Genomic DNA, 144,179 nt, shown 5'->3' on the forward strand with positions numbered 1-144,179 from the left:
GGATAATGTTTTGTATTCCACCAAATTATTTGAGGATTACCGTTTTCTCCGCGCGTGAGGAAAGTAATCTTAATTTATAATGTGCATCCATCGTTCGTGCCACTGATAAAAACGTAACGTTGGACTGGAATATGCCCGATAGAAAAAGGAATAGAAGTTCTTAGTTTATGATGTCTCCGTAATATTTAAATTAAAAGGAAACGATTTTAATCACGTACATGTTTTTGTGTTATGTCTAGCTGACACTTGTGCAGTTACGTGTATCTAAACATAATTTCTTTTCGAGAGAGAGATAGAAAAGGGGGGAATGGTTCATGATGCAGCAACCTAAGTGTGTCGTCCATTTCGTCTCCCTTATTCAATGGTGCTCTACTGGTTGTCCACTATGCAGTATTTAGAAACTGGATTAGTCAAGCTGCTGCCTTGTAAGAAGACGGTTGCTGGTACCAGACCATGTTTTGATATAATATCAGGGCGAAAGTGATATTTTTCTGTTTCACAGATGACCGCCTGTACGTTACCTGATGATAATGTTTGAGAAAAAGCTCTTCACGCTATATCACATATTGGGTGTCTGGTTGCTACATCAGTGCAAGACCTCTTTCCACTGTGGCATCGATACTAAAATTTCCCTTGAAAAGGTTCAAAGAAAGAATCTCAAGGGGCGTATGTGAATAGCGAATGTGGTATTAGAGGATGTGTATAATGATGTTATGTTCCTTTGCCCATTTTGTGATTCCATTGAAGATGCGTGTTTTGTGTTCATCTAGAAGAAGAAGAATTGATTCATCTGCTCTACCTTGTGCAAAAATGAAGAAAGTGGTTCACCTCCAGGTAAAGGCGAAAAATGACAGAATTTGTCCACCCAGTATCTAATGCGTTGGCATCGACCCCCCCCCCTTCCGGGGGGATGGACTCGGCAGAAATACTGCTCCCTTTCTTTCAAAAGATAAAACAATGTGTGAGTGAGCTGCAATGCCAGCTGTGTTTCCATTTGAAAGATGGAACCCTTTGACAGCAGCAATTTAGTAAGGATTATGGTTGATGGTAACTCCTTTGTCAAGAATGAAATAAATTAAGTGTGGCCGTTCCTCTTGGTTGGATTTGGTGAGCACATGGTCAGGTTGGACAAAACATTTCCTCACAGTTTGTATTTTTATCAAACTAGCTCTCTGAGCTCCTGGGCTCTCGGTCGGACAATGTTCAAATTTGGCTATCGATTGATAAATCATGTAAACCATTCTTCAGTTATTATTAGCTGACTTTTCATCTTCAAGTTCTGCATGGCGTGATCAATGGCAATATTTACAAATTCCTAGCACGTCTATCCATTTCCGTGTTTACTATCTTTTCAAACGATTACATTTTGTTCCCCCTTTTCAAGATCCAAGAACTAAGTTAAATAAATAAGGAAAACGACAAGTGTTGTAAAACGCAACAATGTAATTATCAAATTAATAAATGAAAATGTTAGATTAACTGATAATATTATAGAATATAAGACGTCTGCAGACTTGATGTTATACAGGAATACAAGAGAAAAGGATGTCTTCAAAACTGGAGTAAATCTGTTTGCTCAGCTATTTCCTTATATAAGCCTTAAAGAGTCTATTACGAATACATGTCGCAAAATACCCACAAGAGAGATCTTACTACTCAAATATTTCAAAATAACTATTCATGTGACCTAACTCATCCAATAAGATTTAAGTTAATTCTTCTAAAATACCACCTGACCTATCTGTCCAAATAGAAAAGGCTGATTATCGGAAATTTATTTACTTATAGTTGTATTATTAGTAACTGTCAACATATACTTATGTATCTATTTATAAACTTTATGCAATTTCGCGTTCTTTAATATCTTAAAATAGTCGCTACACGTACGAAATCCAGCTGTAGATAATCACTACAATTTTCAATCATGAATAAAATTACCAAAATGAGACAAAATCATGTACCATTAGTTACAAAAAACGTTTGATGCACAAAACATTTCATTGGTAGGAAGCAAAAAAAAAATATATATATATATATATATATATATATATATATATATATATATATATATATATATATATATATATATATATATATAATTGTTATTAAGGTTAGCAGCTAGAACTAGGAGCGACACTTCATAAAGCAATATTTTAGAACTTTTCTTAACTTTTAGCTTGAATTTGATTTTTTTCTCTGTCTAAATCATTCGGTAGCTGAATATAACAGGAAATCTAGGGAATTAAAATGGACATTCTATGCAAGTATTTCTAACTGGCAACACGGTCAATGCAATCAAAGCATAGAGTCTTAAAGAAGCATTTTAGGTGACAGGGTTCTTAGTTCTTCATTTCACCGCTTTCCAAAGTAAACGAGGATAAACGTTTCAAGGGATATATTGTGGACAAAACATTGCAGAGTTCTGCTTCGTAAAACACAAAGCGGTATTAATCAGTTCAAAGTCACACTCATCTACTATTGTTCAATAGAAGGCTAGCTAGCTTGCCAGATTTACTGAGTGAAGCAGAAATACCTCACACAAAGACACAAAATTAGATCCATTCATACATATTCATAAATACCAACATAAATGCGCATAAACGTACATACTAGTATTCGAATTTGCGCACATAAAGTATTCTCCATACTCGTCTAATTTCAATGGACTATAATGAATGATAACAGTTTTCTGCCCCCTCTCCTCGTTATATGATGTATATTACAAATATAAGGTAGCCTGATTTCATTTCTGACACAGGTTTTGTTTTCAGGTACTCTGTTATGGAAGCCGTGGGTACCGAAAATATCAAACACTATTTAAAAAGTTTCATTTTTTATTCTTTCTCATCCATTACATATTTACAACATTTAAAACGTATTTTTTATATTTGTAGTATTCTGGTATATAGTTGCATAAAAATGTTTTAACGTTTATAAAAAATACCCTAAATAAACCCAAATAACCCATTTTTAGTAAGTCTTATAACCATAAAACTGTTTAAAATTAAGTTACACAAATAAAATTAAAATATGTGTCTATTTGATAACTGTTTAATATTGTTAGCTAATATGATTGATGAGGATTTATTTCTAGGGCTGCTTTAGTTCGCATGTTCATCAAGAATATACATATTGTTTTGTGTTTGTGAAAACAGGTATACATTACGAACTGTTTTCTTTAGATACAAGGCAATGTACATACATGTACAGAATCTTTCTATATGCTCTGTTTCCTAGAGTTTGAAAAGAAATGCCAATATTCATTAGCTTCTTTCTACAAAATAATTATCTCCGGTTTTTATTTTATGTTCATGACGACGATGTTTAAAAGACAAGTATGCTCATAAGAAATACAAAGTGTGCTATAATTTGGTCCTGCAACAAGACTTCAATCACATTTAATCTGGAATGTATAAGTGCTAATTGTAGCATTAATTCTGCAATTTCCACGTCTGATTTTCCAGACTTGTTCTTATTATGTACATTTCTAACATTCTGTTAAACAGTTAATTATTGACAAATCACGTTTCGTTTAATATACATTTGGAAAATCTGACACTCAGTTGGAAATAATATATGCAGTAGCATCTGTTTTGTTATATATCATCGTTATATATCAATTCAGTTAACATGTTTTCAATTTCTCTTTGAGTCTTCATTTCGAACGACACGATGTATAATCACTAATGCTGGCTAAAAATATGGACGAACGTAATGTTCATGGGCTATGAAGTAACTGTATGGATACTCCCTTGAAACACGCACTGGCGTCAAAACAGGTTGCAAGTTATTTATAGTGATACTCGAAGGAAGGAAGGAAGATAGATAGATAGATAGATAGATAGATAGATATCGATTTCCATCTCTAATAAGACCAACATTGTCAGGATGCAGTTTTGGCCTGCATAGCACAACACAAATTTGTTTCTGTTTGTATTTGTCACTCGTCATTGCAATAACTTCAAAGTAAAATTTGTTTCATTTTCGTATTTCGAAGCTATGAATGGACTGATCCCATTAGTCTATGCCGTTGAATTTAAATTTGCCCTACATTTTAAAATATATTTCAACCTCGAACACTCTCAATGTTGTCCTTTCCTGCAATTAGATCTTCAGTTATTGTTGTTGACATTCTTGGTTTTGTTGTGTGGTTGTGAGTTTAACGCCATTTTTCAGCACATCATGGGATACATGCCGCCAGTATAGCTTGTGATTCGACCCGATGTGAATTGGTGGGATGATAGTGATTAACAAAACGGGTGGGGTGGGGTATTTGAAACCACTCGGCCACTGGAGGCCGCTACATTTACAGTATCACTCTATCTTAAATGTTGTTCTAGTACATAATTTCGAATTTGCTTTTGTAGAAATATGACCAATAATACAATCAATATCATTTACCTGCTTTATCTCTGCAAATAATCACACAAATAACCTTTGTGCATGCGAACCATTACAAATGATGTTTCATAATCGTTTCGTTCATTTCTTCTTCCTAGCTAAAAGAAAATCGGATGTTTAAATAGTTTAATATATAAGCAAATTAGAAGTAATTTTAAGAATGGTGTTAAATTTGAATAAACCTCTATATTTATACACTTAGAGGAAGCAGCAGGGAGGGCGAACAGACACTAATTGGTTCACCTGTATTTTCGCAAATTAAGACCTCCTGGGGGATCGCAAAAAATCGTTTTAAAAAAAAATGCGCGATCGTCGGTGACGCTTGAGAGCGTCGCCCTCCCTGCTGCTCAATTAAAAAATTTCATCAAGACCAAATCGATTACGGGTTCGAGGATCATGTAAGTTTATTGTTATAAATCCGTACGGATTCATTTTAGCACGACTAAAGAAATTTTTTAATTTATTTATGTCCATATCACCGCTGCACCAAGTTTTGATGAATATTTCTCAGTGCATGAGTATCAACTCCGTTAAAGACAGCAAGAATATTACAGTTATCCCTGATCACTTTGGTATTGGTGTGTATCGTTGAGTTACATAAATGATATCAGTGTTTTTATGTCTACCTCTGTAAAAATATTCTGGCAGGTTAGTTAAACAACTAAATTGTTAATTGACCCATCAGTGGAATCGATACTTGGTGCTTCATTAATATCGGTGATAAATTCAACAACATCATCTCCACTTAACGATTTTGCGCTTTCATTATAATCTTTTATTACATCATAACAACCTTGATCGTCCACAGATGGAGCTACCAAATATAATTTATCCCATTTCATCCATTTCATTATTAAATTAAGTAACAACTGTGTCTTGCCACTTCCAGATGGACCTATAATAATCATACGAACAGAATTTGGTAGTGCTGCGTGATGCTTAACTGGTTCTCGTCGTTTTGTATCAGAAAAGTCAGTGATTTCCATTAGAAAATATATAAAAAGAATATGGATTTATATTGTGTCAAATGTAGGGCGCGCACACCGACAAGTGATCTAACAACCATTACAACAAAAAATAATAGATCTGCGGTTACGGGTAAGTGTGAGCGATGCAGTACAAAGAAATTTAAATTTATTTCCACTGGCAAGTCAGGTGAAAAACCAAAACGAAAGTCAAAGTCAAAGCCAAAGACAAAGTCAAAATCAAGTTTAAAAAAAGCAACATGGAGGTGATATTGCAGTAAAATTAACAAAACTACCCGGTACTCCGTGGGCTAAATACCCAGGAGAAAAACACCTCCCAGGATATAGTTACTGTGGCCCTCGAACCCGACTTGATATCAGACTTGATGACCAGGATCAACCAAAATCAGGTGAGTATCCGATAAACGCTATTAATAAAGCGTGTCATGCTCATGATGTAGCTTATAAAAGTAAAAATCTACAAGATAGGCATCTAGCGGATGTAAAATTAATTCACGCGCTAAATTCCATCACTGATAAATCTCTCAAGGAAAAATTAGCTAGCTGGTTAATAAAATCCGCGATGAAAGGTAAATTAGCGCTAGGTGCTGGTAATTAATTATAATGGAGTCGATTTATTAATCCCCAAAAGGATATTGGAGTGTAGCGCAGCAATTAGTAAACTCGCTGAAGCAGCAAAAGTTACGCGAGTTACTGCTAAAAGTTGGTTATCCAAACAGGCAATATGGCAAATTTACCAACACCGCCTAAACAAATTCACTTTGCACATTTCAATGTTAGTGTGCCAAATGAAGTTCACCAAGCTGATATATTATTTCTGCCACATGATACCATTAAAATCCGAAGACGTCAAAATAAATACACGTTAACTGTAGTTGATGTTGCAAGTAGATACAAAGATGCGGAACCGTTAACGACTAAAACAGCATCTGAAGTAGCCAATGCTTTTGAACGAATTTATCAACGAGGTGGTCTACGATCGCCAAATCTATTACAAGTTGATCCTGGCAAAGAATTTCAGGGTGCAGTATCATCATTGATGAAACAACATAACGTCACCATCAGACGAGGGCATACTGCAATTCATCGTGATCAGGCAATTGTTGAACGATTTAATCGAACACTTGCTGAGCGGTTATTTGGATATCAATATGCGAAGGAATTCATTCAAGATACAGTATCACGCGAATGGGTTGCAAGATTACCAAGCGTGATAGCTGCATTAAATAATGAAATTACTCGAACAACCAATATGAAACCTATTAATGCTATTACCAAAAAAAATATACCACAACGACGTGATTCTTCAGCACAACCAATACTGGGTGATGTTACTGTGAGATATTTATATGAACCAGCTGAACTTGAAGGTGGTAAAAAAAGAGCGACTGATCCCATCTGGAGTATCACTACACACAAGATATCTAACATAACTAAATCTACTGGTAGACCAGCAATCTACAGGCTGGATTCGACTGCTCCTCAACGTGGATTCATACATGAGCAATTACAAGTAATTCCCGAGGACACACAATTACCGCCTACAACACTTAACTAGCACCACGACTTCGATTGCACTCAAAACAGGTCAGCATCACATTTTCGCGTGTATGACCAAGACAATTATATTTTCTATCTACGGGGAATCGTCTTGAATTATTACACGAATACTGCCATAACATCACACAATTACAGCTCGCACAGTGATTATTCTGCTGTTGCTTCAGTGTCATGATAAATTCAACATCAAGGTCGAATTCTTTATTATTCTTTTTTGTCACTTTGTTTGTAACCAGCTAATTGTTTTCTAATTATGTCACTGTTGTTTTCATTATTAATTTCATCAGCCATTGACTCATCCAAGACAATCCTTCGCAGTTGAGATATTCTTCTGACTCTGGATACAGCCAAGTAAACTAAGTTTGACCACTCGATTCGATCATCAACGATCCAAACAACTGTATCAGAGATGGTCAGTCCTTGAGATGAATGTATCGTCATTGCGTATCCTAGATTCCACGGCGATTTATCGGCGCGCAGTGCATCTTCAACAACATTGACATCAACTGTAACAACATCATTTAACACTAAATTCTGTTTCTGGGTCTGTCCTGGTATATCAACGTCAATATTCTGTAACCGCGTATCAGCTGGTCTAACACATTTGCACTGGCAGTGTTGGAAATTTTTTCTTGTGTAATTGAAATAACTGCTGTTGAAGTGTGTCTCTGACTATCTTTCTACTTGCCACTATCAAATCGTTTGGTCTCCACGTTTTCCAAAAGTCGTTCAAAGAAGTTTCTGAAATCACCTCTCGCATAATTTCACATTGAATTTTATTCGGTGGCAGTCAAATTAATTTCTTAAATTCCTTTAATTCTGTATCGAGAGATCTATGATCATCAGTCACTACTTCGTAATAATCAACAAAATTCTTCAACCAATCGTGTGGAGATGGTCCAACAAACGGAGGTGGCTGACTGTGATCGCCGCACATAACCACAGCTGTATTTTTTGTTAATAACCAAAAATGATTTTAATGTTTCTAACGGTACCGTACATATTTCATCCCAGATAATAACTTTTTGGAATATATTTCTCTCCCATTCGATCTGAAGTCCACACACCACCGCTGTATTTGAAAAATCTGTGATAAGTACTAGAATTGACTCCTCGTTGTTTCATCTCCCTAGCGAGTCTGTGTGTTGGTGTTAACACGATCATATCTGAAGATTTTCCACGAAATAATTCAATCACTCGAGTTGTTTTACCAGTTCTCCCCGCCCCATTCAAATAAACAGTCTTGTGTCTGGATACTGGATCGTACACAGATGGTACATTCGACATTTCTGATAATTCTGATTTACAATAACTATCTTCAACCGCAATATCAGCGGATTCACAATAACAATGTAACATTTCCTTTTATATTCTCCACGAACTCCATGATTCATCATTGCTTGTGAAACGAGCCAGTAATTCTGAATATTTTTTTATCGATATAATGCATCCGTAGCAACTCTAACTGCAGTGTCAGGAAATCTATTTGCTTGCGATAGTAAATTTATAGAAAAATAAGCGAGCATCGAAGATCTTAAATGGGTGTACTGAGGCGATTCTCCTTCGATGTAACTAACAATTGTGCCCAACTTTGTTCCTTCAGACAAGTAAGCATCTTCCCGATTACAAAGTATATCTTTCGCAGTGGCATTATTAATTATAAAATCTAATTCAGCATCATCCATAATCAATCGTGAGTGATGCCGTATATGATCATATGCACCACCTTGAGTAAATTTACCGATTATTCTTTTACCGAGATCTTTTGCTGGTTTTTCACTGTTGTTGAGTTTAATCTTAAAAATATTAACAATGATATCCGCGGGTAGGTCCAGATATTCTCGTGCACATTCTTCGAGACTGATACGCTCCGGTGTTGGTAACCAAACCGAAGTTTGTTTTCGGTACGATACAATTGCTTCACTGGCAACTAACGATATCAATATTTTACTGTCAAGCATATATCGTAATAACACTATTGGCGCCCAACGTTTCTCCGAAAACTGTCTGCCAAGCCAAACATAACAAATCGGATGAATATTCATAGTAAATTCAAACGACGTTACACGAGCAAATCCTGTCAGATCAAAATCACCTAATGGACCATTAATTGATACTCATGACAAGGATGACCAAACCTTTCAAAATATCCGGCACATTCACCCATCCCAAGAAATCTTCCAGGATAACACGCGTCATGTCCATGGAAATCATCTCGCTGATATTATACTTGATGTTCCACAAACCACCGTGTCCGTATTCGATACAACTAATCTGGACATCTTCAAGGAACTCAGCGTGTGTTGGTCTCCATGAATTTCTTTCTCGAGCGGCATGGGCAGCAATTGACGGGACTGTAAAACAATTGGTTAATAATTACTCAGTGTTTTCTGAGTATCTCTGTGCGAGTTTTCTCATTTCTTCGTGGAGAGATTCTTTACGATATAATTTCTCCGTTAGGTCTTACAAATTGATCATGCTCGCCTTCTTCGGAAGTTTTAAACAACCACACTGACACAGGGTCGTTTTTGCTTATTCGGTAATAGCATCAAATATTCCATTCCAAAAACTCTCTGACGAGTAATATCTCACGACACGATTTCGTGGAAATATTGTGACTGCATTGGTCCAAGCGAGAGAGTTATGGTCAATAATTTCAATTGGCGCTCCTCTTGATTTACTATCTGATTCATATAAAACCTCCCCCATTAACGTTGTTACTATCATTGGACAATTTAATTTACTTGATAAGTCAGCAACATCGTTTATTGACGTTCCTGTATCCTTTAACCGACTCAGCCCATTTGTTTATTTTTTCACGTCGCAGATCAGTTAAACCGTTTCCACGCTTCGCATTTTTAAAATGTTCTATTACTCGCTCGGCTACACAATTCAGCTTTGAAAATCTCATCGGGGTAAGATCATTTATGTTGTTTTTTTTTTATCGGATAAATTCCATAAATGACCGCTGTTACAGGATACGCTCGAGCGTAATATGGTCTGCCAATTCCAGTCAGCATTCCTGGTTTGGAATCTTTACTTAACAGAGCGGTTTTTCCACCAGTAAGGACAGGGTCACGTTTGTCACGGATAATCCAAGTATCATCATCCGAGCGCACAATAAACTTTATTCTGAAATGGTATTTCTGATTGAGGTAATCGATAATTGTTTTCGCTTGTGCATCGTTCATTGTAGCGTCCTTGACTTCGTCGACATTGGCTTCATCAATGACACCTTCGGTGTCGGGTACAATTTTGAATGTGGACCACACATGAGATGCTCCATTATTACGAAATTCGTTTTTGGCATCTCTGATAATATCAAACAGATCAGTCAAGGCTCGCCTTCGCGAATCAGGGGTTAGTCTGTCAAGATCAAATCTAGAAGCTTTCCTGAGCTTGATTGCAGATAATCTCTCAAACTCCTCCATATTATATTCAAGGCAAACATTTTAATAAGAAATATATATATATATATATATATATATATATATATATATATATATATATATATATATATATATATATATATATATATATATATATATATATATATATATATATATATATATATATATATATATATATATATATATATATATATATATATATATATATATATATATATATATATATATATAATGAACCATTGCAGGTGGCTCTTATTGGGGTCTGTGTCTATCTGTAACAAATCATGCAAAAAAGAATTCTGCGGTGAACATTCGCAAAGTATCCGAAGAGGGTGTTCAGGACCAATACCATGTCTGCATTGTGGTATTGGAGTCAGGGGTAAAACACAATTATGCGCGGGTTGTGGGGGTAAGCGATACCGCGAACTTAAAAGATATTATAACAACAAAAAAAAATGATATGCTAAAATGTGAGCCGATTATATAACTAAGTTTTCACACAAATTTAAATTAGACAAATGACATTGTTATAATGACCCAGGATGTTGTCCGACACCCTATCATCAAGAATTACGAAGCGAATCGTAATGGAATAGTTAGACATTGCAGGTTGAAAAAACCAGCTGGTTTTGTTAATAATGCTGGTTATCGTATGTACAACGTTGGAAATAAAAGAATATGTTACAATCACAGGTTTGTATTCGAATGTTTCTTGGGAGAAATTAAAGACGGCTTTGTGATCGATCATATAGATAAAAAATAAACTTAATAACTCTCTTCAAAATTTACAAGCCATCTCACAGAGCGAAAATTCTGCACGAGGATGTACTGGTAAATTTGTAAAAATTCCCAGAGCTGTCAGATCTCTCAACATAAACACTGATGAAGAAACAATATTTAAGTCAATGTGCGCGGCTAGCAAGTATTTCGGTATTCAGTCGCATTCGGTTAAATTTGTTGCAGAAAATAAAATCAACTCGACTTTTTCATACAAATTTAATAGCTGGATTTCATTTCGTTATGTAGATGCAGATAACGGAGATAACTCTGTAGCGGCTTTGTAAAAGTCAATGATGCAGTTATCCCCTTGACGAGTCAAGGACATTACCTGTAAATCCAGCGAGCAGAACTATATATAGTTTTTTATTTTGTTTTTTTTTTTTTGTTTTTTTTTTTTTTAAACAGCCAATTGTAGCAGCAGTCTATTTTCACCTTGCGTTTGTCAGTCCAGGTAAATATTTCGTCAAGGAGATTGCACAACATATATGATTACCTGTAAAGGTGCACTATCCAGCGGCGGGCAGAACTGTATACAGTTTTTCACAGCCAAGCCAAATGCAACCGTCTTATTGTATACACACTAGCAGCAGTCTATTTTCGTATTAACACTTCCGCGTTTGATAAAATCAAGAATTGTCAGTTACAAATAAATGTTATTTTCACAAAATCAGAACTTAAAATCTAGTTCAGAACTTAAAATCTAGCTCAGAACTTAAAATCTAGCTCAGAACAGAATTCAGCTGCAGCTGTGTCAATAGTTACCTATATGATGATTCTCAAATCTTATATTCTCAGATGCGATCGATGGTGTAGTGGTTAGCTCGGCCGATTTTGGTCCCTGACTTATCACTGTCCTCAGATCGAATCTCCTCACGGACATAAGTCCGCGGTGCTGATATATTATGGCTTTTTTATATAGGTTGGGGGTGGCCGCAGCAAAGGCCCTTCATGTACATATCCTCCTCCTCACGTTAAATCGTGGGGTGACGTTTTATCACGGGGGGTATGAACATGAAAACACAGACAGCCTTCTGAATACTCGAGCATTTCGCCTCGCTTTCGTTTAGAGAATTCGCTGGAGGTATGTTTGTGAATACGTCTTGGATGCAGAAAGCTCTACGTCACATGGGTCCCACAAAAACAAAACATTCAGAAAGAATGCGGCCAAAAAGAAACGGTCACGAAGAATGCCGAGAATCGACAAGAAACGATCTGTAAGACAAAAGTCTCCAAGGGCTTAAGTCTCAAAGGATCTTCGTGGAGACACACAGGCCAGTGCAAGACCCATGATTTGATGACCGCTCATCAAGAAACTGTTCATTTTTTTGTTTTAAAGATATAATTATATAAATATGAACTACGAAAACATCAATGAAGTAATTGTTGCTATTAAAAAATTACAAGAAAACAAAATTAATATAGCTGATGAATTAAATCCTGAAAAAAATCATGTTTGATTTTGAAGCAATAAATGAGGCTAAATTGGAAGGTCGGTATATTTTGCCTGCTCAGTATAAATTTATAAAGAGAATCCAGACAGCGTTGTATAAATCACTAGCTACAATACAAGAACAGCAACTATATGAATTTGTCTCCCTATCCCTTGCGATCGAAAAAATCAGGTTAGCGGTATCCGAAGAATATGAAGCCAGGAAGGTAAGTAGTACGCGTGCAAGACAGCTGAAAAAAATTATATCAGATCGTGAGTTAGATCCCCTTGATGAAATCAAGGATGAAATTACTGGGAAATGAAGTCAAGTACGTGGAAATGAAATCGAAAATAGAAGTCTCGTACTGACAGAAGAAAAAAAAATATTTTACTCGCATTTTTTTTTTTGCCCACATTAATCTGACCAGCATCAATCAATCTGATACAGATTTTTTTCAATCAATCAATCTGATAAGTTATTTTCACTTGTATCATCTGCATCTGCATCTGCAGGGTTAAATAATATTTCCTTAAGTTGACTAAGTGTTATGCAAGAGTGCGCGTAATTTAAAATTTGATCTCTATCATAGGTGATCACACAAATACGTTTTTGCTGCAGTTCATCTAACTGTTCCTGCGTTAATAAGAAATCTTCATTACCGAATACATCAATAACCAAATCAACTGTGCTGACCGAGGACTGCATAAACACCTCCCTGATATATTTTTCAAGTGCCTGCTTGTCGTGTATAAAAAATTTCACATGCTGGTATATATATGATACTCGTTTGATTAATTAGATATCAGGGTCTCTCAGGAATAAAATTCTTCACAGGTATATTTTACTGAATTTGTGCAGAATTAGCAAATCGGACGATTTTCATGATTCTGTCAGGCATATTACCCTGCAGAATTAACAAATCGGACGATTTTCATGATTCTGAAAGCATATTAACCCTGCAGAATTGAGAAATTTGACAGTTTTTCAGTAAAAAATCATTTTCAGATAATCAGTATTTTTGTAATTAATGGATTTTATTGTGCATGTAAAATGATGATTTTTCGTTGATTTTTCAGGTATATTACCCTTTTCTGCAACGAAATCGGACGATTTTTTATTGATTTTGGGAGGGTAAAGTACCCTCTTTTTGCAATAAAATCGAACAGTTTTCATTGTTAATCCTGCAAATCTGGCAAAATCAACAAAAATTCTCTGTCAGATAAAAAATATTATTGTTATTAAGGGATTTTATTGTGCATGGAAAATGCTGATTTTTCGTTGATTTTTCAGGTATATTACCGTGTTTTTGTAACGAAATCGGACAATTGTCGTTGATTTCAGGGGGGTAAAGTACCCTCTTTTTGCAATAAAGTCGGACTATTTTCATGATTCTGTCTGGGTAATTACCCTGCGGAATTGAGAAATTTGACAGTTTTTCAGTAAAAAAAATAAATTTCTTATAATTTTGAGCACCCCGACTGTCTGATGATTGAAAATTCTTAAGATGAAACTCTTAAGACAAAATCCTTAAGATTTCACAAGCAGATTAATATGTAGAATTTCATTTCTTAAATCAAGAAGGTGGTTAGATTGGTCTGTTAGTTTGAAATTTATTCTTGATAACAGTGGATTATAACACTGCAAATAAACCTGATTGATCGGCTCTTGCACAATCAAATATCCAGGTGGGTCTTTCGGGGTGAATGAATAAAGAACAAATCCTTGCTGGACTTGATTTGATACTGTGGTGTCCGTGCTGTAGCTGCCGTCGACGATATAACACACAAGATTGACCGCGACCACAGGGGTTATATTTACGATTTCCGGGGATAGATGTCGGCCTGTCCCTTCGGGGTCATTGTTGTGTCGGAGAATAGTTGCAGGTGGTAGTGTTTTTCTCCACGCAGCAAGTATATCATCAAAGAACTCATCAATGAGGTCAGTAACGGATTTTCTTAACTCAGCTGCATTATACCAGGGAAATGTATAATTCGGCAGATCTGGTTCTCGTATTGTAAAGAAAGTTAAAAATTGTTGTTTATATTTATATTTGTGATCAACATACTCAACTATCGCCCGAATTAATAGCTGGTGAATAAAATCCATATCGGATACAAGCTGATTTAATATCTCAATATGTTTAATGATTTCGCTGCGTGAACTTGTTATATCTAAAAGATGCTCCTGGAAACTCTGTCGTAGTTGCTGTAGTTGTGTTTCATGGTCTTGATCAATTTCTTTAAAACCTTCAAGTATCCCATCCATTTTAACGCCCCAATTTGTACTTCCTCCTCCCGGAAGATTTTCAAGAGCAAACTCCCACCAAATATCATTCGAGGAGTAATATTTAAAATCACTACGAGACGTTGCATATTTTAGGTTATCTAAAAGTCGTTGTGTATATTTTGGTTGAAATCCGTGATATGACTTATTATCCGTGACATAATCAGACTTTTTCGGTTCTGGTTGTATTGGTGGTGCCGGTGGTAGGATTTCAGGCCATCCTAACACTGTTCTGATCGAACTCTGTTATATCTTCACAGCGTAGTCTGAGGCGCTTATTTCAATCGTAGAAGACAGGGTTGGTTCATGAACAGTTATTGTTATCTTGGATTATTTTCCTGTTATATTTTTTATCCGACGCTGTAATTCCTCATTGATTTCTTCGATTTGATAAGACCCGGTTGGTATCCCAATGACATCCCAGTCGGGAGTACCATCTTCTTTATTTTTATGTGCAAACACGAACGAATTATTCGCTGGTAATCCACCGAACGATTTTGATCTGATATTGGGCCAACTGTGATATACTCGTAATTGTGCTAGTGCGATTTCTTTTACGGGAATCGCAGTTGGAAAAGTAATACTAAATTCAGGTTAGTCGAACTTACCGTTATCATCGAAATTCTCTTCGGGGTTGTATTTTCGAGTATGTCGAGCAGATCTCGATGAAGTAATTCTGTCATTATCTATCTTGGTTGTTTTCAAATGGCGAGTGCAGTCTTCGTATATCTTACCCATAAACGCGAATTCGGAATCTGATATTGTTGTATTATCAATGCTTGATGATATCAGCGACGATAATTTTGAGTATGCGGCTGTGGTTGTGTTTAGTTGCATGACATAATCGTGGTATTTTGTGTTCGTGCACGAGGATATTTTTTTCGCGATTATATTAAAAACCCCTGCGATGGAAGTTGATGAAGAGACGATTGTTACTACAATTGTTACTGGTGTTAGCGCTGATAATACTACTCCGGTGGATGCAACTAACGCGGATACCGAGTATACTAGCGCATCCAGTATGACTGCTCGTCGTTTATATTTTTTACTTTTAGGTTTTATTTGTTGATGAGAGTTTTTAACTCTGATTGCCATTCGCGCACTTGATCGTATCTATAGTGTTGCGCATCCCATGTTGTTGTTGATGCTGTTAAGGATGTCATTTATTATCTTACGCAGTAACCAATTGAGGTGTTACAGCTACAAATTCCAAACACCACCAGTAAGATGTTGCGTTTAATGTCTTATCGGCTGCTTCCAGTATAAATTCCTCTTCGGTTCCGCTATTTATTATTACAGTTACAACCCCCGAAAACCTGTCGGTGGAACGTCGCCAGGGATATGTTGTGAAAATCTCAAATCGCGCAGCACTGAACACAGACAGTCTATACACACCAATAAATGTTGCGGTGTATTTGATAGCTTTATTTTGTTTAGACCATGTTGCAAATCCAGATGATACCGTGTATACTATGTTGGTAATATGCCCAGGAGTAACTCCAGTTGGGAATTTGATCAAATTGGTTTTATTAACGATATCTCGCTGTGTTTGTTTGATCGTGTCAATGTTGGTTTTGATATCAGTACGTTTTATGCCAACGGTGGGCGGAGTACCGAAGAATCCTTCTATTTTTTTACGAAGTCTTGAAAACGCACTTATGTGAACGTCGTGTTCAGCCCGTAACGTGGATAATTTATTATCTACGGTGCCATAGTTAACGTCAACATACTTTTTCGTTGCAGCATCTTCGTCGGATGTTGGATCTCTTAAAACAACTATTTTATTCCCGTTCATGTTGAGTTCGCCTGGCATTGTGTCACCGGTATTTTTTAGGCGATTAGTTACACTCGCTGTGATTTGATCTCTGACGGTTGTAAACGACATACTTGAGTCTCTGATTTTTCCGCTGTCAGTAAACACAGGAATGTTATCCGGGACAGCTCCAAGAACCCTGCGAACTATGTCATTCCATTTGATATTGCTGGTTTTTAGTTTTCCGTATCGGTCCTGAAAAATAACAACCTCATCTGGGTCTATCCCGGTCAGGCTTAAAAGATTATTGATTTCATCTTTGGTCGCATATTTTGATAAATCTATATCAGTGCGCTTCACTTTTCTGTTGAGAAGAGATCTTCCGTAAAAATCAAACATTATTTGATAGGAAAGTGTTTAAACTGACCCGCGGTATACTCATGCATGACTTTATGAGGCGGTTTGGTTGATTTTGATATCGCATCGAGAACATTTAATACCTCACGGCCACATATTGGTGGATCGGTCAGTGTTTGTGTTGGTAGCGTTGAGTACCAGATCGGAGTGCTTTGCACTCTTGGAGTACTTTGCACATATTTGAGAAATTCAACTGGCGGTGCTAACCCATACGAATCGAAATAGATAATTCCACCTGGATCGATCGCGTAAGCAACCCAGTGAGTTCCTGGACCATCACTAATATCCAGATTAACAATTCCGGTTTCTGGATTATGCGGTTGTTGTGGTAATTGGTCTCGCATAAAGACGCCTTTGAGATTTTTTATATTTAATTGTTTAGCAGCATCGAGCAAATCAAAATTTGACATCGGTGAAAACACTTTGTGTTTTATCAAACCGTTTTAGATACCATGAAGGCGGAGTTCCTGGAAGTCTGAGACCTCGTCCTTTTTTGTATCCTTTTCCAGTTGCTTTCTTTAATGCCATTCCGGCAGCTGTTCCAACAGCTCCTAACGCGGCTGCTTTAGCGACTGCGGGGGCAGAAGCAGCTATCAGTGCTGGTATTGCTGCGAGAAGAGGAAATATACCACCGGTTTTAACCATATCCTTGATAGCTTTTGGAGCGAAATCAAGTTGAACTCCGCTTTTTGCTTGTTTTGCTTTATTGAAATGTTTTAGTTGGGTTTTAGTCAGCGATAACTTGTTTGGACCGCCACTATTGATTTGATCATTTTTTAGTGTTATCGCCGCCCCACATACTTTTGCGTTTTTCGATTGTAATTTCTTTTTCTAACCAGAAGTCAAAGTGACATTAACGTGACTATATGACATTTTATAATAAACGCGATTGATCTAATTGTCTTTGAAAACTACATGTTTTCCACAGGTGCATCAACGATTCTCATACGGCCACTGATACCTTGAAGTAACATTGCCTTATTACTGAGTATGACCGCGATTGCTTTGCAGGGATCATAAGTGGCTGGCGGACCAGCCGTGACTATTGGTAATGCACCGATATGAGCTCGAAAGTATATATCGACGACAGACTGCTTGGATAAATAGAGATGCTCCAGCGGGAAGTAATAAATCGGATACAAATTTGTAAAATCAAATGGTGATATCTGCGTTCCAGTATCTATATTTGCATTACGCGCCAAGAACGTCAGCCAGCGATGATGCGCACGCGCTACATGATTTTGTTCAAAATTTAATGATATATCTTCAGATGGTTCTTGTTGCCCATTTATTCTCAACGAGACATCGGTAACATGAAGTTTGTCAAATATAATATGAGATTGTTTTTGGTTATTTTCCTGGCTTTTACCCTGCATCGCAATAAAAATATGTCGTGGCGCAGAAATACCCTGTTGTGATGCTATATGCCAAGTAAACAAACCCGCGGAAGAAATTTGAGTGGAATCTGTGGTGACTGTTAACCACGATAACAATGATTTACCACCCTGATTCATAAAAGAAAGTAATCGTGGTTCTTCCGTGATCGATGAAGTTAATACCGGCATCCACAATGAAAGTTTAGTTATCTTACTTTGCCAGCAAGAGCAGCATCAGCAGCAGCATCAGCATTAACAACACCAGCTCCTCGCCAGATCGCATCATTATCACTTTCTTTTCTGTAAAGCACAACTGTGTGTTTAACTCCAAAGATAACCATTATATAATCCCTGCAAAATCCAAAGATATGCGACAGCGGAATTGCACACGAAAAATGTCTACTGGCTCCTGACAACATTCCTCGGCGTGTTAAAAATCCTGAGTTGTAAGCCCCTCTAGCACTTTTTACAACGGTAAAAATAACACCAGGTTTAGCTACAACCTCAGGAGGAGCGTCACCGGGTCGATCAGCTGAAGAAGCTACTGTTAATAACACTTCATCATACGGAGTATGGTCAGCGTTATCGGTAGTATCCTTAGCAAACAACATTGATGGGCCAGCCGATCTTGTGTAGTCGTCAGAGTATCTTGCTAGGCCAATTATTGTTGTAGCAATATCAACATCACTTTGAATCGATTCGATATTTTTTCCATCAATCATGTAAGTGGCGCTACTAAACAATGCCATAATTCCATTATTGACAAAACCAACTCGGTCATTGGGATCGTAGTTATTACCATTTGTCTTCACAAGTCTACCTTCTACTTCAATAAAAGCCTCATGAGGTCGAAAATATCTACTTGTATCATGAACTTGAAGTTCGATACGCCCTCGTTGATTTGGGATTTTTGCATCACAGGAATAAAATTGATAATCACGCACTGAGTAATCTCGCTCGACCGGCTCATCCATGTTAAATGCTGTGTCGGATATACGCTTGAACATTTTATACTATTGCGTGTATTTCCAAATGGTGATTATCTTCGTCCAACACGAAGTCAACTTCCTGCTATCAAATTCGCTGTTATATTTTTTGTGCGTCAGATTCTAACGCTGCTAGTCTCTGATTTGCAGCTTGATTTATCAATTTACTGACCTAAGCGGGCATAATTTCGATACTCGGTAATTTTACTGGTGCTGATTTTCGTCTTATTAACCGTGCTAGTCTTTCTTTGATCGCCGAGAGCGCCTTACCAGCAGCACTAACAATTGCATCAGGAGCTTTTTCACTAACAACATTAATGGCTTTCATCGATAATTGTTTTGAAAGAGGACCCAATTTTGGTGCTAACCCTGCAAATAATCGTTGAATTACATCACCAAGTCCGTCTCCGTAAGCTGCTCTGTATATTGGTAATCGTGAGTTAACTGCTCTGATCTGCACAGGTGTATGTCTGTTATATATGACCATGTTATGCTATTTACTATTGTTTAATCGCTGTAATTATCAACGAGTTCGTCAACGAGTTCTTGGTAAATAGCAGCATCCATGACACCACCCTGAAACAACCGCCGACAGATATCAGCTGCTTCATTAATTATTTCTGGTGAGTTGTTTCCGGCTCGTTTTCCTCCTATGAGAACATCTAACCGCGAAACATCATTGACGACACTATCAGAACACGGAATACTTCCCAAACCACGGCCAATAGTACTGGGTGGTCTTGGAGGAGATCGTTGTAATGTTCTGACCGTTTCCATACATTCCAAGTAATTGGGATCATTTGGGCTAAAAGGTAATTCTTTAGCAGTAAAATATACTGCAGCAGGCCACTGCTCACGCGTTACTCTTTCAGAATATTCAGGTTTTAAATGAGAATTACGATCATCATATCTCACAGCAACCCAGACTAAAGTAGGGTCTGAATGTTTTCGAATTGTTTTTATAGAATGTTCTTTAAACATCTCTGCGAGATTCTCTGGTAATTCGGGCCAGAATTGTTGTTTTTCTGTTTGCTGCGGAGACGAAGAAGATAGATATAAAGGAGGATCATCTTGGTCTTCTTCTTCTTCTTCAGGTGAGAAAGATTCACTTTCCAGAACATCAGCACGAAATTATTTATTTTACCCCTTCCTTTCTTTTCTCCTTTGTTCTTGTGCTTCTTGTTTTTCTTGTTTTTTTCTCTGTTGTTCTATTCTTTTATCCCCCTCTTGTCGTTTTTCTTTTGTTCCTGCATCATTCTATCATATTCCTTCACTCCTGATAAATATGTCTGATAAGACAATTTTTTGTGTCTAATCGACCATCACCTTTGTTTACCTTAAACACCCAATCATTCCACTTATTACGATCTATATTTTTAGCATGTTCGGGTTTTAAAAAATCTTTTTTTGAATTATAACTAGCAGCAGCAAACATACCAAACTCGATTAATTCATCACGACTTTTAGCTGCTTGTTTTTTAATTGCTCCTATACCCGATTCAGTAAATTTCCCCCTAAAATCAACTCCCTTTTTCCCTTTTTTGGTTTTTCAACAGCACCTTCAAGTTGAGGCTGAACAGCAGCCATTTTTTCAGCAGTTTCTTTTAATACTTGAATGAGACTTTCTTGTTTCTCACCTGGTTCCTTTTTAGGTCCCCTGATAGCAGTTAAAACATATCCAGTAACCGCGGTAATAGGTTTAAACAACTGTTCCGTTTCCGCTGCATACACAACTTGTGCTTCTTGTCGCGAATGGACATTTTTTATTTGAAATCCTCTTTTACGGACATATATTTTTTTAAGTGCTTCTTTTCGCTCTCTAGCTAGTCTAGCTGTGTAGCATTCCGAATGTACCATTATTTGGTATAGCAATTTTTAATTCAGAGCAGCAGGGAGGGCGACACTCTCAACGCGTCACCGACGATCGCGCATTTTTTTTTAAAACGATTTTTTGCGATCCCCCAGGAGGTCTTAATTTGCGAAAATACAGGTGAACCAATTAGAGTCTGTTCGCCCTCCCTGCTGCTGAGGAAGTATAAGAAAGATTAATGTCGTTCACATTCAAAGTGTTATATTAAGTAAATTATGAATGACCATGATTCTAACATATTTGTCTATATTTTATAAATCTAATCATGCGTACCAGATAAAACAAACAAAACCAGGATTCAATCAATGTTGTATTTTTTATATCTCAAATACTTTGTTATTTCTCAACAGAATATACGAAAATACAAAACGGAAAAGATTTGGGAAACATTAGCTACAAGTTTTCTGCTTTCACTGTTGAAGAAGATGTCAGGTAAATAACATTAACAAGCAATTTAAACTTGACACAGAGTCTCGTAAAGTAAATGTTTAATCAAATATTACTATTTAATTTCTCAGAATTATATTCATATTTCAAAACTAATCGTTGAATACAGTCTATCTTACAAGAATATGTATCCCTTTTCTGAATACAGAAATCGAAACATAAAATGAAATAAGTAAAATAAAAATTGTGCTGGTCAAAATATCCTTTTCCAATGCCATCTGGGCGAGATGTTGTTAGAGAGGTACTATATCTACTTTCGATAAGGGCTGTTGGGACATGTATTCCACATCTGTCCGTTCTTATTGGAAACATCTTCACATTACTTAGGATGTAAAAAAAGAAATAAAAGAAATATGTCACCGCTACAACTTTCCAACATAAAAATATATCGATCTGTATATATTGCTATTTTTGGACATCGATTATGTTTGAGATACTGAATGAAAACAGTATGTTAAAGTCAGATTAGTAATCCAGTCTTTTATTTAATAAAGAAGTATAACTATATATATATCTAGATCTATATTAAAATAATCTATATGATTTAATGAAATCACTTCATCTATGATGATCAAAGGATTTCCCTCATGATCCGAGCTGTATTTTCATATGTGGATTCTGGCAAAGCATCGGTACGAAGGCATTTGTAAACGAAAACATACTGCTCCTGAAATAAGTATACACAATAATTAGGTATAATAAATATAAACTAATTATATAAATAGTAGTAGTAATTGTAACCTTTGCCATCGTAATAGCAGTATTAGTAGTTGGTATGTGTAGTAATAGCAGGAATAATAATAATAATAATAATAATAATAATAATAATAATAATAAAATCTACACACAAAGATTATATTCCAGTATTGATGATTCATCTTGGAAATACTCATTATTCAGGTGACACAAATGTATACAGATAAACTGAAATTCAAATTTACTTTAACTGCCATTTTTTATTTAAGATTATGAATTAAGCACTTCAGAAAACTCAAGGAAGACAATCAATTAAAAGATACTTACAAATGTTGGTAGTAGTTTACAACTCCTTTCTAACATATTCGCACTTGTCCGCAAGATATGAATTTCTCCGTCTCTGCGAATTCTTTCTGTTTCATTCAGCAAGATGTAAATAATGCTGCATCTGTCCAGCTTCCATCTGAGGTAATAATCAACAGAAACTCGCATACAATTAATGAGACTCAACATAAGGTCTTGTTTTATCTTTCATACTTAATAATCAGTTTCAATAGCCTCAAATGTATTATTTATTTTGAATCGAAATATGGGTAATATCAATTATATATAAGACGCATGACTTGATCCAACAATTTTAATATTACTGAGGCGAAAGAGGTCAAGTCTGCGTGGAAGTAAAACAAACGATTTGTTAGGACACAATGTAACTCACGCTTGAACATAATGTTTCAGAAACATCAAGGTAAAATCAAAAAATTACTTATCTGTGCAAGTAAATCAAACAATAAAAATTATGTGTAAAACGTAAACTTAAATCCCAATATATACTTATAAAATAAATGATATATAAAAGTAATTGTTAGGAATCGGACTTTAATTTGTCACGTAGTGCTGTTATATAGCAATTTTCTTGAACTATATGTTTAGTTCTATCCACATGCATGCTCCAACCTAAGGGCCGCGAAAACAATCAAATCTTTTCATTTAAAACAATAGCACAGTATGTCATACTAATTCATTCGCGTTTAACATGTATGCCAAACTATTCAGCACGATATGATAGGAAGGTGTCAACACACACAGAATACACTATTTGATGAAACATGGGTTTCTATACAATATGCAAGCACGGTGTCAACACACAAAGAAGAGTCTGTTTGATCAAACGTGGGTAACTATGTGATATGATGGCACGGTGCCAACACACAAGTAAGACTGTTTGATCAAACATGGGTAACTATATGACATGACGGCAGGATGCCAACGCACAAATAAGACTATTTTATGAAACCTAGGTAGATACACGATATGATGAGACGGTGTCAGCACATACACAATACACTGTTGAAATTGGGTATCTATACGATATGATGGCACGGTGTCAACACACAATGTAGACTATTTTATGAAACCAGGATAGCTGAATGATATGATGAAACGGTGTCAACACATTCACAAGACACTGTTTGATGAAAAGAGGGTATCTATACGATATCATGGCACGGTGTCAACACACAAAGAAGATTATTTTATGAAACCTGGGTAGCTACACGATATGATGGCACGGTGTCAACACGCGCAAAATATTAATGACACATGGGTAGCTACACGACATGATAGCACGGTGTCTACACACAAAGCATAAACATAGGTTGCTTATCTTTTCAAAAACAGTATTGTAATTATATGTACGGTTAGAAAAGATTTCCACGCCATTGCATGTTACGTTGGGGCAGCCCGTACGCTGAATAGTAATAAGGTAAAGCAAACAAATGAACCAAATGTAGTATCGGGTACAATTATGGAGTCCAGCTAAACTAAACATCTACCCTTATGCTTAATGTGTTCAACCCATACCCTAGCATAATATAGTGCGATAATTATACAGAATGAAAAGGGTAAATAGAGGGCACAATTTATGCAATAGAAAAAAGACTACGACAAGATTTATGTTATATAGTTGCAGCTATGTATACAAACCTGGAGTAGAGGAGGACAGGATTGAATTCTCTAGGATTCGAATGGTACTGGCTAAAGTCCTCAAGTAGCAACAAAAAAGATTTCGAATCTGAAGGTACCTCATGTGATTCTTCCCAGGTTTTCAGCAAGAACATCGTCAGTTTTTGTGGCTCTTTCTGTAGTTGAAAAAGAGAGATCAATTCATCTCTTGGTATTGGCAATACTTAAATAATCATGAAAAGGACATGGTTACATAAGATGTGTGTCGTATGGGCACTGAAGCGCACGCATGAGCTGTAGAAAATATATTCCGATCATTATTTTAATCATTTCAAATCAAACCACTTTCTGTGTCTTTACAAAAGCGATGGTATCATCCTGTAACGTTACGATAATATCATACAAGTGATTTCCTATTATTCTCAATGCAATATATAAATCATTGTCTCTTTTACAAAGGCAGATAATTATGGACTTCAATTACAGTAATCATTATTTGATTTCTTAAGCAGGCAAATGTCATACCGTTTTGTCACTTGTGATAGAAAACTGATTCCTTTCAAACGCTCCCAGGTCCTCTTTTTTCTCACATGTTATGTCCAAGCCAGCAACAGTTTTTGATTGATTGACTCCAATGGAAAACAAGACATCTTTAGACTGAGAATAGAAATGCCATTACTTAAACACGTCGTATTGTAAATATATATGCGTGACATTGAAATTCAAAGGTTTCATAGCATTTCATTGTAATTTAATAATCCATCTGATATGTATTTCCTCATCTGTCAATGATATAACTGAACACAAGCCTAATGTGCCCATATTATTCAACACAAGGAAGTATCAGAAATTAATGTACACACATTTTTACACACCATGTACCGGACAACGTGTACTTATTATTTGCTGCCAGAGATATTTTTGTCCTTTATTGACTAGTTATTCCTGATCTAAAACTAATATTTACCTAATACTGGTTCTAGTTTGTTCTTTTTTTATTTCACTATCATTTGACAAGATTTATATAATACAACATGTATTCGTGTAAATCTAGTTCGTTTCTACAGTATAAATATAAACTTGAAACCAAGGATATGTCTGTACACCATATACTGGTCAAAACATCTAGTCTGTGGGGCACTGGCATTTACCTCAAAACAGTATTCACAAAGGTCACCAGTTATAAAAAGCCTAAAATAACGCGGGTTGGCTTTACCGTGGCATGTATATCTGTACTGAGTGTTTGACATTTTAAATAGAGTATGATAATGAACCCTTTTTACCAGATTTGGACAATTTTTAAACTGGATGGTTGAGTATTGCTACATAGACCAGGTAGGTTTTATTTCCACATAACTCATGTATTGCGAAATAAATCACATGGATGAATAGCAACAATGAATCGTAATAGAGATGTAGAATTGAATATTGCAGGAGAATTGACAATTATTCTTATTTGTATTTCCTAATATTTCTCTTGTTTTAAATCATTCTGCATATGTATTTAATATTGTGTTTAGATTTAATTTAAGAAGAACCGTTTGTTTCGATAACTCATTAGAATTCCAAAGTGCTTAATGCCTTTGGACTTGAGCAACATTTATGGATTATTGTGAATTTGTTCAAAGACGCTGTAGACAATTTCATTGTGAGTCATCAACACTATTTGCACTTCAGCACATTCAAAGATATTAATTCTTACTTGTGAGGAACTTGTAAGAATATTTTGGATTTATTTCATAATACTGTAAGTTCTTCTTACATTTTCATTGCATAAATTAGAGAATTCAGTTATTTTCTATATTTAACAAGCCTTATTGGTTTCCCTTCTTTATATTACTTAATTTTTGACATCAGAGTCGCAACAACATTGTCTTACTGGCTATCATCGAACTACAGAAATAGTGATATTGATAATGATATCAAGGCGTGGAATACCACATAACCTCGCAAATGGAATATTTTCATTTGTTATATGCATGCGTATCAGTTAGATTTTTATGGAAATGTTTTGCAATCATGGAAGAAGTGTTAAGTTAGCAGAGCTTAAAACATGTGTTAGGTGCACGAAATGTAGAATTTATACGAACAATGTATATGTCAGACATTTTTACTTAATTGTTCCTGAATCAATAAAGTGCATTTTCTGTCATAGAATACTCACTTTTTTATACACTACAAGTACTTTGCTTCAAGAAACGCAGGAAAATATGCGATCAATGTTTAACGATTAAATACTAAATTACACTTTCAGACAAGGTAAGACTATGTCGAAGCCGTATTCAACCTTCGTATCTCTTTTTTTCAATATGCCTGTGATTCACATATAAGAGTTATTTGTCAGCTTAAAAATAGAAACAATGTCAATAAGAAACAATGTCATAAACATTTTGTTCATTAGATGTCGACAGTGTACATGTATAGCCTACTTACACTGTTGCTATCCACGATGATCAAACATTTGACATTCCTCTCTCGAATGGTGGATAGCAGTGTTTCGTTGTCAACTCGTTTCATTGCCATGTAGGCATCTCTTCCTGACAGATTCTGTAATTAATATGTTTTCCAGTGACACATATATAGCAATCAAGTACAACTAATGACTTAGGGTCATCGATATAAGTAGAAAAGGGCTGAATCAAGAGATGGATTCAAATATAGAAATAAAGTTTGCAATTTTACCAAATCCCTGGGAATTACCTCATTTTGGTTATAATGTTATGGTGCTTTGATTTCCTAGACTATCCAGTGGAAAATGTTGCATACATAAAGCATGTTCTGGGGAAGACATCTGGGTTTTAATATACCGTGACAGTTATAAATATAAAAAAGAAAGATGATGCTTCCTGAAAACCTTCAATAAATTTGTTGAAAGTGATCATAATCCTACTGAAAACAATCTTCCTTAGATTAATATATAACATTCTCGAACTTCCATCATAGGTAGAATCTTTACAATGTATATTGAATAAGAGATGTTTACAGCTAAAATATAAATTTTACTGGAAGCCAAATGATCTCAGACTGAATGCCTTCGGCATTCGAGTAGACTGCAACATTGCTTTCCTCTTGTCCAAGCTCTAATTTCTTGAGCATCTGAAATACGTTAAACAAATCATTAACTTGATGACGATTCCAACAATACTTAAAGCTTCATCTTTACAGCCCTTACGAAATAATAATGGAATGAATCTCATTGTCATGCCGCCATTAGATAGCTTATGAAACCATTTCATTTTAATCTTTTAATATAAATCCATGGAACCATACTCATCGCTACATGCGTATTTATGACATATATGATATTTGTATCCAGACATGATTATAACATAACATACTTAAACATGTATTAGTAATTGACAATTATTCACTGAAGTTACACTACAACCCCAATGACTCTAAAACTGAACTAAAACCAAGATAATCGCAGAGTTTAAATTGAATCTGCACCTACAACATCTATTTTGTTTCACCAATTTCAAGATCATCGTGTTTGTAAAGGTTTATATCATATTCAATGTAATAACGGTAAAACAGAAAAATGAATCATGATGGGTTTTTTTTTGTGTAAAAATACACGAGACATGCACAAAGTTCACCGTTTGTAGCAGTTTCCTGTTTCTCGGAGACTAAATTGGTTTGTCTTTACTTTTATGAATTCAATATGCAAATTCATTATGTAGCGTTCTATTAACTGAGGTTCATGTGCTAAAGCATGTATTTCTTTCACCGCTGGATAAGTAACTAGATTCGCTTTAAGAGTTATATATCTCACCACTACGATTTCTTATTATGGTATCAAATCAAGCAAGCGCGTTAATAATAAGACCTTAGCAACAGTTTAATTACTTTTTAATGTATATTGAGCACGCGCTTCACAAGTTCTCGCACATTTTTCAACCCACAGATAAGGAATATGTCACTATCAAGATTATAAGATTTCCGTTTGACCATTCATGAAGTAAAGAACTCAGTCATTCACTTGGAGATTTCACATAAATTGCATAGGTGATTCAGTCTGAGACTTTGTTCATAAATTTTATTACTTTTTTAAAAATTGCGTTTTTTTATACCACGTACATCGTATTGTCTTTGCAGGCGCGTCAGTCCGGACATTTCGTCTTGCTCCATTAAATGTCTGAGCACATCTGAGAACTGATTCTTTAATACAGGCATTGTTCCAAATCCGAGAGTTTCTGAGACAACATCATGCAGGAACATGAACTGATTCTAAAGAAAGCAAGAAAGCCATATACAGATAGGTATATAGGTAGGTAGGAGCGTAGATATATATGTTAGTTATATTTCACACTCTCAATTAAGTTTTGATTCTATTGTTGTTTGGCCTGATCGAATGGCTAACTGAAGACAATAATAAGGAGAGTTTAGGATGTGCAATGTGAAGGGTTGATCTACAATTTGAGATAATATCAGCTAGCATAACTGCCTATTTATTTTATATAAAACAAACATTTATTTCAAGCGGAAACGTTTCCATTGCATTAGCAAATGTTGCCAACACCAATTTCCAATGTTTAAACTGTTCAGTTTACATTTCGCTTGTTCTTGCTTATTCGTGTTCATTTGTTGTAACTGACATGTTAGCTCTATCATGTTTTAAACTCTTGAGTCATACGTAGCACTCATCTAAGAAAACAGTTGGGAATAGTGTTTTTGCAATAAAAGTCCATCATTTTATAAAGACCACTAAATATTAAATACTACTATACAAGAGTAAAGTGGCCAGATCATCAATAATACCGCAGTCTGAACCATGTTGACTCTCTGTTCTCTCAAATTCTCGACACACTTCATAATGGCGACACGTCCCGTTTCACATGTCTCGTCGTAAATGATGTCCACAGCGATGAATGTCCCTGTTCTTCCCACTCCAGCACTAAATAAGGATTTCATTAGATTTAGATAATTCTGGCAAACGATACACTTATGTTTATATGGAATACGGATCGTATTTCAAACACTCTGTTCCGTTCAAACAAGTAGTACTTGCAACTCTATCCATTCTCCAAGCGTTGAAGAATGGCAATTATACCAAATTCATTATCATAAAGGGTGTGAATTAGACGCGATTATATCTAGAAACAATCACACACACATATACATATATACATACATGCATATATATATATATATATATATATATATATATATATATATATATATATATATATATATATATATATATATATATATATATATATATATATATACATACATACATTCACGTGATTCTTTCTTAAAGCAGCTACAGTTGTAGATATGGACGTTTACTCTTAAAAATGTTAGACAGACATGCTAAATATTTATCCTTTATATATGATGTTTGTCATTGCATTATGATGTGGACCATCAGTTCTAAGTTGATCTAAATATCACGCAAGGGTTATGTATGCTTTACGTCTCTCTGAAACATAGACAAAGATAATAAACACTCAAACTTCATTCCCATTGTTTTAATTCTAAGTCATTAATTTCCAAAAGTATGATTCCAAAGTATACCTGCAGTGCACAACCATTGGACTCTTGCCATATGCCTTGTGGTTCCTGACAGATTTCCAGAATTCCACAAGTGACCAGGCCGTGTCCGGTACGTCTTTGTCTGGCCAGGCTGTGTAATGAAACTGAGTGACCTTCCTCGATTTGCCACTCTAAATAAAAGAATCCACGTAGTGATACTGGTTTAGCATCTGATTGTTTTCTTTTCTAGTAATTTTCTTGGTGCATAACTGAAGGTTTACTTATAAAATTTGCTCCAACCCGTTCTGGCGAAGGGTGTTAAACAGATATTAATTTTTAAATAAAATAGCTTATTTTCTGTTTAAGATAGCATCAAATAAATAATTAAATTTCTGTTCATATGTGATTCGATTTCTCGCTATCTAAACGTTTATTTGCCAATGGTCATTTCTCGAATATATTAATGATTATAGGAAACATAAATACCATCATTTTTTGTAACATTTTGTTATGATTTCCTTTTCACGCCTCTTCTACTCTTACTGGCTACTTTAGTTGTATTCATATGCATATATATATATATATATATATATATATATATATATATATATATATATATATATATATATATATATATATATATATATATATATATATATATATATATATATTTATGAAATTATTAGTTGTAAGTACATTATTATAAGTGCTTTATAAATAAGGTAACATATTTGTAATTTTAAGAGCAAAACACCAAATACTAAGTAAATATCAGAGAAAACTTGATACACCTGAAGCAATTTTGTGTCATCATAACATTGTCACTTCCATGTTTCACCAACAATATTATGCAAGAATTTAAGACGGAATCATGTAGCAATTCAATGTATAATATTTAATGCCAGTCTTGCATACCTTATCTGTACATCAGATTTGAGAAAATTATAAATATTTACATAGAAAGCAAGAGATTAGTTTACTCGCAAACAAACTTCAGATGTGAATGTTATTTGTCCTTTATGGTAAAAACGAAATAAACAAAGCACCGTTAAATGCTGACTAAGTATGGACTCGTTTACTGTTAGATTTATAGTCTGTCAAAAAAGAATCAAAAGAATTCGAAGTTGAATGTTCCATAAACACAGCTGTTTATTTTTTAAACTCTTATATATTAAATTATATTTTAATGCATATCCTTCTTAACAAACACTACAATGAACACAATTTATTTTACTAGTTCATCAGGACAAATGCATAAAATTTACCACAGTTAGTTGTAAGTCTCTTCTGACACAGTCAGCGAAAGATTCATTTCGTAGAATTTTAACCGTCACATCTCCGTACGTCTGTTCTTCCTTATCCGGCCAGTACTGGATACACTTCATCTAGACAACAAACATAATGTTCACTATTCTTTTGTTCTTAAACAGTATTGGTATAAATAGCTGGATATAGTTTTTGATGATCAATTATTCATTATTTGTCCTCACAGTATGAAACCAATATGTAGGATAATAGTATACACATGATCAAAAGAAACCCGCATCTCAAACCCTGATGGTATGTGAACTATCGAAATGTTGGATGCGTTTGATCAATTTGTCAATATGCGAAACCTTGCGATACTTAGAGCTTGCTTAATATTTGTTAATTTGGTTAATTTTTGTTGATACGTTGCGATAAATAAACAATTATTTGTCATATAATACAGAGTAGGACCTTCAAAAGAATATTGTTAAAAAAGAAAACGCAAATGATACGAGGGTGAGAATTTATTGTTTCGAAGTCCAGGTACATAAAATTAATATTTTATAATTAAAGTTTTACAAAAATCAGTAAAGACTGAAATCACGGATCTTCCATGTTTGAATTAAGCACTTCTAATTTCCGATGACGATCTATATAGTTCAAGTATTCTAGTTTTAGATATTCAAACACTTTAGTGCCTTTGCCGATTTAAAAGCATAGATCGTTCTAGGTATCAACATGAAGAAACATATCGCTTATTCTAAACCTTAATTGGAAAGATCAATTAGCTTGTACCTGGATTTTCTGTTACAAGTAGTATTACCGCTTAATTTATCTGGTTTAATAATGTGTGCCTATTATTACGCATTATCAATGCAAGCTTCTCCATATTTTGTGTCTAGAAGATCCAATCTAACATTGTCATCATAAACATTCTCGTCATTATCTGTCCACACAATTGCTGATATCTATATGCTATGTTCTCCTCAAAGTTGAAGAACCAATGTGGAACAAATCCAGAGGTGGAAGAAACTTAAAACCAATGTTGGATAACACAGCGATAGACATATATTCTGCGTCAGAATTTCCTTCTTTATAATAGCATAAGCGTATAAACCCAACCATCGCCACAGACACACCCATAGTTCCAGAAACTGGTTTCTACCATTGAAATGTCCATAATCACACATTCTTCTGCGGCATGTGAAAATTTATATTTATAATTTAGGCCAACCTTGCCCATTTCACTGAGATTTGTCAGCATGACGATGCATTCTGTCATTTCTTGCCATACCATCCACCAGAAATCTTCCACTGTTTTGTTTATAGGACCTGTGATTGTAATCAACTGAGATTAAATCATGCATGATCTTTAGATTTTGTATCTGTCATAATAAGTTTAGAAGATACTACGTGAGTGTTCAAACAAAGACGAATTAGGTACAGAATTCAGTATTTTCGTTTGTAAAATTTGGTAAATGATATTAAACCTATACTCAAAAATGAATTTTAAAATAAGAAAAAGTGTAAAAACATGTTCATCGCCTTATTTAATTCCACTTTTCATTCAAAACACCTAAAAGAATTGTGGTAATATGAGCCTCAAGTACATGGATGTGGTCATTTACTTAATTTAATGCAAATTGATGATAAACTGGAGATTAATTTTTGTCCTTTAAGAAATCATACAAAAAGGATGTGACATACAATGCCAGCAGGAAAATATTCACAACGATTGATCTATAATCTCAGTGCATCTATTTCATCGAAAATCAAAAGCCTATGTTATCTCCTTATCACCTTGAAAGAGTTATCATTTTGCAAAATAACGGTAACCATGTAATAATTTCCCTGAAATCGTACTATTATCACGTATTCTATTAAAGACAAAAACACTGAATGGTGTTCATTACAGTGCACGCAAATTCCAAACTACTATCCTTTTTTCAGTTCTGATATCTATTACGATATACTATTAATATTGAACAATAGTTTTCATGGATTGAACAACCATTTTACGAGAATGTGTACATACCTTGCGCAGCAATGTAGCACTTGCGGCCTTCAAACCCCTGTGAGAAAAGCAATATCTTAAACAACTGTATCTTAAACAACTGTATATGGTTTTACGGTGACTTCAATGTTTCATTAAATATATTTGTATTTTTAAAAGTTAAAAAATCCTTCTAGTTTCCTACCGTCATTATCTTATCATCCTTTGCACCAGATTGCGTGTATGCAAATTACATGACCACTCTGGTGGCTTAGTGATTAGAGCGTCCGCCTCGGATGGGGGAGGATGGCGGTTTGACCTCCGGCCGTGTTATACCAAAGACTAATAAAAAATAGTACTAACAGCTGCCTCGCTAGGCTCTCAGCATTAAGACTTTAGTGTTAGGACTAGTCGGCCAGGTGTCAGGATAATGTAACTTGGCGTGACATCATGCTAAATGTCTATGCATGATGCCCCAGTGCTAGACATCACTGTAAACTGTCACACTGCAGAAATTGTAGCGATGAGACTGAACAATTGTTAAACCTACCTTAAAAATCCAAATCACACACACACAGACACGCGAATACATCACCATTAGGTCATAATGATACATATGTGGTACACAAAAGTACCTAGTGCGTACTCGGTGTAATAAAAAACATTATAAGTGAGCTGACCTACTTAGTTCCTAATTTTATTCAGACTTTCCATATTATCCATTAAGATAATAAAATAAATTTCCTTTCACATGCTACACGTCGATATTCTCATCTGTTCCTGCTTGAGCTGATTATTATTATTATTATTAAATATTATTATTATTATTATTATTATTATTATTATTATTATTATTTCCATCTGTAACATATACCTTTATATGACTGGCGTTGATATAGTCTGAATCATTTTCATACTCCGAGTCCTGTGTCGAATCTCGTTTCAGAAGTACCCTATTGAAATCATCTGGAAAATAATATCTCTGAGTTCAAATTTATTTAGGAAAGTCAGTATCTCCAAAGCAAATGAAATAAATGAGAACAAACTGACACATGAATTTTCAAAATAGGACAATATATATATATATATATATATATATATATATATATATATATATAGAGAGAGAGAGAGAGAGAGAGAGAGAGAGAGAGAGAGAGAGAGAGAGAGAGAGAGAGAGAGAGAGAGAGAGACATAGATACATAGATAGATAGATAGATAGATGATCTCAAACGGGTAACGATTTAATTTTCAATTTATGAACCGAGTTGAAAAAATGTCCTTCTTTTGCGAGCCTTGGCGAGCAAACGATGGACATTATTGAACGAGTTTCATAAATTTATTATAAAATCATTACCATTTGAAATTCTTTTTATCACATAGTTTTATATCAGTAGAAATTGTTTGGATTGAAATAAGAATGAAAAATGTCTTTCATTCTGTCAGACGCTGTACCTTTCATTTGTTGTGCGTAAATATTAGTCCCAAACAAGTTTGAAATAGTAAAAGTATATTATACATTTTTGCTAACTATAAATCAAAGAACAAGCGTCCATCCAAATAAACAGAACATTTTACAAAAGACAAAACATTTGTCAACACAAAGTACTGATGCGTGTGACGTTACATAATTTGATGTGGTGCACAGTACTGGTTTGAGTTGGCCTATATACACAACACAGTGCCAGTGTTTACACTGAAATTCCACATCACAACTAAAAATTACATTGTTGCTACATTTTGTGAAAATAAGATTAATGGCTGCAGAAGTATACATATTTACTGTAATGTATTTGTGACCGGATATTTGCAGTATTTGATTTGGAACATTAGACTATACAGAGGGCGTGAACAAAATATATGTTTGAGTCGGACTTCCATCACATATTTACCGAGTAAATATGCTGTGGTTGTATAAAAGTTCTGTCAATTGGGGAGACCGGATTTTGTCTACGTTTTTTTGTGAACAAAGGTGAGTTTATTTACTGCAGTAAGTTCACATTTAAACCAAACTTGTATATAGGTTCGATTTCATCCTACAGATATACCTCTCTCCATCCCCAAACCCACCCTCGCTATTGTTATTATTCTTGTCTTTGGGGTTTTTGCAATTTATCATGTTGTGGTATGTTATACGTGACATAACGAACTATTGTGACAGTAAATTGGCAATATTGAAACAGAATAGACCATTTTCCCACAATTCCCTTTCACGAGTAAAATCAAAAAAATGGCGGCCAAAATGTTCAATGAAAATAAAATATTCCAGAAGGTGGGGTATAAACGGTTTCCCAAGACCGTAGCCAATCAATAAAGAAAATACTGCACAATTATTTCGTGGGCTTATTTGAACAAATCAGAATCACATAAAGTCATATGTTCACATACTATAATATCAAAAATATGAAACTGTACACACTGTAATCAAAGTGTGCCGACTATGTGATACATATATACATACATATATACGTACATACATATATATATACATACATATATACATACATACATACATATATAGTCCAAAATCAAGTTCACTGTGTCAGTTACCAGTGACATTTATTTACAAACAATATAATAGACGGCTGAAATTTTCTCTATTACTTTGGATTAAATATTCAGATCATTGTAATGTTACGCATTTTTATAGTCTTCATTCTGACCCTATACATTTCTAGAATGAAAAACTTCATTAATTGACAGTATTTTGTGAAAATGGAAGTTGCAGCCTAGGTCCAAAAAGGGTATACAATCTTGTCTACCTAAAACATGACTCAATCCTGCTATAATATCTGAAGCAGAATCATTCTTGTTGTGTTCAGATTTGATTTCAATCATTTTATTTGACTTATTCAAATTATTATTCACTGGAATAAGAATGTGCTCAATAAAATTCTTGGATTGTAACATTACTTTTGAATGATAGTGAATTCTGATAAGAACGTTTTGTATCATATTATTGGGACACATCAAAAGACTTAGCAAATCATCAAGCTCCCTTCCATAGACACATTATCACATTCAATATTGCAGCTTATTAAGAATGCCATCAGATTTTAACTGGAACTTCATACAGTTGAACTAGTGATATAAGGTTTAGTACAATTTCGGGTTTAATTATTAATACTGAAAGTTTCACCTAGTATGCTAGGGCAATAAATTATTTGTTTAATTTTGCAAAATTGTTGGTCTTCGCTCTTTTGTGTAACTGAGTTTAAGACCACAGAGTCCTAACAGTATATATATATATATATATATATATATATATATATATATATATATATATATATATATATATATATATATATATATATATATATATATATATATATATATATATATATATATATATATATATATATATATATATATATATATATATATGTGTGTGTGTGTGTGTGTGTGTGTGTGTTGTAACATTCTCGTTGGATTGCAGTTCGCGTCTGTATCAATTAGTTAAGAATGTCAAATACTATTATTTACGCAAGACAAATGTGAGGTACTAATAACAAAAATTACCGAAGAACCTGACTAATGCAAAGGAGGTTTCTTACATGGATACATTGATTTGTATCGGTTCTTTGAAGGATTGGCCAGGGCTGCATCGTGCGCCTTCGTCAACCCTTGACTGAATTCCTGTCATAAATAAATATTTTTAACATGTTAATCTCAATTTTTTCTTTCCATATCGAATGTGAAACATGTCTATATTGCATAACCAGGACTTAGCTAAATACAATCTTTTCATCAGATTAAATTTAGGTAAAGTACTCTGAGGTGTTTATTAAATATGTAATGGAATTCTCATTTAGTATTCAGTGTGTGCGTTTTAATGCAGGACGCAGGCACGGTAGACTGTCATTTGAGTAGTTTTCTTTCCAATCCATCTTCAGTTTTAGATGAACTGAATTGACCGTTTATAAATGTAAGGATGCTGTGATATATATTTCAACTTTAGCTTTCTGGAGAAAATATTGTGAAAGTTCCCTAAATGGAGTTTAACTGGTGAAATATTTGTGTTCAATTAGTGGAAAAGACCTACTTTGATATGGAATTGAAATACGTCTTCCTCTCACGTGATGACACATATTTTACAATTTATCAAATTCGTTCAGTCCTCTGAAGATAAACCACAAATGTTATCGTTTTTATGTAGTGCTTTGTCTTTAAAAATCTATGGAAAAACTACGGAGTTGCACATAGATCAAATGCAACAACAATGTGACATGTACCTATGTAGTCGATGAGTACTATCATCATCCGGCTGCATATGCTAATATTAAACGGAGAGTTGGTGTATACCTTTGAGATATGGTCGCTATATTTGCTCTGTTCTATTTTGTTCTTTGGAGAGAAAACAACTTTCCAAATCAGAATCAATTAATTATTTTATCCCAACGAATATTTTCTTTCTTTTGGCAATAAATGGTTACTTGTCAAAGTTCTAAGTATATCCCTTTCTGCATGTTAATGGTATTATTCATGATATCAAATTGTAACAAATTACGTATTCGATAATTCTGTGAAGATGTAAGTCAATCTGTGTTTCTGGCCGAAACGTATACAAATAAGCATGTTATTTGTATTAAGTTAATGGAGGATATCGCACGAGCGACCATTGTCCAGCCCATGTTATTTGTATTCAATATATGTAAGATATTACACTAGTGCCTATTGTCTAGCCCAAGTTTGTTAGAGTAGAAGCAAAGCTATCACTTATTACTTGAACAAAATGTTTCATTTGACATATTTTTAACACATTTGCTATGACTCATGATTAATATAAGCCAATTCATTGTGTTAGGCATGCTATTTTGCTCCTTATACTAAGGTCAAGGTCATCGACATAGAAAATGTGCATAAAATCTTGCTTACAGTCCTTTTTATTTGCCTTTATTTTTAATCCTCTTGTTGAACTTTGCTAAACCTTTATGATCAGTAGAGATGAAGCTAAGACAATTCATTCAACCAAATGGTCGTAATTCTTTGACCTCGGGGTTAAGTCTGTGCTTTTTACTTCAATGCTTGGATTGTGGGATCCACAGCCTGGCCCTGACTGTTTTGTATCGAGTACAAAATATGTATTACAGGATCGCAATTAGTGATTTGCGTTGACATTGAGGTACATTCGAGTACATCTTAAACGTAACGTTTGTGCATAAATTTTAATTAGTGAAATACAAAAAAAAAATTAAATTACATGAAGAAAAAGAATTTTGTCGGTGACGTCAGGCAGTAAAGTCTTCTTTCTATTCATTCAAAACTTGTTACTTACTTGGAACTCTGTCTCAAATTCTTCTTTGTTTGCTTTCTTCTTCATAACGTGACACCAAAAGGAGAGAACTGGTATACTCTGAGCCATCAGCAGTGTCTTTTTCTCTGTATTTTGGTATATACTATCTAAAAATCGAACATTGTTTTGTTTCTAGCAGCTTTCTTTAAGGCGCTTTTTTGACACAAAACGAGACGAAAAGTTGAGTTAAAATTATGACGAAAGAATTTCTTCTGGTAATAAAGTATGTCATATCGAAATGCTCTTATTGTGTGTACTTTAAAGTTTTTATGAATGTGGTCTTTCAGTATTTATCTTTATGTACATTTTAATATTGTGAACGTATGATAAAGCAATGCTAGTAGGTTTCTTTTTTCGACAAAACAAATTGCAACCAATAATCTGTATGTGAAAATGATAGGACGGATTCAAAAATCTACGAATTTATCCACCGATAAAAATATGAATTGTTCCAAAAACATTTAAACCCATACCTACGAAAATAAATGATTTCAAAGAATCCGTTTTATGTATCATTTTAAAAAGTCAACACGGAAACGATTTAGGAAAAGCAATATTGGACAAGCTGCTTGCAACCAATATTTATAGAACTAACGATTACAAATTTACCTTTGGGGAAAGATTTATCTTCGATCTCTTGTGGTTTTCGAACACTGCTTTCTCCGTCCTGGATCACTTGGTGGAACACTTTTTGCTCCTGATTCGGCACAGAGGGAACTTCCTTGTTAAGGTTGCTATCACAATCAACCAAAATACGAGTTTTTCAAAATTATTTGACAATGTTAGCAGATGTATTGATAATATTTCTCAATTCCTTCTAACATCTCCACAGATATAACAATTACAAATCAAATCAATACAGGTATATCACTTTTAAAAATCCCAAATAATTATCATGCAAAATATCGTAAGATATCTACTCCAGTATGCTATGAATATCTATATTGTGTATTTATATTTTATCCACATTTGTATATTTTTACCATCATTTATCAACAACATATTGCATAGTTAATTTGTTTCTATAATTGTACGATATATTCTAAGATCATGTGTAATCTATAAATAGGTTATTTGCTTGGATTTCAGTTCTAGATATGCTTCGATTATGAAAACGAAACTGTTTACAGTTTATGGTAATTTTCCATTGAGATGATGAGTTACTGACGTAGGTCACGTGGGGTTTAATTGTCACATGCAACGTGGGCATGTATTGCCTCATATATCAGGTAGAGAAGTATTGTGTCATAGATTAAGTAGAGATGTATTGCAACATAGAGACATGGGATGAATATAGTTAGTGAAAGTGAACAATTATTCATTCATATTACTACTTAAGTTCCTGTTTTATTTTCACTCTGCAGAGGTATATACTGTTGTGTTTAGATGAGAGAAATCGTTTGTTTAAATTATTTATTGAAGTACAAATTGTGCATGTGACTATTGGGACAAAACACCTTTTAGGATCATTGTGAGATATTTTGGATTACATCGCTGTGATACAGCTTCCTCTGAAATATTTTAAGGATATTCATATCTCTAATTGTGCCCAAATTTTGCTGTTACGACCATACGATTTTAAACTAAGCTAGAGAAAAGGTGAAACTTATAAGTTGAGTAAAATTAAATAAATTCAATTCTCTAAATTTTAACATGAAAATTTAAGAGCAACTTACAGTATTGTGAATGAAATCCAAAATAATTTTTAAACTGTTATCACATGTTCACAATAATAGCTCTTTTAAATGAATTCCGGGTCTTGAATGTGTTGATTATCAATAACCGTGAATGTGCCGATGTACCAACAGTCTTGCCAAATTATTTTTTAAATGTAAATTTACTTTGTTTCGGAATTTCATTATCTGTGGTAAAGATTTAATCTGTTGCGTTTACGAACACTTTAGTGAACAAACACGCATTCACAATGTCAACTAATGTAATGATTTTGTCTCAAATCCGGCCAAGAAAGGAGTAGAGCCTTCGAAAAAGAACGAGCTGGTTCAGATTGCGAAAAAAGGCATATTGCGGAAGTAGAAACATCTTCGGTAAAGAAGAAAAAGATATTTTGGCCCACTACCTCGTTGAAAAGAATTTGATATTTAAAATTGCTTTGGATTTGATAGTAAGCCTCTACCTGTCTCTCGTGGGAAACTAAAATAATGCAGTTAAGAAACCAGACGGAGTCCAAGTCAAAAAAGCTTCAGGAAAAAATGATCAAAAGATAGACAGGCAAATGCAAATTCAAAAGGAGAAAGGACAAAGAGAAATGAAATGAAGAAAGAAGGCAGATAAAGACCAGAGAGGCAAATGCAAATTTAAACACATAGAGACAAAAGGCCAATGCAAAGAAAACAAGGAGAAAAACAACAAACTTTAGAGAGGGGAAAAAGGTTAGGAAGATAGAAGAGAGACAAATATAGATGAAGAGAGAAAGAGAAAAAAAAGAAAGGGTAATGTAATTTAGATCATAAGAATTAGAACTGGCAGTGAAAAGCATTCTCTTCCCCACCCGTGCCTTTCTATAGAAAATTAGCTTTTATATTACAGTACATATTAGGTTTATACAAACCTTTTGGTTTAAAGAAGTAGATCAATATTTCATCATTTTTAGAAATTTCCTGAACATCTGCAATAGCCAAGACAGCTATTTCCTAAGTGTATTGTTACGTCTTGGGGTTTCAACTTAATAATAATAAGATTAGGTAAAATCCAAACAAGCAATCGAGTTTTTCCAAAATATAAATGTATTTAAATAAAATATAAAATCAAATAAAGTGAACGTATTAAATATGATTTACAGTGAATTATTTCCTAGTAGGTAATCCTAAAAACTTTTAATTGTACCATCAAGTTCTTACTAATCAGAAAACTGTTCCAAGGTATTCCGAACGTAGCTCCCAAAGAGCTTGTATGCTACCGTGATAACACCACTAACTTTAGCAGAATTATTGATACAAATGTCTTTAATTTCAATGTAATCTCGTGAACGAGGAGATGATAATTGTAAAAAATATTCAAGTCTTGGAATATAATCACATAATCCAAAAGTAATGACTGTTAAAATTAATGATTATCCACTCCACTAAATCCAGTTAAAATATAAATGTCAATCACTATCTTCTTTTCGATGTGTCTTAGGATAGCAAGGGTAACTGCACAAGAATAAAACAAACAGAGCGTAAGGTCAGTATAGAGTGTGTTATTTATATTTAATTTGCGTCGTTTGTTATTTGTTTTAAATTTCATTATATGTTATTCAATGCAACATTGTATGTTGGACTTAGCATTGTCAAAAATAAGATTTTCTACTTGACTTAGATTATTGTTTTTAATATTCTGTAAACAACTTGTGTCTGTAATTCTACGATTATTTTGGAATTTATTTCGCAAAAGCGTAAGTTCGTGTTAACACTTTCACTTTCCATTGTAGCAAAAACAAAATTTGCTACATTTTACGAAGTTTGTTGCTTTTCACTCTTTTCTGTTGCTTATTTTACCAGCATCAACTCGTAACAAGTGTCACATTACGTCTTAAATAAAGAATCTCTGATTCACATTACTTCAAAGAAGAATTTGAATGGTATCCATTTCCGTTTCGTCAACACAGACGAAGAGTCCTGTTCCGAACTTCAAATCTTATTGAACGAATCAAATGCTAACGCAAGCGTGTTTGTTCTCCACATGGTTCTTGCAATTTGAATAACACGGTTTGTTTTACGTGGCCCCAATCATGCTCGCGCCATTCCTGGCATGCTTAGTTATTGGTTTCACCTTAGCGAACAACCTTGTCATGAATGAGACTCTTGTTGCAAAGTATACAAGTACTTTTACTTTAATATTAAGAACTGAATTAAACTATTTAAAACAGAACTGTCAGACTACAATACAAATTATTTTAAGAAGTGAAAAGATGATATATAATGCCGTAACAGTATTTATTGGCACCGCCCGTGAATCTACACATCATGGTCGGCACAATGAGGTGATGATTATGGTATATCTCAGGGATTATATTAAAGGCATATGAGTTGGTACCTAAAGCATATTGATGAAGATTCATGAATTGTAGAAGAGAACCTAGACAAACCCATATCGAATTTCCAAAGGAACAACTGGTATCATAGGTGATTCTCTACAATAAGCCTCGGGAAGCCTACATTAGTAGAAGACTTTAAATATTGCGTTTTTTGTTATGTCGAAACCTTCCTTGATGAGCAAAATGTAACAAATTTAAAGAGTGCTGCTCAGACAGCTGACTAATATCCTTTGACTCATCAAAAATTCATTTGTCAATAAATCTTCATTTCAGCAATAGAAAATCATGTTAGTCTCATACGACCACTTCCAAAATCTCAATCTCAAACATATAGGACTCAAAACTCCTGATAAGACTGAGCAGAATCATAATTTCATCATATGTGTACTTATTGTAAGAAGAAAGGACAAGCTATTTATGATTGATTCAAGTTAACAAATAAACAAGAGAATAAAGACAGAGTTATTCCAAATGATCTTATTTCAAATAGGTCAAGCCCATGGACATGTAATTGAAAGTAATACATTTGTGGCGATCAAACAATCCTCAGTCTGATTTTATCATAGAGAATTATGAACCAGTCATGTCGAAATGTTCCGTATTACATATTGATGATTATATCAACTCTATCACTATTAAAATATTAAGGGACACTGGAGCTTCTACGAGCTTTATATTATAATGTATTTTTCCACTCCCTTTTTCGTATTAAATGAGTTCGTATTCAGAGAGTAGAGTGCGAATTTGTTAATATTCCTCTCCATTATGTTCATTTGGCATCCAACTCGGCCTTATGAACTCTGGCAGCGGAAAGAGTGACGTATTTACCCATCGATAGAATTAATTTATTACAAGGCAATGACCTAGCTGGAGATATGATTATAGTTAAACTACTTGTAACTGCCAAATCTTGTTTGGATCAGAAAGTTGATGATTTATAAAAAGAACACAATCATTTATACGCTTCTTATGCAGTTGCTAGGGCTATGGCAAAAGGAGATCATGAGAATGGTGTTAATCACACATTTAATGGCCAGTCTTTTGGATTACTCACGGTAGTCAACTTTCTATTACTCAATCGCTTAGTTCTAACCAGAATGACTCGTTGTCGAACAGGAACAATGTCCTGAGAACTCAAATTCGTTTCTAAGGGCTATTAGCGAAACTGGAGCCAGAAAGTACTGGTTGTAAATATGTTGTGAAACAGGGGATCATAATGAGAAATAGAAACCATCTGAAGTGCTCGCTTATAACGCGTAATAAGTGAGGTATTATAGTTTTGTTCCAAAGTCATAATGATAGGCCATTTAGGAGATCCACGAGGCTTATCACAAGACCTAGAAACCATTTTTTACGGGCCGACAATTAAAGGTAAGTCTTCTAAATACTGGAAATCTTGTCTCAGTTGTCAAATGGTAGAAAAACAAAATCAGGAGATACCTAAGGTTCATCTGTACCTCTTCTTGCATTTGACGAACCATGTGACATAATAATACATGACTGTGCCTGACCTTTTCCTAAGACCATGTCAGGAAATCAATACTTGTTCAGAAATAATGTGCGCATCCCTCCTATATCCCAGAGGCAATACCATTCAGGAATATTAAAACTAAAATCGTAGTAAACTTTGATAAGTGTTTTACACGTTTTGACCATTTCAAATCAATCCGGTCTGATCAAGGGTGGAATTTAAATTTTATACATCGATTAGGCATCCACCAGTTCAAATATTCTTCCTACCTTCCTAATGGTCAAGGGACTTTATAAAGATTTCATCAGAACTTTGATGAACATGATTCGGGCATATTCCTATGATACAGGAAAAGATTGAGATGAGTTTGTTCATTTGCCGTTCTTAGCTGTTTCGAAATCATTCAAGAATAATTACCTTTTATTCCTTTTGCGGAGAGCACTGAAGTTGTTAAAAGAGAAACTTCTTTTAATTGAAAATTCAGAAATATTTTTACTATGTTTCTGATATCTAATACGAGCTGTCAAAGGATTTTGAAGTGGAAGTAATCTTCACTCTACTATATATATATATATATATATATATATATATATATATATATATATATATATATATATATATATATATATATATATATATATATATATATATATATATATATATACGCGAACACACAAGAGATATTAACTAAACTGAAGCAATATCATGGTAATATTTATAAGGACGAAATTAAGTCTGTATATAATCTAATGAATGACAACAGTATAGTGATTAAAAAGGATGATAAGTCAAACACTAGTATTATTGTGAATCAAGATGATCATGTTAAAGAAGTTGAACGTCAGTTAGAAATTAAATAAAAAATTTCAACATGCATTAATGAGATCGCTAAAAAATAATAATTATGTATGTGAGGAATTTGATACGTTCCCTCTTAACATACGTACACCTCAATTCTACATATTACCCAAAAGTCATAAAAATCCTGACCATCATGTACCTTTACATTTTCAAGGACGACCCATTATATAAGGTTGCAATTTGTATACTGAAAAGCTATCCAAATTTATTGATAGTGTTTTACAACCTTAAGTGAAATCACTTCCTTTATACATTAAAGATACAACTACTTTCATTAAAAAGTTGCAGTATATTCCACATCTATCTGATAATTTTAATCCTGGTATCATTAGATGTAACATCACTATATACCAACATTCCGCATGCAGATGGTATTGAAGCGTGCAAATATTTTTTTTGATAACAATCGTAATAATAGCATACTATCTAGCGAAGATATTTGTAAAATAATAAAAACTTATCTTGGAAAATGATTAATTTCAATTTAATAATACGAATTACATACAGATAATGGGTATTAATTTGGCTCATATATACTCTTCCAATTCATGTGTGAATTAGAAAAGGATTTTATTTTAAAACGAAAAGTTTAATCCATCTCTTTGGTTCAGATTTTTAGATGAATAATTATAATCTGGAAGCATTCAACTGAAGAACTAAATAAATGATTGATCGACAAATTCATTTTCACCCGACGATTAAATTTATTTATACTGAATCTAGTACGCACGTTTCATTTTTAGATGTAAATGTAATAAAAAATATTGATAACACTATCTCTACAAATTTTATTGAAATGCATCTAATGATTTGAAGAGCAGAGCAAAAGGGACAGATAGCATTTATTTTTCGTTAGGTACAGAAGCGGAGTTAATCAAATGGAAAAGTTAAAAAATTGCAAATTTTTTAAACTTAATAAGTTATTAAGTTGAAGACAAACAACAATAAATAAAGCCTTAACCATGTGGCTATATCTCAGAATTACTATTTATGATCCTTGAGGCGACTTCTCCAGACGAAGAGGGGCGACTTCTCCGAACCGTTTTGAAATTTGTAAATATATATAATAGTCGAGTCGATATCGTCAGAAGCAGCTTGTCGGAGGAAAATGGCGGACGTAAACAGTGTCTGAAGGTGTGTATAATAACGCTCGCTGATTGGTCAATTGAGCAGAATGATTGACAACTGGCGATACATCAATTTAAAAGAATGTACGTTTTATAAATTATATCATTAATACTCCTTGGAGGAGGAACCAGAAACAACTTTGCCACATAAATAATTTAAAGGAGTGTGTTGATAGCAGTGTTAATCTTTAAACCATTGTAGTTGTATCTGTCTCAGAAAAGGGGCCCCGAGTGGTCGAGTGGTCTAAAGCTCTCACCGTTCCGGATCACTGCCATCTCACCTCTGTCTGCGTGGGTTCGAGTCCAAGGCTCGGCTACCGTGGGTACGTGGGAAAGCATGCCAGTAGCTTTTCGTGGGTAGGTGGTTCTTCTTCACTGTGTTTTCCAGTGTTCTTCCTCCACCAGTTATACTGACAGCCATGTATGGCCTATCTTGTGCTGAAAAATGGCGTTAAACCCTAGAACAACAACAAGAACGACTGTCTCAGAAAGTGAGAATTAAAACAATGGAAAGCAATCTGTCTTCAGTGACTTTTGCGTAGCCAATCTTCGGAATTCATATATATTAAACAATCGAGACATAATCATCTGCATTTTCAGCCACAAAAGGAGTGAATTAAAACATCTGTGATGTGAATATTGGCACGTGTTTCCAATGTTCTTATACGAACAAAGAAAATCTACCACTGACGTTGAAATTGAAGAATTTATACCAGTGAAGCAGCATCATTACTGAATTAATCCTCCCAAGTAAAAATATTTGGAAAAAAGAAACTCAATACGTGCTAGAGAGTGTTTGAACCAAACAAAAGTAACTGAAATTTGCCCTGTATTCTTGTGATGAAACAGGATAATAATTTCTGCATGTTTACTCATTTTAAAAGTGAACAGTGTCACCGAAACGGGTTCATTTCCCTCACCAAGAATCAGGGACTGCACTGACAAATGCAAACTATGTCAAAAGCATGACCTTTTCAAAGGATTTTTAAACGTTCCACTCACGGAAAGATTTACATGAATTTAGGCATTTGAAAATCCATATGGACTTTATCAATATAAAGTGATGCCGCATGATAAGAAAAGTTCTCCGTCAACATTCCAGCGTATAATGAACATTATATCATCTGGTCCTTATCATTGTGATACGTCTATCAATGACGTCACCATCTACAACAACACCAGGACAGATCATTGGAAAACCATTCGAATTTCCTTGATCAATTCAGTTTCATACGAATTTGACAATTGTTTCAAATGAAAGTCCGTTTTCACATGCTTGTGTTATATTTAGACCATATTATAGGACATGGTGAAATGAACCTGTAAAAGTTAATTTCAGTGCTGTCTCTGAATTCCTAGTGCCCTTCAGTTAAATGTATGTATCTAGTGCGTTTTTTATGTATGGCTGAATATTATAGAATATGTTTCCCATATGTTTCCATCACTGCTGATTTTATTGAGTAAGTTTCATTTGTCTGACAATTAACTAGAGGAGTTCGCTAAATTAAAAGCCATACTTAAGAGTGCGCCAGTTCATTCAGATCAACATTGCAACCAATCATTTAAAATATATGTTGATGTAAGTGAACTAGGGCTTGCATTCAGAACACTCTATTCTTTTGGATGAATGACAGAACTTTATTGATTATTAGCGATCTATTTTCACAATACTGTAATTTCCTACTAAATTTTCAACTTGCAACTTACAAAATAAAATTATCTTTAACATTTTAAAAAATGTATTTTTCTGTTGCTTAGTTAAAAACATAGAGTCCTAGCACGTATGCAAGATGTATTTTTTCATATTGACACATTACTTAAATTATTACCTTCGTCTTCTCCTCACTCTCAAAACGACAAGGACGATGATTAAAACTATGATCACGATGACAACAGGAACAACAACACCGATTATGATACCATTGTCTGACGGAGAGGGTGACATACTTATTTCTGAATAAAATGAAAATTTCTGAATAAAGCAATTTAAATTTGCGTCAGCGTATAACATACTTCAAGAAAATATTATTTCTGTGACAAATATATTATAAATATTGTTATTTGGGAAAATTAAACACTGTTTTGTATAACCACTCAAATAATACCCTGTGGAATTATCGTAACATATATCACCTACATCGCCACTGAAAATGTAACCAACAGTGTCTAGATATATGTAACCTAGATCGCTATGACACATATACTTAATCGCCATGATATATATATTGTACAACATATATAAACTATATCGCTATGACATATATCAGACCTACGAAACACGCTGTAATAACAGTAATCCACATGGAAAGATGTCACTGACGATTTGGAGATGAATTACGTATTACAGAATTTTTGACATTTGGTCAGTGAATGGAAAATGTTAAAATCAGTTTCAATGTGACATGGCATACCTTGTGTACATTTCTCATCTTTCCATCCATCTTGACAGCCATATATGCACGTTCCGTTTATGGTTGAACAACTTTGAGCGCCGTACATACACTTACCACAGGTTTCATTGCATCCATAGCCATACGTCCCTTTTTCGCATTCTAAGAAAATGAACAGCAAATGGCGTTATAAAATCTATCGCATCTTATGGGTTCCTTTTTTAATTTTGCTATTATTACCCTCTGGTCTTCAAATAAGTAATATAAAAGAGCGAGAAGTAACAAGCGTTGTAAGCTTCAACACATCATTTATTTCCCTAGAATACAGAGTGAAAATAAAAAAAAAGAAACTTACAGTATTGCGAACTAAATCCTACATAATCTTAGAATTACAAAACAAAGTCTAATTATTAATGATCTTTAGTGGAAATCCAAATTAAATCCAACGCTGGAAGTGTTATGTGACTGTTGTGGCCCATGAAGTGTAGATGTGCCAACAGGTTTTGTTGTATCAAAATAATACAATCCAAGACTATATCCTCATTTGAAATTTGCTTTAGAGTCCAGTCTCTATTGGCAGGAATGCTATTGTCGAGCATTTTTTTTCTTCCAGGGAGCAATAGTTTGAATTAAAGGAATTCCATCCCAAATGCATCACTGAGTACAGCAGTAATACAGCCGATTCTATTAAGATCTTATAGCAAGAATAATTAATGTTAGAAAAACAATATTACATAGTCCTCTTCTTGACCTCGGGTTAGAGGTATTATTATTTATATTTCCTGATGCGAAGTTTCCTTCTGGAACGTTCCAAATGTTCCAAGATGAAATCTTAGTTATAATTAGAATTCCATTTCTAAAATTATTATATAAAAAGTAATAAACAACGGGTAAAACCTGCATTTCATTTAGGGTATTTCCACTTCTAGACTGAGATTGAGATAAACAATGTTACAATGTTATGTGTATCTACATTTTTGGTAACTCCTGATACATGATTGAATTAAATTTTAAAAATATTTCTTCATGGCTATATATCGTACATAATATCTTTAGTTAATTTTTGACACGTGATATGATCTTAAGAGTGTAGTAGTTATATAGGATCTATAAATATATGCTTACTTATGTGTTGACACTTATTAATAATAATCTTAATAATAACACTTGCTGGCGCACATGGCTTAATTTCTCAGTGGCAGATTGGGTTTCGACGTTTCTAGAATAATTATGTAACTTCCTATTGGTTGGGCTAGGTCATATGAATAGGCAAAATCGACGCAAAAGGAGTAGTGTTGTCTCTCACGTGAGGTCTTTTGCTGAATACAGTTGCAATAGATGGTATATATAAAGAGAGAACTGAGCAATCAGATTCATTCCGATTTTGAACTCATTCACATGTCTCGTGTTCTTTTTGTAATGTCAGCAGACGTATTTTATGCTGTACGTAGATAAGAGATAAAATGTTTTTTGCACTGTTTAGTGGAAACAGATAGTGCTCCTTGGTTGCACGATATTATTATTCTAGAACTGCTATACGTTATTCAAAGAAATTCTGGACAACGCCATCTTGATAATGTCAGGGATGTTGGATGACCAGAAGATTTCCGGTTTTGAAATTTATAAGTAACTTTTCATTCATTTACGACTTTTATAGATCTTTAAAAGGATTAGTTTCGACTCATCTCATAATACTGGAAGTTCCTCACGCTTTTTCATTATATCTATGATAAATAAGTTGGTGTTTTTAACTTTTACATACCTAGTTGGCTTTTATTTGTCTGTTGCTTAATTTGTGACCATAAGTTTGAAACAACTACAAAAACAAAATCAATGAGTCAGATCAGGTACAAAATTAACTTGATTTTCGACACAATCAAGTCCAAAATATAGTTACCCATATAACATAATGACAACAAAATAAACATAATTAAAAAAATGTAAATTAAATATACATAACACTCCGAAAATTAACGACAAGAAAGCATTATGTAAAGAATCTCGTCTTATGGTTTCTTTTTAATATATTACCCGATAATATACTTTTCATAGATATTTAGCCTGGCATTAAATCCTATATTCAATGAATAATAGCTGAATGCGTTTACATCAGAGAATAAATATATCCAATTTTGTTTCACAGGAAATAAATATAGTTCGTAAATAATATGATGATCGTATAGTCACATTGATATTTCATTCGGTTCTTTTCAAAATGTTATTGCCATGAACCACACTCTAATATGATCGATTTCAATAATATATCTGACGTTATTTACTTCATGAATATTCAAACAATTTAGTTGCATTACCTATAGAGAATCCCTCAAGCAGTCATTTTGTTCATACGAACTGAGGGTGTAATTGATAGTTCAAAGTCCCTTTCAAAGATCTGATATAAGTAGTTATATTATTGTATATTTTCTAAGGGTTCTTCGATCCCCTAACTTTATCACCAAAAATTGGGACTAGCACGACACATGCCAAATACTTAATATTGTCAGCTAAATATTTAGAACACTTACAAAAAAGAAAGCTCACACTGTTGCAATCGTCTTTAATCGCATATATTCATTTCAAACCCATCTTGTAGCGAAGTAGTGCGCGAGTGTCGATTTTGCCGCATTTAATTGATAAGCAAACCATTAGCTTTCACTTAATTGCAACCCTCAACGTAACACGTCTTAAAATAATCAGAATTACCTACATCTTTGTTAGATCAGCTCAGTTTTACTGAAATCAACATCATAAAATAATTGACTTCACTTACTTAGACACCTAGACTATAATATTGCATAGGGTGGACCAACTGTAATTTAAAATTACGATTAATTCTGGCTTGAATGTGCGAAGACAAATACATGTCGAAGAATAAAATGTGAAACGAATGACAGTCTAGCTTGTTGCGCATATTATTTTGCCTTAGAATACTGACTACATAAGTTTACACGTTCCTCCCCACCATCCAGCTTCACAACCGTCCATGCACTGCCCGTCTGTTGCTCAACCAACGAATAATGACACCTTTTAAACAGATAACAAAATTTGTCTTACGTAAAACCGCATATTCCCCTTTCTCATTCTTAGAAAACAGGAAAACAAAAAAGCTTTCAGAACAGGTATGCACTTCTTTTTTCCTTCTGACTACGTGCTTTTTAGTCACGTGGAAATTGCAATTGAAACTGTTCTTGCATAATAAATATATCTTTAAATCCAACAACTCTTGAAACTTGGATCTAGTATTGTGCGCACTAAAAGGAAATTATAATGAAACTACAGTATGATCAGAGCAATTCTGCATCAAAGCGAGTTTCAAACATCGAAATCGATGCACTTATAAACAGATGGTAAATATTCGCAGAGATTATTATCCAATTTATACGAGAAACGTTGCAAGAATCTTTCATTTTAGATTGTGCTTTCGTTGCTTGAAGTTCGACTTTCGCATTTTGATATCTTCCGCTTCAATTTTCTTACACCTTTCACGAACAAATGCAACCGAACTATTTCATGTTCTCATTATGCACAATTCATATTAAAACAAACCTCTCTCGTTACAGTATAAAATAGTTCCCTTTATTTTATTTATTAATTAATTTCTGTGACAAGAAAAATCATTAATATTTCCCTTAAATTAATAACATCATTAGCATTCTAACAAATAGAATACTTTAATAGCATCGAATCAAAGACGAATCTAGTGATAATTAATCACGGCAAAGGCACATAGTAGCACATCATCAGGAAAATTTGCCAAATAATGTGAGCATAAGGATATAAATTATCATTTACTGAAATATACTGATGATCCCGTCCTCCGTTATTTCAAACTTAATTTACAAATGCAAAATCAAAAATGTGCATCCTTTTATTACAAAAGTACAGAAACATTTCTCACAATGATGTCACTTCGGCGTTACATTTTTTAGATACAAACGCAGGAAAAAGAGAGCTTAAATAATGACAACATACATTTTGTTTCGAGATGATATATACATTTTGAAAATAGAATATGACATACCCTGTATGCAAGTTTGTTGTCGCCATCCAGCTTTACAACCGAGTGTGCACTCTCCGTTAGTCGTTGAACAGCTGTTATTACCGTTTAAACACATGCCACAGGTACTGTTGCATTTATACCCATATGTTCCTTTCTGGCATGTTAAAAAGACAAAATGCCAACCAGCATTTTAGGATTCACTAAATCTTTTAATTAGCTTTGAAATAATATTGTATTCGTACTCAACTTTCTCATCCAAACAGAGTATCTTCTTTGCACAAGAACACTACTTGCATTCTGAGCATTCCGAAATTTTGCTAAAAGTAGCTGTTCAAAAGTAGTGTATTCTAGGCGATGTGCTAGTCTTATGTGCATATCTATTATGAATTTGACACCTTACAATTTGGTTACGATTATATCTGCATTTTTCAATTTTAATACGACATACCCTGTTTACAAGTTCCTCCCTGCCATCCAGCTTTACAACCGACATTGCACCGTCCGTCAATCGCAGAGCAGCTGTTGTTCCCACTAAAACACATTCCACAGGTTTCATTACACCCGTAGCCATATGCTCCTTTATCGCACACTATACGAAAACGAAATACAAAGTGATATTTTGACATGAACACAAATTGCGAATACCTTTGAAAGAGGATGTGTGTGTTTTGTAATTTCTGGTCAGTGTATGTTCTTGTGCAAACAATATTTAATTTCTGAAAATCCAGATTCTTTTTTGAAAGCAGTCGTTCAAATAAAATACATTTTGGGCATTATCTGGAGTTATGAGCAGATTTAATTTCCAAATGACCTGTCACCTTCCACCTGTCACTGAACATTTGTTGTTGCCGCTAAAACACATGCCACAAGTTTAATTAAACTTGTCGCTACATGTTCGTTTTACAGATGCCAAAAAGAAATGAAATACGAAACTGCATCTGCGAATAAATTTAACTGTTATTTTCTTTAAAAGAAATAATGTATTGACATTTCACCAATACTTCTTGTAGGTCTTGCACTATACAAATCAAATTACGAAATTCCACATTCTTATTCTTGAAACACTAATGCATGGTTAGTGGGTTGTACTAGTATTAAGTGCAAATTTATTTTGAAAATGAAACTTAAAGTCTATTCGAGACTATATCCGTATTTTCCGAATGTGACATACCTTGTTTGCACGTTGCTCCCCACCATCCAGCTTCACAACCGAGTTGGCACTGTCCATTAATCGTTGAACAGCTGTTGTTGCCACGAAAACACATGTCACATGTTTCATTACATCCGTGGCCGTATGCTCCTTTATCGCATTCTAAAAGGAAACAAATTATTTCACTTTATTTGAGGATAAACACCATTCTTATTTTTTTAAAGAACGCTATATAAGTATTTTTCCTTCCCATCCCTGTAGAGTATTTTCTTGCGGATTTTTTTAAAATTTTATTTATCGTTGACTTTGTTACCAATATCGTCACAAAGATAATGCATACAGACATATAATTGTATGATGTACAGATTTGCTTTGAATATGACAACTCACAGAATGTTTGAGATTACAGCTGTATTTTCCTAAGAACGTGACATACCCGGTTTACAAGTTCTGCTCAGTCATCCACCTTCACAAGTGACCTCGCATTCTTTATCAATCGTTGAACAGCTACCCTTGCCGCTAAAACACATGCCACATGGTTTATTAAAAATGTTATGATCTAAAAATGATGTCACATATTTGTTTCCATTTAGGATAATGTACAGGAGTATACGGCTATGGAATCCGACTGTTTATATGTCCTATTTAGTACGCTTTATGCTCGTATATCGCATCCTTAGAGGAAACAATATATTTCACAGCATTTTAGGATAAACACACTTTTAAGATTTCCCTTGATACAAAGGCTCCAGGAACAGTGTATCTTCCCATCCATGTGGAGTATTTTCTTGCGGACAAAAGCAAATGTTTAAATTCCAGAAACTCATTGTCTTTGTTAACAATATATAAATATTCCATACACATTGTTCGAAATTACGATTCCATTTTCCAGAGGGACGTGACATACCCTGTTTACACGTTCCTCCCTGCCATCCAGCTTCACAACCAAGATTGCACTGTCCGTCAATCCCAGAGCAGCTGTTGTTGCCGCTAAAACACATGCCACATGTTTCATTACATCCGTAGCCGTATGCTCCTGTCTTGCAACCTAACAAAATACGTTAGAAAACTTTAGGATAGTCACAGTGAATGAAAGGCTATATGGCCATTATACCTTTTGGTAACAGTTTCGTATTTTCTCGCGGAACAAAATTTAAATTGTGAAAATCCAGACACTTTGTTGAACGTAACTTTACAGAGATAATATATTCACTAGATTATAGTACCTGTATTATTTTGAAAAGCAAACCTGCTTCACACTGTGTAAGGAAAGCAATCTTTTACTAAGCGTCTTAGCTCATTTTAACGATTGGGATTGTTCCTTCTGTAGAGGAAAACTGAAGTTGTTCCTCCCGTAGAGGTAAATTTTGGTCCCACATAAAGCCATTTGAATTTTTCTAAGATTTATATCTTCTACTTTCTCATCCCAAAAACTGTAGACATCAGTATGCAGTTTTCCCGCATATCAAGAACATATGGTGAATATTGAAAACAATCAGCGTTATTATCACTATATAACATGCCTTATAATTTTCATTTAAATGAATCTTTTAGGAGACAAAACTATTACAATTAGAAATCCTTTCCAAAATAATAAACAAAATTTAGGAAAATAAGAGTCACTGAACATATTCCACTCATTCTAAAGCCTTTAATTATCTAATACAAGTTTTGAAACGTAACACGGTAACCAGCTAACGTTATACACAACTAAGATATTAGCTCATGTGTCCTGAAATCTACCGATGAGAGATTACATTTATGCTTACTTATATAAGAATTCCCATACATATATAGCGTGACGTTTTACGATATTTAACGAACGAATTTCACATAAACGTGACACCAATAAAAAGGCGACCATGTTATAGGAGAATTAATTATGGGAACAAGATCAAACTAGTAAAAACTAAAGATTGTTTCAAAGTATAGCTGCATCTGCAGATTGGAATGCTTGTTCACACAGCTTCACAGTCATATTTGTATATTTCGTTTGATGTTGAACAACTGTTATGGATGGTCAAAGACATGCCACATATTTTGTTGCATCAATAGCCGTATGTTCCTTTATCACATTATAACAGAACGATTTTTCACATTAGATAGTTGTCACAAAATTCTTTAATCTAACCACATTTTGAACAATGATCTAATAAAGCTTATAATAACAATTCGAATAGATAAGAAAATAAAATCAGTTCTTTTGGAAAAGAATGCATCTGTCATAAATGGTTTGGAGCATAGTGTAAGCTGTGTATCTATCCGTATCGTGCTTTACGATTACCATCGAATTGCAATGTTTTTAATAGGCAAATAATTAGAGCATTTATATTAATTTCAGGTGTAATCATTGTCAATGATACAGGTAGGGGTTTTCTTTATTTCGTAACTTCTGGCAACCATGATCAATTCTCATCTTCGTGCATGCATTAGATTGTTTTAATTTGCCTCACCAAATAAACGATATACTTCCTGTAGTTTATTTTAAATATAATCAAGTTAGACAATGGCACCTTATATATGAAATTAAATGATTTATTAAGCAATGAAATGGTCTTTTCAATGCTTCATTCCCATTGAGCTTTATGGATCAATGAAATCGTTGTTGTTACCATACCACAGTATATAATTCCTAAAATGTCGTATCATTCAATGTTTTGTGTCAAAGATGACGTGCATTACTTACAATAATTCCATTTATTCGCGTCTTCTTCCCACGATTCTATTAAGAACATTCACTTTAAACTGACCTACTTTTAAATAGTGCTTCGGGTACATTTTCTTCTAAGAACCACCCAGGCTGAATTCCTTTAAACATTTTCATCTAAGAACCATCAAGGCAGAACTCCTTTAAGCACCTTTCAGCTTGTAATTAAAACATAAAAAACTGTGCACTAATCAGTTTGTGCAAAAATCTATTTTACAATAAAGGCGTAAAAATGTTTGATAATTTTATTTTTCAGCAAAACTATCTTGCAAGTAGGTTCTTCATGTTATTTTCTTTTGCAACGCTAGAATGCTGGAACCACCGGTAATTAGAAATAACTTAGGAAAGCTTTAGTTAAATAAGACATACCCTCTTTACACGTTATACCACTCCATCCTCTCTCACATCCCTGTCTACAATGTCCGGTTGTACTATTACAACTATCGTTGCCGTTAAGACAGTGCCCACAATCCATTGCATCCATCGCCAAATGTTCCTTTCTGACACTCTAAGAAAAAGAGATGTTCTATCACAAGTATATCAAGGATTACATATATCGACTAATGTGTATCAATACGTGACTAAATGGTAATAATAAGCTGCCTGTCCAATGAAATGACAACATTCAAGCGATATACCTCTCCGGAAACAGGCTTTTAAATTGCAGTTATAGCATCATAATCAAGAAAAGGATGTTGTATCTAGTTACCGTTCAAGGACCATATACATCTATATTCAGACGTGTATTTGATTCTGTGTGTATGTATATATATATATATATATATATATATATATATATATATATATATATATATATATATATATATATATATATATATATATATATATATATATATATATATATATATATATATCTGTGTGTGTGTGTGCGTCTGTGTCTGTGTGAATATCATCACACTTCAACTTGCACGAAGTAAATACAAAATATAATCCGAGTCGAAAAATGTTTGCGTTGAGAACGATATAGTTTCCATGTTCGCAGCTTTCGACGCAATATTTAGTTTTATATTAAGATGTTGATGCCATTGATGTTTTGTAACTTTTTGTATCACCATGAAAGGTATCATTACAATAATTGTATGAGACATAAAAGAACATATCAGATGGAGACTAAACGAAAGATCAGTATGCAGATTATATACTGGTATTTAGAAAACTGTACTTGAATCAAAATGTATGATAAATCAACAAAAATCTGCTCCCATTCCCCCGCACTAATCAGTACTACCCTATATAACATTAACATCAAAACAGCGAATATTATAATTTGAAAAAAGAAATGCATTTCTATTATTGTCTCAATATGGAATGCTGGCTGCGTACGTTTATTTATCTTTTCATTAGCTATAGGATTATTCACTTTGCCAAAGACGACTATACTATATGTATGTACTGTCTCCTTCCTGTCACTCCGAACTGTGTACATAATTCAATGCAACATTACTATGTGTATGTTTTCGCAGTTGATTTTGCTTTTCTTGTAAGGTTGTCCCGAATGAACCCGATAAATCTCTCGCGCGATGTGTGTCTCTCACTAACAGGCGCACATATGTAATTTCACTTGAAACTTATGATAAGAAATTGATATCATTGACCAATTTTGCTCTAACCTCTTCAGAAGAGATTGCAAGCATGCATTATTTCCATTAAACGCTAAATTCAAATTCTTACTCTGTGAATTTACAGATATGTATTGTCACTTTGAAATTTAAATCCTTCATCGACCCCATACGTCAATGTCTTATCATCATAACGAGAAGAAATACCAGAAGACATGTGCAGAAATACCAATTGTATGTTTCAGAAAGTACACGAAATCGCATTTTACAAGTGCAGAATATATGATACTGTAATTGTCAAACAATTTCTTTATAAATTCTGAGCAACATCCAAGAAAGCTTACTAGATCTAATTATGCCGCTCGTGAATAAAATATCCAAGTTCTGACAAGGAAATTTGTAACAAATATTTTTAACTAGGATAGTCGATATTTATCAAGAATGTGAAGTACACGGACTTTTCACTCTAAAGCGAATTTGAAAATTTTAACATATTTCCAAGCTGAGATACTATGACACGTTCCATTAATTTACTTTCGAGGATGAGGTATTTATCAAGGTCCTTTCTAAATCAAATCAACAATAATAGTTTGCATCATTGGTTTTTAACACGTCCTTTAAAACAGATGTACATTACGATTATTTTGATAACTCGATGTATTAATGCTCTCCGTCTTAAGCCACGTCAGAAAGAACAAAAGCGGTTCGGTCAAAAAAGTACTATTTCTCCCTCATAAACAAAACATAAGGGCATTCAATAATGAAGTCAAGAGTGATGTTTGCACAACTTTTGTGTTCGGAACATTTTTGGCCCGACTTGTTTGCGAATTGATTGAAGTTTTCCACTTCAATGACTCACATCTACATCAAGTGAAAATATTTGTAAATAGGGTCTTGAAAAACAAATAACTCATCAATTCGTTCCCTGGAATCCATTTGTTATCAGAGTTTATGACCGTACTGAGATTTGACTCGAGATGAGTTCTTTATTTAAATTACTCAAATATTACTAAGAGCTCATTGACTTTGTATATCGCATTATATTTGAATTATTGAAAACTCGTTCGGAGTCATTATATATTGCATTAGTATGGTGCATCAGAACAATCAAGACTATTGCAAATCATTGAACTATTATTTCATGTTGGACTTTTGATAAGTCACTTATGATTATTTTTGGATTGCAGAGAAATAAATAACTTGTTTATTTTACCTAAATTGTTGGTTTTGCTTATTTATGTTACTTAATTTATGACCTAGAGTCGTAGCAATAAGTTACGGGCATCAATGTTTGGCAAACATTATACACCGAACTGTACCTTCAATGTGTATGATTACTAAGCTTTGTGATTTTACCTTTGAACTAAAGACGAAGTTTCGATAAAATGTAGCCTCTATATACCCCGCACGTATCTTATGTGATGCTGGACCCAGAAGATACAGAAAGTGATAATTGTTTTCTAGCTGATCTAATACCTAATTTCTAGCTTGTAACTAGTCTTACTTCTTTAAATTTAATTTTGCATCTATCATGTCACGTTACTGATTCAAGGCAACCTGATTTTTCTGTTTATTATCTCAGTAAATGAAATGCCTAAATGCTGCAAGAAAAAAATACAATCCTCTTTTGTGGAGGAATGCAAAATAGCAAATTAAATCACATATACGTTGAATAAATTACAGTTTCATTGAAATGGAATATTCGAACAATGACGAGCGGAATACAAAGCAATAGTTGCATTGTCATTCCATTATCAATAAAGATAGAATATGGTACATATCTATGCTAATACACTTACCACCATCGACCACGACCTCACAAATGGTAAGAATCTTCTCGTTTTGTCGTATCACTGATATAAACCGGGCTAAAGAATCATTAACTCTAAATGTGTGTGGATTGTTGTCTGGCTGTTCTTCTACTAACGGTTGTTTAGCAGACCGTGGTGTCGTAGCATTGCCGAGGAATACCTTAAGACCAGAAAGCTGATCCACTAAAGTAGAAATAGTCCTTTTAGAATAATTATTCAGATGTTTTTATCAACGTATATGGTTACTTTAACACATATAAGCATAAGCAAAGTTATGTTATATACAAATGTTTCGTTTCATGACAGTTTTTCACTGCTTATACATATATCTGATATAGGTATCTGAGACGATGGAATCTTGCATGAGACAAGTAACGTGCATACCCATGTCTGCACAAAGAGTGTACATATATTGCTTCACTGTTTGTTATCTTCATTTTTTATTATTTAAATGTATTTATTGATACATACACATTGACAAAGATATATTGCAGTTATGTTATTACCTATTCAAAAGGACAAATGAGGGTACGTGAAACTACGACATGAATGTCGCTACCTTTCATACGCTCGACTTAGTTTTAGGGCTTAGTATTATGTTTGCTAAAGCTTTGTTAAAATAATCATTTAAAGGATAGAAGATGCACCTGCATTCTAATAACGAAGGAAACTTACTGCCATCACTTCTTCCATAAACCATTATGGTCTTTACAATAATCAGGAAGCCAATATCAACCTCCCATGTATGGACGCCAAAACCATTTTGTGTTGCACTACAGGTCTTGGATACATCAGGATTTGTTCCATCTGTATTACCATCTACAGCCTTATCAGCCGTCCAGTTGAAACCGTTCCAGGTCGTTGTTGACGACTGATAAGCAGATTTATTGACAGCGAAATTGAAACCTACAATAAACAACAAAACTCATTATTCGTACAATTTAAGAAAAAATGCATACATACATATATACATGCATGCATACATACATACATACATACATACATACATACATACATACATACATACATATATTCATACATACATACATACATACTATTACGACTTGATGGACTTACACTAAGTAATGGAAAAAATGGGAACATAAAAGTTTGTAAAATTTGAAAACAATTTATTTCCTTAGAATGCAACGTAAAAACGTAGAAAAAGGAACCTACTGTATTGATAATTAATCCCACGTAATCATGGAATTTTTAACACAAGTCCTAATATTTAAAGTTCTGAATAAACTTTAGAGATATTCGAAATTAAATATAAAGCTGGACGTATTCATGTACCTGTGGTGACCTGTGTTGTAGTGATGTGCCAACAATATTTTGTTGAATCACAATAATACATTCCACGAATATGTCCTTATTTAAATTTCCCTATGAATCCAAGTCTATTTCCAAGAATGTTATTTTTGATCACTTTGTATTTCCAGAGAATAGTCAATTGAATTACATACTTTGAATAAATAAATTCCGACCCAAATAAAAAACTGGACACAAAAATAATCCCATTGATTTTGCTCAGATCTTGAAGTACGAATATTTTTTTTCCAAGTAACAATGCTACATAGTCGTATTCATGACCTCAAGTCACAATTAGCATTTACTACAAATAACTATTACCTAATGAAATTTTCATTCTGGTAAGTTCCAAATATTTACAAGAATAAATCCTTGTTATAATTAGAAGGTCTGATTATTACACATAACGGACTTTTTCTTTTGTAGCATGTTCACAATCACACTGTTCGACTTGATTTTTCTGAGTCAACCTGCCCTGATTTGTATCCTTGTCTTGTTACAGATTATATTTTGGTTTCTTTTTTCCTTCAAATTATTCTACCAGTTGACGCCATTGCTAACCATTTCTTTTTAAGTTAGTATCCTGTCTCCAGTATAAATTTTTTTTAGATTGTATTGGGTCTTTTTCTCATAGATATTAACCGCTCTTTTATCATTGTCAAAATGAGAAAATTGATTTTGAACTTGTGTATATAAACGAAACTACACAATGAACCATTTGGTTTGAATACGATCATTAATGAACCTACGACATACGGTAAGCTTAAAAGACCTGCAATACAGCTAAGTAACATTATATTCAGTTAACCAATTGTTTCATAAATAAATTCCAAGCTTGCATTCTGTCAAACAGAAAAATGTCAGTCGGAACAAAACGTTTCTGAACGTAACTTTCACAAAATACAAAATCTTTTTCTGTTATGTGGATAGCAAACATAAATGGTCACCAGAACATGAACAATTGTTAATGGCTGTCGCTTCTATTTATTGACAACTAAATCTTCATTTCAATTAGGCTGGATCCTTGGTACAAATATACGCATACTGATCAAAAGTTGGTAATATATTCATTATTATGTGAGTGTCATGACGTGGCCAAGTACATTTAGGAAGTGTAGCGCAAGCGACAAGTGTCGACATTTTAAGTTATCATCATGTATAAAAGACACCTCTCTACAGTCAAATAGCTTTATACAAACAGTCGAAAGTAAAGATAAGTTGTCAGCAACCATACAATTATGTGGCAGGGGTGTTATATACATATCCTCAAATCTTGTCTTAATGTACGTGTGTACGTGGGACAAACTATCATCAAAGAACATGGACTTTAAAGATTCCGAAATGTTTCACTTGTCATCGACACAGAACCACATTCCTAATAGGTACCTTATTCTTTCATCAATATTATGTAAAAAATACTAATTAATTCTTAGGCGATGAAGACTTTTGAACCGCTGCATATGTATGTATGTATATATATATAGAGAGAGAGAGAGAGAGAGAGAGAGAGAGAGAGAGAGAGAGATAGATAGATAGATAGATAGATAGATAGATAGATATATACATACAATCATACAAAAGAATAGAATATTTACATGGATGAAGAGACGGGGGAGACATTAACTGGTATGGTGGCTGCCTGGGATTATTTCATGACTTCGGTAACTACTTATGCGTTGAGCCAACAAGGACAAAAATGTGACTTACATTCAATTCAATTGATTGTGATTCAGTTCCATCAAGTATGCAATACTTCTGCAAAGTAACAATCATGAATTATGACCGAAATTCTAGATTATTATAATTGTGCATAATTTTGTAGAAATAATTTTTCAGTACATTCTGTGGGATAGAATCACAATAAATTGCTGTCTGCAAGGGATGGGATCTGCTCTGTTGGGGCATCATTGAATTTTAATTACAGTCCATTCGATAACGGTCCTACATATATGTCATTGTATCCTTAAGTTTAGGGAATTAGAGAGTTATGACAAGCCGGAGAACATACTGGGCCATTTCAAATGGGGGTCATTAAATAATATTTTCTATAATAGCTATTAATAAAGGCGGACTAGTGCGGAACATTCTGACTTGGATTGGAGTGTTACATTTTTGGTGGTTTGAGAATGTAATTCTGACGGGCTAAGCTAAACGAAGGGATGTGTTTCCCAGACAAAATTCAATGTCTTTGCTCGTAAACCACAATTTAATTTCCTCTTCGTCTTTTCCTAACATGTCGTCGAAGATGACCAGATGGGTTTGACTTGGGTCAGACACGATCACGCCGTCTTCGCCAGGAATGCCATCCACCAACACGATGGAATCGCCTTGACTTTCTAGCAAGAGACTGTACGTGGATTACCACTCTTTGTAACACCACACGATTCGTTGAGGTGGACGATCGTTTAAATGATGTTTATGTTTGATCAAACGTTGCACAAAGTCTGTTGTGCCTGAACCGCTGGGTGTGTCAATTAACATGTTAAAGGAATGGAGAAGATACAAGGCCTCCCATCTAGCACGATCTTAGTTTTCATCGATGACTTTAAAAGTGGAGAAAGAGGGAGCAGGGACAGCAGACATAGCCATAGTGCATGGAATATCACTTTTGACACGAAGGCAGACAAGACAAGAGTTTTTATACTTTTTTCAGGACACGTTTAGATTTTTTAAAAATGTAAAAACACGAAAGACCAAAATACTTAAAAGCCAAATGGTCTAATACATCATTAAAATACACATCTAAGCGATGAAAGTGGAACATAAACAAGTCTCTGTAAAACATTTGTTTTGACGAAGGTGTTGCGTCCTAGTGACAGTGTATAATGTTCTTATAGGGTCTCTACACTTGGTACAGTCATACAGGTATCCTTCCGGATTGGTTTTTTGGTAACGTCCATGTCGATGAATGTCCTGTCCTGAAGGGAATGGTTTTCATCGGTGACGGGTTCTTGGATAGCGTAAAATATTTTGGTAATCCTTCCATTGGAATTCCATGTAGTATTGCCACCTTTTAAGTAGTAGAATGAATAGCCACTAAAGCCTCGTCCAGTTCAACACTGTTTGACCGATGGAACGTTTCTAAATGAATCATTCCTCTTATACCATTCAGGAACCAGTGATATCAACATTGGTAACGTAACGGATGCAACTTTTGTTTGCGTTGAACTTGTGTTTTGAACAATCTCGGTAAATGTATTCTCTCAAATCCACAGGCAAACCACGAATATTATCTTGTAAAGCATCAATCCAGAGGTTACTGAGGTCGTTCCACTAAAGGTAGTAATGACGCTAAGGAGACCATCGAGCATGTTCCAGGTAAGCCGAATCTTTGCTCCCACTCGTGAAGTCACACATCACAACTGAAACACTTGACTTCATCCCCTTCGCCCAAGTAGATACATGCGCATCTGGCTAATTCTTCGGGGATATGTCGTCCCAGATATTTAGGCCATCCTCCACGGAAGGTTTGGAATTGACTTTTAAAATCGCAGTATTCAGGTAAACGCACAGGGAACGAATTTTAGTCTTTGACAGGCTCATATCGATGAGGGTACGATGAAATCTTCAGCAGTTTGCTGAAGGCTGGACGACATCCGTAGGGTGGCAGTAGCGTGGTTTCACGTGCATAATGTAATCCACCATGAAAAGCAAAAAAAAAAAATGAAAAGGTGCACGATATCGAGTGGCATCGCCTTCGCTTCCATCGGGTTTGACATGCACAGCATCACTTTCCATGGTAGGTGTGGTAGTAGTAGTCATAGCAAAATTCCCAGGATGTGGTACTGAATCACTGAGGTCACGGCGTACGGCATCCCTGCAATCTCAAGGCACAGTATCGCACTCGAGTTTTCTCTCGCTTGATACTTGCTTTTTAAAAGTGTTCATCTTTCTCGCTGGGCAATGGTAGTTACATTGAATTATAGGTCTTGGATATTTTCCGTTTTATACTAGCCATAATGAAGTCTCGAGCTTGTTAATCATTCCCTTTTTATGTCTAGTTTTGGAAGTGTTCCTTTCTTCTTCCTTTAGAATGGTACTACCTTCTGTACGGTACTCTCATAAATGTACAGCAGTGGAAAGGCCATATAAAGTGCAGAGACCATCGAGTATGTTCAAGAATACCTGAATTTTTATAGATAAGTCGATCAATTCGCAACTTCAGACCACAAATAAAACACTGACCTTCGTATCCCAATCCAGTCGCAGGTCCAAAGTAGACAAATCCTGTTCTAGCTAAAGCATTCGAAGTAGGTAATCCTTCTCTATCGGTAGGCCATTTTTTTAACGTTTCTAACCGACTGGCACAAGTACAATAGTCAGGCAAGAAGACTGGAAAATGATATGGTTTGAACTTGGAGTTCTCAGTGGATCTCTCACTCGATTCTTGCTGTGTCGACGTCATCCTCCTTCTTGGTGGCTATAATCTTGGAACCAATGTTTTATATCAGTGTGTCCGTACGGCAACATAAAGTGACTGGGAAGTCTCACTCGCTTCCTGTACACGATTTCATACACTTTTCCCAAACGTCGACTGACGATTTGTTGTGTGGAAAAAACGTACAATCGTGTGAGGTTGGTAGGTGGTCACTTTAAAATCTTGATCCTGTCCACGTTGCAAGGCTTCTTTCAATACCCCGAAGTTCACCACTTGACTGGTGCGATAACTTAGAGTGAATAATTTGACTCTACACTCGGTCAGCACTTCTCCTTGGGGGTCCCGGTATTCGTAGCAATATTTTTTAAGTCCGCCACTAGCAAAACTTAGCATCTAATCGTTGGAGTGCTCGTCCGTCCAGGCTCCTAAACTCTCTCCATCGATGACAGGGTGACGGTGACCCTGACGATCGACGTAGATGCAACTGTCTGTGTGAAAATACAGCAAACGATCTCCTACAAAGATGGTGTAATGATTCGTACAATTTTAAGCGAGCATGGGCTGTCACGTAAGCCGCAATGATAACATTTTCAAATTCGTCAGCCTCTACAAAGTTCAGTTCTGCTTCGTAATTGACTATGATCAAGTCCTCACGAAGGATGTCCACGTGTTTCATGTATTTGATTTTGTCGTGAATCATCTGGATGTAGCGAAAACGATCGGACAAATACCATGTCCTGGGTAAACACGGACGTTGTGATATTTTACCCCACATGCAAATCAACATCACTTTAGCAAATGACCGCCTTCTTTCGTTTTTCTCAGTGTGGTCTAAAGTGATACCTCCCTGTATCCAGCGTTCCTCTTTGAATTGATCTTGGTCATCGGGAGTGTAACACGAGGAAGGATAGCCACTGGCTTCTTGTTTCAGTTTTAAAAAATCAACCATATAGTCCGTGAAAATGACTTTCTGACTTTGGTCACCCATGTGGTATTTTACTGGTAAATTTCGTACACTTCTAACAGTTGGTATCCCAGATCCAGAGCTTTAAAAAATTAAATGCTGACCCACGTTCCCGTCAAAGTGCGTTCCTCCTGGGTGTGATGACAATGTCGGTCATGTTTGCACGTTTCAGCACAATTACGACACAAGGGAAACATCAGCTTTCCTTGGCAATGAAAAAACGGGATGATACAAGTCTTTTTGAGGCAAGACTTTACATTTAATCAAGCCTTCGTATTATCGAATGCTGTCCAGGGCGATGTGTTTTGCCAGCAATATCGGGTGCCCTGCAGAAAAGTGACAATATTTGCACATGTAAGGATACAGCGAACACACATCCAAGTATTTGATTTATTCTCCTTTCTCCTCGTCGGCAAGATACAGCAGACATGTGACATTCGTTCGTTTTCCGCACAAATTGTTCCGCGGGTTCAGTGGGTCGACCAAGTTGTAACTTTCCACGATGCGTTTAAACTCCGGATCGTATTTCAAATGATGATCATACTCGTGTTCCCACATTTCCGCCACTTGGTATCCTTGCTGTTTTAACTTTCAACGTTGCTGACAAGTGTACTGGTACAAGTTGAACATGGTAAGTTGCAAAAACTGATTTTTAGTGTCGCGTTGTAGGTAGCAGATGGGACTACCGTAAAATAAGCAACCGTTAAACTCGTAAACGATCTTGGTATTTTCAAACCACCCACCGAATAAGTTTCGATGGTCTTTTCACCTCCTCCGTTTCTGGCATAATGGGCCCATTTGCCTTCCTTCTCGCACAAGTAATGTAGTCAGCATAGGGCTTTGATCGAGTATTGCCGTTTGACAAAGTTCTTCGTTTGAGGGCTTATGACAGCCATAGTATTTTCGGGCATGAATCATTGGCGGTACACTAAGGAACATGCTTTGGCAATGGTGCAAGCTTCTTTCAAATGATCGGTACCTCCGTGCTCCATGAACAGTTCTCAAACTTTTCCACAGCTACGCCGTAAAATGTCCACGTGGGAACCAAAATACTTTAATATTTCTTCCTAAAAATTGAAGGGGTTTCAGGCGTGAGAGTGGTACCGAACGTAGAAATCTTCTCAATGTTCGGCACGCATGTTGTCGGGGTTGTAGTAGTGAGCCTCAGGCGAATGTGGTAGAAAAGCGCCTTGACCATTTCTGTCATTCCAACATTTTAAGGCATTCGGCTCAAAGGCATGGCCAAGTAACTCATCGAATCGTTAAACTGCACTTGTCCCACTTGCATGGAAAAGATTTTGACTCCGTTCAAAATGACTTTAGGAAGTTCAATCTTTGTTCCGTATAGTATCTGAGAAGGAACTGCCCATTGTACCCCATGAAAGTGTGAGCAATCACCGTGGCATGGCAATGGCAATCTCCGTAATGTTCGTTGTCCTCTTGGCTCCATGTATCGTTGATGGGGTCTAAAATCCATTGGCGAACTCAGCCAGCGTGTTAGGTCCCGGAACGATTTTTTCACGTGCTCCAGGAATCTTGATGCAATCAGAACAATAACTTAATATCGGTTCCTGGGTACACGTATCGCACGCTTTGTGACCGAAATTGAAATTGGGAATGTGAATACCATCCTCTCTGGCATGCATTCGAAATCGAAAAAATGAAATTGCATTTCTTCTGTTCATCTTCCTCTTGATATTTCAAACGGTATTCTTGAATGTAGCATTCGTGCCCCAAGTCCACGATTTACCGAGAAAATGTGATATCGTTTCTTTCCTGAACATACGTGAAACTCAAGTAGGGCAAAATATAAGCAGGTGACAAGCATTATTCTGCTGTGGATCTTGCGTTTTAAAATGTTGTTGGTAACATGTAGGACTGACAAATGTGAATGTATTTTCCGTCTATGACATCTTAGCCACGAAATAAACAGAGGTCCGCCCACTTCTTAAGAGTCTACTTTTCAAGATGCAGCGTGGAGTTAAGACGTCTTTCAAAGTATGCATTTCAGGAATGCCATAAGCGGTGCCTTTGGATATTCCAGCTAACTGTAAGAGCAGATCTGCTTCTCTTCGTTGTTTGGCTCGGTCAGATCGTTGAATAGTTTTCCAGGCTCTTTTCCATTTTACCGTGTCGTTTTTGTCGGCATACGTTCATCCCTGCACAATAGCCCTAGCTAAACAAATCTGATCTTGAAAGTTAATACTTTGAACGATGATATGTCTGATGCTGCGATGGTCGTCTGCCAATAACGCCTTTCTGCGTCAAGTCCCTTTGGAAAGAGAAACGTTGGTCATAAACAGTGTTGCCTTTCCATTGGTGATGTGAAACTTGTCCAAGAAATGATGAAATCATTTCATCTTCAGTGCAAAGAGTCAAATGACTACATTTGAAACACCATGGGTCTCTTTATATTCATGTCAGACCAGTGTCTGTGTATAAGGTCATTATCTTCCCTCCAAGTATTCGCCTTACTTCAAGCCTACCAGAACGTTGGAAGAGGCAACAAAAATCGAACTTTTGATCAGAGCTTTGCGAGGTGTCATATGAAGGTTTTCTTCAGACAAGCCGACGGACAACTCTCTATCTCTCTCTCTCTCTCTCCTTTTGAGATAAAAGTCAAGGTAATTGCTATATCTGTCAGAAGAAAGGGCATTGGTCTTAAGAATGTCCAGACCGTCAACGAAGCAAGACAGGTGTCAAAAGAGACAACAGTTAAGATACTTGTTATCATCGTCAAGAGAAGAACATTCGTCTACAGACTGCCCTAAGAAACAACAGGAGGAACAGAGGGGTTCAGAACAGGAAGAAAACGTAGAATCCCGCCAGGTCCAGGAAGAGAAGGACGGGAAGGACAGAAGACGAGAAAAGAGTGAGGAAGAAGAATAACTTGTGAAAGTGAAGAAATTCAAAACAGGAGGGAGTCAACAAAGACACAGAAGTAGTCTATGAACCTTTTAAAATGTTGTGTTATGAATTGGATTGTAAATATGTACCAGAATAGACCAGAAAGAAAAGCGTAAGTGTCTCTTGGTTTTGGTTTTCTAGAATAAGTACCCTCATTTATGCACTCACACACGTACATCATGAGATAAAAAGGCGATTTTGAGTTTGGCAAGTGAAATACTATCTCTTTTCTAACGAAGTAGGTGGCCCAGAAAATAACAGTTGGGTGATTGTCATTGTTTTTTTAAATTAGGAACAAGAAGTAATGAGCTTTAACTGGCTTAACCACGGCCATGGTCTACTTCTGAACCTTCACCTGTCGATGAATTCGTAGAAACCTCTAGAGTGGGTATGTCAGGTTTCTCAGGAAGGTCTTTTTCTCTTGGGTCGTATTAATAAAGTCTGATACATTTGTTTCGGACTCCTTAACTCTGCCAAAATGCCTAAGAGTACCATCACCATTTGACTTATACTGTCCTGGTCTCCTAACCCTTGTTTCTTATCTGCTTCTTCTTCTTCCTGTCGTTTGCTTCCTGCATCTTCTTCTCGCTGTTGCTGTTGAAGGATGAAAGCTTATTCTGCTTAGTTCTGCTGTTGAAAACGTTTTCCAATTCTTCTTTCCGTCTCTGTTTAAAATCCTCGACGTGTCGTAAACAAGGAGAAGGTCGCTAAGGTGCTGGAACCGGAAAATGTTCTTGCAAGGAAGAGGGAAAATCCACTCAATCCCAATTAACATCTACCTCTTCTGGAAGTAAACCCTTGTTGGCTTTGGTAGTCACTGCTATGTTACCACTCCTCGTCACCACGGCTGGTGCACCACAATTCATCCTCTTCTTAGCTTCGGTCATGTTTCAAAACAGTGTCGCATTGATTCGCTGCACACAGACGCTAGGGCAACTATATAGGGAATCTGACGTCACAGGTAGCTATCTTGGGATTGGAAGACAGACTCTGCAATGTGACTGAATTTTGTAACGCGCTTTGGAATTGGTGAACAACTTAAGCCGTTTCGATCCGCTCTTCCACTATAAATAACGTCAATTCACTTCATTGCATTCACCTGTTCTCATGACAAGATGTGGACTAACGTTGAATCATCTACCCTCATATCTTCGATGCTGTTCCGCGCGGACTTACCCATGTATAACAAATCACCATTTACTATCACCCAGATGACTTATATTGTCCTTTGGAAAAGAATGATCTATGTGGAGAGACATGGCTGTCTGAAGTGAGTCCTCGTCCACGGTCCAGAGATCAGACGATGTTTAAGAGAACACCTATGCAATGCCCGCTATGTTAACGGAATATTGTTAACAAAAAACCCAAAGGCCCTTTTCAGCGCCACTCCATTTCCTCGAAAAGATATATATTCTCTCTTACCTAAAACGTTTTTAGTCGATTTGATATTAATGGTGTGATATATTTATGTTCATAAATCTATGTATGTGTCCTATGTCTACTTACCGCTAGTCCCGCCCCGCCAAGCGTTATTATTCGTATAGTTTATGAACTAGCTGAATTTACATGCCACCCGATAGCCACTTAACTAGCTGAACCTACCCGCTACCCACTACCCGCTTTTCTCCGCTGTCACTGTTTCCTGTTTGGCCCGATTTGGTACAACATTGTTGCCAATGTCCAATACCGTGACGTTACTCACCTGTTTTATTGATATTGTCCCTATACAAACCCATCCTTTTGTCTTGTCGCTACAGTGGCCCAGGGGGTCATGTAATGCTTATTCCCATTGTCGCTATAAATTTTGTCGCTACAGTGGCCAACGGGTCTTGTAATGCTAATTTCTATTGTCGCCATAAATGTTGTCGCTATAGTTTCCATGGGGAGTTTTGTATGGACATTCCCATTATCATTATAGTGGCCCCTATAACTGCTACAGAGTTGTTTTCAAGTGTTTGATCTCTGCCCCAGAATATTAAATTCTTGACCCCTAAACTCACATTCATGTATCCGGTTTTAATAGTGGAGGAAGAGTTCAGGGATAATACACATGTACAGGCGAACAATGGATAGTTAGACTGCATAACAGTTTTGCCTTTTGAAGGCAGGGAAATTATATTGTAATTTCTTTGAGTGCATACTGAAGTCTATTAACCTATTGAATAGTATCCTGAGTTGGTTTGATAATTACGATTAAAATACGAATGTTTCCATATTATAAATATGTAGAGGGAGAGTTATAGTCTAACACAGTGGCCACGTTACGTGTTACAATTAGGCAGGTCATTTAAACTATTAACCCTGTACACCCATAAATGTTGTGTGGATGTTTTCCTATAGCATTAAATTCTTTGTTTACAACCGATGTATGCCCACATCATCTTATCATATGAATAATTGCATTGAAATAAATGAATAGGCTTTAATGCGACCACGTTTGTACCATAGACCGACTCGATTTTATCCAGAGAAGAATGTACATTACAATGGTGGAGTTCACTTACCGATAATTCATCAAATCTAGGACAAAGGACTGTAAGTATAGATGGCACAGAACACTGAAAGTCAAGTGTGATATCAGAGTGCATTCTTCTCACAATATTTTGCCACTGAAATATTTCTGAAACCCTTCTTTACCTTGGTCAATACAAGTTTAACCTTCACGATTATAAAGTGGTCGTACTGGCTCACGGGCTTAACCCCAATCTAAATACATAAAATAGATCGGGTCACATACGTGGCATCCATAGAGATACATCATCTTTGGTCTAGTCTTTACATCCCATTTATTATTTCCACTGTGAGAAACATAAACATGAATCAATTTACATTACAAAAGAATGTGATGGAGAAACCAACCACTATTACTATTACTACTAATACTCCTATTACAACTACTACTACTACCACTAAAACTACTATCTGATCGTAGCCTATCGTGTGCTGAAAAATGGCGTTAAACCCCACAACAACAATAACAACTATCTGAACGTATCTGTAGCATATAATATCTCTAGCTCTGTCCACTATAGATATCCCCCCTATTGTTATTTGACTCAGTGAGCAGAATTCTAAGGGAATATGCAGATTGTTACTGGACTAAGTTTAAATCGTAAAGTTTTTTGCTTGCGTGGCAGAGTCCAGTTTCGTAAATTGGCCCCTGGCAAATTTCTTAACTTAAGGCTATGGTGTGACTTTTTCAGCTATTATTGCTTACTATTTAAATTTATGGATACATTTGTGAACTGGGTGTTTCGAACTTGCTTTGCTCTTTAAATTGATGTCAGTCATGTACACCTTCCATAGTTACTCTGCACGGCTTGTGTTTGCACTGTGAGTATCACATGGTGTCAAAAATGGCTTTCAAACATGAAAAATGCAGGTATAAATTTGGGGTTGGGGTGCTTGAACTTCTGCTATGAACTGCTATTGACTTTTCTGATCAAGTGGATAATATTCTGATGCTTTGTTTTAATACAGGTATCCAATAATATGGAAAATTTTGACCTCACTTGTGTATTTGATTTTTTATGATTTTTTTTACTAGGTCGCTGATTGCGGCATTACATTTGTACATAAAATATTGTTTCCTGCCCCCATTGGCCTACTTTGGGGCCGTTTTGTAGCCCGTTGCTGTTGCACTGACTTGAATATAATGTTTATTATTCAAACTGTACAAAGTAGCATATGCTGGCCGAACAGTTGGTACGGCTAACTACGAATGCTTGTAAGATTGGGTGCCTTTTAAATGTGTTATGTTCGTACAGAGTGTACAAACATGCATTGTCATGAAGGTTACATTGATGGGCTGAGTAATGTTAGCGGTTTTGTGGAGATAATATGTGGTATCTTCTTCAATAAAATCGGAATTGTTATACAGCGGCGGAGAAAGTGATCGATGAATGCAGATATTTGTTATGTGGCGTTACTCTTACAAGAAATGATAGCCTTTAGGGAACTGTATAACCTTTAGGGAGCGGGTAGAAACGGCCAGGTTTATGCTCAACTGGAAACCGGCAAGCGAGTGTCATCACCTCCTTATAGGATGCCGTCGTTAATGTATAAATTTGAAATGTTGACAGATCTTGGTACCGTTTTTTTGTACACATACAGCTCCAGGATATGGTAAATTGTGCAAACCTGATGTTGAGCATAATTTTGTATGTACGCCACCGCAGGTAAGTTACTTTTGCATGTAGACCAGTCGCAAATAAATATTGTATGTAGACCAGTCACAAGTAAGTTAAATTTGGAATTCGTTATTACTGCCAGATAATCATGAACTGAAGTTCAGAGTCTCGTCATATCAAGCTTATGATTCAACGTAGTCATTATGCTGCTTCTTGTTTTTCCTTACAGCCTTTGGAATGCTCTTTAATTTTATTCTAGACTGGGATCATATGCAAGTTATCTTGTTATATATAAGTAGTGAATAGGGCCACTATAGCCTCAATGGGAATTAGCAATACAGACCCCCCCCCCCCGGGCCACTATAGCCTCAATGGAAATTTAACATGGAGAAAAATCGTGGGCCACTATAGCCTCAAGGGGAATTTAACATGGGAAATAGTCTTGGGCCACTCTAGCCTCAAAGGGAATTGAACATGGAGAAAAAGTCTTGGGCCACTCTAGCCTCAAGGGGAATTGAACATGGGGGAATAAAGTGTGGGTCTATCTAGGGAAGAGGGGAATTGAACATGGGATTTTTTAATTTTTTTTTAAATTTTTTTAAATTTAAAAAAGGGGTAGGCAATGGAAAGTCATTCTCTTTTCGAGAAATATGGGTGGCCCTGAGAAGGGCCTTTGGGTTTTTTCTTCTTCTTCTTCTAGCTCCTTAACTTCTTCCACCATCCTCTTATTTTTTCCATCATTCCTTTCTTCTTCTTTTCTGTTTCCGGCATCCAGTCCGGGTGACCCATGGCTCGGAACTTCTCTTGGATTTTCATCCAATTGTTGTTAAGTCGCTCAAACTCTTCCTTTTTCTTTTTGTTTTCCACATCTTTTCTTTCTTCCCTCCATTTCTCTTTAATCTTCTCTACTTCTTCCTCCATTACTTTTCTCATCAGATCTTCCCCTTTCTTCACCTTGTCCAACCCCCATTTTACATTCCTCCACTCTGTCCAGTACAAAATTTTTTCTAGGAAGCACCGGACTTTGATGACATGATCCAGTGCTTCCTTCAAACTTCCCACTCTGAAGTAAGGTGGGTTAATGAAGCCTCTTGACTTATTGACTTCTTCTTCAATCATCCCTGCTATGATATCTCTTGCTGTCTTTAGGCCTTTAACTTGACTGGTTACAAAGTCTTTCATATCTCCATGCCTCCATTCCTCTTCTATTCTTCCTACAACATATTCTACATCCATTATCCAAAAATAGATGTCTCTCAATAGATTAAATAGAACTGATACTTGAGTCATTTTGTCTCAGTTATTCCTTAGAATGGTTCCAACATCAAACTTTGTGGGTTCTTATAGTGAAAGCGCGGTCGTGATGGAAAACATCCCCCCATAAACATAAAATTGATCTTACCTAGATCATGACCAAACATCGCGCGGACGTGAAGGAAAACATCTCCTACTTTTCTCATTTCATGTAATATACTATCCACATAAGTGAAGCAACATTTAACAAACCCCAAATCTACTATTTACACACGCAAATCATTAAAACTAAATCCAGAATCTACTATCCACACAATCGTACGTGAGCCGTTACAAAACCCAAACTATACTCTCCACATACGCTAAGAAACAATAAAGAAACCCATAATCTACTATTCACACCAACGTACGTGAGCAGTTACAAACACAAACACAAACACACAAACACATACACTCGCACTATGAAAAAGAGTTAGTGTTTATATTCACACTACTCTACCTACACACATTGGCAAATGGATGGTTATTTCTTTTCTAGAGTATTGGGCAGCCCTGAAAAGGGCTGTTGGTTTTTTTTTTTGAACTCCAGATGCACCTATCTAATGATGGCACCTTCCTGGCCTGGCGCCACACACGCATCTTCTTCCCCAGTCTCCTTTCACCTTTCTTCTTGGGAGTGCAGAGGCGGGATGATTGGCTTTAGCACCCCAATCCTCTGTCTCTGGTATCTTGTAAGTCATCCTCTCTCCTATTTTCTTTTCCTCCTCTTCCCTCTCTCTTCTCTCCTCCTCTTCCTTCTTTATTCTTGCCTCTTCTACTATGGCTTCCGCGGATAGTTCATTTGCTATGCGCCTGGCATATTCCAGGTGCATCTGGAGTTCTAGCAGTTTCACAATTCTGGTGTTCATTCTTCTGGAGGTGTTGATCAATCAACAAGGGTAGCTAGACTGCCGAGCGAGTTTCAATTTATACTGAAAGCGCGGACGTGATGGAAAACATCCCCCTAAAAACATAAAATTGATATAAACTAGATCATGACCAAAAAAATAAAACAACGCGCGGACCTAAAAGAAACACTCACTCACTTTTTATGCTACCCATTCCTATTCTAAAAATTTTTTGTTATTAACCACTTCAATAGACTATCCACATACGCAAAGCAATCCAATCTAACCCCAAATCTACACCTCAAACATCAAAAAAAGACATCATTTTAATCTACTATCCATACCAACCTACGTGAGCACTTACAAACACACAAACTTATACACAAACACATACCCTCACATTTTTTTAAAAAAGAGTTAGTGTTTATATTCACACTACTCTACCTACACACATTGGCAAATGGATAGTTATTTCTTTTCTAGAGTATTGGGGTAGCCCTGAAAAGGGCTTTATTTTAGTTTTTTTTTTTTTTTGTTTGCTATGGCAATCTTTTTTTAGTTTCTAAGAATGCGATGTCCTCTGAGGATAGACTTTCTGGCGATAGGTCTGCTTCTTCGGAAAGAGAAGAAGAACTCTTTGGTGTCGATACGACAATCGACAAAGCCTCTGTCAGGTTCAGGTTGCTGCTGCTGCTGTTGCTGTTGTTGTTGTTGCTGTTGCTGCTGCTGTCTCTGAAGTCTGTACTTCTCTGTCCATTCTTCTTTCTCCCTGTTCACTTCTTCTCTGAAGAGCTCTTCTATCAGGTCTTCAGTAACTTTTAACATTCTCACATTTTCTATTTCTTCTGGCTTCGGTATCAGACTATGTCAGACCCTATGCAAATTCACGTAGGCTTCGTTGAGCTTAGCTAGTTTGGAGCACATCTTCGTAGGAGGATGAGTCAACAATGGATGGTTAGACTGGAAACAACCCCCGGTTCTTAAAGTCAAAGCGCGGACGTGAAGGAAAACATCCCCCACACGGTTTTCGAGCCGCAACGTTCAATGAGTGTCATGAGAGGGATAGTAAGAAATTAAAGAGCATCAATCAAACAGTCTTATAGCCAAACAAACCACAAAGGCATTTTTTTTCAAAACACTACATTTTTTATTCAAAAATCACTTAACACTAACCAACAACAACTCTAACATATTTTTTAAACAATAATCCAACACTATAACATCAAACATTTTTTAAACAAATGACAATCATTTTTTTCAATTTACAGTCTACTTTAAACAGGGCTGACAACGTTGTGAAAGAAATTGTGATTTCCACTGTTGGAAGTCATTAGGCCATTGAAGGACACTACGTTTCCTAGCTTGAGACAAAAGATAAGCATAATGGTCACAAAACCATCGTTTTACTTTCACATCGTTTCTAGAAGAAGAACGAGGATCAAAATGAGTCACTAAATGTTCTAAGGAATAGCCCAGGCTGCGATGATCAGAAAATACACACAGTACTGTCCACACACCAAGGAATCTGTGCCTTGTAATTTCACATTATTGAATCGGGTGGTTTGAGCATTTCTTCTCATAAAGTCGACGATATCGTCTTCCAAAGGGGGCAATCCGTACGAATCAAAATATTCCACACATCCTTCTTGAGGAAAGTAAACGGCTACCCAGTGGGTTCCTGGGAGATGACTGTCGTCCGTGTTGATCACGTAAGCTTGATGGTCTTGAGGTTTGCGATGAGGGAGTTCATCTTTAGCACAGACGACAGGATTCCAAGAAGCCGTATACGAACTGTGGTTCAAAAGGTAATAAAGTTCCCAGGTATCCATTGATTTGTGTGTGGTTTTTCTTCTTTTTTCTTCACAAGTAATAATATGTCATCAATTCGGTCCTGACTTTTTGCTTGAAAATGTCTGACAAATAACAGTTTCTTCGTTTCGTCTCCTCACTCTGATTCAGGAGAGCTCGATGCGATGGATCTCTTGAGTGGTTAATGGTGGACAAGAATGTTCACGCAAGTCTTTATACCACTGATGCCACACGTCTTCGTCCGAGATGAGACTCCAAGCTTCGTCCAGGTACTCGTCCAAGTTTTCTTCTTGACTCAACATCAGGCATTTATCGTGTTGAATTTGGCTGGGATGATCGTTTTGACATCCATAACACTCTTTCTTGATCAATTCCGTCATTTTTTCCACCAAGTGTTTGGCAAAACAGCAGACTAAATGGGCTTCTTGTTCTGGCCATCTCGACTTCATCATGACAACTTCTGCGTCTTTATCTTGGGATTCTTCTTCCACAGTTTCCTCACATTCCATCTCCAAAGTTTCTCCATTAGGTAAAGAGGGATAACAGTCTTCCATAGCTTCTAATAGTCTAGAATGACTTCTCTCAACTGTTGATTTCTATGGTATTATCAAATTCTGCATACAGGATGACGTTCACTGTCTCTGACAGAGGATTTGCAAACTGAAGTTCCACACGAATCTGGCCAGATTTTATAGGGTGGAAATGTCCTTGGTCGCTGCCTTGGTCTGGAGTGAAATCGAAAGCCCACAAAGCATAGCCTCCTGTGTAATCCTCGTACGTAATGTCGTGACTGGTGTTGGTTCCTAACTGACCGGTGGCTTCGTAGAGAGACAAGAGGAGAGCTCGATGCGATGGATCTCTTGAGTGGTTAATGGTCAATCGCGACTGACTTCGATTTTCTTCACGTTGAAGTGTTGAAAGTTGAAAGGATTTTTATTGAAGGCTCCGTTGAAGTCTTCATTTTCGACGATACCAAGGATCAAACGTTTGGGTAGCTGTCCTTGGAACAGATGATCTTCGATCATGGAATGATGTCCAGCTGGAATGGTGAACGTTTACACTTCCACACGTCGGATGGGATACTTGGCGGTCGTTCTGCTCAACGTTTGACTGATGTCGTTTCCCACTTTGGGTAACACTTCCACGCGTCGTACGTAGAGTTTGGCCTCCTCGAGTTTGCTTTTAGGATTGCCATTCTTAATAGCATCACCATCAGTCAACAAATGGAAAGCGGCACTGCTGCGATTCAGTCTCAAGCGGACATTGACCCCGTTCAGCAAATATTTCTCTTGCAACCACATGTCCAAATGCAAACGATCCATCAATTCTAAACTCTTCTTATTTAAGATTTTGCTTTCTCTTTCCTCAAAGCCGCTATTGGTTCCATCTGTAAGGTCGAACTTCTCCGCTTCGTCAGGTTCCCACAGCACGCAAGCATTGAGATGAGTATTCTTGGCATCTATTCCGTATGTCAAGAGATTTTCCAGGTAGGCACGGTAAGGGTAAGTATCCATGCTGCTGCTGACTAGTTTGTTATTCAAGTACAAGTCCACTGAGCTGAACAAGGAATGCATGAAATTGTTGACGGGAGCTATATTATCAGTGTCTTCTACTCCACCATTATCCTTATCTAGAACTTTGACTTTCAAGTACAAGTAACTGCTATTCAGATCGATGTAATCTTCGGGCTGTCCCTTGATTTCAAACTCGATGGGAGCGGAATCGGCCAATGAGGAGACGGGGTGAAATTCCACCCATTGGGATTCTTGCATGGTCATCATCGTGGGGGGCATGGCAAACAGATCCAGTTCCGTCTTGGAACAGGCGCAAGACTCTCGGTGCATCATTTTGTTCTGTTCTTTCTCAATAATCGAAAACGTCTAAGTCTCGAACGGTTCTTCTTTTCTTGATCTTTCTCGCTTGAAGTCTGGAGAAAGGGTATTTTCTTCGTCGTCTCTTTCTGCCTTGTCCTTGCTGAATGCCTGATTCGGTAGCGTGCATGGATATTTATAGGTGTGTCTCGTCGGCCCAAAATGTCTTTGCCCGTTTGCAGCAAGACATTTTTGCCTGCCCTCATGAAGGCTTCTTTAGGGTTTTGTTTGTCGATGATGACATTTTGGAGAAATTCTTTGCCTGGCGTCAGTGCCGCATCTTTCAAGGCGTGCAATCCTCGTGTCACCATTGGTTTCAACACTGGGGCCACCGAACGAAAGGCCGATTTTAACATATCTCCTAAACCGTGTCCTCGCTGTCGTGCAACCCCTCGGTACACTGGATACATGACTTACGAGTCGTGAGAGAACCGTTTTCGAAAATGGAGTTTCACCGTGACTTTTCCTTTGGTGAATGGAATATTTTGTCCCAAATCTCCTTTTATAGTAATGTTGACCGTGTCCAAATACGACTTGCTGACAGGCAAATAGTGAGGATGGACAAATTCGCGGTGGACGTGGTAAGTGTTTCCACCTTCCTCGTCAGTGGCCGTGGCAGAATTTACTTTCAAAGGAATGACACGCAGTAACGGCACGGAGGTGTGTCCCACCACGTTGTACTCCACCACATCGGAGTACACAAAGATCAAATTCAGTCCTTGGTTCAGTTCTACCGGGAAACGAAAATACCTTGCAAAATGCATGTCGTTGTCAATGTCTGCTATGTGAATCTTTTTGGTCTGCTTATCCGTGACCATACTGAGGTACCCACGCAAAATGTCATACAATCAAGGGCAAAATTTAATACGTATAATTCTATCCTCACTTTGAAATTTGATGAGTAGACGGTGAGACAGTTTGTGGTACTGAATGGGGACACGTTTATCTACTTTGGTCAGAACTTTGTCAAAGGTTGCATAGAATTTGTCAGCGATGGCTTCCACCAGATGTTGACCACTAAAATAATGGCCTGGGTTAATTTTAAAGTGATAAACGAAAAGAGGAGGAGAAGAGTCACTGCTGCGGGGTAATAGGTCCTTTGCAAGATGTGAGTTATGTTGAGGACTGCCCGTCATGTGTTGCTGTACTGTTGGGTCCAGAATTTCGACGTCAAAAGTGTTTTGATTTCAGTGATGTTTTTGATTTGTGTTGGGTGAATCATTTCTACTAAAGCCACTTCCCAATGAGCTTCGTGATCTAAGGGGATGGCCTGAGGTAATTTGGCCGTGTAACAGCACAACGTGTTGTGGGGAAACACCTCCATGGAACTGTCACTGGATAAGGTTAAGTAAAATTGGTTTTGGTGACTCATAATTCCAGAGTTCTGTGGATGTCCGAGGGGTTACTGGACGTCAGAGGCGTGTCTCCGCCCAAAATGGGATTCTGGTTGTGGTTGTTGTTGTTGTTGTTATTGAAGTGGTGACCGGCACTGGCACTGGACACAAGGTTCCCGTGGTTCCCGTTGGAATAGAATTTCAGGCAGGGATTGGGAAGAAGGTAACCGATGCAACTGCTCAATAAAATGGTCCACAATTGTTTGTCTCCTTGTTGCAAACTCAGATTGGCAATGGCTGCCCCGATGACACAATACACCACGAAGATTTGGCAGAAAAAGACGATTTGCGTTTTAGGCACACGTTCTCCACACCACACCCACAAGGGTTGTTTTTGTAAATCTTGCACAGAAGAACTAGGTAAAGGAGGAGTGGTCGACGTAGCTGCGTCTGTGTGAAACGGCATGATGGTCACTTCTTTTTATAGTCGATGACTTGCGAAGCCTCTATCCAAGAATCAAAACTGGGTGGATATCCTTTCCAACGTACTTTGACTTCTTTGACACGTCGTTTGCCCACTTTACGGGTTCTGCGTTCGAGAATGCTTTCGATGTCGTACACGTCGTCTTCTTTTTTGGTGACACGTTGTAACTCGGGCAAATAAAACGTTCCTTTGAGCACTACTCCGTTCATGTCTTCCAATTTATAGACAGCAGGATGACGGCCATGCACTCGTCCAGTGACGCGAAACAATTCGGTCGTCCAGTTAGGTAAGTAACCTTTGTCGAAAGTGCGTTTGGTTTTGCCAATGCGCACCCAATCTCCTACGGCCAACTCTCCACTTTTCTTGGGGACAGCCCTCGTCGGGGACGTACCAAACAGGCGCTCAAACACCAACACTTCGTTGTCGGGAGTCACGTCTTGCGGGGCACGTCCGATGCTTCGATGGTAAGATTGGTTGTACGCTTGCACCAGGTGTGGTAAGATGTCGATGTACTTCAGAGTGTGGTGATGCGTAAAATATTTCCACATGCGTTCTTTCAAAGTGCGTTGAAAACGTTCCACGATGCTGGCTTTGGTTTCGGGATTCTCGGTGGTAAAAAAATGAATGTCACGTTTCTTTAATTCTTTTTGGAAAGCTTGGTTCAGAAATTCGGTGCCTTTGTCCGTTTGCCATCGAAGAGGGTGACGACCGCTTTGTTTCAACACCCGTTGCAGGGCTCGTACTAACTCGCTGCTCGATTTGGAAGTCAAGGGCACGACCCAGGCAAATTTCGAAAAGACGTCGATGACACAAAACAAATATTTGTAGCCACGATTGTAACTGGCCAAATGAGAGACATCGGCTAAATCGGCTTGCCATTGATGATCGATGCCTTCCACTCGGGTGCGACTTCTGGCAAACTTGCGTCGAATGGGTTTGTGTAAAGTGTAGGTAGCTTGTTCTTGTAACCATCGTTGCACTTGAGGTAAACGGAGACTTTTCAATCGAGTTTTGGCAGCACGATACAATTTTTGAACTCCTGCGTAACCTGCAGGATGAGAGGGATCGTAATAAATGCTGGCTAAGACTTTTTCCATTTTTTGTGTTGGTTGGTGTGTTAATAAGACACCCACTCTTGGAGGATGCTACTCTTTTTCTCTTGGGGTACTTTCTTGGATTGCAGTGCTTTGCGTGTGCGACCAGCAATAGGTGTCGCAGAGGAGGATGTCGGAACAGGGGATATCGGTTCTTGTTTCACTTCTGTCTTCACTTTCTTTTTCTCTTGTGATGAAGAAGGGGTGGCCATCATCTTTTTAATCCATCCAATTCTGGAGGTAGGTGGTGTTATTAACTTGCGTACTTTTTCTGGTGGAGTTTGAAACCCTTCTTCTTCTTCTTCTTCTTTTCCTTTTTCTGTCTTGGTCACTGGTACTGGTACTGATACTGGTACTGGTACTGGTGATGGTGCTGGACTTTTCATCAAGGTCTTAAAATCTTTCAGAGTGGGTAGAGCTGTTTCGTCTAAAGCTTTCTGGTGAAAGAGTTGCAGTTGTTGCAAAAGTTGACCGTACTTTTGCGATTTTTCTGTTTCGGACAAATCTTGGCGATCCATCAAGGACTGCAATTCGTGTTGTAACTGGGACATCTCGGTCAAATTGGGATTGGGAGGTAAATGCGGGGTGCGTTGTCCTTGCCACCGATGGTATTCCATCCATCGTTTGTAAGGCACTAAAGCTAGTTTTCGTCCTTCCATGGGGTTGTCAGAGGTCGATTCTGAGATCTTGGGACTTCCGAAGGCCTTTTTATCTTGCTCCCACCAGTCCTCCCAACATGGTTCCCAAGACTCCTTTCAGTATGGGGCCTAACAAGAGAGGCAAAATGCCTCCACGTTGGACCAACATCTTCTTCTTTTGACGAATGGGAAATTTCTTTTGAACCATTTGGCGAAGAACGTGACGATGTTTGCTTAAGCATTGTTTCTGGTGTTTGGACAAAGGGATCGTGCCTTTCAAGACGTTCAAACAACATTCGCATGCGGTATTGATGACCTCTTTGGAGGCCGATTGAATGAGTTATTTTCGTAGAGGTGGAGAAGCTTTGGACAGGATAGATAACATGTCCCCATGTTTGACTAAACGTGGTGGAAGTCCTTTCCTTTTCTTTCCTTGGGGTTTTCTGGAGGGTGACATCTTTGAGTCTTCAGGAGCACCAACAAACACTGATACCCCGACTTGGTCACAGGCCTTTTTTATACTGGAACGCGTCGCCACTGATTGTCTTTACGTCGTATCAATTTGAGGACAGGCGTGACACGTCGTGCAGGGGTACGTAACGGACTAAATCGAGCCAGTTCTTGCTTGGACAAATCCAGAAAACTTTGTAACATGCCCGATCTTTCTTGAACTTTCATTTTGGGAAAAGGTACTTTGTGAGCAGCAGCCACTGCCGCTAAATTGGAGGGTCCTGCCACTGGGGAAGTTCTTTTTGGGGTCATCAACGGAGAAGTTCTTGGTGTGATCAACGTCTCCAAGTACTCTTCAGTTCTTGGTGTCATCAACGGAGAAGTGGATGAACGTGAGGATGCCGGAGACGCAGTCACTGCCGTGGCAGGTCGTGGTTTGCGAGTGCAAAGTTGCGTCCAGGCCGAAGTGCCTCTCTTGCGACTAGTTTTCTTCTGTGGACTTTTCTTTTTCTGGGGACTTATTCTCTGTTTCTTTTCTGGGGGCTTCTTTTCTTTTTCCGGGGTGGTGTCTGGTAAGAGGAGGGTCCTGCCACAGGAGAATTTCTCCTTGGGGACCTGGTCTTTTTCTTTTTCTTCTTGGGGCTTCGTTGGACTTTTTTCTTGGGTATAACTTTGGAGGCATTAGGATCCCATCTTAAGAGAGAGCGAATGATGACCCCTCCTAGAGTACCGCTCCCTCCAGGTTTCAAAATGATTTGTTTTTTGGTTTGAGTGTCGATGCGGGGATCGGCCAGTTGGACCAAAGCGACTTTGTTTCGATCGAAAAAGCGTTTGGTTTGATGAGGAATCTGAATGATTCCTTGGAGTATTTGACGTGCCGTCACCGTGAACCATCGTAAGACTTCTTTGAGACTAGCTTCTAAGACACGAGCTCGTATATGTGGATTTTTTTCTCGACTGATGCCATACAAGGCACGAATCAATTTGACGGGAAGATGCGACTGAAGGGACGTCATGATGACGTTGTGTGAGACAGACGAAAAAGGGTCTGAGGTTTTTATAGATTTTTTTTTATGTGGAGTGAAATTAAGTCGAGGACGGAGACGTGTACAGGACAGGCCCTCCGTCTTGTCACCAGTGGTGAAACAAGTGGGTATGAAATCGCAAATCGTCCGGGGTCGTAGGTTTCAAATCGACGAGTAAATAGGCGTGTGGCGTTTGAGTGGCATCGTCGTACGCCTGAGTCAGCCAAGGCGTTCCTAACTGTTTGGCTAAGACTTGCACTTGCGATTTATCTCGAGGGCTTTTAAACAAGACCACGTAATGCGCATTGAGACTGATGGTGCGATGGGCTTTACTTTGTTGAAACAAATTTTGGGTGATGTAAACGACACTGACATTACGGTGATGCCCTTTGCGCGTGAACCATAGTTTAATTTCTTCTTCGTCTTCTCCTAACATGTCGTCGAAAATGACCAGATGGGTTTGACGGGAGTCAGAGACGATGCCGTCGTCTTCTTTAGGAATGTCTTCCACAAACACGATGGAATCGCCTTGACTTTCTCGCAAGAGGCTGTACGCCGATTGCCACTCTTTGTAACACCACACGATCCGCTGAGGTGGCCGATCGATCAAATGATGTTTATGTTCGATCAAACGTTTGACGAATTCGGTTTTGCCTGAACCGCTAGGTCCAGCAATGAGCATGTTAAAGGGATGGCGAAGATACAAAGCCTCCCAACTGGCACGATCTAAGTGTTCGTCGATGACTTTGACAGTAAAGGAAGAGGGAGCAGAGACAGCAGAGGTAGCCATAGTGTGAGAAATGTCACTTGTGACACGAAAACAAACAAGACAAGAGTTTATATACTTTTTTCAGAACACGTTTATTGAATGTTTTTTCAAACATGAATACGAAAGACAAAAATACATAAAAGCCAAAGGCTTAAGTACAAGGATAAAAGGCACATGATAACCATTAACGTGGAATAAACACAAGTGTCTGTACAACATGTTTTGGGTAATGTTCTAACCAGTTCTATAGTAGGGGGTAAGGTCACACAAGTGTCCTCCCGAAAGGGTCTTTCAGGCCTGTCCACGACAGACCCGTCCTGGGTGACGGGTTCTTCTGGCACCGTCACTAACACGGGTTGAAAAGTAACTTTTTTCCTTGAACAACTCTCGTGCATACTGGGCCACTTCTTGGGTCCAAGCCTCAAAATCCCATTCTTTCCAGGCACGGACATCTGTCCAATGGGGATGTAAGTCACAAGCTACATACACATCGTCATACACGTCTTGGGTAGCTAAAAGTTGACGAATCTTTTTTTCCCGTTGAGGTCGAGAAGTATCCAGATGAAACCGCAAGGCTTTGAGCAAAAGGAGTTTTTCGTGACCATTTAAGGCCATTGAGGTGGTAAGTACTGATCGTAAAGAGTCCACAAAGAATCGGCTGGTAAACGAAATCCCAGAAAACAAGTCACTAAGACACACACCACTTGTCGTCCCAAATTGAATGGATACAGTTCTTGTAATAATCGATTGTAATGATCCACGGTTTAAATATGGTCATTGAGTTCCTTCCACGGAATCTGTTCAATAATATGTGACATAATCCGTGGCATGGCAACTTGATTTTATAGTGTCTTTGTTTCGGAAGCAATAAAGGTAATTTCTAACTTGACATGTTCGTTCTCCAGTAGGGAATTTAAATGTTACATACTGTAACTGAAACGTCAGAGCTTGTCTAGATGTTTCGTCTTTCTCTAAGCAGATTCCATGCAACAAATGTTGGTAATCCTTTAACTCGTCTTCCTCAATAAGTTACAGTAAGTGAATCTCGAAGTAACCAAAATTACGAACGTCTAGTTCATCATCATTCACAAACTGAAAATGTTCAACAAGGTCTGACCACTGAAAAAATTTCTGACGAATCAGTCCTCTTATACCATTCAGGTACCAGTGGTTAAAGATCAGGTGACGTAACGGATGCAATTGTTCTTTACGTTTCACTTGTATTTTGACCAGTTCTCGGTAAATCCTTTCTCTCCACTTCTCGGGCAAGCCCAAATTGTTCTCTTGTAAAGTATCCATAAGTATATACACTGTTTTTGGAATCCTTGGGTGGTGGCCAATAGCCTCGTTTACCTTTGTGCCTGATGTAATATCCACTCATAATCAGTCTTCTTATACTTTGGAACAGAGCATAATTTAAAAACGGTTCAATAACTTTGCGTTTGCGTTTCACTTGTATTTTGATCAGTTCTCGGTAAATGCGTTCTCTCAACTCCACAGGCAAGGCAGGAATGTTCTCTAGCAAAGTATCCATGAATAGGTCATACTAAATCCTCTTTGGTCTGACACAAGAAATGTACTCTTTGCACAAACATGGTTTTACTTCAGTGTCGAATTTAAATCGTTTAGTCACTAATCTACACATTATAATTCGTTCAGAAGTTTCCTCTTTCACTAAGTTGACATTGTGTTCAAGATGTTGGTAATTCGTTAACTCTTCCTCTGGAATTCGATGCAGTAAGTTTACAATGATGTAGTAGATAGAATCGTCCATAACAAACCAATCCTTTTAAAACTAGGGGATCGTTGATCAATGTCTGTCCAATGGAACACTTTCAATTGAATCAGTCCTTGTACAGCCTTCAGGTACCAGTGGTTCAAACACCGGTGACGTAACGGATGCAATTGTTCTTTACGTTTCACTTGTATTTTGACCAGTTCTCGGTAAATGCGTTCTCTCAACTCCACAGGCAAAGCACGAATGTTCTCTTGTAAAGTATCCATGAACAGATTATGGTAAGTTACTTCAATGTCTCGGTCCCACTGAGGGTAAGTAATGACAATTCGGTGACCATCGAGCATGTTTTACGTAGGCCGAATCTTGCGGTTCACAGTAATGAAGTGACACACCGCAACTGAAGCACTTGACTTTATCTCCTTCGCCCAAGTAGAAAAATCCGGCTCTGGCTAATTCTTCGGGGGTAGGTCCTCCCAGATACTTTGGCCATTTTCCTTTGAACGATTGAAGACGATTTTCAAAGTCGCAGTATTCCGACAAACGCACAGGAAACGAATATTCGTCTTTCACAGGTTCGTTTCGATGAGGGTTGGGTGACATGAACAGGAGTTTGCTCAGGGCTGGATGACATCCGTAGGGGTGTAGACGTGAAGGTGAACATTCCCCTTTAAAACGAAACCCAGTAAAATGTCCAAGAGGACGAGCGGCATCACTTTCGCATCCCTCAGGTTTGACACGCACAGCATCCCTTTCCATGATAGGGGTAGTGGCACTAAAGTTCCCATGATGCTTTACTGCATGGCTAAGGTCACAACGTACAGCATCGTACCCATCGCAAGGCTCACAATCGCATTCCACTTCCGAAGCCTCACACTTGAATTGTGCCTTTCTAAACAACTTGTTCTGTGTTTCTCTGAAAGTATTCAGCTTGTTCGCTCGGTCTTGGTAGTCACAATGAACTATCGATCTTGACCATAGCCCCCTTTTTATACTAGTCGCAATGCAGTCTCCAGCTTGTACATCTTTCCTTTTTTATGTTTTTTATGTCTTGTTCTGGAAGGTACCGTCCCTAAGGTACCGTCAACATTGTACCGTAGTGTGATGGGTGGAAAGGCCATAGAAAGGTAAGGGCAGTGCGGAGACCATCGAGTATGTTCCAGAATAGCTGAATCTTTATATATACTTAGATCCATTCGTAACTTCAGTCCGCAAGCGAAACACTGTACCTCGTAACCCAATCCTGACTCAGGTCCCAAGTAGACAAATCCTGTTCTAGCTAAAACATGCGAAGAAGGTAATCCTTCCCTATCCGTAGGCCATTTCTGAAACGTGTCCAATCGACGGGCACAATCACAATAGTCAGGTAAGAAGACTGGAAAATGGTAGGGTTTGAACTTGGAGTTCTCATCGGATTTCTCACTCGATTCTTGCTGTGGCGAAGTCATCCTTCCAGGAGGTGACTATCCTCTTACAACCAATGTTTTATACCAACGTGTCCATACGGTAAGGTGAAATGATTGGGAAGTCACACTCGCTTCTTGTACACGATTTGATAGACTTCTTCCAAGGGCCGACTGACGATGTGATGAGTTGGTAAACGTACAATCTTGTTCGGTTGATAGGTGGTCACTTTAAAGTTTCCATCCTCTCTCGATTGCAAGGCTTCTTTCAATACCCCAAAGTTGACCACTCGACTGGTACGATAATTCAGAGTCAGTCCTTTCACTTTGCACGTCGTGTGCACTTCTCCTTGTTTGTCCTTGTATTCGTAGCCGTAATTTTTGGGACCGCCACTGACGAAACTTAGAATCTTGTCGTAGGGATGCTCGTCTGTCCAGGCTCCTAAACGGTCTCCTTCGATGTCAGGGTGCTGTTGACTCGGGTGATGGATGTAAATGCAACTGTCCGTGTCAAAGTACAGGACGCCTTCCCCTAACAGTTCTAAAGCTTCGTACAATTTTAAGCGAGCATGAGCTGTCACGTAAGCCGCAATGATGACATTTCCAAAAGGGTCGTCTTGTACAAAGTCCAGATCTTCTTCGTAATTGACCAAGATCAAATCCTCGCGAACGACGTCCACGTGTTTCATGTATTTGGTTTTGTCGTGAATCATCTGGAAGTAGCGGGAAGGTTCTGTCAAATATTCCGTCTTGGGTAGACACGGTCGTTGTGCCATTTTACCCAACAAGCAATTTAACATCACTTTGGCAAACGATCGCCTGCCTTCGTTTTTCTCGATGTGGTCTAAAGTGATGCCTTCTTGTTCATAGTATTTCTCTTTGAATTGTATTTGGTCTTCGGGAGTGTGACACCAGGACGGATAGCCGCTGGCTTCTTGTTTCAGTTTCAAAAAGGCATCCACGTAGTCGGCGAAAATGCCTTTCTGACTGGAATCACCCTTGTGGTATTGTTGTGTCTTGGGAAAGTGGCAAATTTCGTACACTTCTAACAGTTGGTATCCTATGTCCAGAGCTTTGATCAATTCTACGCTGACCCAGGTTCCCGTCAAGGCACGTTCTTCCTGGGTGTGCTGACAAGGTTGGTCTTGGTTGCACGTTTCGGCACAAGTACGGCACAATGGAAACATCAGTTTGCCTTGACACTGGTGAGGTAAGACGGGATGGTATAGGTTCGTGGGAGGCAAAACTTTGCACTTGATCAAGCTTTCTTATTGTCGAATGTTTTTCGGGTCGATGTGTTCCGTTAACAATTGCGGGTGCCCTACAGGAAAGCGACAATATTTGCACACGTAGGGATACAGGGAACAAACGTCCAAGTATTTGATTTCTTCTCCTTTCTCTTCGTCGGCTTGGTACAGCACACATGTGGCATTGGTCCTTCCTCCGTACAAAAAATCCCTCGGGTTCAGCGGGTCCATGAACTGGTAACTTTCCACGATACGTTTAAACTCGGGATCGGTTTTCATACGGTGATCGTACTCGTGTTCCCACATTTCCACCACTTGGTATCCTTGCTGTTCTAACTTTAGGCGTCGCTGACAAGTGTCCTGGTACAAGTCTTCCATGGTTCGTTGCAAAAACTGACTTTTAGTGCCACGGTCAGGGTAACAGACGGGACATCTGTGAAATAAGCAACCGTTAAACTCGTACACGATCTTTGGGTTTTCTAAGTCCCAGCCATCTACCGAATACGTTCCGATGGTCTTTTCACCCCCTCCGTTGCGGGCATGCTGAATCCACTTGTCTTCCTTGTCGCACAAGTAATGTAACCAACGTAGGGCTTTGACCGAGTATTGACGTTTGACAAAGTTGGTCGTTTGAGGGCTGATGACAGCCACGGTGTTTTCAGGCATGAATCGTTGTCGATACACTAAGGAACACGCTTTGGCAATGGTGCAAGCTTCTTTCAAAGGATCCACCCCTCCGTGTTCCATGAACAGTTCTCGAAATTTTCCACAGCAACGCCGTAAAATGTCCACGTCGGAACGACAATACTTTAGCATTTCTTCCTGAAAGTCGAAAGGGTCGGAGGCGTGAGCCTGGTACCAAGCGTAGAAAGCTTCTCGTTGTTCGGTACGCATGTTGTCGGGGTCGTAATAGTGAGCCTCAGGTAAATGGGGTAGAACGGCGTGTTGATTGGCTTCCGTATTGAAAAAGTGTGGAAAGTACCCTTTAGCCATTTCTGTCATTCCAAACGTTTTAGGCATTCGACTCAAAGGCATGGCCAAGTAGCTCATCGAATCTTTAAACTGTACTTGTCCCACTTGCATGAAAATGATTTTGGCTCCGTTCAAAGTCACTTTAGGACGCTCGGTGCCTTGTTCCGTATAGTATCTCAAAAGAAACTGTCCATCGTATCCGGAGAAATTGTGAGCCATCACCGTGGCATGACGATGACAATCTCCGTAACGTTCGATGTCCTCTTGGCTCCAGGTCTTGTCGATGGGGTCTAAGACCCATTGTGCAAAATCGGCTAACGTGTTCGGTCCCCGAAAGATTTTTTCACGCCCTCCAGGAATCTTGCTGCAGTGAGGGCAATGACTGAAGATAGGTTCTTGAATGCACTTCTCGCAAGCTCGATGAGCCACGCAGAAATTAGGAATGTGAATGCCGGTCTCTTGCATGCATTCGAAATCGAAAAAGATGAAATTGCCTTTCTTCTTGTGACCATTCTCTTTCTCTGGTTGGGGTTGGTATTTTTGCACGTAGCATTGGTGTTCCAAGTCTACGATGTGGTGACAAATGTGACATTTTTTCTTTCCTCGACATACGTGTGCCTTGGCAGTATTGGTACATATGCCTTGTCCACACGTAGGGCACAATCTCAGGAGTTGACAAGCACATTTCTGCTGTGAACCTTGCGTCTTCAAATGTTGTTGGTAACAGGTAGGGCTGACAAACGTGCGCAGACAAGTTGAACAAGGCACTGGTCCGTCGCTCAGAAAGGGTGGAGAGGCCAAACATCCTGGGCATTTCATTCCACAATGTTTGTGTTACTCTCGATTATTATAACCACGGTCACATTTCTCACAGTAATATCTGTATCCTATGAATCCGGTGATAGTGGTAATGGTATCGAAATGGTCATCGTGATAATAAACATGAATGTATTTTCCGTCCTTAAAATCTTGGCCTCGAAACAACAGAGGTCCGCGCACTTCTTCAGGGTGCACGTTCAAGGTGTAGCGTGGAGCTAGGGCATCTTACAATTTTTGCATTTCAGGAATGCCACAGGGTGTGTCTTTGGACAGGCCAGCTTGTTGCAACAGGAGTTCTGCTTCGTTTCGTTGTTTGGCTCAGTCCGATTGTCGAATAGTTTTCCAGGCTCTTTCCCATTCTGCCGTGTCGTTCTTGTTGGCATAGGTTCGTCCCACCACGATGGCTCGAGCTAAACACATCTGGTCTTGAGGATTGTCAATTTGGACAAGGCTACGCTTAATGCTGCGAAGCTCGTTCACCAATAACATCTTTTTGCGTCCGGTCCCTTGAGGAGGAGAGACGTGGGTCATGTCCAATGTGGCTTTTCCATCGGTGATGTCAAACTGGTCATTAGATTGTTGCACGTGTTGAATCTTGTCCATGACTTTGGAAGCGGTCAATTCTGCAGGGGTGCTAAACTCGATCCAAACAGGGGATTTCAAACCGTCATGTTGTATGGAAAGTCTCAAGCGATCGTCTTCTTTGGGTTGACATTGTCGCTTGAGTGCGGTGAGCAAAGAATCCCACAACCCAGTGATGAACACTTCTGCTTTCTCTAACGGTACTTCAGCCTTGAAATCTTTAAACTTCACTGTGTATTTGTAAGCCGTGGTTCTAAATTTTCTAGAGGAGCGCTTTTCGGTCTCTCGAATGGAATGGTATTTTTCAGGGTTGACTAAGGGTGGTGAACTTGGTTTAGAGGGTTCGGATTCTGGTTCACTCATGTCCTCTTCAAAATCACTGGCATGAATTTGTGCCAAGATTTCAGCCCTGGTACGAGGCGATAGATCACGTTTCTGCCTCTTACTTTCTTCTTCATCTTTCTTCTCGAATGAATAGGATTGTTTCATCTTGAGTGAAAAACGTCAAATGACTAAAGTTTAAACACCATAGACTAATTTATAGTCATGGCAGACCAGCGTATATAAAAAGGGTGTGTGTCTTGTCCTTTCACTATTCATTTCACTCTCAAGCTGAGCACAACGATGGAAGAGACTAGCCAAATCGAACGTTTCGTCAGAGCTTTGCGAGGGGTCATTAGAAAATTCTCTTCAGACCAGCCGACGGACTACTCTCCATCCTTTCGAGATAAAAGTCAAGATATTTGCTATATCTGTCAGAAGAAAGGGCATTGGTCTTCAGAGTGTCCAGACTGTCAAAAAAGAAAAAAAGGGGCTAAAAAAGACAAAAGTCAAGATACCTGTTATTATTGTAAAGAAAAAGGACATTGGTCTCCAGATTGCCCAAAAAAGAAACAAGAGGAGTCAAAAGAAAAAAGGGATTCTTCAGAAGAAGAGAGGGATTCTTCGGAAGAAGAGAGGGATTTTTCAGAGGAAGAAAGCAGACAGGTGAAGAAAAAGAAACAGGAGAAGAAAAGAAGAAGGGAAGAAAGTGAGGAGGAAGAAGAGGAAAAGAGTGTGACGGTGAAGAAATTTAAAAAACAGAGAGACTAAACAAGGAGACAGAAGAAGTCAATGAACTTTTTATTAAAGTTTTGTGTTTTGAATTGTGAATTGGATTGTAACAATGGATAAAAGAATAAATTAATGATATAAGGTAAGTGTCTTTGAGTTTTGATTTTAAAATAAGAAGCTACACTCACGCACTCATACAAAGACACGTACTATAGGGGTAAAATGGGCTGGTTTTTTTTTTTTTTTTTTTGAGTTATTGGCAAATTGAAATTGTATTTCTTTTCGAGAAATGTGGGTGGCCCTGAAAAGGGCCTTTTTAATTTGGTGTAGGGGTGAGTTCAAGCAATCAACTTTAACTGCCTTAAGCCTTTGCCACGGCCAAGGCCTACTTCTGGACTTCGTAATGCTGATGATGATTGGGTTGAAATCACTAAGGGTGGTACGGTAGGCTTAGTCACAGGGTTAACGTGTTTAGCTCGGGAAGGTCGTATTCCCTTCGGTCGTAATAAAGAAGTCCGATACATTTGTTTCAGACTTCTTAACTCCGCTAAAATGTCCAACAGTACCGTGACCGTTTGATGTTCACCCTCTTGTTTCTTTGCTGCTACTTCTTCTTGCTGTTGTTGCTGTTGTTTTTTTCTTACCTCTTCTTCTTGCTGCTGTTGCTGTAGGAGAAAAGCTTGTTCCGCTTCCTTTTGTCGTTGTATAAATTTCTCCAATTCTTCTTTCTGTCTCTGTCTAAAATTCTCCACTTGCGGTAATGAAGAAGGTAACGAAGGTTCCGGAACAAATTCTTGCGCGGTAAGAAAATCCACAAAATCCCAATTCACCTCTTCTGAAAGTAAGTCCGGGTTTCCTTGGGCAGTCTCCCCTGCTGGTGCACCCCAATGAATCGTTTTCTGAGTTTCCGTCATGTTGAATCACTGTCGCATAGATTGACTGTACACAAGCGCTAGCGAATCTATATAGACCACGTGACGTCACAGACTGCTCTCTTCGGATTGGATGCGGGCTGACTGAATTTTGTAACGCGTGTTCGGATTGGTGAATGAACTCAATCCGTTTCAATCCTTCCTCTACCTATAAATAAGCGCAGTTCACTGCATTGATTCACCTGTTCTCGTCGCTTCACGATGTGGACCACAGTCGAATCATCCACCCTTGTGTCATCCATGATGTTTAGGACGGACATGCTCATGTATGTCCGGTCCAAGTGGACCGTTGTCGACAAGTCAGACACCAGTCTGTGGATACGAAGAGTGTACGTAGAAAGACAAGGTTGCCTCAAGAGGACACTGATTTATGGCCCTCGAGTAAGACGCAGCTTGAGGACAAGAAGATGCCGCAGATGCCCTTTTTGTTAATGGATACATTAACATAAACCCAAAGGCCCTTTTCAGGGCCACCCATATTTCTCGAAAAGAGAATGACTTTCCATTGCCTACCCCTTTTTTAAATTTTAAAAAAAATTTAAAAAAAAAAAATCCCATGTTCAATTCCCCTTATCCCTAGATAGACCCACACTTTATTTCCCCATGTTCAATTCCCCTTGAGGCTAGAGTGGCCCAAGACTTTTTCTCCATGTTCAATTCCCCTTGAGGCTAGAGTGGCCCAAGACTATTTCCCATGTTAAATTCCCCTTGAGGCTATAGTGGCCCACGATTTTTCTCCATGTTAAATTTCCATTGAGGCTATAGTGGCCCAGGGGGGGTCTGTAATGCTAATTCCCATTGAGGCTATAGTGGCCCTATTCACTACTTATATATTTATCATTTTCAAATTATACACTAGTACACCTATTCATAGGTTTCCCGTTATATACAAAGTATCAGTGACAGTTACCCCTTTAATGTTGACCTAGATCACCAAGAAATGGCATCATTGATCATTTTTAGGTGTAAGTTTCCACCTGTTTGTCATCGTCTAGTCTCTTGAGCCCATGTAATATGAATGCGGAGTGAGTTTCCATTTCATGAAGTTTACCAAAAATATATGTGCGTTAGAAAACTCAAAATTATTCTTCTGATCAGTGTTATGCGGATCTTAGGTCACTTTTATTTTTACATCTATATTGCTTTACTGATACTTAGTCACGCCAAAAAATAAGTCATCAGCATATATTTATATAGGTATGGACATGTAATTACTTTTTGCAAGACAGATGTTGCGAACTTCATCGGAAGAAGCGTTTAAGGCGTCTACGCCGATTCCCACGAACTTTCACTATATGCATGCAACTGTAATTTATGTATAAACAACATAATCTTGAGACATCTGATTGGGGGTATTTTAATTGGACGCGTAATGTAATAAACTCTTTTTTGTCAATCGCCAAGCTTCCCTTTCATAGGCGTTCTTGAGTAATGTTATACAAATGGAGGAGTGATGACAAGCTTGGAACGCTTCTTTACAAAGATGTACGTTAGCAACGACCTTCATTTAAAACGTAACTCAATACTTATTGAAAAATATGCTGGTGTCTTCACTTGGGCATAACAAAGTATTCATAAAGCTGAACAATTCTACAAATATTGGTGACTGGGACCAGCAGACGAAATATTACTAAAACTTTGACATTTTTTTAATTAAAATTACACCTAGATTGCTATAAATTGTCACAGTAAACTAGAGTGCTGTAAAGTGTTACAGTAAACTAGATTGCTGTGAAGTGTCACAGTAAACATAAAAACTTTAAAGAAATCGGGTACAAGGTGTACTACATATTACAAAGGTTTTTAATTCGCTGTCTTCGCTAGAAATATAACACGTCATGGCTTGGACCCATGTTAGTATCAAGCATACGTCGGGTTTCAGTGGATCTATTTGGTAAGACCTTGGGGAGTGCAGTTGATAAATTGGCCGTTTTGAGTAAAGTGGTGTCAGGGATGAGCACTTATTCCAGCAAACTCGTTTCTGAGCCCTGAGTAATATGTTTTATTTTATGTTGGTAAAACGAGATTTAGGTTAGTTGCACGAATTGGAAATGTTAGGGGTATGGTTTGGAAATACGGGTTAAACTTCCATACTGATCCCCAGATCAACCATGTACAATTAAATTAAAATGCAGTAAAATACTGCGTGGATTCATTAACCTACACTTAGGCCGTAAAGTAGATAAAAAAATAGGTCTTATCAATAGACATCTGTTTTGAGAATACTCGTGTTATAATGCAGCGTTGACGTCCATGAGAAATCAGTACCGCACGATACCGATTTTATTGTACGGTTAAGCACTATAATTATACATTGTTGTTTTCACATTTCCATAGACATACATAAATGATCCTGTAATAGTATACGGGTTGTAGATAAACCTGATTTAGCATTACTAACCATCAGATACCTTTAGAAACATGGAGACCTCTAATGGCCCTTAAAGCATTTTCTGAAAATGAATTTACTTCATGACTACGATCAATGGCAGTAATAAATTTAATAATACTTAAAGCCTGTGTTATGGAGATGAACAATTAGTATCATATGCAGGTCACGAGGCTCGTGATGCACATTCATATCCAACCGAATAAAATAACTTCTCTGCTTTGACAGGATATATGTGACACATAGATCGTACCTGTATTATCAGAGACTTTATCAAGGTCATGTAGAGATAATTGTTTTTGTTGATCGAAATGAAATGCAAATAATTTCATGTGTCTAACGCAAAGACATCGCACTTCTACTGCCTTATATGAACATTAAAGTTCTTATTTATCATGTGCATTCACATCGACTTTATGAACATGTGCTTATTTGTAAGAAGTAATGGGATCTGTTTGCCTCTATCATACCTCAGAACAAGTCTCTCTCTCTCTCTCCCTCTCTCTCTCCGCATATTAAGGTTTAGATTTACCTTCGAGATTTAAAATTAAAGATTGAATTGTCCTATATACATTTAAAGTACAAGAGGCAGATCCATTTGATCACACACCGGCGTAATGTCTAACAATCATTGCTTCTATTTGCAATTATTACTTTAAATTTTCAGAAAGTGGAGAAAATGGCTCCTGCACTAGGTTTTAGTTTTAGTTTCGGATGTTAAATATCTGAACTGTGTATATGTATTTTATTACCAAACGTGTGCAATAAATACTTGTAACACATGTGACTAAAACACACATCCGCGCTTTGATCTCAACCTCGAAATCCGAACTTATTTAGTAGGCACAAGAGGGTACAGCCAGTTCATTGGTGTCGACATAGATTAGTTTCTTACTAGAGGGACTTGCAAACCTGCATGACCTTTCATAGAGACATACCTGTATAAAATCGATAGGAATATAATTTATTTCTCAGCAATTGTTACTATAACATTAGATATGCCTTTAACCCACTGCCAGACGATGTGAAACGACAGTGTTGATTAAATTTGACCTGGAACTCACCATTTGCATTCCTAGTCACATAAATACACAAATATGGCAACCTACACGTCAATAATATCAGAAGTCAAAGAGTCACATGATCGCAACAATAAACCATTTCCAATGTTGCTGTAGGAAGATAAATCGAACATATAAATAAAAGTCACGTAACCTTTATAGAATAATGAAAGAACATAAACTGCTCAAAATACTTATGCTGAATCCATGTTGAGGTCTGCACCGAGACAACAAAATTCCATTAACGGTGATATAGCCGAGGGGGAGACGAAAAATGTAACCCCGCACCTGGGATTTCCTTGTCTTGGCACAAACACCAATATATAGTATTTCTCGCCCAGTTTTCTTCCATATCAATTAAAGCAGCCTACACTTTTGTAATATAATCAACAGATTCAAAACAGAGTATTTATTAGGTACTGTTATTGCCTCTGACTTTTTATAAAGGTCATCAGGTTTTGTACGCTTTTCTGAAAATCTGAATAATTATCTAATAGAATGTAACTATATATGCTGCTCTTAGAAAACAAACAAACAGTCTAGAAGAAGAAATAACTTATAATTGGTACGTATTGCAAGTGTTGTATCATGAACGTCTTGAACCACGTACTTTAATTTGTTTAAACGCGCATTAATACGAATATGTTAATGTGGGCAGTGGGATGCCTAGTCGACTCTAAGTACACAAGTTCTAAGCAGGAGAAAAAAGAAACATAACATCATTTCAAATTATTACTGTATTATCACATTTAACATTATATGTCACATGAAAATAACAATAAGCAATTAATATATATTACTGGGTAAAGTTTAACTTTTATGGGTTCTAATTTGGAAAACGTTTTATGGTAGACAGCGGTACAATAAGGTACAGAGCTCCAACGAAGTTTGCAATGACTGTGAGGAGATTTATAATGCATGATATTCTTGAAAATGTATATTTTCTATCCTGGAAATATGAAAAATTTTGCTATTACTATTACAATGATATGTTTCATGGGAAACTTCATGTTGAATAGCGTGTGGACAGACGAATAAACCATTCGGATTGGTAAGTGCAAGAATTTTCATTTGTTTACAACGTTTGATTCAATTGGGGGTGTTTGACAAAGTTTAAAGAACGCACGCCTGACATTGCATATTTCTGGTTGTTGCCAGCTTTTGCGGATGCTCTTGAGATAGTTTGGAGTTTTGTTGTCAGTCACGTGTATTGTCTGAGTGTTTGGAACAGTGTTTTCAGTTAGAGTTTATCCCACACAACATAGCGAATTTTATCCTATCTGTAGCTTGGTAAATTTTCTGGTCAGCATCATTTAATTGAGCTAAAAGTTCCTAATTAGTTTCATATAAAATATTAAAAACTAATTTGATATTTTAGCTACCTCTGATGACGATGATCTGAAAATTTACAAAAGTTACAGATAGTATAAAATTCGCCATGCCGTGTGTAGTTTTATAGCATCATATCAAATAGCTCGACATCGTGTGCGTATGTGTTTGTCTCGCATACAAATCTTTTGAAAGGTGTGTTATCAAAGTTGGAGAGACCTTAAGTTGCTTTATGAGTGAATATCTTTCTGGCATTTATTTAATTTTTTTAATTATGCCTTTTTCCTGCTCACAAAATGTAGGACCTTTGACTTTATTAATAACAATAAAAGTAACCTTTACAGTAACGCATGACAAAAGGGACAAGCATAAATGTGAAGGTGTTACTATTTTACAGTGTTCAGTGTTGTCGTATCGACATAACATGTACATGATGTCCTATGATGTAAATCATTCAATTTCCATTTCTACTTGTAAGTGCAGCAGAAAAATGACTTTGTAATAACTTGTATATAAACGTTCCGAATCAGAGCTTAATACGTTTTAAAACGCAATCTTATATATATCGTACTCTCCACTCTTCTGTAAGACAAACTGACCAGACACTTGCATTTTCTTTCAATTATGCATATTCAAGTTACTACATTTGAGTTATTACACATACGCATCGCATTGCTAATAAAAAGACGTGAATAGTCTACCTCGCCTTGGACAGCTCCGGTGGCCTAGTGGTTAGAGCGTCCGCCTCGGATGCAAGAGGTTGCGGGTCCGATCCAAGGCCGAGTAATGCCAATGATTTTATAACATTGGTACTAGCAGCGGCCTCACTTGATGCTCATCATTAAGGGGCTAGTGCTAGGACAGGTCGGCCTGGTGTCAGAATAATCTAACTCGGTGCGACATAATGCTACATACCATAGTGTTATGCATCACAATAAACTACAACACTCCATACATCATAGCGATATGATTGAAAACAAGTTAAATCTACGTTAAAAAACATAGTTAAATCTACATTTTTAAAAATCCAAATCACACACGCACACACACACACACAATCACACACACACCTCCTCGCCTTGGTGCTCTTTTAATGGCATAATATGTCTTTAAAATCAGCAGTGTACTAAATATTCCATACACTGGAAAGAAAGATATTTACTTGTGTTTTTAATTTCTGATACCATTATTGTACTTAACACTATCATATCTTAGCATTGCTCATTTTGTTCTTGTACCAGCGTGTAGTACGCTTTTTTATCATTGAAAGAGAGCATACAGTATTGAAAGATCGATACGTGAATGACTGACACTCATTTTAATTAATAACCCTACTGCATGAGAGAGGAGGAACGAGCCAGCAGCCTATGTAATATCATCCTAAATATATATAATTCTGAAACTACAAGATGCATATATGTAAGACCTACTATCAATGTTTCTGATAAATTTCGCCCATGTAATTATGCTTACAACTAGTCACGTGACAATGAGCAATAAGCATAGTAACAATGAATGCTCTCCATGACAAACTTTCATCATTGACAATATTAAAATCACAGCAGACGACATCGTATTCTGTTGGACTGGATCAAACTCGTAAATAGCATCTGGCTAAGTTACAAAAAAAAAATACTGTTGATACAACTAATTAAGGGGAAATTCCGATTGTGCAACTCAGTATAAGTATCTCCATTCACTTCCAGTGAACAAGGAATTTAGTATACAGTTTATACAAACTTAATCAACCACCAGCTTCTGGCCCTGTGGTTTAACCACAAAGCGATTCAGTTTTATTACTGTACTACCCTCCATATTTATATATGTCCCCTGTAACCCTAAATAATTTGAGACATTGAATGTAGTTCTAACCAAATGATCGTATGTGAAATTTGACCATCTTCATTCATACGGAAATTTACAAATATCTGAGATCCTGGTGTGCCAAAATGTTTTGCCTGCAGATAGATATTTTCTACGCGTGTACATTACTACAAGCGGAGAATGCAAATATTTTTTTATGGAAACAGTCTTAAATGTCCAATAATGGAATGCATTTTAATTCACTTTACAGTTTTAAACTGTGGCACCAAATTTTTAACTTATATTTGACCACATATCATATATACAAAAACTCTGATACTTTGTATTTTGACACGTAATAGACTGCGTATATTTTACCACAAAGTAACTGTCAAACAGAATAATAAACAATAATAATAATGTTACAAAGGAAAGACAGGTGAGGACGCGAGTGAAATTGCATACTACACATGTATCATTGTTTCCTATCGACGAAATTAATCCAAATTAGATATCTTCTCCCCTTTCACACTTATTATTGATGAAATAGTTAACATATCGGCATAGAATGAACCATTGGGTTTCTGTTTTTGAATGGTATGTCTTACCGGCTTCCCCAGAACAAGATGAAAAAACTCAGCACAGCTACTCAAGCAAGGGAAATATACCGTAACACCACAATTTACCTTTTACGGGTTCAAATGTAAGTGACAACAGTCAACGCAAACATTAAGTTTCAAGACCATAGTTTCAACTGTGTCTATAGAACTGCTCTGCATATATATGAAAAAAGAACAAAAGAATGCATTAACAGTGCTAGTGTGAGGTTCCTCTTATATTCACACATCGTTTTAGATGTCTGGTCTGTTGTGTTGGTGTGGGAAGTCATGGCGTATTCGCTATCAAAAACATGGAGCTCGCTCAAAACGCGAAGAAGCGGCAGACATAAGTAGCTTTAAATAGAAACTAGTAAAATTGAGCGACGGTGTATTGAACCCTAACTGACTGATATCAACAATAATAACCGAAGAAGAAGTGTAATATTATTCAAATGCATATCTACTTATCATTAAAACGGGGTGGAAAAGGTCAGAAACCCTGAATGGAAAACTCCCTATGTGTATCTTCTAACTTGATATACCTTCTGCCTCTGGTAATTTCAAATTTCAGGACTTAATACAAACATGTATGTGAACCCTATGATTTAATTTTGACCACAGTAGTACGCACCAAGGACAATATACCATTTATCGATAGTTTGATAGGTCAGCCAGCTGTACATGGAATTTCAGCGTATACAATGCAGTTCTATGTATCTACGTTCCAAAGAGATTTTAGAGTATTTTGCCAAAGTAATTATCATAGACGGATAAATCTAACCCCGATATGTTTAAAAAGTAAGTTGCACGTGTATTTACCTGCGAACATTTCAAACAAAATTCCACAAATTAGTTTATCAGTACATTTTGACACATGAAGTAGCGTTCAGCGTATACAAAAGCATACCTACTAGAGATTTCATTACACATTACGTAAAGTTTATGTTCCAGCTTTACCTTTACCTGGACATCATACAAAAAGAATTTAGAAATAGACGTGAAAACTATAGATCTGTGCGTCACCCAGTTTGCAATCAGATTAAACATCCTCTTACCGGTATTTTTGAAAGTATTAAAACAGGAAGTCTTACATGTAAAGATACTCGTACTCCGATGAGAGAAAGTCTTAAAACAGAAAATCATTTTACAAAACGGTTTAAATTTACTCGTACCCCGATGAAAGAAAGTCTTGTCACGGAAAGCCTTAATCATATAATCATACCCTGATATGAGAAAGGGTTGAAACAGAAAGTTTTAAAACGGTATATTCGTACCTCGATACGAGAACTTTCTGAAACGTTCAGCCGGTTCATGCCTGTTTATACATGCCCTATACAAGATAGCACTAATAAATTTCTTAAACACCCAGCACACTATAGTAACTGGACCACATAGATATTGACCTAAGGGTGAAAAATCAATGTGTGTTGGTTATTCTATGATGGGGTACTTAGACCACCTAGATATTGATATAAGGGTGATAAATCAGTGTGTGTTGGTTATTCTATGATGGTGTACTTAGACCACATTGATATTTATCTAAGGGTGATACATCAATGTGTGTTACTTATTCTATGATGGAGTACTTAAACTACCTAGATATTTATCAAAGGGTGATAAATCAATGTATGTTGGTTATTCTATGATGGAGTACATCTGGTTCTGACACAATATGATCTAGATCCTTTATAGATTTTTCTCAAACGTTTAATATATAAACGCAAAGAGCCTACCATAAAGGATATATTGGTATCCCCTTTCTTTACAAAAGTATATGACAGTTTATACAATTATATTTGACCAAAGAACAATATGTGTCTAAATAAACCACATATCATTTGGAAAACAAAGGGTGACGACCGCTCTGGTGGCTTAGTGGTTAGAGCGTCCGCCTCGCATGCGGGAGGTTGTGGGTTCCATCCCCGGCCGTGTCATACCAAAGACATAAAAATGGTACTAACAGCTGCCTCGCTTAGCACTCAGCATTAAGAGGTTAGTGTTAGGACTGGTCGGCATGGTTTCAGGATAATGTGACTGGGTGGGACATCATGCTACACGTCTGCGGCATGATGCCCCAGTGCTATGCAGCACTATAAACTGCTTAACTGCAGACATCGTAGCGATATGACTGACTTTTTTTAAAGCTACGTTAAAAATCCAAATCACACACACACACACACACACACACACACACACACACACACACACACAAAGGATGACAACATAGAGAAAAATAAATTTTGAAATTGTGTGCTGAAATTTGAACCCTTCGGGATTTTGGAAAGAATAATCCGACACGGGCTTTGCCCAATTAACAAGTGTTGATGTGTGTCTGAAAAGATGTGCAATAATAATCGCAATAATTAGAATCAAGTCCTATATCTCAGTCTATTTCAATAATGAGATTAAAATATCTCAGTTCATTTCATTAATTAGAACAAATCCATAATATCTCAATCTATCCCAAAAATAAGATTAAAATATATCAGTCCATCTCAATAATTAGAATAACACCCTATTATCTCAGTAAATCTCAATAATAAGATTAAAATATCTTAGTCCATCTCAACAATTAGGTTAAAGCCATAATCTCTCCGTCTATCTCAATAATCAGATTAAAATATATCAGCCCATCTCAATAATCAGATTAAAAAATCTCAGTCAATCTCAACAATTAGATTACAGCCCTAATATCTCAGTCTATCTCAAATAAAGATTAAAATATATCCGTCTCATCGCAATAATTAGAATAAGCCCTAATATCTCAGTCTATCTCAATAATCAGATTAAAATATATCAGTCATTTTCAAAAGAATATTTAAAATTCTAATAGCTCAGTATAGCTCAGTATGTAGATTAAAACCCGTAACAGCTCATTCAATCTTAGTAAGTAAATTAAAACACCTAATATATAATGGCAAATCATTAAGCAAATTCAGCCCAAATATCTCATTAACTACGCTAAAATCCCTTATAGCTCAGCCCGTCTTAGTAAGTAAATTACCACCCCTAAGATCTCATTCATCCCAGTGTTTTAGGAAGATACATGTAATACTGACTATAGAGAAAATGTCATAATTGAAATCGAGATGGGACCATTGAAGCCAGGCGTTGCCTGTGTTTGTTTGAAGGGACATCCCTCAATAACTTCCGTAAATAAGACGCACTCTTGTATTGAGAAACTTGAAGACAGCAAAGCCTTATTCATCCTATCCCCATTAACTCGATGAGTAAATTGTGGGTATCTGATTAACATCCTTAGTAAATAATTGGTTGTTCTTTGTTGATTTTGTTTTGCTTTTTGGCGGGGGTGGGGGTTTAACGCCATTTCTCAGCGCAATATAGGATATACACGGTGGCCTCTATATCTGATGGAGGAAGAACCAGGGACAACACCGGTAAGAAACAACAACTCACGGGAAGCTACTTGGTATTTTCTCAGATACCCACACTGGCTGAGCCCTAGACTAGAAGCTACGCAGAAATAACTAAGATGGCGTAGATCGGTAAAGGCGGCTGTTTTAAACCACTAGGCCACCCGGAGTCCCTAGTAAATAAAGTAGACGACATAAAGTGCAAATTGAAATAAATCTTCGTCGAGTTGAATAAATAGCATCGAGTATTTCAAATTTCGGCATAATATGAAAGTTCTATATGTGAACGCATGAGGCAACCTAGGCGTCAAAAGACTCGGGTGGTGGGACGGGATTGTGTGTGTGGGTTATTATAAGAGCCGAGTGACAAAATTGTAAAAACAAATATACACTGATTTTACTGAACATAAGATGTCATGCGAACGTAATCGAAGCAATCTAGAAATACGAATGACTCATACATCACGAGTGTCATCCTGACGGATAAAAATGAAATGTCATCCTGACGGATAAAAATGAACGAAGTACAACAAAATAATCGCACGGCTAAGATACTGAAAGCAGCACACGTCATGTCAGACAGATATATATTCGATCCGAATTAAAACTTCTAAAAAGCAAGCGAAAATTTAGTCTGGCCTAGGAAGTTTGCTGAGTAATATACGGTTACTCCGAGGAAGCCACTCGTAATTTGGAGGTAAAACTTAGAGATGAGATTCTAAGGAAAGACAATGATTCGTAAAGGTCAGTAGATTATATGCTCAATTTTTGAAGAATATTATGGTATTGTAATTGTACTTATGTGTAGCATGTATACTTAATTAATAGGATCGTTTAATACGTAATACTAGCTTAGTAGTGTTTAATATTCATGCGTATTTGATAAATAAGCTTGAGTATTATATAGAGAGTTATGTAGATTGTTAGCTTGTGGTCAGAATTAATTTACTAATTCGCTATTAGGTTACTTCGCAGTAAACTAGTCCATTTATTAATGTGATATGTAAGAATTTACACATGCTTGAATTGTGGATTCGGAAAATGGTTGAAGTGTGTAAGATTAGTTAATATGGTTATATGGATATATCAGAGCATGGCTAACTGAATATTTGTGTTCTTTGTATGAGTTGTAATGTACAGAGATGCAACTGACTGCTATGAGGAGAAGCTACTGGCAAGCTTTCTCACATACCCACATTGGCCGAATCCTAGACTCGAACCCACACAGAGAGAGGTGCGATGGCAGTGATCCGTAACGGAGAGCGATTTAAACCACTCGGCCACACGGGGCCCCCTATTTCGATGTGAATGAATGAGTGACAGAAGTTATTTAATAGCCGTTATCTGATTATAGGCTGAGTGTATTGTGAGGTAAAAGGGCTAACGAGAATATTGTACAGTCCTTGTGTTTTCACAGGAAGCCTTTTGGGGGACAAAACTTCCGGCTCGGTTAAGTCCCGAGTCTCTTAGAGGGGAGAAGACGGAAGTCAGTCTAGCAGAGTTGACGGAGTCCACAAGTCTAGTCGGTGGAGAGAGTTAAGGAGGAGGTGAAAAAGCATCCGAGGATGAGAAATTAGAGAAGGAGGAGCATAGATACGTCGATCAGGAACAGGAATATGTTAAAGGTCGGGAGGAAGAGAGGAAGGATTTGAAAGAATAGGAGAATACACAGATCAGTAGAATACAAGGATAAGTGGAAGGCTATATTATATTACTAATCAAATGATGCAATAGGCTATCACAAGGTCGAGCAGAAGGAGAGTACATGGGAAATTTTAAGCATATGACTATTGAATTGTCATTAAACTGTTATTCGTTGAATTTCACTTTTTGTATATTCAATAACTAAACCGTCGGCAATGCTGGCTGGAGGCTAGGAGCTTTACATATATCGTTCACTACGTTAACTTCCAACCAAAATAGAGCCTGGGTGGGACTTCTATAATAGTTTAAATAGAATATTGGGAGAACCCCTCCCCAAACATAACACACCTACCACAGTGGCGGTATAACAACCCGTCACGCCAATATGTGTGTGTGTGTGTGTGTGTGTGTGTGTGTGTACTGCCTATATGGTCACAATCTTTTGATATTGTGGTGCGCATTTTGCGAAACTGTATGACAAACCTTGACGTTAAAGATGGCGACCTCTTATTACTCTTTGGCTTTTAATTTTCAACAAATTTTTATTTTAATTCTTTTTTAAATTTGTTTCGATGCCACTGAGAAGTAATAACGAAATATTAATATAAATATTCTGACTTAAATAAAATATTCAAATTTTTTGAGGATGTGATTAATAGTATTCTTTTTTAACTGTTTTAATCCAGACCAAAAAGCTGCATTTTCTTAGTTCTTTTTTTAAAATTTGAACGAAGTGTGTTATTTTAGTTAATTTTCATTAAAGACAGATTAAAATTAATGTAAGGGGGTCCATGAATTCCTCAGCTTGTTTGAAATTTTGACATTAAAAAACAAACAAAAAAATCAAGTAGTGATATGTGAAAGCAACCTATGTGTCAGAATGATTCTAGGGAGGAGATTGGTCTTGTAAGTGATTAGAAGTTCTTCATTATCGTGTTATCAAATATACATGCAAATTCACCAGCAATTGTTGCGAAAAAGAACAAGACGGGATAAAACGAAAAGGAAAAATATAAATAAGTTGATGGCAAATTCAAAAAGGATTCATATAGGGCTGACGACCATCTCTCCTTTCAAAAATCTTTATATCTATCACATATTCATTGTTCTGAGTGTACTGGGTCTTTAAACTTGACACAAACAGGAATCACCACTTGACTGATTCATGCATCATATATCCTGGTATGTGTAGTCTTAACTAACGAGAAATTAGTACAACATGGCCCAAAGCATAATACACACTTAATATACAACATGACCCTATATTGTCCGTTTCGAATTCCTTTCAACATGCATGAGCGAATCCGTAACACTTTACGGGCTGTGAAAGAGATCCTTTTCGCTTACTAACAATCATATAACTGTTAAAATAGGGCGAGGCCTACTGGCCAGGAAAATATGTCCGTGAAATTTCAACAAGAGTATCTTTTGCGTTCACCGTGTAGGGTTTCTACAATAAAATAAATGTAATTATTGTTACAAACTCTGCTGGGCAATGAGCAATCAACATAAAAATAATGAATGCTATCCACGAGACGAGATTCCTATCGGGTATTGATGTCATGACGGCATGACAGAATTAGTGCGACCTAAATCTTACCTGGTTTATCGGGGCGTTTGGAAAAGATTACCTGCTGAGAACTGGTTGTGATGAAATGTAGTTATATTTATGATTGCTACGAGTGATGTCCCTTAGTGAAAGGACAGAGGGTCTTCAGTGCAGAATTACATTATCCTTATCCATCAAATTTGTACAAAATATTATTTAAGCAAAAACTCAGCAAACGGTTGTGTTTTAATTTACAGTTAGCATTATCGTTTATATAACATATCTAAAATCTGCATTATTTTGACACGTAACTGTCAAAATTCATTCCAAATAGAGACTTTCCGAATGAGCTCTTAATTTTCTAACATTTTAATTCTTAAAGTCAAAATATTGTGATGTGTAAATTTATCTATATTCAAGATGTGCAATTCAATACTCTACCACTTAAATGAACTAGAAAATTCGGCAATTCTGACAATATATGCGTTTTTGGAAGATGTTGAAAGAACAATTTGTCTCTCAAATATATAATAATAATAGCAATAATAATATATATATATAATTCCATTTCCCTCTCTTTCTCGTCATAATACTAGGGTTTCACTATAGGCTGTAAAGCTGAATAAGGAGCTGTCCTGTAACCGTGTGAAACACATGAGACAATTATATGGTACTCACACAAACAAATACACCGAATATATATATATATATATATATATATATATATATATATATATATATATATATATATATATATATATATATATATATATATATATATATATATATAGTATAGAATAAGGACTTTTAAGTGCATATATATTAGTGTTATATGAAACTTCAATGTACTCATACAATTTTGCGACTCAGGTTTTCTATAACCACTCATCGTCCTCAGAATAGACAATTGTAGCGTGTTAATTCGATGCTTGTTCCCGTCCGTAAAACCACAAAGACAGTATATGCAGTAGTCCAAAATTTCTACTCATTACAAGATGGAAAAGTTCTACTCATAACAAGATGGCAGTCGAAAATAATTTGTTTCCCCTACTATGACCTTGACATGTTGGCACTGAATCTTGCTTTGGTACGCAGCAAACCTTCCACCCATGATATACATGGGCGAAGTTTCATAAAATCGCTCCAACAGTTGCAAAATTAAGGTCAGGTAGACTATAACGATTACCATCGATCACCAATAACGATCAAGCTCACAAAACAAATGAAATATGCATATCAATAGTAATAATAATGAAGCATTAACATCACGAAGTAAGTCGATACTAAGCAAACTAATAGGACATAAGCTGACGCACTAAGGAAACACTTACCACAGCGGTGTCAAATTTTTAGGCTTATGTTAGTTCCTTAAACAAAAACTTTGCAAAGTATCATTTTATGGGCAATCAATTGGTAAGGATATCCAAGCACTCTTCAAAGACTGTATGACTTCCTTATGTGGTAATTTTTAAGAGAGGAAGCAAGCAAGTATTGTCTTGAGCGTTAAAGTACTGTGGTGGGTAATGTTACCGCTTTTGGTTAGACAGTCTGCTGTGTACTGTATAATAAATCGGAGTTGTTGCAATGGGGAGAAAGTGAAGTAGTAAAAAAAATCATGTTTTGTTTTAATCATTTTCATTTGAGAAACTGTGCCTAATACAATTATAAATATAAGGGTGTGGGGATTCAGTATAAAGATTAAGCTTGTTAGAGCACTCTCTCAGCTAGAGTAATTACAGGTTACTGCATTTTTATGGGAAAATATGAAAGAGATGTTTTGGATGGATACTGCACGACCTGTGGGAGTGCAGTATCCATCAAACAAAACGAGTTCATACTTTGCATTGCAAATGCAGTAACCTTTTTATTATATACTTATTTGCTTATGCTTCCTAAGGCTTAATTATATATAAAAAATAACAACAAGAAACAAAGTAATTGAATGTATGATGTATTCCAAAATAAATACGCAAATGCAGATTCATCAATACACAACAATATTAATGCGTAGATAACTCCGACCAGCAACATTTGAAATTATTTCGTGCGCCCAACTGCACTTTCAAAAAGAATTGTCGATTTGGTCTTCTTAAAATTTAAATTCAGAGTCATATTGAGAATGAATGCACATTGCAGTCGCTTTTCATATGATATGGAATGAATGGATTTTGTTTGTTTGATTGGCGATTTTTAGTCTTCTCCATTTCATTGATTATGAGCCTGGATTTATTAGTAACTGGACCTCGATTTCTAATGTTGCGTCATTCTTGCATTATAGGATGGGTCTATTGCAGCTACGTACTTTTAAAATGTTAGAGAAGCAGCCAGGCCTCAGGTCCATAGGAAATCAATAAGAGAATTATCACCTGTGTGTCCTGCTTCATGCACATACTTCAAAGTTTTTCCGGTCTTAAAACAGTTTTCTGGTACATATTCAAATCCTGGATATGCTAAAATGTTTAGAATGTATCTTTTGATTAATATTGTTTGTAGACCAGTCAAAAGTAAGATAATTCTATGTGTAGGCCACTCACATGTAAATTAAAAATTGTATGTAGACCACTTACAACTAATTTAATTGTGTAATTTATTTTAGCTCATGTAATATTGTAATGAAGTTCAGAGTCGTGTGATTTCCAGGTGAGGATTCAATGCAATGACTATAGTGATTTTTACTTGGCTTGCATCCTTTCTTGTTCTCTGCTTGAAACACCTTTATTCTGGACTGGGAACATGAGTACCTGTGAACTGGGAGTTTGATACTGCATTACATGACATTTTGTTACTTCACAGATTGACAAATTTTCCTAGACCCATGAACTTTTGGTGCTTGGGCAGAAATGGATGGAGGAGGGCTTATGGTGGCCGTAGGAGAGTGGGTGGCTATCACCAAGACACACATTAGAAACGAGATTAGTCCATGGGTACCACCATTACATTGAGAGAGTATAGTTGGAAGGCTAATCAGGTGAAGCCTTTGACTTTATTAGTAACAATAAATGTGGCAGTGAGAGTAGTGCATCATATAAGGGTAGAGCGTACATTTTTAAAGTGTCCCTATTTTACAGTTTTCAGAGTAATGCTGATCGACTTTACATATACTATGACGTAAATTATACTCCAATTTCCTTTCATTTCCTTCTTGCAAGTGTAGCAGCAAAATGTTTTTGCAATCCCTTGTATACAGAGGTTCCGATGAACCACTTATCATTTTTCACAAAAACAAAATCATACATATATCACACGCTCTTCTTTTCTGTAAGACTAAGAGCCAAACTGGCCAGACAGGTAAATTCTCAATCAATTGTATAGATTTAAGTTACTGCAGCGGAGTTATTAAATATGCGCTGTATCGCATTGCTACTTTTGAACAACTGAATAGTTTTCCTCGATTTGCCTCTGTTTCCCTCGTATATTATCCTAACAATCTGTAGTGCGCGCAATATTCCATACACTAGACACAAAGATATTTATTTATCTGTTTGTTACACTATTTTGATACTTAATATTATCATGTTAGCATTACCCTTTAGATTTGCTAGCAACATATATGTAATCTGTATTATTCTTGAAGAAAATATGCAGTATTGAAGGTATGCACTATTGAAAGACTGATGCGTGAATGATTGACACTTCTTATAATTAAAAATCTACTGCGTTAAAGAAGAGGAACGTACCAGCATTCTATAAAATAGTGTCCAAAATATATTTAATTCTCGAAAAACAACATGTATATATCTCAAACATAATATCAAAGATTATTATAATAATTATTGTAAAGTTCATCCATGCAATTATACTTACAACGTCCGACGTAGAAATGAATAATGAGAGTAAATATAATGGATGTTGTCCACGATATAATATTCATCCTTGACAATAATATCACCGCAGACGACACTGTATCCTGTTTGACTGGATAAAACTCTTAAACAACACTTGGCTAAGTTAACAAAGAACTACTTTTGATAAAACTGAATCGCTACACTATCCAGCTACACATTGTATACCTAAATAGCTGGAGACATTGAATGTAGTTCTAGCATAGGGATCATATGTGAAATTTGACCATCTTCATGTGTAAGAGAACTTACAGGTATCTGAGTAACTGTTGTACCAAAACGTTTTGCCTGCCAATATTTTCTACTTATGTTAATGTTTACCCATGTAATTATACTTACAAATTCCAACGTGATAATTAACAATGAGCATAATAACAATGAATGCTCTCCATGACATAAAATCAATCTTTGACAATAATAAAACATAGCAGACGACATCGTATCCTATATGACTGGATCAAATTCGTAAATAGCATCTGGCTACTTTACAAAGAAACTAATGTTGATAAAACTGAATAAGGCGAAATTCCGGTTGTGCAACTCAGTACCAGTAACTCCTGTCACTTTCAGAGAAACAGGAATTTAATATACAGTTTGCACAAACTTAATTTACCAAAACAATGTGGTCTTGTGGAGTAGTCATTGAGCTATCCAGATATATCACTGTATTACCTTCCAGACTTAGCTATTTCCATGGTAACCATAAATATTTGGACACATTGGATGTAGTTCTAACCTAGGGACCGTATGTGAAATTTGACTTCTTCATGTGTAAGTGAATTTACAAGTATCTGAGATCCAGGTGTGACTAATTGTTTTGCCTGCAACTATTTTCTACGCATGTGCTTTACTACATTATTACATTTTTGATAAATTAATAGTCTTAAGTGTTAAATAATGGAATGCATTTGAACTCAATTTACAACTTAAAGCTGTGGCACCAAATTTTTAACTTAAATTTGACAACTGATCATGTACACAAAAACTCTGTACTTCGTATTTTTTTTAAATAATAGACTGCGCATATTTTAGCACAAAGTAACTTTCAAACAAAATAATAAACAATACTAATACTGTTATAAAGGAAATACACCGGTGAACACGCGAGTGAAATTGCATGGAACAGATATTTCACTGTTTCCCATCCACGAAATCAATCCAAATTAGATATCTTCTCCTCTGTCACACTCATTGATGAAATATAAAGGTCTGTGCTAATAATGAACTACTGGATTTCTGTTTTAAATGGCATGTTATGCCCGCTTCCCCAGGATATGGTAAAAAAAACTTAACGTAGCTACTTAAGGAAGGGAAGTACGTCATAAAGAACAACACTTTACCTATTACGGGTGCAAACGTAAGTGAAAACGGTTTACGTAAACATCTATTTTCAAGACCATAGTTTCAACCGTGTGTATAGAACTGCACTTTATATAAATGATGAAAACAAAAACGAACAACATAGAGCATGAAAGGTGATTGTGCATTGATCCTCTGATATTTAGCACCTCGTTTTTTATATCTGGTCTTGGTGTGGGAGGTCAGAGCGTACTTGCTGTTGAAAACATGGCGTTAGCCCAAACGGCGCTGAAGCGGGCAGACATAGGTCAATTTAAATAGAGGCTAGAAAAATTAAGCGACATAGTATCGAACCTTAACTGACTGATATCGACAACTAGAAGCAGAAGTGTAATATTATTTTTTAAAAATGCATAACTACTTATAAAAAAACATGTTGGAAAGAGTCAGAAACCCTAAATGGAAAAGTCCATACATGCATCATTCAACTAACTCTACCTTCTGAATCTGGTCATTTCAAATTTCAGGACTTATTACAAACATGTATGGGATCGCTATGATTTACGTTTGACTGTAGTACAACGGCCCAAGGACAATATACCAATTATCGAGAGAGCAGCTTTGATAGAAAATTCAAAATTTCAGCAAGTGAACTTGTATCTAGACAAACATTTTGTTCCTACCTGTTCTGTCATATGACGAAGAAGAATGACATTGTCTATAATAATGTCAAAGAAGAAAACTTCTTGGTAAACATCTCTATTAAAGAAATCTGAAGCATTTCAGGAACTATTACCTAAATTGCTGCCGTTGAATGTACTCACGTACATGAAGAAATCTGAAGATATTGCAAACAGCAGTATGATCCAGAAGTATCACGTGATTTGTTGCCCTATATTGATGTCAGTGACATAGATCGAGAGGATGTAAAACCCATTATTGGAGCAGAACAGAATTAGGAAGAATAGGAGAAGGAGAATAGGAAAGAATATTAAAATATAAGGTTAAAAGAAGATTATGCAAAGATAGTATCCATAATGCTCACGTCCTCGTTGATGAAATACAGATAAGATTCATGACAAAGATGAAATTATGGTCTACAGTTCTGTCAGTAGCACACTAGAGAATCAAGACCTAAATATTACTCAATCGTCTCCACTCTTAATCACCATCCTACTCTTATCACTGGTAGAGATGGTGATATTAGCATATTAAAAGTTGTTGACGATGATTTTGTAGACGGATTAACTGCGAGAAATGAAAACTTTTGTTTTCACCTGACTAACAGATTGCAAGAAATGTTTAAACTAATTGACGAAAACAAAACGTATACAATATTTCTTCCAGAATATCCAGCACTGTCCTTGAGGATGTCCAAAATCATGAATACATTCATTTACTAATCTATCCCGACATGCACAGACACGGATGTCCCCAGAAAGTGCACTGAGGGAGTTAGGAAGCCTAATTTAAGTTCTGATATATTTTTTTTTACTAGTGTAAGAGAGTCATGTGTAAAACTGATGGCATATAAAAATGAGTTTTGTTTCACAGGAACATTTAATGCGTCTAATATGTTAGAGTTTCTAAACTATGATGTGTTCATTTATCTTTAAACTCACATCCTTTGAAATTACAAATAAGTATGGGGGCATCATTCTTTGGGATAATAATTTAGACAGGTGGGACATATCATTTATATGGACTGTTTATGAAATCATTCAAAAAGTTAAGTTATGGTTAGAAATTACGTGAAGAAATAAGCCTGATGAGTATATCGATATGAATTAAAACAACACTAAAGTTACCATCGCTTGCATCATTTGTGTATTGTAATGTCACTATGTGGACTGATAACCGGAGGTATACAGTAGTCATATCCCTATGTGGTCAATATCAGCCAACATTAATCCACCAGGCTCACAAAGTAATTTTAATAAAATAGGACAATTCAGCAAGGGTAAAATGTCACCATAGGTAGAAACTATCCACATTCGGCTTGTCCTAGAAGTATATCGTAAATCAAATAAAGAGGACGATCAGAGGGGAGAAGGTTACCGAGCTGTACTATTAAATCGTATTGTGATACAACAGGTACTGTTTTAATGTTATTAAACTATTCTAATCCTTTTCAAAACCTCAAAGTGTCGATTTTTGATGGAATTTCTAAAATTTAAATGAGTTTTAAAGACAGTCGATATTTTTAAACGCAGTCACCATGTTCGAAGATGCCAACTTTCCCTTGTTGTGGCATGCAATGAAATGCTAACACAAAGCCATTAGCTTAACAGTGGATTTATTTTGTAACACAGCAATTGCTGAAAAAGTATTGTTTTGAAACTCCTGAATCAAGACCCAGTGTGGAACGGATTTAATTTCGATACATGAAGTAACAATGGACCTATACAAAATCCTACCTACTAGAGATTTCATTACACATTACATAAAAATTTTTGTTCGCAGCTTTACTTTTGTATGGACATAATACAAAGAAAATGTAGAAATAGACCTGAAAACTACAGATGTGTTCGTCACATAGTTTGCAATCAGATTCAACATCCTCTTACTGGCATTTTTGCAAGTATTAAAACAGAAAGTCTTAAAACGGTAGAAATATACTCGTACCCCAATGAGAGAAAGTCGTAAAACGGCTTAAATATAATCATACCCTGGTACTTGAAAGTGTTGAAACAGAAAGTCATAAAACGGTTTAAATATACTCGTACCCGATACGAGAACTTTCTGAAACATTCAACCGGTTCATGCCGGTTTATACATGCCCGATACTATATAGCACTAATAAATTTCTTAAATACAACCATCACACTATAGTAACTGGACCATATAGATATTGATCTAAGGGTGATAAATCAATGTGTGTTGGTTATTTCTATGATGGGGTATTTAGACCACATAGATATTGATCTAAGTATGATGAATCAATGTGTGTTGGTTATTCTATGATGGGGTACTTAGACCACCTTGATATTGACCAAATGGTCATAAATCAATGTGTGTTGGTTATTTTATGATGGGGTACTTCTGGTTCTGACACAATATGATCTAGATCTTTTATAGATTTTTCTAGAACATTCAATAAACATATGAAATAAGTTAAAACATAAAAAGCCCAAAATAAAGAATATATTGGTATTCCTTTCTTGATAAAAGTATGTGACGGTTTATATTTATAAAATGATATTTGACCGAAGAACAACATGTTTCTATATAAACCACATACCATTTTTGGAAAAAGGAGGGTGACATTATAGAGGAAAATAAACCGAGAAATTGTGGTGTGAAATTTAAACCTTTCGGGATTTTGGAAAAAATAATCCTACCCGGACTTTGCCCAATTAACAAGTTTTGATAGTGCGTCGGAAAAGATGCGCACTAATAATCTCAATAATCAGATTAAAACCCTTTTATCCCAGTCTGTCTCATTAATTACTAAAATATCTCAGTCCATATCAGTAATTAGAATAAAGCCCTAATGTCTCGGTATAAACAATCATATTAACATTGTACGTGCTGTGAAAGAGGCCATTTTAACAGATTAATAATCATATTAAAATAGCGAATCTGTAACATTTTACGGGCTGTGAAAGATGCCATTTAAGCTGACTAATAATCATACAACTATTAGAGAAGGGAGAGACCTACAGGCCAGGAACATATATTCGTGAAATTTCAAGACGACTACATTTCACATTTACTTTGAAGAGTTTCTATAATGTAATACATGTAATTACTCTGATAGGGCAATGAGAAATCAACGAAAAACAATGAATGCTATCCACGACACAAGATTCCTGTCGGGTATTGATGTCATGACGGCATACAATATCTTCTCTGGTATGACACATCAATGCGACCAAGTCTTACCTGGTTTCTCGGGGCGTTTATGAAAGATTACCTGTTGAGAAATGTTTCTGATGAAGTGTAGTCATATTTGTGCTTTCTACAAGTTATTTCCTTTTATGTAAGGTCAGAGGGATTTTACTGCAGAATTACAATATTCTTATCCATCAAATTTGTCCCAAAACTTATTTAAGCACAACTTCAGCAACCTATTAGGTTTAAAATTACAGTTAGAAAGAACGTTTATATAACATATCTAAAATCTATATTATTTTGACAGTATCTGTCAAAATTTCTTCTAAATAGAGACTTTCCGAATGAGCTCTTAATTTTTTAACATTTCAATCCATAAAGTCCAATATCGTGATATGTAAATTCATCTATATTCAAGATGTCCAATTCAATACTCAGCCACTGAGATGAACTAGAAAGTCAGTACATTCTGACAATATATGCGTTTCTGGAATATGTTTAGAGAACAATTTGTCTCTGTCATATTTCCAACACACACACACACACACACACACACGTACCTACGGGAAACACTCAGATGTGTACCTTTGTCGTTTTACGGCCCATAAATATGTACATAAGAACTTAATATTTTTCTAATTTTGCCCTAAAGGCTTTGCTCCTTAGTGGTTTGGCACAGCTCTATGGTGCTTAAGCACATATTCTGGAAACAATTTTCAGTTGTATGGAAAAATCCTTTTCGATTTAATGCCAAGCACGTGTCTTTTAAACTTAGAGTTATTTATGTATTTGTTGCACATAAGAAGTACAAAATATGGCGTTTTCCCAGAAAGACATCATTATAATTAAGTTATTTTTAAGATCTTCCTGTGCGGCAGACGTTTACCTAGAAAAATGTATACGGCCTAATTATCATTGAAAAACCTTGTCTGTACTTGTTGTTAAATACGTTTATACATTAAAACGTATAATATGTTTTATCTCTAAAGATGTTATAGAACAAAATAATCTTATTGGTATTGAAAACATGACTGAAACAAAAAAGATAGATACTTACCAAAACGCCAAGTTACTTATTTCACTTTGTTCTCTGGTAACCCTACCCGATCAATGATATTTACCGACTCCTGCAACCATATTCACCTACCCCGGCAATGAAACGATATTCACCTATCCCTGCAACAATATTCACCTACCCCTGTGACAATATTCACCTATCCCTGCAACAATATTCACCTACCCCTGCAACAATATTCACCTATCCCTGCAACGATATTCAAATACAGACTTGTGGGTACCTTTGATGTTGTTTTTATTATTATTGTTGTTGTTGCGACAGATTTTCATTGATGAAACGCTACTTTTAGCCTTTCCAGAGGGGTTGTATATTTGTGAGATGAGATTCGTACTGTGTATATATATATATATATATATATATATATATATATATATATATATATATATATATATATATATATATATATATATATATATATATATCTGTGTGTGTGTGTGTGTGTGTATAGTAGCATTAATTATTAAAATGTTCTTCTTGTCATAAAACAGAGTTATTTCAAGGTAACCTAACTTAATAGTTCTTATTATTTTGGCTTGAAATTTGAGTAGGGTGTTGTTTGCATGCGCATTAGAAAACCATTCAAAATGTTATTTAAGTCTTGTTAAATACCTTGTTTTGTATTTAAAATAATTCTCTTTCAGTTTACTCCATTTTCCTACTGCTACAGAATATTCTATGTGTCTTTGCCATCTTATCTGAGTCTCCCAACAAAATGTTGGAGCAAGCGAACTCTCCCCATTGTCGGCAAGTCGAATAAAGTATCCTTTTTCTTCTAAAGTATTATTTCATTGTTTACTTGATGACATTTTGAAGTTTTGCAACTTTTTTTCTGATGATGCTAATTGTGCAGTACTGCAATTTAATTTTGCTGACGAAGCTTTTGTAAACGAAAAGCATCTTTCTAAAGGCACTGATACATGTCCTGTCACGTTACTCCTTTGGTCTTTGTCAGGTGCCCTATTTTGATCAAGGCTAATTGCTATGTGTGTGTGTGTGTGTGTGTGTGTGTGTGTGTGTGTGTGTGTGCTAATCCATAAAATTTATATTGATCCTATCTGACCATGTTGTGATCTTGAAAGTTTCGTCCGGTCATAATCATCAATCTATTAAAAATCCGCTGCAAGAAGCTCAAAGCTACATCAAAAGTCTGCTGACCTCGTTACCAGTAATTTTCGGCGTTAATGATATAATAATAACCATAGTGGTACATTAACTTTGGCCAACATTAATTTCAATATCGTGAAGAGTTGGTGGCCGCTGGTCTGGGAGGGGGCCGTTGATTAGGGGGACCACTGTATATAGCAGGAAGAAGTGCTTCAATATTTACTGCACAGTTCAAACTCAGATGTACGGAGACTGAATCCGACTTCTGGCATGTGAAAGTGCGGAGAACCGCGCTTGGGCAGCAGCATAACTCCACCTCACCAGTCGCCAGAAGAATGCATAGTCACACACATACGTTTACCCCCAGCCACACAACAACGGCCATTAGAACTGATTTATTTTTATTTTGAGATTGGCAGTACACAATAAGATATTATAGTCCACTATAGCCATGCCAAGCATAAAGCAAAGCTCCGGTGGCCTAGTGGTTAGAGCGTCCGCCTCGGATGCGAGAGGTCGTGGGTTCGATTCCCGGCCGAGTCACACCAATACCCCAGTGCTTGATGACACTTTACACTGCTTCAATGCAGATATCGTAGCGATATGACTGAAAAATTGTTAAAGCTACGATAAAAATCCAAATGACACACACACATACACCCCAGTCTGTCCATCTGTCTGTCCTTTGGTGACAAAGCATGTTATAACAGTTCATTCTATGCCTATTGGAAGTGTGAATAAAACTTTTGTTGCCTAGGTATATCCAACACAATTTTGGTGGAAATGCAAAATTGTTAATGATATGGTATTTAGAGAATTACTATTGCTGTTGTTCCGCCTCACCGTTCATTTGGAGGATTATACTGAAACCATTTAACCTATATAGATGTTTGGTGTATATGAAAATATAAAGTTTTACTTATTTCCTATGGTCTTTTCATCGTCGCTTCTTGTTCTTACACTACCTTTAGGATTTTGCTACGACTTTTGAAGATAGATGATTGGTATAGCTAAAACTTTGTCAGCAAAGGCGTATGTATAAGTTGATATTGTCATCGCTTTTGAACCGATACTAGTTATACCATTGTATTTTTGTAGATAATAATAATAATAATAATAATAATAATAATAATAATGATAATAATATTAATGAGGACTTTGTATAGCGCCTAATCTTTAGAAGCTCAAGCGCTTTATAACATTAGCAAATACCTATAACATAAAAAACATATATAATGCTATGATTACAAAAACAAACACCATGCAATTACAAAACATAAAAAAACATGATATGAATATTTAAGATAGGAAACATTATTAGGTCTTTAAGTTTGTTCTTGCAGTCGGAATAAGTGAGTTTTGAGAGCACTCTTGAATGGGATCACTGTGTCTTTGTGTCTAAGTTCAGTGGGCAATTCATTCCACGTTGCTGGGCCCTGGTATGCAAAAGAACGCTGTCCATATTACTTTGTTTTCATAGTGGGAATAATGAGTATACGATCGTCGGAAGAGGAGCGTAAATATCTTGCTGGTGTATACATATGGGTGAGGTCGGATAGGTATGTTGGACTAGAGTCCGTCAGTGAAATGTAGCACAAAGAACAAATTTTGTGGTTTGATTCTGGATGGAATGGGTAGCCAGTGTAGGGTACAGAGCGGGGAGGGGTGCTCTGATCGTGGTACTCTGAGTATGATCCGAACAGCTGTGTTCAGAACTTTTTGAAGTTTCTGGAGTAGATATTGAGATGAACCAGACAGAATTGAGTTAAAATAGTAAATTATTGAATGTACTAATGAACACACAAGTGTTTTAGAAGCATCAACTGAAACATATTTGCTAATGGAGCTGATGCGTCTCAGCTTAAGATATGCAGCCTTGCATATGTTCATGACATGTTTGTGCAATGTGAGAGTACTGTCCAGAGTAATACCTAGGTTTCATACTGATTGTGTGAATTTAACGTTGCTGTTGCTGATATTTATTGTTTGAGGTAAAGAATGTGAATGAGAAAGTCTTTATGTTGTGATCAGAATGGCCTCAGTTTTACCATCATTCATCTGCAGCTTGTTACATGTAATATATCATTGTGTCAAATGCTGCAGACAAATCAAGGAGGGTGAAGACTGTAATCATTTCGCAAACCAAAGTAGAGAAAATGTCATTAACTACTTTTACAAGAGTAGTTTCAGTACTGTGGAAAGGGTGATATGCAGATTCTACATTGCTAAAAAGACTTTGAATTCAGATGAGATACAAGCTTGGATAGAACAACCTTTTCTAAGATTTTTTATATGAATGGGAGATTAGAAACTGTGCGGTAGTTCTTTAAATCATTATGGTCTTTGTTGGTTTCTTCAGCAGAGGCTTTACAATGCAGGTTTGAAAAATGATGGGAATTCCCTTGATGAGAGAGAGGTACTAATAACATCAATTAGTGAAGGTAATACTGGATCTAAGCACTCAGGCAGCAGTGATGTTGGAATTGGATCAAGTTCACGTGACTTTGATGCACTCTTCATCAGCATTGTACGTACAAAATCCATAGAGACAGGTTCAAATGCTGAGAATGTTTGCCGCTCAAAGTATGTATCCCAACTGTATGGGGACGATGAGTCAATTGAAATTGTGGTGTCAAGCTTATCTCTAACGGTATGTACTTTGTTACGGAAGAAATTTGCAAACGTGTCGGGAAGGTCGACTGGAGAGAAGGTAGCTGGAAGTAGTGTAGATTTGTTCCTTGACATTAGCTTGTTAGTAATCTCGAAGAGCTCTTTGCAGCTGGAACTTTCCATGATCTCAGTAGTTTAGTGGGCTGATTTCGCTGCATGGACTATATTTGTGACATTCTTCTTAGCGGCTTCATAGATTTGCTTATGAATCGTGAGTCTGGTGGAAAGCCAAAGCCTCTCAGCTTTACGGCGGTTTCTTTTAGCAATGCGAAGCTGGTCCATAACACTGCTGTACCATGGAGAACACTTTTGAATTGATACTCTGCACTTGGTAGCTGGGGCATGTTTGTCGAGCAAATGAACGCAGACAGTTATCGAGTTGTTCTGCTGTAGGAGGGAAGCAGGTTGTTAGGTTTGCTTGGATGTCATGCATTAGATTGGTTCTATTTATTATACGGAGGTTTCTCTTAGTAGCAGATAAAGGTGGAGGATTAGGGACTGATACGTCAAGATCACATATAATGCAGAGGTGATCTGACGCAAGTTCATGGGATACCAGGGAGGACCGTAGAATGTTATCATCAGGTCTATGAAGAATCCAGTCTAAAATGTGACCATGTTTATGGGTGGGTTGGTTAACAGACTGACTGAGGTTGAAAACATTAATAGAATCTATGAGTTTTGATGTATTTGGATTTCTGGGACAGTCAAAGTGAAAGTTGAAATCTCCAAAAATAATCAGGTTTCCACCTATCGAATTTCCATACTCCAGGAGATTCGGAAACTGCTCCAGAAAGAGAGATTGAGTCAGCTTGTTTTATTCTACTAGGAGGAGGCGGTATAGGCAGAAAAAATGGATTGACCTTTGCTCCAGTGTGAGTGTGGTTTGGACTAGTTCAAACGATGTGTGGTCGAAATTGAATGTTGTGGCGTGGTTAAGACGTTTAATCAGGGAGCTCTTTGTGATGACAGCAATTCCTCCTCCGCGAGAGTTACGGGGGAACGACTTGATGGAGTAACCAGTGGTTGTTAGATCCGCACACTTGGGCTCATCGCCTGACGTTTTTAGCCATGTTTCTGTCAGGAAAAGGACGTCAATATTCTGGTCGTTTATAGAATTAACTATTTCTGTGCGCTTTTCCGGAGGTCCTACTGATTGGGCATTGAATAATGCAATACGCAGAGGTATCTCTTGGATCGTTGACACAAAAGTTGACTAATTAATAGGTATTTGAATTAGGTTATCTAGATTAACGGTCGAATTTTTAAATTGTTGAGCCGGAAAGGGCATAAGGGAGATAACTGGAATTCGTCTTCCTGTTCTAAGCCGGCCAGCATTGAAACAACGTTTCTTTTTTTTGCTTCTGTTTACAGGTAATGATGAATGTAGCCCCAGTTTATTTAGTCTAGAGCAAAATGTAGTGTGGAGAGCCAAGAAGTGGCCATTTAAAGCAATTAATGAGGGTCCATCATTGCATAAACGGGTTGACTGGCGAGTATCACGTGATGGCGGTTTCTTCAAAAACAAACGAAGTTGTAGCAGTGGAGCAAGACAGCTGAGAAAAAGTCTAATTTGTTCTCATTTCCAAAACAAGGAGATGAAGAAATGCATACGAACTAAACAGCAAATACATAATGAACACATATATATTTATGGGCAATTTAAAGATCCAGCTTGTCACTTTCTCTTCTTGTAAACTGCTAGAAGGATGTTCTTAAATGTGTGTAGGTGGGACACGTGGTTGGTTAAGATGCGCAAATGGGTTTTACTTGCTTTCTACGAATCATTCTTGAAGAAGTTTTGCGAAAAAGGTTAGACAAATTTGTTTTCTTTAAAGGTATTGAGTTTGTCATTATTTAATTTCCCAGACTGCTTGGCAGACTTTATTTAAATTATGTAGACTAGATACGCATACAAGGTTTACCTTTTGACTCTAACCGAATCTTCGGTACATTTCTTTAACAGGTTATCAACGCCAATGCTTCTACTCCACTGATATGATTATATGGAAACGTTGTGGGATATACATTGTATATGTGGTTAATGTAGATGCGCATTTTAGTATTACTTTTTCGTCGGACCCATTTTTGTGAAATTTTCTTAACTTGTTTTCGTCTACGTTTGATCACAAAGATAGTGAAGATCTGTGCCAAGAATGAACCACTGGGTTTCCGTTTTTAATGGTTTGTCTGACCTGCTTCCCCAGAACACGATAAAAAAAAACTTTGCACATCTACTTCAGCAAAGAAATTAAATCACAATAGCCACGATTTACCTATTACGGGAGCACACGTAGGTGACGAAGGTCAATGCATATTTGGCGTTTCAAGACTATAGTTTCAACCGTGTATATAGAATTGTACTTCATATAAATGATAAAAACAAACATAAAAGCTATGGAGCATGAAGAGTGATAGTGTGAGTTTCCTCTGATATGTCAATAGCCCGTTTTAGGGTTATGGTCTTGTATGCTGGTTGGGAATTTAGAGAGGACTCGCTATTGAAACTGCACGGAACCGACATATGTTAGTCGCTTGAAATAGAAGCTGTCAAAATAAAACGATATTGTATTGAACTTTAACTCCCTGATATCGACAAGTAAAAGAAGAAATGGAGCGTAATATGGTTAAAATGCATATCACTGTATCATTAAAACGTGGTGGGAAAGATAAATTTCTGAAACAGTCACCAAGTTAAAACCGGTTCAAACATGCATCGTTCTAGATAATAGTGATAAATTTATTAAACAGAAACAACAAATTATAGTCACTAGACGACATAAATAATTATAAAACTAACAACGTTATGATGTTATGGGGTCATTCTGGGACTGACTAGGCATATAAAATATACTTAGAAAAATTCTTTTTCAAAATTTAATAAATGAATCTATTACAGAAGTTCAGAGCCTAGATTAAAATATGTAAAGGTGTCCCAACAGACCATTTGGAAACAAAGAGTGACAGTAGAGAAGAAAATAAACAGAGAAAGCATGTGAGGAAACTTAAAACCTTCCGAATTTTTAAAACTAAAAATACTGTTGACTTTGAGTCTGAAAAGATACACATTAACGATCTCAGTTAGATTAAAGTATCTAATAGCTAAGTCCATCTCAGTACGTAAATTAAAGCCTCTAAAAGCTCAGTTCATCTCAGTTAGTAGATTAAAGCCTCTAAAAGCTCAGTCCATCTCAGTAAGTAGATTAAAGCCTCTAATAGATCAGTCCATCTCAGTAAGTAGATTAAAGCCTCTAATTGCTTAGTCCATCTCAGTACGTAGATTAAAGTCTCTTATATCTCAGTCCATCTTAGTAAGTAGATTAAATCATCTAATAGCTCAGTCCATCTCAGTACGTAGACTAAAGCCTCTAATAGCTCAGTACATCTCAGTTAGTAGATTAAAGCCTCTAATAGCTCAGTCCATCTCAGTAACTAGAGTAAAGCCTCTAATAGCTCAGTCCATCTCAGTAAGTAGATTAAAGCCTCCAATAGCTCAGTCCATCTCAGTAAGTAGATTAAAGCCTCTAATAGCTCAGTCCATCTCAGTTAGTTGATTAAAGAATCTAATAGCTCAGTCCATCTCGGCACGTAGATTAAAGCCTCTAATAGCTCAGTCCATCTCAGTAAGTAGATTAAAGCCTCTAATAGCTCAGTCCATCTCAATAATAGATTAAAGCCTCTAATACCTCAGTCCATCTCATTACGTAGATTAAAGCCTCTAATAGCTCAGTCCATCTCAGTAAGTAGATTAAAGCCTCTAATAGCTCAGTCCATCTCAGTACGTAGATCAAAACCTCTAATAGCGCAGTCCATCTTAGTAAGTAGATTAAAGCCTCTAATAGCTCAGTCCATCTCAGTAAGTAGATTAAAGCCTCCAATAGCTCAGTCCATCTCAGTAAGTAGATTAAAGCCTCTAATAGCTCAGTCCATCTCAGTTAGTTGATTAAAGAATCTAATAGCAAAGTCCATCTCGGCACGTAGATTAAAGCCTCTAATAGCTCAGTCCATCTCAGTAAGTAGATTAAAGCCTCTAATAGCTCAGTCCATCTCAATAATAGATTAAAGCCTCTAATACCTCAGTCCATCTCATTACGTAGATTAAAGCCTCTAATAGCTCAGTCCATCTCAGTAAGTAGATTAAGGCCTCTAATAGCTCAGTCCATCTCATTAAGTAGAGTAAAGCCTCTAATAGCTCAGTACATCTCAGTTAGTTGATTAAAGAATCTAATAGCTCAGTCCATCTCCCCACGTAGATTAAAGCCTCTATTAGCTCAGTCCATCTCAGTAAGTAGATTAAAGCCTCTAATAGCTCAGTCCATCTCAATAATAGATTAAAGCCTCTAATAGCTTAGTCCATCTCATTACGTAGATTAAAGCCTCTAATAGCTCAGTCCATCTCAGTTAGTTGATTAAAGAATCTAATAGCTCAGTCCATCTCAGTAAGTAGATTAAAGCCTCTAATAGATCAGTCCATCTCATTAATTACATTAAAGCCTCTAATGGCTCGGTACATTTCAGTAAGTAGATTAAAGCTGCAAATAGCTCATTCCATCTTAGTAAGTAGATTAAAGCCTCTAATAGCTCAGTCCCTGTCAGTAAGTAGATTAAAGCCCTTAATGTCTCAGCCCAACTCGGTAAGTAAATTAAAACAACTAATATCTTTGAACATCTCAGTCAGTAAATTCAAACCCCTAATATCTCATTCCTTATCAGTATTTTTGGTTGATACATGTAATATTGACTGTAGAGAAAATGTTAGAATTTAAATCGGGATATGCCCTTCAATCCAGGTGTTACCCATGTTTATCTCAAAGGTCACACACCAATAACCTCAGTAAATAACAAACATCGTGTGTGGAAAATTGTGAAGTAAAAAAGCCTTATTCAGGCTATCCACAATAATGCGCGTCTCTAACTCAAGAGAACCTTAGTTAGTAAAGTAGACCACATACATGTAAGTTGAAATATATGCCTGTAGAACCCAGCAAATGGCATGGAGTATTTCAAACTTCGACATAAAATACAAGATGCAATGTTTTCTACGTGAACTCATGAGGCAATCTTCGCGTCAACAAAATGCTCTGGAGGAGGGGAGCTGGATCAGGAAAAGGGTTATTGCATGAAGGCCGCATGACAAAATTTAAATAAAAAATAAGTCATAGGTTGATAATATTTAACCCAAAATGCCATTTGAATGCACGCAAACTAAAAATGCTAATGACTTACCGGAGAAGCAGATCTCACTTGTGTCATGCAGACGGATAAAAATAAAATAACAACAAAACGTAACAGAAGTCATACATAGGATTTTAGCACGCGAACATGTATAATAGTTTGATATATACGGTCCATAAGCTCACAGGCTTTTGATATCGTGGTGAGTATTTAGTAACAATGTACGACAAACTTATAAGTTAAAGATGGCGACCTAATAATTATGCTTTTTTCATTTTTAAACAAATTTCCTTTAATTTTTCTAAATTGTTTCTATACCTCTGAGAAGTATTTGCGAAACATACATTGAATTGTTTTTACTTCAATAAAACATGAAGAATAAACACTGCAATTTTCTGACAAAATCCTAAATATCAATTTTTATTTAACTGTTTAATCCCAGATTTAAGAAAGCTGCATTTTTGACATGTTTTTTACTTACATGTAACTAAACTGTTTATGTCATCAATTTGCATTAAAGGCCGATTAAAATATATACTGAGAGGGGTTATGAATTCATCAGCGTGTTTGAAATGTTGGCATAAAATCCCAAACTGTCAAAAGGTACTATGTGAAAGCAATCTAGGTGTCAGAATTATTCTAAGAGGATATGAGGGTATGTAGATGATAGTTCTGACTTACTGTGATATCAAATATTCTTGCAAAATCGTCAGTTATTGCCACGTAAAACAAACAAGGCAGGATTAGATGAAAAGGAAAAAAGTAAATATGTTGATGGCAACTTCAGAAAGGATTCATACAAAATGATCATGGGTTGTCATTTTCAAGGTCATTTTAATGCCCATGAACTAACCTGTAACATTTTACGGCCTGTGAAAGAGACCATTTTAGTTGACTAACCGTCACAAAACTGTTGGGAAGGAGAGGGACCTACTGGCCAGGAAAGCATATGTGAAGCTTCAACGTGCGTACATTCCACGTTTACGATGAAGGGTTCCTGTAATGCAATAAATGTAATTATACTTACAGACTGTGATGTTGCAATGAGCTTTCAACATGAAAACAATGAACGCTGTCCACCACACGAAGTTCATATCGAGTATTGATGTCATGACGGTATATGATATCTCCTCTGGTCTGACAGAATTCATGTGATCTAAGTCATACCTGGTTTATCTGGGCGTTTAAAAAACGGTTACCTGTTGAGAACTTCTAATTAAATGTAAATGTTGACATTTATAATTTCTACTATCTCCCTTTAGTGCAAGTGGTGTGCAAACTTATTGCTGTTATGTTGTTGTTATGTTGCTTGTTGGGTTGTATCTTGTGATGGTCAATTTCAAATCTTCAGAGAGAGAGAGAGAGAGATACGGGCCACCCATTGCGGAGCTGTCAACCCTGAGATGAGGGTGTTGTTACAAAGCTAGGGAGCTGAAGGGTACTGTGTTCGAACTACAAGAGGAGGTCAATAGCCTTGGATCCCTAATGGCGCAACACTTATTATTAAGATCAATGAATACTCAAGATATAGAATTACACATAAAATCATTAGAATTACATTTAAAATTATGAGTCGTACACATACAGTTATTATAATAAATCAAATGAATGCACAATGTTACCAAAGAGAACCGACCTACTATCCATAATGTGTTTCAAACACAATTGCACTTATTGAGATAGGGGTCCGAGTGGCCGAGTGGTCTAAAGAGCCCTCCGTTACGGATCACTGCCATCTCACCTCTGTCTGCGTCGGTTCAAGTATCGGATTCAGCCAATGTGGGTATGTGAGAAAGTTTGCCAGTAGGTTCTAGTGGGTCGGTGGTTCTTTCCGGGGTTTTCCCGGGTTTTTCCTCCACCATTATTACTGGCCACCATGTATAGCCTATCGTGTGCTGAACAATGGCGTTAAACCCCACAACAACAACAACAACACCTTATTGAGATCATGATCAGATTTCAAACCATCAGAGACTTTATTGTTCGTACATGAAGATGATATCAGAAGTCTTGAAGCCCCTAAGATGCAATACTTAAATAAGCTATTTTGTGTTGTGTTGTATCTACTTATTGAGCGAACCACTGTGTTTCATAGAGGGCAAAGTTTATTGCATACGCTTTCCATTGCCGTAAGTGCTTAGTCAATGACATAAATATCACTCTATCGGACTCCATACCGTATGACCTCTCTCTCTCTCTCTCTCTCTCGTTTGTATACATTTTCGTCGCACGTATGGTGTAAATGCAGCTACAGGCCTTTTCAGTTTTCAGATATTGTCATTATAGCCACTTAAGGTATAAATATAGTGGCTGATACGTGCAATTTTCCTTAACCAGAATGTCATTTATCTAGCGTGATATATGGGATGGATCATTACCTTGTTTTTCTACAATATGAAGCAATGTATTACTCAGGTACTACCAGTCCAGTTTTATTGATAATACAAATTAAAGTTGCGACATAAAGAAATTCATTTTTTTTAAGTCATAGAAACGTCAGTTCCAGCAATACCCTTCTCGTTATTTGAGCCTTGACATCGAGGCTCCATAATATAAAAAAAGTTATCATTATAGAGAAGACGTAAGACAATTATGAAATTAAATTAGAATAATTATTTAATCTATGTGATATGCATTAAACATATTAATTTACATAATTGTACATGCAAACCAGTTGCTTGATTGTAATAAACTGATATCGTTATGCATTTCTTGTTTTCTTTTTTTCTTCTTCAATTTTCATGTAATTCTACTATCTTTATTAGTTTTGTTTTAAGTTTTAAAATATCAGCGCGACATTGGTATAGGTGTCAGCCTGTTATTGTTTTGACGCAGAATATAATAGAAGGAATATAATTTTCATTCCTATGGATATTACGAAAAGCCAATTGTCACGTTGTGTGAGAAAATTTGTTAACATTTCCTGCTCATGTTCATAAATGCCTTCTGATATAATTTTTAATTCAAAGTACATTGGGTAATGTCAATAAGTGTTATATAATATTACGACTTTAGACCTATTATAAATCAAAGAAACTACCTGTCCGTGAATAAGCTATTGCGTTACGGGCAAACTCTCGTTTTCTTCCTGTTTAGAACCTTGTCACAGGGCGAGAAACTCTGTTTACAATTAGACGTGATCTCACTGGTCGGTTTAAGCCTCGAGTCCGGACACCTGGCATTATAGCACCTCAGTAATACTACCTCAGAACGTTTCCAAAGAGACCACCGGTATTCAATCAGAAGTAAGATAGTCGAATTTTGGACGGGTTTCTCACCCAGCCAGACATTATTCTGTTTTATTCGTTGCAAAAGAATCAGTGCACGTCTGAACCTTGGCGAGAGCGGCCATAGTGAAGTTGGAGACAATAGAATGCGCTCCGAATGCTGATGATGCGCGCTCGTTAAAAGGGCGGAAAAAGATGTTCTAGGAACTTTCGACGAGATTAGAACAAAGGCATCTGAGGAAGCTTTCCGAGTGGGAACATACACCACTGAAAGATTAGAGAGGAGAAGACGTGGAGAGTTCGTAGAGATCGACCGGCAAACACGGATAGCCGGGAAACGAAACAGGAGTACCGCAAGTACCAAACGGAATACGGATGTTATACTGGAAGTTACTGATGAGTAACATAGAAGGGACGCGGGAAGGAATCCCTCTCATCTTTAATTTCGCTGGATGAAATTATTTGCAATTTGGATATGTCAGGTATTGATTGGGAGCAAATGCATTGAAAAATTGTCATGTAATTGTCTAATACAGTGATATAGTCTACTAAACTGTTATACCTTTCACCTTATTCCTTTCATAATTTAATATATAGGCCGTCCGTTGTGTAGACTTGGCATCTTGGAACTATTATTCTTAAATTGTCCATCCTTCTTCGGGGTTAGTAATAATTATGTACGGGCACGTGGCATCGATGTTGAGAGTCTCTTCCTATCGCAAAAATAATCTCAATGAACAGACATATGTGAACACATTGAGGAAAAAATATTTGCAAAGAGAGTGGCGTCAGAATTAAATATAAATCAAGAATATAAAAGGTAAGAATTTAAGTTTTGTGTTAGTACTATACTAATAACCATGAAGTAAGTTCACATACTTTCAATTTTTGAGAGACGCGTATACGACACAGAAATATCATTTAAAGTAACCTGCGAGTAGTAAGGTCAAAATATCATTATTAATTTAAAACCCGTTTGGTGTGGCTGAGTGAAGCCGTGAAATACAAGTGTGTTATTGAGCTAACTTTGACACGTGGAAGAGAATGTATAGCCTTGATCGTTTCAAACATATTCGTTTCAGATGTTGGCCGATAGCTTATCATGTTTTATCAGAACTATAGTAAGATTTACACGACACTATGTCGATTATTTAATTTCATCAAATACATATGACGAACAACACGACAACATCAATAGATGTTGCCAAACCAGAGAATGAATCCAATCTTCTTACTGGTTTGAAGGCATAAGAGACGTTTCTATGGCTTTATCGCCTAGTCACGAGACTATACTGTCCATATACTTACAACTAGTACAAAGACGTGAGAGATAAACTTCACAGACACTACAAAACGCATTGGGCTGATAAAACAAAGCAGCATCAGCAACGATATGTTTGAGATGGCCAGGCGGAAATTGCACTTCTCCCTATGAATGGTAAATACGGTTAAACTTTGCTATGTGTGTTAATGGCAAAACATATATAATGTAGCTGATGGACAGTCCAACAAGAGTGACTTGATTGAAGTCTAGGATCGATCTTGCGAATAGTGTGGCGCTATCACTGGTCGAGGCACAGATGTTGCTGCAGAAGTTGGTGTGGCTTGATTTTGCCAAGTGAAGTCTGTTGGTCGCAGAATCTTTAGTACTTATCTGTTTCGAAGGTCGTAATTACACGAAGTGATACCCTATTTCATTATATATACCTCCACTTGTTAGGTAAAGTCATTGGTATGTTATTGTTATATTGCTTCTTGGGTGGTATTTATTAATGGGCACTCTCAGATCTAAATAGAGAGAGAGAAATACACGTGTCGTTCTGGCCTCCATCTGCGGTGGTGTCACTCTGGATATGAGGGTGTCGTGATATCGCTGGGGAGCGGAGAGATACTGGTTTTGAACTAAAAGAGGAGATCATAAATCTTGAAGACCCAATGGTGCAACACTTATTATCAAGATCAAACAATGTTCAAAATATAGAATACCACACAAAATTATTGTACTTATAAGAACCTTACCAAATTCAGATCATTCTAAGATCTCTATCATTTTGAGTTTGACGTAAATAATTAAATATCCAATGAATCAAAGACAGACAAAATATCCTTAAAATATATTACGAAAGCAATATTTCTAACTAATAACAAAATCATCTTGTCGAACGGACAAATCAATAAATGTCGAGTCTTACATGCCCTCTTTAACATATTTATGTAGTTTCAAAGGTATTTCATGTCGAAATCAATTGATATTGAGCATGAAGTTGGCACCAAGAGGTTTGAATAGTAATTCAAGACTACAATTACGATACATATAAATTCATAGAATTCATAGAAAATTCAAAACATGTATTATTATTATTAGAGAAAAAACAATAAATCAAACGAATATAACATGTTACCAGAGAGAACTGAATTACTTTCCATATTGTCTTTCAAAAGCAATTGCGTTTATTGAGTGTCTAATAAGGATTTTAGGCCATCATAAAAAGATATATTTTTCTTACATCAAAGAGGAGGTCCGAAGTTCAGAAACCACCCATGGTGCATTACTTAGTCTGGCTCTTATCCATTTATCCATTTTCTGAGCACCTCTTTGTTTCATAAAGGGCAGATTATGTTGCTTATTCAATTACATGCATATCACGCCACAAGACTCCAGACCTTATAACCTCTGTCTAGTTTATATTCATTTTCAGCCCACGTATGTTGTTAATAAAGCTACTTGCATTTTCAATTGTCTGTCAGTGTTATATAGTATAGCCACGTGTGGTGTTAATGCAGTTGTAAAAGTTCATTAATCTATTATGTCTCAAGTTACAGCTAACATGAACGTTTAAATGTCGTACCTAAAATGTGCATTATTTAGACAGGTGCATGTCACTGTTGTTCTAAATATAAATATATTCATTTATGGTGCATGTTAAGACAACTCTCTGAACGATTATATGACATACCTACAATCTGCGCTACTCAGGTACACGTCAATGTTATTCTAAAATAATTATATGTATTTATGGTACATGTTAAGACAATTTTCTCTCTCTCTCTCTCTCTCTCTCTCTCTCTCTCGTCACGTACAAATGTTTCACTTTATGTTCTTAAGTTGAAGACTGAGTTTTCTTGTTAACCTGTGAATTACACGAGACAATACTATTTTCTTCACAAACATAAATACACAGAATCTATATTTATCGACGCGCTTGCGGTTCTAATTTTAATTGAAGAAATGTGAATCAAGCTGCCACTACACTAGATTTAAATTTTGGATGTAAAATACTTCACTGGAATAAACGCTTTATACTGAGAAAAAGGCTGCAAACAATGCTTAAAGAATGTGTGACTAAAACTCGCATTCATGTTTTAACCCTCCAACGCGAAATGTGACCGCCTCGGATGGGTCCATGAGGATAGGGAAATACCCATAGGAACCAGTCTGTTGAGTGCATACCTTTGTCTCTCAACGCCCCATACATATGCGCAATCGATCTTCAAAATATTAAAAGTATTAACAAATTAGTGTCACTATAGTAACCAGAGACTAACCAGACTAAAAGGGTATAAACTGATGCATAAAAGAAACAATCCTAAACTTCACTAGATCTTCTAGTTCAAGAGGAGAATTTCTCCTATTCTCCACCTCTGGTCGATTTGTGATTTGAATCAATGGGCAGCACGTCGAGCGAAGGGACGTTTCGTCGGGTGGAGTTGCAATGGTTGTTCGAAAACAGCTGGAGATGGACCTAGTAAGAGATCACAGTCACACCCGACTCCGCGAGCCACAAATAGCAGTTTAAAGTCTTGCGAAGGCTAAGACAAAAGAAAACGAAAGTCCCTCTTTCTTACACAACTTGATGAACTGCGGCGGTTATTTGATACTGGGAATTTTGTGAACGGACCCCACTGCAGACATCAATGCCGTTTCCCACAACATGTATATTACATTTTCCCGGATCAAGCTCCAGTTTATAGACAACTATCAAATTTTACCCCGCAGCATATCAAAGCTGTCTGCTGACTTTCCAGATTAGGTACCAAAGCACCCGTAAATATGCTGAACACGATGTCCAAGGGTGTCTATCCGTACGAGTCTATAGGTGGGCGTAGTCGTTTTGATATGATGCAGCTATTCGCACACCCTTTCAGAGTCTCATATAGCACCATTAACCGTGTGAATATATCATCGGAAGAACACCAGCACGCTTATGAAGTACAGAATACTTTTGGATGCGAGCCTATGAGAGATCATAACCAGCCACCGCTGAACTGTCCACGAAAGACTTCTTAAAGTACCACAACCTCAGATTTTCCCAAGGGCTACCTTCTCGGGTTTGGCTTGAAATATTCAGGCGAGTTGCACGAAGCTCAGAATTACTCTCTTATAAACCCTGCGTCTGTGACTCTTCCGAAAAAATGGCTTTCCTCTTACCAGAGAGGCCTCGTTACCAAGCTTGGATGTTGTTACACCTGATGTACGAAGCTGGTACGAAATCTGCTGAATAAGGACCAGTGAGTCAATCAGCGCTGAAATCCTCGGCTTTTCACTAGTCTTCAGTGTCCATAAGGGTCGCCGAGCGTTAAAGTTTGATCTGAACCAAAGAACATAGTATTGCGAGTCAAAGCCACTAATAGTTTCCACATGGACTACGTTAAGCTACCCAAAGACGCCGTATCGCATCGCAGACATCACATCTGCAATCTCGATGCACCTTACTGGTGTCTCCGAGAGAGACTCTTACATTGACTCCAACAGAAACTACAAGACCATCGCGGAATATTTGCTTTACAGTGTGGCTCCTGACGTGAGCCCGGGCGGGCACCTGTCTAGTAAAATATCACGGAACACCAGGATGCTCATTACAAACACCAATCTGGAACGTCAAATGTGAACCTCCAAGATGAGTCGCTCACCATCGTCCTCTGCATCGGTGACCACCGAACGTATGGTCAGCTTATCATAAATAACAATGAGAGTACGATTGTCATGAACGAACCAAGGAGCGCGATCCGTGTAATGATCAGCAGGCTCCCGACGGCTGACATAATAGCGTATTATCATGATGGGCTTGGTGACATCTTCCAAGTCATCGTAATCGCTTCCTCCAAGGGTAGCGCCGTCTCTAACTAAGACAACAGCCCCAATAGCAACGGCTATTGCTTCGCGCGCATTTATCGCCAGAAAGACAGTTTCTCTCAAGAATGGCCTTCCTTATTTTGCCGACACGGAGGTACCCGTGGTGCATTGACAGGCGGCATCTGGGGATCCGATGGACCAACATGACTACTTCTACGAGGCTCAAGATCGCAACTAGACGAGCCTGTTTTAAATGAGTTTCAAAGATCGAGACCAAAACTTGGATTCAGGTCTGCAGCTTAGCGGGAAGGACGTCACAGGACAATACTCGTAGTAATATAATAATATAACCTGGGGAAGTCGACCTAATCATGAAGTCAGTCGTGGACATGGATTTCAAAGCCCGTGCGCGCGTGTAACCCTCTGACAATATCGACTGAGTATTTACCGACATCATCTCGGATCAACCTATGACGTTCGAGGGTGCTGCAGAACGAATAAGATTATCGAGGCACCGACAGAACAAACAAATGAACGTTTAAAGCTTTTATACATACATACACGTGATATATCGTCACCTACACCTAGTGTCTCAACAGATGGTAAGCTGCATAAACAACCAAACTGCAAATCTGCAGTTGGGTGCCATATATCAAGCTAGTTGTTGTCGTATACATCATTACAGTACACATTGGGTGGTCACAGAAACGCAAGGCAGTGTACCGACTCCCACTGACCCCACCAAGGCCCACCTGGTAGCATTTGCCGACAAGGCCATAAACGTGTTGTCGTATACATCATTACAGTCAATATCTGGTGTTGTCAGAAACACAACACAGTGCACGGGGCACCCACGGACCTCACCAAGGCCAAGCTGAAGGTAGCCTTCAACAACCACGTCTAAACCTCTCATCAGAATGACCTGGTCGCATTAGCCATAATTTCAAAACTTGAGGGAATTTGGCGTAGATCGTACCTATCTATTCACCCACCCGGTTAGCGTTGAGGCCCAATATAACCACATAGTCTTCAAGGCCTGGTGATTACTATGACATGCTGATAGATGGAGGGAAACAGTTCAATGGGGCACATGCTCAGGAGACTGCCTGGCCTGCCATCCGCAACGTGACCTGCACCACTCAACCTGAAAATATTGCAGTGAACAGCCAGTGGAAAAAGATCTCGAAGGTCTCTGAGGGTATTTGTAGCCTTTAACCTAATATTCGGGATAGTTACCAGACTTTTCACAATCAAAAGCACACTCACCCCTCACACTGTCTTTAAACTTGTTTAATACATATCTAATTGGCATGTTAGTAGAGGCGCGTAGCTCACCTTACCAGGGCATATAGAGGCCAGCTCCTACCCACCTCTTTCACCCTACCAAACGCATACGAATTCTAGTCAAAACATTTCATTACATAACACTATCAGTGATAGTTGCCACGCTATGTTTATGAAGATCACCTATAAATAGCACCGTTGCTCAGTGTTAGGTTGAACCTTCGTCTGTTATCCTAAGATGATCACCAACTGATCTTGAGAAACTATAGTGTTGTAAATAATCTTTAGTTGAAATTCAAATTTAATCCAACGCGGAAGGTGTTGATGTGACTGTGGTGGACCGTGTAGTGGTGATGTGCCAATAGTCTTTTGTTGGATCACAATAATACAATCCAAAACTTAAATCCTTTTTTGAAATTTCACTATAAATTCAGGTGTCTTTTCCAAAAATCAAAAATATCACCGTTATAGATCTTAACTGTTCGATTTCGTGGAAATAGTGTTAAATCTGAAGTCCACACGTGTGCGTTATGATCAATGACATCTGTCGGAGCTCCATTTTTTATATTTCGATTCGTACAAAATCTCTCCTGTTAATGTCTTTACCATTATTGGAAATTTTAATTTCTTTTCCAGTTCATCTACATCTTTGATCGTAGCTCCGTTATCTTTTACTATTTATACCAATTATTTTTTTTTTACGTCGTAAATCTGTTAAACCGTTTCCACGTATCTCGTTTGAGAAATGTTCTGTAACTCGTTCACTGTAACACAATTTAGCCTTGACAGTTTCATCTGTTTGAGATCATCAACGCTAGGTTTATCATTCAGCGGATCTATCGCATAAACAACTGCAGTCACAGGATACGCTCGTTCATAATAAGGTCTGACAATACCAGTCAACAGTCCTGGTTTGGAATTTCTATTTAACTTTACAATATTTCCAGTGTGATATAATCAAACAAGAACACGTGTGTCACGGATAATCCAAGTATCGTCTACTTCCACAATAAATTTAATTCTAAAAAATATCTTTGATTGTCGACATAATTAATAATCATCGCCTCTCCGTGGTCATTCAGTGTAGCATCAAAAACACCTCTCGGTCTTGCGTGCATAATTCTGAATGTTGACCACACTAGAACCACGCCATGGTCGCGAAATTCTTTCTTGGTGCCACTAGTACTTTTAATTAGAGTTTTATTCGTCGAGTCAACCAGAGCTCATCTCGCCAAGTCAAGGGATATTTTGTCAAGATCGAATCTAGGTTCAGAAAGCTATGTCATAGATAATTGCTCCATATTATAATTAGACCAATGTATTTAAATTGAAATATATATTCAAGAAAAGAATAAATGCAAATGGTTAATGATCGGTTCTTCAAATCCCTGTAACAAAACTTGTGAAAATGAATTCTGTTTATATCACATACAAAGCGTGCAAAGAGGGAGTCTAGGACCAAAACCGTGTTTGAAGTGTGGTGTTGGGTTTAGAGTAGAAACGCAGTTGTGTCTGCAATGTGGTGGTAAAAGATACAGAGAGCGAACACGATATTATGATTAAAAAAATAACTCCGGCAACAATGACAACGGCATCAGACTAAGAAACATTGAAGACTATCTTGCCAGATTTTCAAAACTATTATTCACACAAATAATATTATTATATAAATGGAGCAAAATGAATTTGTCAAATATCTCCTCATCAAGAATTATGAGGCATCTCGGGATAGTGTAATTAGGAAATATAGACAAAAAAATAGTCTCTTCTTTTGATAGTAGCGGTTATCTTACATTTATTGTTCGGAAAAAGGTATCTTTGTCATAACTTTGGGTACGAATGTTTCCATGGAGTAATCGAAAAAGGTCTTGTGATCGATTATATTAATTCAGATCCAGATGAAAATACTTTATGTAATTTACGAGCTGTTACACAGGGTCAAAATTCCAAATTTAGTAAAATGGAAAACACCATAAACACGCGAGGTCTAATGTCTCTATGAATGTAGAGACAGGCGAAGAAATAATATTTCATTGATATATGCAGCTGACAAATATTTTGATACTTACACGTATTCAACACACAAAGTGATATAACCAAATCAGCATTTTCAAAGACATTCAAACACAAAATAACATTTCAGTATTGCACACATCAAGAATTGTGAAGGGAGATAACTTCTTTAAGAAAAGCTCACTCCGATATAATGATTAAGAAGTAGCCTCGCTTGTAACTGTGTAATATTATATGACTGTCGCGATTATTTTTTTTTCGATGGGGGTTGTGTCTTGTGTCGTTTAGGGATTCTGTCAGGGGAACTGTTTCTCTTCCTTACATAAATTCAGAAAAAAAGAATCACATCATTAGTGTGCTGATTCAGGTAAGAATTGCACAGACCATTTTGTTGTAGTTGTCTCGCATGACGAAGGGATATAGCTCTGTTCTGACTCTGTCAGGGGATGAATAGAAAAATTAAATAATTATCCTGCATTTTACCACTACTTTCACTTTTAAATATTAAAAAATGTGCATGTTTCTTTTTGTTGGTTTTTGGAGAAACATTTCTTTATTTTTCTGAGTCATTCAAGTTTCTTGCTTCCTCTAGATTTTGTCATGTATAATAATTAAGCAAAAAGAAAAATAAAAAAAGCGAATAAGCCACACCAGTTGTGTGAGCTACTTTTGGATTTCAAAGTATTGGTCAGCTTATATAATATAGGACCCACATTATCATTGGGGGATCGCACCAATTGCTTGAAGCTCAACAGAAAAAAGTACACCCTCCCACCGCGTCACCATGTGGTGGGTGCTTTTTTGCAATCCCCGGGGTTGATCGTGGGAGGATGTGCAGAAATCTGTTGAGCGTAGAGAAGGCCCCCGTTTGTACATGTTGTGCTGTCATTAATTAAGATTATATATGTTGTGCCGTCCATAGAAACAAGATTAGAAATATAAAATCAAAACCAAACAGTAGCAATGACGAGTTCTCAACCTCATTGAAGGATATCCAACAAAAGGACATTCAGAAAGAATGACGCCAGAAAGGAAAAAGCCTCATGAAGGTTGCCCCATACAACATTCAGAAAAATGATAAAGAATGTCAGAAAAATGAAACATCAGAAAGAACAACAAAGAATATTGGCCATAAGAAGGGACTCCATGGAACGGCAAATACTGGCAAATCAAGGGATCCCATGGAAAGGTAACCGCTCATCATTGCTATTGTTTACTTTCTTATTTTTTATTCAAAATATTTTTTCTTTGACAAATTATTAAGATTCAGAAATATTCTGATTCAGATTCAGATATATTTTCATATTTTTTGGAAACAGATATTTATGATACAATGAATTTCGAAAATATTAATGATATTATTCTGCAATTCAAAAAATACATCATGAAGGTATAAAAAATTCTGATCAATTTTAATCCTGAATTTTTTTATTTTTGAATCATTACTACAACGACAATTTGAAGCTCGATATTCATTAACAGCAGAGTACCTATTCATTAAGCTGATTCAGCAGTCTATGTTACGATCCTTGACAGCAGTCAATGATATACAAATTGAACAATTCTTTTCACCCGCACACGCGATTGAGCAAATTAGATCAGAATTGTCTCACGAATACGAAACAAAATAATTATGAATATACAAGTAAGGCAGTTGAGAAAGATTATTTCTGATCGTGAAACGATCCAATGTAAAAACACTGTCAACGTCCTTGACGAAGTCAAAGGTGAAAGTAGTGACAAACTCATTAATGATTTTGAAAAAGAAAGTGCTAAAACCGAATAATAACACATGTAATACTTTTTCTGATTCATACTATAATATTTTTTGTTATTTGTGAAATTATTATTGCTTCTACTTTGTCAAGGATGTATTTTGTTTAGTTGTCTTGTCTTGACTTTGTCAAGGATGTGAATTTTATTATTTTGAGTAGCATTTTCCCAGCAAATTATGAAATATGACTGGTAATTACGATTTTGAGTACTATTTACCCAATCAGGACGAGAATCTGAAAAATTATGGGTAATATACCCATCAATTTGATGAAATTAGCCTTATTTTTACTTTTATCCAGAATCAAATTATAATATTTATTTTTTTCTGATAATAATATTTATTCAGAATCAGATTATAATATTTTTACACTGATCCAATTCAATGCAAGAATGTGCATAATTCAAAATCTGATCTATATCACACACAATTGTAATTTTATGTTCTCGTTGCAGTTCATTTAACTGTTCCTGTGTTAAAAAAATGTTTTCATCGCCGTATGTATCAAAAATTATATTAACACTTTTCTGCATTCACTATGTCAAGGGGGGACAGTGTCAAGATTGTTCTGACGGAACCCTCAAGTACCTCCTTGCTATATACAAAAACTCTCACGTGTTGTTACTTTATACAATAACCCTTGATGAAATCAAGGAATAACTGTTTGTAGAATTTCGAAACATTTTTCATTTTACAAAATCCTATAGGACCTTACATATAGATTTATATCCAAAACAACATGGTGCAAATCAAGCAAGTGTCCGGTCTAGTCAGTAAATTTGAAATGTGTCCGTGATAATAGCGGATTATGAGATCGCAGATAAACAGAATTAACGGGTTCTAATACGATTACAAATCCAGGAGGTACTTGAGATGTAAATGCATGACTGCTCGGCATGACTGGATTTTTTAAGATCTACTTGATAACTTCATTTAATTACATCACATACAAGGTTGACTGTGATTGTTTACGTTATCTTCAAAACACCTGTTGATAAATGACGACCTCCGCCGTATGGATCATTATTGTTCTTGAGAATATTCGGAGGAGGGTTTAATTTTCTCTATCACTCAAGTACTTTTGGAATATATTCATCAATAACATTGACAACTGATTTCGGTAAATCATCATGCTTAAATCATGTATTATAAAATTTGGTAATTGTCCTTCACTTATTTTGTAGTGGCTAAGAAATATAATTTTCTTTAAAAAATTCGATATTAACATTTACAAAACCGGCGTCAAAAATTACTATTTTTAAAATTGATTTATTAACAAATTCGAGGTTTGATGCAATCTGGTTTAGATGTTGTATTGTTTCAATAATTTTTTGTTTTATATCATTGTTATAATGATATGATAAAAAGGAAAAAAGATTGTGCAGGTCACCAAATACACGTATGTGTTGAGAATTAATCGGATCGGAATATGATTTAATATTTTCTTCATTAACTTTTTTCTCATCATATATTTGTTTTCGTACCACAGGAAGTTTTGCATCACTACGCGTTATACAATATATTTCTTCGTCACTAAATATCCATGGCTGTTCTTTCCGGTTTTCTGGAAGTTTTAAAAATATTCTCTTGTCAGTGGCAAAGTCGACTAGTTTAGGTTCTGGTGTTCCTTCATATACCGGTGGAGCTTCTGGCCATCCTAACACAGGCCTCATCGAGGACTGACATATATCAACGGCATAATCCAGAGAATTTATTTATATCGTAGACGATAACGTTGGTTCGTGAACAGTGATAGCTATTTGGGATTCTTTTGCTATGATGGACTTGATTCTGCATTGGAATTCATCATTTATTTGTTCGATTTAATAACTACCTGTAGTTATGCTCACAACGTGCCATTCTGAGGTTCCATCTTGCTTATTTGTATACGAAAACACAAGTGAATTATTTGCTTGCAACTCACCGAATGATTTTTCATCTAATATTTGGTCAATTGTAATATACTCGTAATTGTGCTTCTCCTATTTCATTAACTGGAATCGCACTTGGAAAGTTAAAACTGAACTCAAGATTGGTTGAGCTTGCTGATATTATCGTGGTTTCAAATGGTGTTGTGCTAGTGACGATCTCTTATAGTAATTATGATGATGACATTATTATTATTTGTTAAATCCTGATTCTAAATCATTCGTAAATTCTGACACAGTCAATACCCCATGGTAAATCTTAATCATTTCTGTGAACTCAGTATCTGATATTATTCCATCGCTAAGGCCTGATGATATCAACGAAGCAAATTTTGAGTATGCTGGTGTCGCTGTATTTAATTGCATTGTATACTCGTGTAATTTATCAACCGCGCACTTGGATATTTTGTTGCAATAATATTAAGAATAACAGCAATTCCTGTTACAACTGCGACACCAATTCCTATCACTGGTGCTATCAAGTACGACGCTAACAATGAACGGATGTCCGTTACTGTTTCACCGATGACCACATATGCAGAGTATACTATTATATCAGTAACAACGACACGTCTGCGGTATTTCTTTTTGTTTTACTGTATACACATCAATTAAATTTTTCAGTTGACGCCGCCATTCGCATACCTGATCGTATATAAAATGTTGAACGTCGATTAGGGAGTTCATTATATTTTAAGTAGGTGGGAGTTTAGCGACTAATTTAAGACAATAATAGTACAACAAAGTTTTTTCTTCTGGTTCCCCCACAAATGTTTTCTCGTCATTTTGCTCCAGCATCACTAACATAGATCCAAAAGATCCAGTTAGTGAACAACGCTGTGAAATTATATTAGATCTCGTAAATGTTGTAGTTCCAAGTACTGAGAATCTGTATATACCGGTAAACCCAGGGCGATGTTTGATGGATTTATTGCGTGGGTCCAGACGTTACTGTATATAACACACTATCGGTAATTCTTTTTTATTTCAGAGAGCTTAATATCAATGACTGCTGGATTCTAAAATAAATTATGAATGGTTCTATTTGTATTTATACGAAAATTTGTAAACACTTGTACGTGAGTAGAAAATTCAGATCTAAATGTCAGCAACGGGGTCATCATCGGGATGTTGCTGTTGTCGACATATTTCTTCGTTGCAGCGTCATCGTTTGATTCTGGTTCTCTAAGACCAGAAATTTTATTCTTAGACATTTTGAGAGAATCTGTTATTGTATCATCTGCGAATAGTAAACTATCATCAATCTCAGTTCTGATAGTGGCATTGTTTCTGTCTACGTATCTTTTTGTTGCCACATCATCATCTGATTGGGTTTCTCTCGCATTAATAATTGTATTTATACTCATGTTGAGATCGCCATACATATCGTCACCAAATCTTATGATGCGTCCAGCAATCATTCCTATGTATGTTAAGACGTATTCATGCGAATGTTTGATTTTACCGTTCTTAGTAAATACGGATAAAATATCTTCAGTCACATCTGGAACTTTCCGAACAATATATGTCAAAGGGATATTGCTCATCTTTAATCGTACTAGTTTATCCTGAAAACAACGACTTCATTTTGGTCTACATTTGCGAGACTCAAAATATCAGCGAGTTCATTCTTGACGTCGTTTAGAGTTACATATTTGGATACGTCCCCTTCCTTGAGTGTTACTCAGGTAAGATCTTCAATAAATATATACCACTGTATATTAACTAAGACCTGTTTAAAATGTTGGAAAATGTGGTATACTAGTGTACGACTTTATGAGGTGGTATTAGGGACTTTGACACAGCATCGAGTAGGGCAAGCACTTCACGTCCACATATCGGCAGATCATTTATTATCTGTGTTGGTAATGTTGAATACCCGATTGTATGTATGCTACGTATTCCAGTGCTCACATACTTTAAAAATTATTTTGATGGTGCCAGTCAATAAGAAACGAAATAAACAATTCCACGTGGATCATTCGCGTATACAATCCAATGAATACCTTTTCCAGAGCTTTTATCGAGATTATTGATACCAGTTTCAATATTGTTTGGTTGTTTTGGTAATTAATCACGGATGAAAACACCTCAAGAGTTTTATGTTTATTTGTTTAGCAGCATCAAGTAAATCTAAATTGGACATTGGAAGAATCAGCGAAGTGTCCCGGTGAGTCTTAGACCACGAATGAAGGGTTTCTGGCAGCATTAGACCCTTTCCCCTTTTTTATTCTGTGACCTGTTGCTTTCCTTAATGCCATCCTACCGGCAGTTCCAACAGTACCAAGCGCAGCTGCTTTTTGAACAGTTGGGCTTCAGCGGCTATCAACGCTGGTATAGCTGCAAGAAATGTAAATATACCACCTGTCTTAGCGATGTCTTTAATAGCGTCCGCAGAAAGATTAAGTCGTATGCCGGTCCTTGATCGTTTGCCTTCATTGAAGTGCCTGAGCTGACGTTCTGATAATGAGAGTTTATTCGGAACACCTTCGATTTGTTCTTATCTAAGTCATATTTTTATTCCACAGTCCTCTTTTAATACTGATTGTAATTTTTAAATCTGACGAAGAGTCAGACTGACA

The 144,179-nt window shown here is 36.6% G+C and overlaps 1 protein-coding gene across 2 annotated transcripts; it reads right to left on the minus strand.

Annotated features, from left to right (window-relative positions):
* Positions 1–21,603: 21,603 nt before the first annotated feature.
* Positions 21,604–111,221, minus strand: LOC149796570 (receptor-type tyrosine-protein phosphatase alpha-like). 2 transcript variants are annotated; one of them, XM_089961269.1, is made up of 26 exons: positions 111,100–111,221; positions 60,175–60,405; positions 59,488–59,682; positions 56,478–56,616; positions 54,309–54,449; positions 53,423–53,563; positions 52,700–52,840; positions 48,273–48,413; positions 47,691–47,814; positions 44,291–44,314; positions 38,976–39,100; positions 38,349–38,473; positions 36,628–36,709; positions 33,951–34,042; positions 33,119–33,155; positions 32,318–32,415; positions 31,101–31,220; positions 29,878–30,026; positions 29,119–29,254; positions 28,438–28,587; positions 27,361–27,453; positions 26,791–26,904; positions 24,883–25,014; positions 24,379–24,533; positions 22,723–22,858; positions 21,604–22,366 (listed from the first exon to the last, which is right to left on the minus strand). In XM_089961269.1, the coding sequence occupies exons 3-26, from the start codon at positions 59,491–59,493 to the stop codon at positions 22,271–22,273; spliced, it is 2,697 nt and encodes an 898-aa protein (XP_089817395.1). In that variant the 5' UTR covers positions 59,494–59,682; positions 60,175–60,405; positions 111,100–111,221; the 3' UTR covers positions 21,604–22,270. The 2 variants fall into 2 exon arrangements, with proteins under 2 accessions (XP_089817395.1, XP_089817396.1); XM_089961270.1 differs by lacking the exon at positions 44,291–44,314.
* Between the last annotated feature and the right edge of the window lie 32,958 nt (positions 111,222–144,179).

This window comes from Sinohyriopsis cumingii, chromosome 6 (genome assembly GCF_028554795.1).
Source record: "Sinohyriopsis cumingii isolate HCF-2022 chromosome 6, ASM2855479v2, whole genome shotgun sequence".
Lineage (NCBI taxonomy): Eukaryota > Metazoa > Mollusca > Bivalvia > Unionida > Unionidae > Sinohyriopsis > Sinohyriopsis cumingii.

What these genes read in the sequence shown, in the direction of transcription:
- LOC149796570 (XM_089961269.1), bottom strand. An exon ending in TGGTATAACGTGTAAAGAGG is followed by an intron (nt 54,450 to 56,477) that starts GTATGTCTTATT and finishes GTATTTTGTTAG; the next exon opens with GTTGCAAGACAGGAGCATAC. An exon ending in CCAATGGTTGTGCACTGCAG is followed by an intron (nt 29,255 to 29,877) that starts GTATACTTTGGA and finishes ATCCTTATTTAG; the next exon opens with TGCTGGAGTGGGAAGAACAG.